This window comes from Molossus molossus, unplaced genomic scaffold (genome assembly GCF_014108415.1).
Source record: "Molossus molossus isolate mMolMol1 unplaced genomic scaffold, mMolMol1.p scaffold_m16_p_17, whole genome shotgun sequence".
In the NCBI taxonomy this organism is placed as follows: domain Eukaryota; kingdom Metazoa; phylum Chordata; class Mammalia; order Chiroptera; family Molossidae; genus Molossus; species Molossus molossus.
In genome coordinates, this window is record NW_023425352.1 from 60,616,312 (window position 1) to 60,760,490 (window position 144,179).

The 144,179-nt window shown below is 44.8% G+C and overlaps 1 protein-coding gene and 1 non-coding gene across 2 annotated transcripts; one reads left to right on the forward strand and one right to left on the reverse strand.

Annotated features, from left to right (window-relative positions):
* The first annotated feature begins 9,781 nt into the window (after window positions 1–9,781).
* Window positions 9,782–105,569, forward strand: SH2D4B (SH2 domain containing 4B). Its single transcript, XM_036265795.1, has 7 exons — window positions 9,782–9,965; window positions 37,225–37,387; window positions 38,087–38,234; window positions 50,158–50,305; window positions 63,440–63,656; window positions 68,933–69,057; window positions 105,481–105,569. Exons 1-7 carry the CDS (start codon window positions 9,782–9,784, stop codon window positions 105,567–105,569), a joined length of 1,074 nt encoding a protein of 357 aa, XP_036121688.1.
* A 27,343-nt stretch (window positions 105,570–132,912) lies between these two features.
* On the reverse strand, window positions 132,913–133,017 carry LOC118632832. Its single transcript, XR_004960090.1, has one exon. It is a non-coding gene; the product is annotated as a small nucleolar RNA U13 (small nucleolar RNA).
* Window positions 133,018–144,179: the final 11,162 nt, after the last annotated feature.

The window sequence follows — 144,179 nt, forward strand, 5'->3', positions numbered from 1 at the left end:
GGCGCCGCTTCCTCCGTGAGATGGAGTCACTCCGGCCCGGCCACGTAGGCGGGAGGTCCGCGGTTTCAAGTGCGGTCCCCAGACCAGCAGCCCTGGAATTTGTTAAACATGCAAATTCTGTGGTCCCACTCAGGTCCGTGGACTCAGAAACTCGGAAATGGAGCCCAGCACTCTGTGTAAAGCATGCTCAAGTGTGAGGACTGTTGTGTAAGGGTAGCGTCAGAATAGACTAACGACTATAGCAATACCCCTCAAACTTGGGTGGCTTTGAGAAATAAATGTTTGCTTCTTGCTCATGTCACAGTTGCTAGTGGGTTATGAGGGGACTGAGGAGGGTGATGCTCTACGCAGTCTTTCAGGGACCAGGCCTCTTCCAGCCCGTGGCTCTGCCTTCGACAGGGTTTGCGGTTGGCGGTGGTCGCTGGCGGCTGGGTGAGAGGGTGAGGCCCGAGTGGCCTGCACGCCACCTGTATTCACATCCCATTGGCCAGGAATCAAAGCCACGCTGACTACAAGGGGCTGGCAAGTTGTCTAGCTGTGTGCCCAGCAAAAAGAGGAGAGGCCAGATATAGGAGGACCCCAGGGTCTGTGCCCAAATCCCACAGCTTAAGGAAATGCGGACTGGAATTGGGTCTCCTGACTTCTAGACTCTTCCTCTGTGGCAAAACAGGGCCCAGTCTGCAGTGGGCTGGTGTGTGGGCTGGTCAGCCCCTGCTGACCCTTCTCGTGGCTCCAGAGAGGGGCCTGGAGGCGGTGGACACCTCATCGGCTGGGCGGAGGTACGGGCTCTCACCCGGTCAGAGCTCTGGCCTGGGAGCAGTGGGGCAGCTGGCACACTGTCCTGTCGCTGCCCTCTAGGTATGACGCTGGGGAAGTGTGGGCACAGCTGCGTGGCCCTGGAGGAACTGTCCAGCTCAGAGCAAGAGCCTGGGGATGGGGTGAGTGAAGGGCAGACACCTGTTCGGGCTCCACAAGACCTGGGTTTACATCCTAGATTCATTAGTGGCTGTGTCACCTTGACAATGAAATTGACCTTGGGATCAGACAATTGCCTGCCTTCTAATCTTGTTCTGAGAATTTAATGAGATACAAAAATAAAGCCCTTGGCACAGTGCCTGCTGCCACACAGTAGGTGTGTAAGAAATATTTGCAGTCCTTCCCTGGTTGCTCCCCTGAGGAGGGGAGGGGAGGCGCCCAGGGCTCCGCTGGGGGTGACACCTGCTCTGGGAGCTGGCTCACCAGGTTCTCAGCTGCGTGCAGGGCCTGCTTGTCCCCCCAGGCAGGCAGCCAGGGGGCCTGGTGGGGCTGGGCCTTGGATTAGCGGTGACTGCAGCCGAGAGGGACCCGTGGCAGAGCTGACACACTGCCTTCAGTAGGTGCCAGCGGAACGGGGAGGGCTTCGTGGGTGGCTGCCCTGACTGCCAGGGATGCTGCCCACAGTGTAAGCCTTTTGCCATCTGGGGCCCCAGAGCTGCCTCCTGCCCTTTGAGTTAATGAGAATCAGTCCTAGGCTGAGACAGTCAATCTGCTAGACTGTGCTGAGCGCCATGGAGTGGAGCTCTTTTTAATTAGCAGGACTGGGGCTCCAGGAGAGGTTTATGGGACAGAGGATGTGGGCAGTGGTAGGCCATCTGCCTGTGTCAGCTGGGGGAGAGGTGGCAGCCGGCTCAGTACTGCCTCTACCCCGAGGGCCCGGGGCTTCCTACGCTTTTAGCTGTGTGCAGGCTCAGAGGACTTGGTATCCTAGGAGCCGCGGATTCCCCTCTCTAGAAAATGCCTCTTTCTTTACTGTGTCCCTGGCATTCCAGAGTGAGGCTAAGGAACGGGGGCTGGGGCATGAGGAAGTGGATCGGCTGCATTCAGAGAGACCTGGGGCCTGGAGGACTTCCTGGAAGGGGCCTTAGAGATGGTCTGGCCCGGGTGCCTGACTTCTTAATGTCCCGTTCTGTCCATCTCTGCAGCATCCTTGGCAAGAGACGTAGAGATAGCCAAGCCACTGGGATAGTCAGGACATGCTGGTTGCAGTGACCTTAGCTCAAAGAAGGCTAAGCAAAAAGGGTTTACCTGTTCCTATGGCAGGGAGGGACAGTGGGATGTTCACAGAGAGGAGCCAGGCCTTGGGGGCTAGAACAGACTTGATACCAACAGAGTGTTTCTCTCCACTGGTGTCTTGGCTTCTCTGTGCTGCTGGCCCTGTTCTCTCCTACTGCACACAGACCCTCCTCTTTGCACGCAGCCGAGTGCTGGCAGCCACCAAGTTAGCAACCCAGGTAGAAAATCAGCCGATTTCTCCCAGTGTTTATCAATCCAGGCCCAAGTCACACGCCTGTCTGGACTCGGGACTTTCCCCTTTAAACCAGAAGCATCTAGGGAAGCTTGCTGGCAGTCACAATAGCTACCACCGCCCAGCACCCCCACCTAATATTTTGATTCACCAGCTTAGTGAGGAACCAGGTCCCAGACGAAGGAGCATGAAAACATGGTCGCCCATTGTGCTCCTGGCCAATTCCCGTATAAGTTGCCACACCCATTTTATGCTGACAGAAGCCCTGCGCGGCGCCCTGATGACTTACGCAGAATCACAGAGGTAACGGAGCTGTAGAAACTGCCCAGGTGGTCAGGCCTGGGTGGCCGTGACCCTGGGCTCAGAAGCTAGCGTCATGAACGCGTGTCTGTGCTGTTGTCTTATGTACAAATGTCAACGTGGGCGCCATTGCTCTTTCGAGGTGCTCTGATCCCACCACTTCCACCGGGGAGGGAGCCCTAAGCCCTCCCCACTGATTCTGCTAGTTCCAGGGACTCATGCTCCTCACAGCCCACGTGTCCCCACTCCTGTGGCCCTCAGTGGTCTGTCTTGTCCCTCCTCTGTTCTGACAGAACTGGGTCAAATTCGCCACCCCCTGCCCCCACCCAAATAAGAAATCTACTCACAGCAACTATTGTGTGTGTTATGTCATTTTGGTGAAGATTTGGTGGGAATGTGAACTAGTGTAGCCACTATGGAAAAAGTATGGAGGCTCCTCAAAAAATTAAGACTAGAACTACCTACCATATGACTCTGCAATTCCACTTCTGGTATTTATCCAAAAGGTATGAAAACACTAATTCTGAAATATATCTGCACCCCTATGTTCATTGCAGCATACTACAATAAGGCAAGATATGGAAGCAACGCAAGTGCCCCGATAGATGAATGGGTAAAGAAGAGGTGGCGCGTCTACACAACAAAATACTATGCAGTCATAAAGAAGGTGAAAGCCGGCCATTCGCAACCACGTGGATGGATCTTGAGGGAATTATGCTAAGTGAGATCAGTCAGACAGAAAAGACAAATACTGTATGATTTTACTTACATGTGGACGATGAAACAAACAACAGAAAACCAAACTCATAGAGACAGACAACAGGTTGGTGGTTACCAGAGGGGAGGAGGGTGAGGGAGGGTGGACAGGAGGTCAGTTGCTTGGTGGAGGATGAAAACTAGATTTTGGTGGTGAGCACATGATGTGGTATAAACAGATGTTGAATTATAATGTCACATACCTAAGACTTGGGGCAGAGTGGCCCACAGCGTCAGGTGGCAGCCCCCTCAGCGGGCCTCCCAGACGTGCATGGCAGAGCCTAGCATGGTGTCCGGATCCCGGGCCTTTCCTTCTGATAGTATTCTACTCTCCTTAGGGAGCAGGGTGCACACTTCTGTGTTCACAGCAGCACTACTTACAACAGCTAAGATCTGGACACAGCCAAGTGCCCATCAGTAGACGAATGGATAAAAACGCTGTGGTACATATACACAATGCAGTACTATGCAGCTGTAAGAAAGAAAGATCTCTCAGCCTTTGAGATGACTTGGAGGGACCTGGAGAGTATTATGCTCAGCAAAATAAGTCAGTCAGAGAAAGACAAGTACCGCATGCTCTCACTTATTTGTGGAACTTACTGAAGAAAATAAGCTGTGGACCAAAAGAGATCCAGAATCACAAAGTAGGAAACAGACTGACAAACCTCAGAGGGGTGGGGGAGGAAAGACATAAATCCAAGAACTTACATGCATGTATGCACAACCAATTGACATACTAGGCTGGGGAAGGCAGGAGGGGGATGGGAGCAGGAAGGCGGGGGTCAATGGGGTAAAAAGAGGGACATCTGTAATACTTTCAACAATAAAAAAATAAGTAAATAAAATATTCTTTTTAACTTCTAAAAAAAAGAAAATAGTAGTGGTTAAAATATTCTTTTTCTCGATGCATAAAACTGGGGCCATACTACACATTTTACAGCTTGCTTTCTCCGTTAGTAACACAGTGTGAGCACCCTTTCATGACAACAGATATTCTCAAATAGCAATTCTAATGGTTGTAGAGCATTTTATCCTATAGACATGCCATGATTTATTCATCTAAACCCAAATGTTCCCTATTAGGACTAATGTTGTAGTAATTAATCTTATATGTACCCCCAGGAACAGAACCACTGAGGGGTGCCCTGGTAGGATCACAGGTAAAAGGTGAGGATCTAGTTAATTATTCCTGTTCTGCTTATTGAATAATATCCATCTCTCCCCCACTATTATTAACTGCCATGCTGATCATATACTAAATTATTACATATGTATTTGGATCCGTGTCAGGGCTTTCTCACTTCAATTGGCCTGTTCTTGTGTCAGAACTGAACTGTTTGATTTTATACGTTTGAATACTGGCAGTAGAGTTCAACACTCCTCATTATTTTCCAGCCTGTTCTCATCTGTAATTCTTTTGGCTAACTTGGAAATCATTTTATCAAGCCTGTTCCCCACTTCCCATTTGATTTTCAGGTTTGGCTTGAAATTGTATTAAATGTATAAGTTAATTTGAAATTTTATTAGTAATGTATTACTGCTTAACGAATTACCTAGAAGTTTAGCAGTTTAAAACTATATATATATATATATATAAACACCGAAAGGGTCATGGGTTTGATTCCCAGTCAAGGGCATGTACCTGGGTTGCAGGTTCAATCCCCAGCTCCTGTCAGGGCTCATGCAGGAGGCAATCAATCAATGTGTCTTTCTCACGTCCATGTTTTTCTCTCTCCCCACTTCCTCCCTCCCTCCCTTCCACTCTCTCTAAAATCAATGGAAAAATATCCTTAGGTGAAGACTAACAAAAACAACAACAATGAAAGAACATAAACATATTCTGAGGGTTATGGGAACATATTTGCTGGGTGGTGCTGGCTCAGAGTCCCTTGTGGGTTTCAGGGAGACTGTTGGCCAGGGCTGCGGCCTTGCCTGGCCAAATCCTGTGCCATCCTCTCTCGTGACTGTTGGCAGGAGGCCTCATGACATGGTTTCCCCAGAGTGAGTGATGAGAGGAGAGAACCCAAAGGGGAAGCCCAAATGTCCTTTATCACTTGATCACAATGGTGACAGACAGATCCTCACTTCTGGCATGTTCTATGGATCACACAGACCAACCCTGACAGGTGAGGGGCCACACAGGCCACGGATACCAGGAGGCCTGGCTCCTGGAACTCTCTTGGAGGCTCACGGACTCAGATGAGTCGAGGACTTGAAAGCATTAGGCCTTTAGGTGTGTTCCCAGTGAAGATTTTTACTTTCCTTCACATGGTGCCCACATTGTTAAAGTCATTTCCAGTTTTTCATATCTGTCTGGCTGCTATTGTGAACGGGATCTTTCTCACCTCACATTTTCTAAGTCATTATTGCACTCGTACAGGGACACTAGCGATTTCCGTGGCCATAATTTTTCTGTAGTGCTTAACTGGTGACGAGGCAGAAACTACACTAGACTTTCACTGAGCCCTTGGATTGCAAAACTGAGACCAGGTGAGATCCCACATGTGCTCTGGAGAGCAGCTTCCCCAGTGACTGTGAGCAGGGGAGGTGGCACCGGGACGGAGAGGCTTCCTGCAGCGGGGCCTCACGTGGTGCTGTGCCCAGGCATTTCCAGGGCCCAGATGATGGGCTTCTCGGCCAGCATGTGACCCTGTCTTTGAGGGAGTCTGTGTTTAGGGTGTGAGAGTTCAGCCATGGCTGGCAGCCTAGGCCAGTCCACCTTGTGTCCCACAGATTCAGCCCATCTGCCTGACTCCCAGGTCCACATCTCCAGTGATCTCTCTTCAGAATCCTGTTCTGGATTTCCCCCCAGTGAACGCACCAGCTCTAATCAATTCCACTGTGGAAGTTCCCTCCCTCCTCCTCTTTTCCATTCGGTATTTATCTGGCACCTGCCACATCCAAGCAGCCTCTAGGCACTGAGGGAGTCAGTGGAGCATGTGCCCTGGGCTTGTTACCTTCTAACGGCAGTGTTAAGGGGGAAAATGAGCAGAAAAAGGAGGATCGGGAGTATAGAGGAACCTCAAGTTTGACTTGAAGGAGGTGATTGAGCCGCGTGGGTTCCAGGCCGAGGGAACAGCCAGTGTAAGGCCCTGGGGAGGGAGGGTGCCTGGTGTGTGGCAGAAAGCCAAGGAGCCAGTGGGATGGAGCCAGTGATGGAGGGAGAGTGGCGGGCGGGGCTATCTGAGGAGGTGGGGAGTGAGGCAGATCATGGGCCCTTGTGAGGACTTGGGCTTTGACTCAATAAAATGGGAGCCACTGCAAGGTTTTAACAGAGATCTGATCTAAGTTCTAAAAGGATTTTAGGTGGAAGCAGAGATAACTTGAAAGGAGGTGCTGGGATGAGGATTGTCTCCCATTTCTGCCCCCCTAGATCCCTGCCCCCCCACCCCCCCACCCCCGCACTGTGGGGGGCTTGGGCCAGAGCTTGCTGACAATTCTCCCTGCCTCCTGCTCTCCCAGCTCCTCTCCAAGCCAGCAGCAGAGCTTTCGAGACAGAACTGCCTCCCAGCCCTTCTCCAGCTCTGAAACCTCTGGTGACAAGAACAGTGTATATATCCTATCAGGCTGCCTCCCTGGCTCGGGGTCTGGCTGTGCCCGCAAGGTCCCTCTCTGGGCAGGGGCACTGGTGTGGACAAGGCTGCGCCTCCCCCCAGCACTAACTTCCAGAGGCCAATTTTTGGAGTCACATTTAAAAAGGACTTTTGAGATACATTTCATTTCAGTCATATGAATAGGTATCTTCTCCATGGCATTAAACAATATGGACTTGTCTAAAGTGGTCTTCCTCCCCTTCCCAGAAGAAAGCAAAAAACCGTGTGTTCTTCGATATTTTTTCTTCTGTGTACATAAACACAAAATTTTAAAAACTGCCTTACACTGTGTACAATATTGTGCATGTCACCTTTTCACTGTATCTGCCAAGCAGACTGCCTTTCTTTGGTTCCCAGCCGCTTGCACATTTCGTGTGCGGACCCCTGCCCCAGAAGAAATTTCGTTAGCACGCAAAATTAAACACCACATTGGCCAATGAAAAATAAAAACAAAATAAATCCAGTTGAAAGGCAGCAGAAATCAATCTGTATCTGAATACCCCAGGGTCCCTGGCCTCATTGTCAGTCACCAGGTACTGTCCCGACGGAACCGCTGCCGGCTCCTTTCCTGCGTGGCCCCTGCCACTGGGTACGGGCCATTAACCGCCACTGTGTCCCCCTCGCTCCGCTGGAAAGGGGTCCCCCTCCCCTCGGGTCCCCGCGCGTCCCAGCGCATGCGGGGGCACTTAGCCAAGGTCCCCCACGCACAGGCGTCCCTCTCTTCGAGGCCGCCAGGGGGCGCCCCAGGCCAGACAGCGGCTGCTGCTCCAGGGAGGGCGGGTTGGCAGGCGGTCCCCGGCGGGAGATGGCGCCACGCGGGCCGAGGGGCTCCGGGCCGCGCCCGCCCCCGCGGGTCTCTCCGGAACCGGGACCCGGCCGGCGCCCAGGCTGCGCTCCGCCGCTTGGCCTCCTGCCGCACTGACCTGTACAGCCAGAAAGCGCCCCGCCCCGGGCACAGTGCGGGTGCTCGCGGCGGTCGTTTCGGTCTGGCCACCGCCCCCGTCCAAACGGCGTCGCCCCCACAAGGATGACACCATCGCCCCTGCGCCGACGGGGCCTGGCGCCCCCGGCACCGCCCGCCCCCGCTCGCTTGCTGTGCCCTGTGCCCTCTGCCCTCTTCCTCGCGGAGGCGCCTGACGATGCAGGCCGAAGGGAGGACGCTGCCGCGGCCTTCTTCGCGTCCTCTCTCCCCTGCCTCCTCTCTGGACCCGGGCTCCCGGCCACAGCGAGGGCAGGGCGGAAAAGGGTTGCGTGGGAGGCGAGAGGAGGCTGGAGAAGGTTCTGGGTCTAAGAACCTGATGGGGCCAGGACGGGGCATAGATGCAGTGTGAGGTGGAGGTCAGGGGACAGGGCGGGTGGGACAGGGTCCGGGCCACAGGCCGCCTGGCAGGAGCCTGAGTGTGGAAGCGCCTAGCATGGGTCGCTCTGGGACAAGCCAGCCAGACCTCGGGGCGGGGCAGCCTCCACACTTCTTTTTGATGCTGTGGGCTTCAAGCTCATCTGAACCCCCATAATTTTTCTTCCTGTTACCTGCATTCCATCACTCTTGGGTGACTGATCCACCTTGGTGCTCATGGGGAAGAAGGGGACATGAAGATCACCAAAGCAACCAGGCCACAGTGCCAAGTCCTGTTTGTTTTCTCCTGGTTGGGTTACATTTTTAAACCATCAAAAGATTCTAGTTACCAGTGGGTGTCAAATTTGAAAATTGGGTAGAGTCCCAATGTGGCAACTTATTGATTGAATTGCTGTAGGCGAGTCCCGTCTCTGAACCCCAATTTCCTTATCGGAACATAAGGGCAGCTGTGCGGAGCTCTGAGCACCTGACTAGGCTGGGCTTTAGTCTCAGCAACAGCAGCTCCTACCCACCTGGAAGCTAGCAACATCCCGGTCTGTCCAGGGTGGGTCAGATTCCGGGCACCAAGAAGATGCGTTTCATTCTTTTAGGTCATCTCCAGACACCTGTAACAAACAACAAAAAGATCAATGACAATGACCAAAATTGAGGGTTAATCCATCAGCCCATGCATAGCTTCAGAACCTCATTCTAGGGAGAGGGGAGATATCTGCGCCTTCCTGTCCTTGAATTCCACAACAAAGCCCCTGCAGTTGGCCCTCCTGATTTCATTTCTGTTTTCCTTCTTGGCTATAGCACAGAAGGAAGCTCTTTCCCCGCCTCAGGCAGTTTTAAAAGCATTACCTCAGGATGCCAAATGTCCTGGAGAGGAAGGTTGGAAATGAGGAGCAGGTGGAGGGATTGGCTGAGGCTGGCTGGCTGCTCTGGCCTGTTTGAAACTGGCTCAAAAGACGTGGAATTAGTAGGCAAAGCTGCCTCCTCCTCCTCCTCTTACCTGTGGAGGAGAGATCGGTTCCTGGCTGGCCCGGGCAGTGTCATCGATACAGCTGGTGTCATCATTACCTTCCACTAACAGATCACTCAACACCTGTGGCCCAGGCAGGGCTGTGCTGGGGCATTGTCCTGAGGAGCTGGAGGCTTTGACCCTCCCCATTGTCCCTGAACCCCAGGGGAAACCAAGATATAGATGCTGCTGTGATGCGGTGCTTGTTGACCCGGCAGAAGGACTCGATTGCTCCTGGTGCCTGCTTCCCCTTGTACGGTCCCGGCTGCCTCTTGGCTTCCTGCTGCCTAGCCCCTGTTGCTGTCCTGGGCAGCGGAGATGAGTTTGTCGCTTGCTGGGAGCTGAGGCAAAGTGATGATGCTGCACAGAGAAGGGGCTCTTGGAGTGGCCCTGGAGTGAGAAGCCGGAGTGAGGAGTAGCCTGGGGTGTGCCACCTGTGTGGGCTCCCTGTCTGGCTGCCCTTCTGGAGTGGGCATCCAGGTGGCACCATGCTGCAGCAGATCCTGCACGACATGTACATCGACCCTGAGCTCCTCGCTGAGCTCAGTGATGTGCAGAAACACATCCTCTTCTACAAAATGCGCGAGGAGCAGCTGAGGCGCTGGCGGGAGCGCGAGGCTTGGGAGGCCCTGGCCCAGGCCGAGGGCCTCAGGCCCACGAAGGTCAAGCGAGGTATGTGCCAGGAAGTTGCCAAGGAGCTCATTATTGATGCCAGGCTAGGAACCCTTGTTCTGTGAGCATCTGGTCCCAGTAGCATGGGCCTTTAGTTTTTGACCAGGTCTGTAGGGCTCCAAGGCAGCAGAGGGGGCTCCCCGGGAACCATGATGGTGTTGGGGAAGGGGGACTTGCTTTTTCTTGTTGTGGGAAGCTCAAGTTCTGGAAGGACACCATTGGGATTTCAGATTGTCTTAGACATCGTTGGTGATTGCCTGGTGAAGAAGCAGCATAGTCTTGACACTCATCACTGGTTCTGGGACATTGGCTCCCCCATGTGGGAGGCACAATGGTTCTCAGCTAGGTCCAGCTCTGGGCACTGTTCCCCTCTGCCAATGGGCGTCTGAGAGGGGGTGTCAGGGAATGTCCTGTACCATGAGTAACCAACCAGCCCCCAGTGGCAGTAGCAAATGAAGACAAGAAGCAAGGACCCAACTTACATTTCAGGTGATTTACCTGTTGTCATGTGCCAGTCAAGCCCAAGGGCCGGTGCACCCTGAAGCAGGCAGGCTGCAGGGGTGTGGACGGGACTCGGGATCCTGGGGTGGCCCTCCCTGCGTGCTGCCTTCAGAGTGTGCAGAGCCCATTCCTCTTCTCTCTCCTTCACTCCCCACACGCTTCCTCTCGCCTCCATCTGCTCTCTAGAGTGAAGTGGGACTTGATCTGTTTAAAGTCTTCAGTCCGGGATGAAGTCCTGTTTCTGTTCTGGGCGTGCTAGCCCCTTGGGTATCTGGCTCCTGCTCTCCACTCCAGGCTCATTGGACAGTCCCTGCCGTGTACACAGGCCACACTCACCCACCCGAACATGCTCGCTCCAGCCTCTGTCTGCATGAGTGGCTCTTCCCATTGGAATGTCCCCTGCTTTCACCCTTCTGAGAAACTCCCTCCGGACTGGTCCCTTCCCCTGGAGTCTTTTGGGGATGCTCCTGGCACAGGGAAGCACTTACTTCTCTGCAGCTGCTTGGCACGCCAGACCCACCCCTGCCCTAGCACTTGCTACATTGTCGTTCTCATTTGTTATCTGCTTGCCTGGCTTCCCCAGGGGACTCACAGGCTTTACTCCATTCTGTCTTCCATCCCTGGGTCCAGCTCAGAGCTGGCACAGAGTGTTAAGCCCTCGTTTTGAACAAGATGCAGCAGGACCCAGGGGGCAGAGCTATGACTTGCCTGCACACGCCGGTGCTGAGGCTGGGCCTGTGGGCTGGCTGATCACTCACTATGACAGTGACAGGCTGCCTTTCCAGCCCTGTCCCACCGGGCCCTGGGGCCTCACCGGCTGCACAGTGGTTCTTCTGGGAGGAAGACAGATGCCTGAAAATTTAACTGCAAAAATATTTTTACGGTGATTTGTCACACATTGACATCTGCATTTTCATGTATAAATTATACATTGAACTCATTCGGGTTTCTGATGCAGATGACTCTTTTCTGGGTAATTAATTTTCTGATTTATAAAGAATGGAAAAATAGGAGGAAACACGCTGAGGAATGTGGTATTCCAGGTCAGGGTCCCTTTCAGATCTCAGCTCTTTGCTTCACTCCTGCCTGTGGAACTGTCTGGGCAGACAAGGGAGCTCGGGGGCTGGCTGTGCCCCGGAGGCTGAAGAGCCTGCAGGGACACTGATGCACAGTGCCTGCTTCCTGTCCTCCGGTCGTGGCGCAAGCTTTCAACAATCTCCCACCTTGGCAGTGAGCGTCATGTTTACCAGCTGCCTGCCCCCACCAAGTGTTCCCATAGCCCCGTGACCCCATTTCAGGAGAAGCCATGGCTCACAGAAGTGTCACAGTCCATCCAAAGTCATCTAGATACTAAGGCATGGAGTTGGGACACTCATCCTGTAACTTTGACCTTGGATCCAGTGACTGATGTTTTTCTATTTATTCACTTTTTCTTTTTTTATTAATGCTCACCTGAGGATATTTTTTCCATTGATTTTTAGAGATAGTGGAAGAAAGGGAGGGAAAGAGAGAGAGACATCTACACGAACGAGTCACATTGAATGGTTGTCTCCCACATGACCCCGACGGGGCTGGGGATTGAACTTGCAACCCAGGCATCTGCCCTTGACCAGAAATCGAACCTGTGACTCTTCGGTGCGTGGGCTGATGCTCCAACTACTGAGCCAAACCAGACAGGGTGTTTCATTCACTTTTGAATGAAGTTCAACAGATAATCTATGCACTCATTCACTCATTTCTTCATTCATTTCCTCCTTCATTCTCTTATCGAATGTTACTAAGTGCTGACTTTGGTAAACTGGACAGAGCTTCGCAGATCACAGGAAACACAGCCATTGGTGTGCCGGGAGCAAGGCTTGGTGCAAAGCAGCCTTTAGCAGGATATGTCCTCTTCCTTACCTTCATAGGCACCCCCTTCTCAGTTTTTGTCCCCTCCTCACCAAGTCTGTCCTGAAGGAAGCTGTGAGCCAGCATTCCTGAGCACAACATCCCTGAGCATAATTTAGTCCTGGTAAACCTGGAAGGATGTTTCGCCTCTTCCTGCCCATTGCCCCAGTGCTGCTGGTCCCCACGGCCTTTATCCCACCCTCTCTTTTCAGCGGATGTTTCCAGTTCCTACAAGGCCTTGCCTGGCGCTCTGTAGGGCTCAGGTGCAGGAGGGCAGGGCGGGGCAAGGTGTACCCCGTTGCTGTGACTCTGCATTTGTGCCTGGAGAGGGTGGGCACAAACATGAGTGACACGGGTCATTCCAGTTTACAGAAACTCGGGTTTTCTTGATCCTGGAACACGTATTTGGGGGCTGCACAGACAGAAGCTGGGGTGAGAGATGACAGTTATGATTGGACATGTCACTCCCCTGATGACACAGGCCTGTCTCTTTTGTCTTCACCTCATATTTGGGGAGAATCTTTTGATGTTCTACCCCATTGTCTTCTCATCTGCCATTGTGTTTGCTGTGTAGTCACATTTCCGACAGCATTTGGTGTTTGACAGGACTCGGTGTTGTTAGCGAGAGACTCTGGAGACAGGTAACATTCTGTCCTGCTGGATTTCAGCCACACCCCAGCGCTGCTGGGACCTTTGCGGTCTGGTTCCCTCCTGGGCTCCTTCACCAGCACAGGAACCCACGCCCATGGGGACCTGCAGCCTTCATGACCTCCGACCCCTCTGTGCTTGCTCAGTTATCCCAGTGTCTTGGAGCTGAGTGGGGTGTTGCCTGGGACACAGGACTCAGGGCACATGTGTTCAAACTGCTGTCCTGACCCAGAAAGCTTCCCCACCTGGGCCTGTCAGCTCCTCCATGATTGGCAGTTTCTGTCAGTGTTAAATCGGTTCCTCCGTGACCACCTTCTCATTCGTCTGGACATCTTTTGTCTGGGAACCAGACATCTTTCCCCACTCTCTTTCCCATTTTCTCCTTTAACGTGGCTGGCGCGGCCGCACTGTGAACCAGGCCTGCACCCGGGAGCTGCTGGCTTGCTGTCCTCTGTGTTTCCTGCTAGAATCCCGCGTGCCTCCTGTGCTGGCCCCCGGCCTGCCCTTTGCTCCAGCCTGCGGGATGCTCTAAGTGGAACTGGGGTCCAGCCCCACTGCCTCCATTCCCTACAGCTGGGTTCGGGGTGGCTCTCACCTCCTAAGCAATGCCCCCCTGCCGGCTTGGCCTGTGCAGCTCCGGAAGCAGCTGGGACCTGGGCCTGAGGGAGACACCCTCCTTAGCATCCTCGCTACTCCTGCCAGGCTTTGATGCCTCACATGGGTCTGGTCCACGCCCGAATGAAGCTATGGACACAGTCCTAGCTGTACACCTGCCTTATCTGTTTCCTGGGAACCCTTCAGTAACTATGGCAACCTTGCCTGGGGCCCTGATCCCTCCTAGCCTCAGTGTGTTCCCATTCCAAGCATGGAAGCCCTTGCCCGCAGACATTCCTAATGCAGCCATGCTCTTAATGGTTCCTGCCTCACACTTAGCCCTACAACCTTTCTTCACACAGCAGCCAAAGTGCCCTTTTAACACACTAATTAGCTCCTGCGTCTCCCTTCGTCAATGGCTTCTGCTGCACTCAGAGGAAATACAGATGCCTTTCGCTGGCCTCTGCCCACTCTCCAACCTGATTTCCACCCCTCTGCGTTCCTCAGCTCCCCCCAAACCCTCGAGGGGCTGGTTCCTCCAGCCTTCGTTTCCCAGTTCCATGCTGAGTTCTTCGCCGCCCGTCCCTGTGAGCTCCATCCCCCCTCCCGCAGCACCCTGCCCGCTCTTCTGCACAGCACTCGCCCCTTCTGTGCTACAATCCACACCAATTAAATTGACCATTTTAATCATTAAAAAGTGTGCAATCCAGTGATATTTAGTACATTCAAAATGTGCAGCTGCCACCTCCATCTTGCTCCAGAACATTTCGTCACCCCAAAAGGAAAGCCTGCATCCATTCAGCAGTCACGCCTCCCCTCAGACTGGCGCCCCCTGTCCCCCACCCCGCCTGAAAGTGCCATGAGACCCTGGCTGCTGCTTCCTTGTTCTGTCTCCCTGGGGAACAAAGCCCCATCCCCAGTGGGGGGCGCACAGGAGGCAGCCAATGGATGTTTCTTTCTCATGTTGATGTTTCTATCTGTCCCTTCCTCCCTCTAAAAAGCAATAAAAACATTTTTTAAAAATGTACTCAAATTTATTTTCTCTATCGTTATCAGGAATGAAACATTAGTTACTGAAGATGAGAAACATAAGGATATTTTTCTTTTTCTTTTTTTTTTTTATCCTCACCCAAGGACATTTTTCCATTTTTTCTTCAGACAGAGCTGGAGGGAGAGAGAGGAAGAGAGAGAGAGAGAAACAACAACGTGAAAGGGACACATTGAGTGGCTGCCACCCGGACGACCCAACCAGGGCCCGAGACAAACTGCAACCGAGGTACATGCCTTTAGCGGGAACCGAATCCCGGTCTCTCTGGACCGCAGGCCGACGCTCTAACCGATCAGCCAAATCGGCCAGGGCCATAAGGATATTTTTCAAGTCATGATTTTCTTGGTATAATCAAGGATTTTAGATTGATTTTGTTTACTTATTTTATCTTTCAAGATTTATTAACATCAGCAATTCCTTGGACATTGACTCTACTTTGTGTTGGTGTCATTGCTCCCTGCTCTTTGTCCCTCTGAGGGGAAAGCGATAAATATGTCCAGCAGCAAACCCCTCGCTGTTAGGATTTCCAGCAGGTCAAAGGGAAATCCTTAGACATCAAGAGAAATCTACACTTGAACCTGTCTTCTGCCCCGCCCTATTCTTGCTGCCATCACGTGACGGGCAACATTGATTTTGGCATGCTGATTTGCTTCAACCTCCTGCTTGAATTTTTCTGCTGGCTCCAAGAGTTTTCTAGTAAATACACTTGAATCATCTATCTAGTTGGCAATGACTGCCTGGGAACACTGGGGTGTCAGAGGTGAGGATGGCCCAGATTTCTAGAGCGGTTGCTCACGACCCCTTTCCTGGGCACTAGGGATAGTGCCTCCAGGACAGCACGTGGTGGGGAGGGCTTGAGGGGTTACTGACGGAATCTCCCCGCTGGCTCCTTTCGGTGCCTGGCAGGCATGGGGTCCCCTGGCAGTGTTTTGGCTGTGGTGTGAGATCAACCTTTCATGGAGCCCTTACTTGTCAGCTCTGAGCAGTCTGTATCTAGAAGGAGCACACTGAAGGTGTGGCCTCATCACCTGAAGGCTTTTGGTAGGGGGAGCCCAGAGGAGTTCCCAGAGAGGGGCCCAAATCCTGGAGGCTAAGAGGAAGGGTCGGCAGCAGTGCAGGGCCTAAGACTCACCCAGATGGAGCGCCTCTCTAGGTCTGGCCTTCCAGGGGCCTTTAAATGCCTTCTTTCATCTCTCCACCTTAGGGACCTGGGAGTTGGGCTCTTTATATTTCATAAAACCTAAGACACCATAGCTAGAAAGACACACTATTTTTAAACGCCACCAAAAAAGCTGTCACTTAGACATGATCCACTGTTATTTTGTCAAATGAACTAAAAAAAAGTCTGGAGGTGTTGGCTAGAAAGAAGTGACATTTACTCATGGTTCTTAGAGTTTGCAAACTGGAAACATCTAGGAATAAACCCAGGAATGTTCCAAGGAACAAAGGAAAATCATTCGTTTGAATAATGTGACTGAATCACATGAAATAAAAGAGCCCTGAACTCTCAGTCCGTTGCTATGAGTTAACTAGTGTTGATAATTGTGATGACGAATTTCAGGTGGTTGTCAAGTGTGGCCCTGCAGAGACTCCTCCCAGAGTTCTCACGCTTGACTGAGCCCCTCGCCTGGCGCATACTGTGCTGATGAGTAGCTGGGTCGTGTCTGATGCCAGACTGGGGAGTTACGGGAAAGTTTAAAAGTTTAAATGTCAAGATAAATTTTTTGTTTTTCCTCAAGCTTTAAGTTCTGTTAATAATGTAGAGTAAGGCTGGGAAGAGACCCCATTATTTCCCCTAGCTTCACTCTTCCTTGTTTGTAAGACATATCCTGATTTCAGAAGTGTTAAAATGTGTCTTCAAGTTAATGAAATGTTATTATTCCTGTTTGGGTTGAAAAATAACTATGACTAGATTTTAAAAAATCTTCTTGACAAAAGACACCAAACGGAGTTTAAAAGAAGAACAAAACAGCCCTGGCCGGTTTGGCTCAGCGGTTAGAGTGTCGGCCTGCGGTCCTGAGAGACCGGGGTTCGGTTCCCACTAAGGGCGGGTACCTCGGTTGCAGTTTGTCCCCGGCCCTGGTCAGTCGTGCGGGTGGCAGCCACTCGATGTGTTCCTTTCACGTCGATGTTTCTCTCTCTCTCGCTGTTCCTCTCTCTCCCTCCCACTCTACCTGAACAAAGGATGGAAAAATGTCCTCGGGTGAGGATAAAAAATAAAAAAAAATAAAATAAAAAAGAAGAACAAAACAGGATATAAAAGAGAGAAAAATATTTGTAACATATATCACAGACAGGACTAGTACCTGGAGAACTTGAAGACACTCTCCAAATCGGTTAGCAAAAGATAAACAATAGAAAAATGGGGCAAACAAATGAACAAGCAGTTTACAGGAGCAAACTTGCAAATCACAGTGACCACAAGGAAAGGTGTGCAACCTCATGAGTAAACCTCATCAATGCAAATTAAAACAGTAAGACTGGCAAAAGTTAGACAATTTGATAGTAGAAATGTGGATGAGGTTCCATGGAAACAGATACTCTCTCCTGCACTCAGGAGTTCAGGCACACGGGGATGGGTAGACACACGGCCAGTGCCTGGGGCCACACACCTGTTCAGTGGCCAGTGGCTCAGCAGAGACTTGTTTCAGTGCGTGTAGTCCCTGTCCCCCACCTTCTGGCCCTTGCCAAAAGCCCAGGGACTGAACGGACAGTTTTGCTCAGCTCTGGATGGAGGGAAGCAATGTTCCTGGACGGTGCAGGGCGCCAGCTGGGGGATGCTGGGTCCAGCAGTCCAGGGTTAATTTCTCTCCCCTTGCCTCAGGGGGATGATGCCACCTCACTGCTTCTCCCCCTCCCCCTTCCCCCTCTTCACGTCCCTGCTTCGTTCCCACTGGGAGTCAGCTGGGGCAGTTTCTGAGAAAGGCTGCCACCTGGTTATCTCCTGACTCCTGTAACCTGACCCCGGGCCCCAGCTCCAACTCCAGCTCCAGCTCGGAGCAACTGGGCTGAGAGGTAACAGGTTACAGACAGCTGCTTGTCCCCAGGCTGTCTGTCCCAGTGACTGGCATTACTGCTTTCCAGGTTTTTCTCATGTAAAAATTAGCAAAGCTTTCTGTGATTTTACCATTTGGAATCAGATTTTGCATTAGACTTGGGGGACTAAATTCTTTGGGTGCATTTTCACACTTATTTTCCCCCATCTTTTCAAAATTACATGGCTTTAGGTCTCAGGGATCATTTATTTTTATCCTATCATGTCACCGATGTGCTTACCTTCTGGCCACCGTGGTTGGGTTCTCACACTCAGATGCCATGATATGCTAAAGATGTAGGAAGTCTGGTCCCTGCCCCCAGTGCATGTCCAACCCTTGCCTTTTACGTTGTTCCAGATGAGGAACTTGAGCTAGGAAGGAGCAGGAGTACGCCTGGGGACCAGAGAGCCTCGCCGGCACACTGATTCTGCCGTGCCTCAGGGCTGAAGGGAGTTGGGGTTGGTGGTGGGGTACTGTGTATGTCCCAGTGATGATTACAGCAAGTGCCAGCATACATGGGGCATTATGGCCCTGGTGGAAGATCTTGGGTTTGTCCCTTGTTCTTCATGTAAAAGAGGCAAGGTTTCTGCAAGAGATATTGGGGAGCTATTTCAGGAGGGAGTAATGGGAGGATAGTTAATGTGACCGACTGGCCCCACGTCTGTGTTGCTGACTCTCAGTGGGTAGTTCTGAGCACAGCATGAAACCCTGGCATTATTGACAGTGAAGCTTATGCCCACACCGTGCTGGACTTCACATCCTTTGTATAAGAGCCAGTTTGTGCAATGGTCAGAGAGTCCGGGTTCAAAAGTTGGCTCTGCCCTTTCCCTAACTGTAGCTGTTTTCCACTCACTAATTTGACCATAGCAAGTTACTCAAGCCTCCTTGAACTTCAGTTTCCTCTTATGTAAATTGGGGATGATGATAATAGACCTTATCTCAGATTTGTGGGGAAGATGATATGACATGGTCTCAGTTAAACCTGGTATGTTTAAGGAACCTGATAGACATAAGCACATTTATCACGTGCCTAGTTAGTTTTCTTTCTTTCTTTTTCTTTTTCTTTTTCTTTTTTTTTACTTCCTCAGAAGATTAAGGTTCACTGCTAAAAACAAAAGGCACCTAGAGCACACCAGCTGTTGGCAGCCACCTCCCTGCAGGATTCGCTGGAAGGCACCATAACACTGGAAGTGGCGGGTCCGTTTGGAGATTATCTATCATCTGTCTGTCTATCTATCTATCTATCTATCTCTCTATCTATCTATCTCTCTATCTATCTATCTCTCTATCTCTCTCTCTCTCTCTCTCTCTATCTCTCTATCTCTCTCTCTCTCTCTCTCTCTATCTCTCTATCTCTCTCTCTCTCTATCTCTCTCTCTATCTCTCTCTCTCTCTCTCTATCTCTCTCTCTCTCTCTCTATCTCTCTCTCTATCTCTCTCTCTCTCTCTATCTCTCTCTCTCTCTCTCTCTCTCTCTCTCTCTCTCTCTCTCTCTCTCTATCATCTGTCATCTCTATCATCTGTCTATCATCTGTCAGGTACTGGAACTGGCTTACACGATTGTGGAGACTGGAAAACTCAACCACATCAATATGTCTTCAGTTTCTCTCAGCATTGTTTTTGAGACAAGAGAACACATTTTGTTAAATTGATCTCTATTTCATGTTTTTTTAAATGTTATTATAACTGGTATTTTAAATTAAAAATTTTACTTGTTTGTTAATAAAGTATAGAAATACAATTTATTTTTGTGTATTGATCACCTTATCTCCTGTGATCTTGCTAAAATCACTTATTAATTCAAACAGCCATTTTCTGATAGATTCTTTGAGATATATGTAGATGATCATATCATATGCAAAATGAGACAGTTTTATTTCTCCCCTTTCGATATGTATGAACCTCTTATTTCATTTTCTTGCCTTATTGCATTGATTTAGTACAATGTTAAATAAACATGGTGAGAGCAGACAACCTTTCCTTGTTCCCAACCTTAGGGGAAAGTATTCAATCTTTAATCATTAAGTGTAAAATAACTAAATTTTTTTCATAAATGCACTTTAACAGCACGAGAAACTTCCCCACTTTTTCTAGTTTGCATCTGTTGAAGTAATAATAATTGTTTCTGTTTTTAGTCTGCTGATATGATGAATTACCTTGATTGTTTTTGAATTTTAAATCAACCTTGAATTCCTGGGATATACCCTAAGTCATGATACATTAACCATTTTATATATTTATGAATTCATTTTTCTAATACTTTATTAAGAATTTTAAAAATCTGTGTTTGTGAGGGATGTTAATCTATAGGTTTCTTGAAATGTCTCTAGTTTAATATCAGAATAATACTGACCTTATAAAAGTAAGTTGGAAAAGATTCCCTCTCCTTTTCCATTTTGTGGAAGAGCTCATGTAGAATTAGTATTATTTTTTTCTTAAATATTTTGTAGAATTCATGAGTAATGTCTTCTGGGCCCAGGCTTTGGTTACAAGTAGTTTTTAAACTACAAATTTAAATTATTTAGTAGAAACAAAGCTATTCATGTTGTGTATTTCTTCTTGAGTAAGCTTTGATATTTTGTGTCTTCCAAGAATGTGTTTATTTAATCTAAGTTACCAAATTGTTGTCGTAAAATTATGCATAAATCTATTTTTTTGTTGGATCCGTAGTGATGATTGTTATACCATGCCTGATGTTGGTAAATTGTATCTTGTCTCTTGCTATTTTGATTAGCCTAGGTGAAAAATTTATCAGTTTTACTAATGGCTTTAAAGAATCAATTTTTATTTCATTGAATTCTTTTCTATTTTCTATATTATTGATTTCTTTAATTACCTTCATTATTTTTTTCTTTTATTTTTAGATTTAATTTGTTCTTATTTTCTTATTTCTTAATGTGGAAGCTTGGACCATTGATTTGAGATGTTTCTTCTTTCTTAATGGAAGCATTCAATGTTATAAATTTATCTCAATCCACTGCTTTAGTTATATTCTATGGATTTTTATATGTTGTATTTTTATTTTTCTTCAATTAAAATATTTTCTAGTCCATCTTGTGATTTCTTATTTAAGTCATGGGTTGTTTAGAGTTGTGTTTTATTTCTGAATATTTGAAGGGATTTCCCACCCCCCACTCCCCCAGATATCTTTCTTTTGTTGATTCCTAGATTAATTCCATTGTGGTTAGAGTACGTATTATAAATGATATCAAACATTTTAAATTTGTTGTTTTTTTAATGACTGAGAATATGATCTGTCTTGGTGAATGTTCTGTTTGCAATTGAAAAGCAAGTATTCTGCTGTTGTGTAGTCTGTATATGTTAGTTAAATTAAGTTGGTTGATAGTGTTGTTTAGGACTACTCCACACTAACTAATTCCCCACCCCTACTTATTCTATATATTACCAGGAGATAACTTTTTTAAAATAACACTATTTAGATATAATATAACTCATATACCATGCAAGTCACCCATTTAAAGTGTACAATTAAATGGTTTTTAGTATATTTACAGATATGTGCAACTACCACTATAGTCAATTTTAAAATATTTTCATCACCTCAAAAAAATCCCCATACACTACTCTAGAATCCCCTCTCCTTGCCCCAGCCCTTAGAAACCACTGATCTACTTTATGTCTTTATAGATTTCTCTATTCTGGAATTTCATATTTTTGCACTTAGCACATTGTTTTCAAGGTCCATTCATTTGGTTTCACGTATTAGTACATCATTCCTTTTTATGGCAGAATAATATTCCATTATATGGATGTACCACATTTTGTTTATCCATTCATCTCTTAATGAACATTTAGGTTGTTTTCACTTTTTGGCTATTATGAATAATGTTTCTATAAACTTTCATACACAAATTTTTGTGTGGATACATGTTTTCATTTCTCTTGGGTGTGCACCTAAGAGTATTTTGCTGGGTGACTTGGTAACTTTATGTTTAATCATTTGAAGACCTGCCAGACTGTTTTCCAAAAACAGCTTCACCATTTTTCATACCCCACCTCCAGCAATGTATGAGAGTTCCAGTTTCTCCACATCCTCTTCAACACTTGTTATTATCTATGTTTTTAATTAGAGCCATCCTTGTGGGTGCAGTGTTATATTATTGTGGTTTTGATTGGCATTTCCTTGGTATCTAGTGATGCTGAGCAACTTTTCTTGTGTTTAATGGCCATCTGAATATCTTCTTTGGAGAAATGTCTATTTAGATTTGCCAATTTTTTTTTTCCACTGGGTTATCTTTTGATTATTGATTTGTAGGAGTTCTTATGTACTCTAGACACAAGTCTCTTATCAGATATATAATTTGCAAATGCTTTCTCCCAGTCTTTGGGTTGCCTTTTTACTTTCTTGGTGGAGTCCTTTAACACACAAAAGTTTTAAATTTCAATGAAGTCCAAATTATAAATATTTTCTTTTACTTTTTTGTGTTTTTGGTGTTATATCTAAAAAACCCCAAACCATTGCATAATTTAAGGCCATGAACATTTGTGCCCATATCTATTTTTCCAAATTATTAACACACAGTATTCTTTGGTAATCACTTCTTGTTTTACATTTTTTTTCATTCATAATGCTTAATTTTTTTTTTTTTTTCATAATTAGCCATGCCAGGTGGCTTCTTATTTTATTACATTTTCAAAGAAAAAAATGTTTGGTTGTATTTATAATATGTATGCATTGCATTTCACTAATACTAGGGTTTTTTTTTTCATTAATTTTTTTTTCTCTATTTTCTTTTCTTTTTTTTTTATTGTTCTTTTTTGTTTTATTTTTTAAAAGTATGTTTTTATTGATTCTTTAGAGAGAGAGATAGAAACATCAATGTGAGAGAGACATTGATTGGCTGCCTCCTGCACACCCCCTACTGGGTATCGAATCCTCAACCTGGTCATGCCCTGACTGGGAATTGAACCAAGACCTCTCAGTTCATGCGAAGACGCTCAATCCACTGAGCCATACTGGCCAGGCTGATTGTCTTAGATTGAAAACATGGTTTATTCATGTTATAACTTTAAAAAATAAATCTCTTAAAAGTTCTCATTATAAATTATCTAAATATATAGGTAAAATAGAAAAGAATATAATAAATACTCATCAACTCATAATGTCTTTTTAAAATGTTAACATTAGTGTCTTTTATATTTTTATTTAAACACTTCATATATAGATAAGACTCTCTTTAATGCCTTTCTAAAATTTCACTCCTCATTTCTCTCTCCATATGCAACCCTTATTATAAAGTCAATGTGCATCATGCTTATATCTTTCTCATATAGAATATATATTTTGTAAGCAGTATATTGCTTAATCATTATGTGAATGCCATTATACTATATGCTATCTGAATTTCACTTTGAGGTCTTGCATTTTTAAAAGAGGTCTATCTGTGTTGTTCAAACTTATTATTTTTTTTGCTATAGAGCATTGCATTATAAAAACATACCATGATTTATTCATCTGTTTTCCTTTATTGGGTATTTATGTTGTTTCCAATATTTTATATTTGAACAATGTTTCCATGAACATTCTTGTTCAGGTTTCTCTGGGCATATGAGCAAGAGAATCTGTAAATTATGTACCTGGAAATGCTATTATTTAGTAATAATGCATTGCATTTTCAACTTTACTAAATAGCGCCAAATATTTTGAAAGTGGTTCGTATCAGTACCTTCTACCATCAGCAATTTCTAAGAAGTATTATTGCTTCATATTCTTTGTAACACTTGCTCCATGAGACTTTTTTATTCTTTCCAATCTTTTTTTTTTTTTTATCCTCACCCGAGGACATTTTTCCATTTTTTGCACAGATAGAGTGGGAGGGAGAGAGAGGAAGAGAGAGAGAGAGAAACATCGACGTGAAAGAGACACATCAAGTGGCCGCCACCCGCACCAGGGACAGGGACAAACTGCAACCGAGGTACATGCCCCTAGCGGGAACCGAACCCGGGTCTCTCCGGACCGCAGGCCGATACTCTAACCACTGAGCCAAACCGGCCAGGGCTATTCTTTCCAATCTTATAAGAATGTTTTCATATGTGTGTCTTTAATTAGTGAAGTATTGCTAATGTGTTAGTTTGGTATTTGTTTCCTTTCCTGTGACATGCCTGTTCATATCAACACTCTGACAGAACTGTGTTAAGCTGAAACAAAAAATTCAGTCACCAGGGACTTCCATAGTAGCTTTTTTTCCACCTACTAAAAAAATCTAGAACTAGTTAGTCCTGAGCTGGATTAGTGGCTCCATGATATCATTGATGTCTCTGGCTCTTCTATGAATCTTCAGGTGGTGGCTTAGTATTTTAGGTCCTCAGATGGTTATTGTGATACTTAGTATCACATCTGTGTTCCAATCATGAAGAATAGGGGAAAGAGCCCTGGCTGGTGTGGTTCAGTTGGTTGAACATTGTCCCATGCACCAAAAGGTTGCCAGTTTGATTCCCAGTCAGGGCATATGCTGGGGGTTACAGGCTCAATCCGGGAGTGTGCAGTAGGTAGCAGATTGATATTTTACTCCACGTCGATGATCGTCTCTCTTTCCCCCTCTCCTTTCCTCTCTCTGTAAAAATCAATAAAAATATTAAAAAATATTTTTTAAAAAAGAAAGAATAGGGGAAAGAAAGACGGGGTGGTGTCTATATCTTGACAGCTGAATTAACCTCTCAATTTATGGAATACAACTTATACTTGAAAGAAGACTGTCAGACAAACTACATCTTTTCTCCAGAGTTGGATATTTGAAAATGAATAAAGCAAATCTGTCATGACAAGGAAAATAACAGGTAGAATTTATGCCAATGATTATAGCTTTCATTGGCATATATGTAGTTGCCAATATTATAGCTTTCAAGCAAAACTTAGAGTTTTTGGAAAACTTATATCTGCTGCAATGAGCTTATTATATTCCCAATACACAAATGCTTTACTCATGAAATTCATAGTGATATTAACAAACATGATTTTATGATATTGCGAAATAAAATGGATTCACATTTAGAAGATCCGCCTGACTCAGTGAACCAATATTTCCCAAAAGACCAATGAACAATGCTTCTAAATCAAGCATGAGTAAAATATTGTTTCAAAGTGCAATTGATTTTTACTTTGCTTTTAAAAGTTTTAACCTTTTTATTTTGAAATAACTTTAGACTTATAGAAGAGTTGTAAAGTAGTTTAGAGAATTCCCATTTACCATTCATCCAGCTTCCCCTAATAGGTAACACTTTATCACCATGGTACATTGATCAAAACTAAGAAATCAGTGATTTTTAATAAAACAAGTACAATAAATTTATTGATATGGTTTTAGGCTCTACATTACAACTAGCATTTAAGAAACTACCACTTGTTTGAGTTTTGGTGTAGTATCAAAGAAGATTACCAGTAAATAGCTGAAAAACTATCAATTTTTCTCTTCTCTTCTCCAACTACATTTATGCCACATTTTATTTCTCTAATATAATATACTTTTTATTTTTATTATTTTATTTTATTTTTTTAAAGTAATTTATTTATTTTTGTTACAGATGTTTCTCCTTTTTCCCCAACTGATTTCCCCCTCCCCCTCCCTCCCTGTCCTGTACCCAGCTTTGTTGTCCATGTCCATTGTTCATGCATACATGCATATAAGTTTTGTTGGTATCTCTCCCCCACCACACCCTCTTCTGGGGATTGTCAGTCTGTACTCCACTTCTATGTCTCTGGGACTACCCCATTCCTCAGACTGTTATGTTCATTATATTCCACAAACAAGTGAGATCATATGATACTTGTCTTTCTCTGTTTGGCTTGTTTCACTTAGGATAATACTTTCCAGATCCCTCCATGTCATCTCAAAGGATAAGAGATCTTTCTTTCTTACAGCTGCATAGTACTCCATTGTGTATATGTACCACTGCTTTTTTATCCATTCGTCTACTGATGGACACTTGGGCTGTTTCCAGATAGTGCTGCTATGAACATGGGGGTACATGTATTCTTTCTGATTGGTGTTTCAGGCTTCTTGGGGTATATTCCTACAAGTGGGATCACTGGGTCAAATGGCAGTTCAATTTTTAATTTTTTGAGGTAACACCATATTGTTTTCCATAGCGGCTGCACCAGTCTGCATTCCCACCAGCAGTGTACCAGAGTCTCCTTTCCTCCACAACCTCGCCAACATTTGTTGTTTGATGATTTGTTGATGGCGGCCATTCTGACAGGTGTGAGGTGATACCTCATTGTTATTTTGATTTGCATCTCTCTGATGATTAGTGATGTTGAGCATTTCTTCATATGTCTCTTAGCCATTTGTATGTCTTGTTCAGAGAGATGTCTATTTAGTTCCTCTGCCCATTTTTTAATTGGGTTCTTTGTCTTCCTTTTGTTGAATTGTATGAGCAATCTATATATATTGGAAATTAACCCCTTATCTGATATATCATTGGCAATTATGCTTTCCCATACAGTGGGTTGCCTTTCCATTTTGATGACTGTATCTTTTGCTGTGCAGAAGCTTTTTAGTTTGATGTAATCCCATGGGTTCATTTTCTTCTTTGTTTCTGTTGTCTTAGGTGATGTATCAGTGAAAATTCTGCTGCGAATGATGTCTGAAATTTTGTTGCCTACATTTTCTTCTGGGATTTTTATGGATTCATGAGTCACATTTAAGTCTTTTATCCATTTTGAGTTTATTCTTGTGTATGGTGTAAGTTGATGGCCTAATTTCATTATTTTGCATGTAGCTGTCCAATTTTCCTAACACCATTTATTGAAGAGGCTGTCTTTACTCCACTGTATGCTCTTGCCCCTTTGTCAAATATTAATTGAGCATATTGTCTTGGGTCCATTTCTGGGTTCTCTATTCTGTTGCATTGATCTATCTGTCTGTTCTTGTGCCAGTACCAGGCTGTTTTGTTACAGTGGCTTTGTAGTATAACCTGATATCCGGTATTGTGATCCCTCCAACTTTGGTCTTCTTTTTCAAGATTGCTGTGGCTATTCGGTTCTTTTATGGTTCCATATGAACTTTTGAAGTATTTATTCTAGTTCTGTGAAGTATGCCGTTGGTATTCTGATGGGGATTGCATTGAATCTATAGATTGCTTTGGGTAGTATGGGTATTTTAATGACGTTAATTATTCCAATCCATGAACAAGGTATGTGCTTCCACTTTTTTTGTTTTTATCTTCCTCTATTTCTTTTTTCAATGACCTGTAGTTTTCTGCAAATAGGTCCTTTATTTCTTTGGTGAAGATTATTTCTAGGTATCTTAATTTTTTTTGCTGTAATGGTAAATGGGATTGTTTTCTTAGTTTCTCTTTCTGTGAGTTCATCATTGGTGTATAAGAATGCCATCAATTTCTTGACGTTAATTTTGTATCCTGCTACCTTGCCAAATTCATTTATTAAGTCTGGTAAAATTTTGATGGAGTCTTTGGGGTTTTCTACATATAGTATCATGTCATCTGCAAATAATGACAGTTTCACTTTCTCCTTTCCAATTTGGATCCCTTTTATTTTTTCTCCCTGTCTAATTGCTGTGGCTAAGACTTCCAGTACTATGTTAAACAAGAGTGGCGAAAGTGGGCATCCTTGTCTTCTTCCTGTTCTTAAGGGAAATGCTTTTAGTTTTTGCCCATTGAGTATGATTTTGGCTGTAGGTCTTTCATATATGGCCTTTATTATATTGAAATATGATCCCTCTATTCCCATATTGCTGAGGGTTTGTATTAGAAATGGGTGCTGGATTTTGTCGAATGCTTTTTCAGCGTCTATTGATATGATCATATAATTTTTACTTTTCATTTTGTTTATGTGGTGTATCACATTTATTGACTTGCGAATATTGTACCAGCCTTGCATCCCTGGGATGAATCCCACTTGGTCATAATGAATACTTTTTTTGATGTATTGCTGGATCTGATTTGCTAGTATTTTGTTCAGGATTTGGGCATCTGTGTTCATCAGGGATATTGGCCTGTAGTTTTCTTTCTTTGTAGTGTCTTTTCTGGTTTTGGAATTAGAGTTATGCTGGCCTCATAAAACGAGTTTGTAAGTCTTCCTTCTTAAATTTTTTGGAATACTTTGAGGAGAATGGGTATTAGTTCTTTGAATGTTTGGTAAAATTTCTCATGAAGCCGTCCGGGCCTGGGCTTTTGTTTGCTGGGAGAGTCTTGATTACATCTTCAATTTCTTTTGTTGTTATTGGTTTGTTCAATTTTCTATCTCTTCCCGGTCCAGTTTTGAGAGATTATGTGTTTCTAGAAATTTGTCTATTTTGCTTAGATTGTCAAATTTGTTGCTGTATAATTGTTAATATTTGTTAACAATCCATTGTATTTCTGTGGTGTCAGTTATTATTTCTCTTCTTTCATTTCTGATTTTGTGTGTTTGGGTTCTCTCTCTTTGTTTCTTGGTGAGTCTAGCTAAGGGTTCATCAATCTTGTTTATCTTTTCATAGAACCAGCTCTTTGTTTCATTGATCCTTTGAATGTTTTTTTTTTTTTTTTTTGTTCTCCATGTCATTTATTTCTGCTCTGATCTTTACGATTTCCTTCCTTCTACTTGCTCTGGGGTTTTCTTTTTGTTTGCTTTCTAGTTCTTTAAGTTGTGAGGTTAGATAGTCTATTAAAATTTTTTTTTGCTTCTTGAGGTAGACCTTTAGTGCTATGAACTTCCCTCTCAGAACTGCTTTCGCTGCATCCCATAGATTTTGTGTTGTTGTGTGTTCATTTTCATTGGTTTCCAGGAAGTTTTTAATTTCTTCCTTGATCTCCATGGTAACCCATTTATTGTTCTATAACATGCTATTTAGCTTTCATGTTTTCAAATGTCTTTGCATGTTCTTGTTGCAATTGATTTCTGGTTTCATGCTATTGTGATCTGAGAAGATGCTTGATATGATTTCAATCTCTTTGAACGTGTAGAGACTTACTTTGTGCCCTAACCCTAAAATGTGATCTGTCTTTGAGAATGTACCATGTGCACTTGAGAATAAAGTGAATTCTGCAGTTTTGGGGTGTAATTCTGTGTAGATATCTATGAAATCCATTTGATCTAGCACTGCATTTAGAGTCTGTGTTTCCTTGTTCATTTTTTTTATGTAGAGAATCTATCCAGTGATGTCAGCGGGGTGTTGAAGTCACCTGCTATGATTGTATTGTTGTCGATTTCTCCTTTGAAGTCCTCCAGAAGATTTTTAATATATGTTTGTGCTTCTATATTGGGTGTATATATGTTTACCAAGGTTATATCTTCTTGTTGGATAGATCCTTTCAATATTGTGTAGTGGCTTTCTTTGTCTCTAATTATGGCCTTCATTTTGAAATCTACTTTATCAGATATGAGTATTGCTACCCCAGCTTTTTTTTGCTTTCCATTTGCTTGATAGATTTTTCCCATCCCTTCACTTTCAACCTATGTGAGTCTTGTGAGGTGGGTCTCCTGTAAACTACATATATGTGAGTCATGCTTTCTTATCCAGTAAGCTACTGTGTGTCTTTTTATTGGAGCATTCAAACCATTCACATTTAAGGTGACAATTGATATGTACTTATTTATTGCCATTTTTGTTTAGTGTGGTTCTATATTTCTTCCTATTTCTCCTACTAATTACAGCAGTGCTTTTAGCATATCTTGCAGTGCTGGTTTGGTGTTAATATATTCCCTTAGGCTTTTTTTTTTCCTTGTCTCGAAAGCTCTTTATTTGACCTTCTATTTTGAATGATAGCCTTGCTAGATAGAGTATTCTTGGATTTAGATCCTTGTTTTTCATGACCTTGATTACTTCATGTTACTCCTTTCTGGCCTGTAGTGTTTCTGTTGAGAAATCAGCTGAGAGCCTTATGGGGTTTCCTTTGTAGGTAAACTGTTCTTTATTTCTTGCTGCCTTTAGCATTCTCTCTTTGTCTTTAATTTTGGGCATTTTAATTACTATGTGTCTTGTTGTGGGCCTGTTTGGGTTCTTCTTACTTGGGGCTCTCTGTGCTTCTTTTTTTTTAATCCTCACCCGAGGACATCCTTCCATTTTTTTTTTTTTTTTTGTACAGATAGAGTGGGAGGGAGAGAGAGGAAGGGAGAGAGAGAGAAACATCGACGTGAAGGGACACATCGAGTGGCTGCCACCCGCACGACCAACCAGGGCCAGGGACAAACTGCAACCGAAGTACGTGCCCTTAGCGGGAACCGAACCCGGGTCTCTCCGGACCGCAGGCCGACGCTTTAACCGCTGAGCCAAACTGGCCAGGGCTCTCTGTGTTTCTTGAACTTGAATGACTTCTTCCTTCACCAAGTTAGGAAAGTTTTCTGTCACCATTTATTCAAATATTATCTCTAACCTTTGCTCATTTTCTTCCTCTTCGGGGACTCCTATGATGCAAATGTTATTATGTTTCCAGTTGTCCCACAGTTCTCTTATGCTATCTTCCTGTTTTTAAATTGTTTTTTTTCCTTTTGGTTTTCTGATTGGTTGGTTTTTTTTCTACCCTGTCTTCTAATTCACTGATTCAGTCCTCAGCTTCCTCTACTCTGATGGTTAGTTCTTCCAATGTGTTCTTTTTTTTTTTTATCCTCATTCGAGGACATTTTTCCATTTTTTGTACAGACAGAGTGGGAGGGAGAGGGAGGAAGAGAGAGAGAGGGAAACATCGACGTGAAAGGGACACATCGAGTGGCTGCCACCCGCACGACCAACCAGGGTCGGGGACAAACTGCAACCGAGGTACATGCCCTTAGCGGGAACCAAACCCGGGTCTCTCCGGACTGCAGGCGGACGCTCTAACTGCTGAGCCAAACTGGCCAGGGCTTCCAATGTGTTCTTAATTTCTGTTATGTCATTCTTCATTTCCACTTGGTTGGTTTTCAATGTTCCTATATCTTTAGTCATGGTGCTGATGTTCTTACTCATGCTGTTGAGCTTCATCAAAATCATGGCTCTGAACTCTACCTCTGATAATTTGCTGAGCTGTATTTCATTGGTCTCATTTTTGATAGAGTTCTCTTGTTCTTTCATTTGGGATTTGTTTCTTTGTTTTACCATTTTGGCTATCTCAGTGGGTTTTGGAGCCTGCCAAATTTTCCCTGTGGGTGTTGGTGTTCTGCTGTTTGTGGCTCCCTCTACTGAGTTTTGATGTGCCTGGGTGGGCCCACATTAAACAGCACTGTCAAGTCTTACTTTCCTGGGTAGATTTGCAAGCCCAGGAAAGGTTCAGTTATCCTCTAGCTTTTTTCCTGGTGGCTAGTAGTCTCAGTTACTCAGTGCATTGGAATGTAGCCCTGGTGTTCTGCATAAGAGGATTTCCAGAGGGTGGGATAGATGCTGGTTATTAATGAGTCTTAATTTGCATTTCTTTGCCTTACCTGGGAAAGGCTGACTCTCCGAGGGGTGAGGGGCTGCTGCTTATCCCCTCAGCTCTGGGAAGTAGCACCGTGGCCACTGTTCTTTGTGGCTGCAGCTCAGCAAAAACTCTGAGTACCCTCCAAATCCCAGGTGTCCCCACAGAGTTCCAGCCCAGCCTGCCCCCAGATGAGTGGCTGTGGCTATTTCAGAGCTCTGTCCAGACACTCTGTGCTGTGGAGTGGGCTTGGTCTTTATTCACCAAGGGCACTGCTACAGCTAAGACTGCTGCTGTCCGTGGACTCCCAGCCCACCACCTTCTCATGCCTCCACATAACCTACCAGTGTCCCTGATTATATGGTCCTGTCCTGCTGCTTTTCTGTTGCTTTTTTCCCCGAGGATTTGTCTTTATTTTAGTTGTAATTCCCGTTTGGTCCTGGGAAATCGTCTGTGTAGCTTCTATTCACTCCACCTCCAACCTCCATTTTCACATCTTCTAAGCCTATCTCGTCAGCAGCTGGATGGCACAGGCCTTTCTGGTGCCCACGCACCCTGCAGGTCCCACGGGTAACTGGATTGCACAGTTCCTTTGGGGACCTGGCTCTATACCTATGTTATGGGCTGCTGTGTTGTACAGGTCGCTCTGGTGCTTCAGCACCCTGCAGGTCCCAGGGGTAAGTGGATGGCACAGTCCCTGCTGGGTCGCAAAGGCCTCTCTGGTGCCCCTGCACCTTGCAGGTCCCGTGGGCGGGCAGCTGGATGGCACCAGTCTTTCTGGAGCCCTGGTTTCCCACTGCACATGTGAGCTGCTGGGCCACACAGGCCTCTGTGGAGCCCCAGGTCCTGCTGCTGGAGGCTGGGGAGTGCTGCTGCCCCGTGGGGCTCAACTCCTGCTCAGCTTTTGCTATAGTTTTGGGGACGGATCTCAGCTGCTGGTCTGTACTTCTGTTTCCTGGGGATGGATGTCTACTCCCAGCCACTGTTGCTGGGGGTATATCTTGATTCTGTTCGGGCTGCTACTATGGGGAACGGTGCTGGGATCCTGGTTATCTGCAGCTTCCACGACCGGCACCTTGGGAGCTCCACCACTGTGCACTGGTCTGTGTTGACACAGAGTGTCCCCCTGGTCCGATGGTGCCAGGTACACTGGTGGACTCAGGTTGCTGGGCCCTAGCTGCTCCCACTGCCTCCTCCCAGGGAAGACCCAGGATCTTCCAAAATGGCGGGACCTCCCCACAGGCGCAGGGAGAAGCGCTGTGAAGGGCTGCTCACCGCGGTAGCCGGTTGCTCTGGTCCACAGCACAGGAACCTTCTGCTCCGCGGCTCTGCACTGCTGGGGTTTGGTTGTCCACCTTCACATCCACTCCCACCCTCTCACACACTCACTCACTCTCTCACACATGCACCCTCCCTCCCTCCAGTCCTGCCCGCAGCCATCTTCCCATTTATTCCACATTTTAAATATATACTTCAACTAAAATGCAGAAGCAGATATAAGAATCTGGCTATTTTCTATTAAGCTGGACATTAAATAGATTTTCAAAAATATAAAACAAGGCAACTCTTCCAATTAAATATTTTTTGTTTTAGAAAATATAGCTATTTTTAATAAAAATATTATATATGTTTTGTGTAATAATTTGCCATTATTTTAAATAAATGTTGAAAATTTTCTCAGTTTAAATTTTGAATATGTTAATATTGATAGACATAACCCATATAGACAAAAACCCTTTCAGATTCGTAATATTTTAAAAGACTGTAAAGGATCCTGAGAGTAAATTATTTTATAACTACTGTCCTAAAGAGTTAACTCTTTTACAATGCATCTAGACTAGTACTATCTGTATGTACCATCCTTGAGAGAACTAAGAAAAATCATCATTCAAATTGTTTTATAGGGCTTCTCTCATAGGACCCCGGGAGAGAAAGATTGTTCTAGACATTAGTAAGTTAATACATGTAAAATGTGTTGGACCATGATTAGCAGATAAGCCCTCTATAAATGTTAGCTGTTATTATTGCTTTTATTAATTGTTAGTCATTTGACAGTAATGTATATTCAAATATTTTCTCTCATTTGGTGGGTTTTAATTGTCTCTGTGGTATGTTTTCTTATGTAGAAATTTTAAACTTTAATCTGTATTGAAATTTATCAACACTGTCTCTTGTAGTTCATTCTTTCTGTCTTGTAGAAAATTTTTCCCTTCCACAAAGTTAAAATGAGATTCTTTTCTATTTTCTTTAAAAGTTTCCAAGTTTCCCTTTTCACAAGCTCACAAAACCACTCCTATCAAGATCACCGGTGACCCTCACGTTGCTGAATCCAGTGGTCAATTCTCAGTCTTCATCATCCACCTATCAGCAGCCTTTGACACATTTGATTCCTCCTTTAATTCCTGAGATTCTGCCTCCTTCTGGCTCCTGGGATAGCTCTCCCTTTGGTTGTTCTCCTGCTCATAGGCTCTTTGTCCTTGTCTCTTTGGGGGTCCTCTCCTAAGCGCTGGGAGTATTCTGGCCTCTGTTCTTCCACCTCTTCTCTTTTCTATCTATACTCACTCTCTCCCTGCTCTCATCCAGTTTAGTGGTTTTAAATGTCCACACACTGATGACTCCAAAATTTTATCTTACTTCCAGCCTCTCCTCTAAACTCTATTTTATCCAACTGCCTATCAGATGTCTAATAAGCATCTCAAACTTTATCTGGTCACAACGGAAACATTGATTTCTCCAAGCTGTTTCTTCCATGTTACCCATTTCAATGACATGATCATTCATTCTGTTGCTTAAATTGAAACATGGATTCTGTTGCTTAAGTTGAAACAGAATTTTCTTGTTTTATTTTTTCCTTTAATAATTCATATTCAAGATTTAAGCAAATATTTCTTTTTTCTTTAGAATATATCATAAATCTTAGCCACTTTACACCTACTCCACCAGAACCACCTTCGTGCAAGAAATGGTCGTTCTTCACCTGGACTATTACAAATGCTAGCTGGCCTAAAGGTTTCCTTGTTCTGATTTGTTTTCCACACAACTGGGAGAGTGAACATTTTGAAACAGATTTGAATGAGATTATGTCACTCTCCCCACTCTCTACTTCTAATGGCTTCCCATCTCACTCAGAAGAATATCCAAAGTCGTACCTGGGCCCGCAATGTCCAGCATGACTGGGCCTGCCACTGCCCCTCAACTTCATTCCTAGTTCTTCTTGCCCACCCTATGGCACCACAATGGCCTCCTTGCTGTTTCTTGAACTTTCCAGGCACATTACCAGCCCGTCTTCCATAATGATCCTGTCCAGGCTCCTGTTTATTCTGGAGGGGTCCCCTTTTCCCTGCAGGGGTCATAATCCTGGTGACCACTGTTTTCTTTGGGACCCACATAGAAGCCCCAGGCTTCCACCAGGCTCACTATTTCACACTTTTGTCTGGTATGGATTCCATGGAGGTATTTCTTATATTCTTATGCATTTTTCTTTTTCCTTTGTATCTACTATTGTTAAATGTTTGGAGAAGAGAGGTATATCTTCATGGGAACATGAAAAAGAAAAGTCCTTAAGCCTATAATTTGAGCTCACTGTTACTTGTGCCCATACTTTTTGCTACATTTTCCCTTCTAGATCATGTGTTATTCAATTTTGATTTCCTCTAAGATTCATGGGTTACCAATGAGATATTTTCTTGATTATAGAGCAGTTAAGATTTCTAATGGTTCTTCCCCACATTGATGTCTAATTTTTGTATTATTATTAGAGAATATGGCCTATGCAATTTGTAAGATCAAAATAAATAAAAACATTCTCAATATTTAAAGAGCAAAGTCCTTTTGTTGTTAATTAAAATTTGTTGACTACATTATTGATTTAAAAAATATTGGATCCAACAACAACTACTAAAATAAATATAGTAAAACTTCCCACCACAAGTATATATACACTTTCAAATTCTCTTGCATTGTTAGGGGTTTTATTTTATGCAGTTTTCTGCTATATTGTATGTTGTATAAAATGTTATGACTGTTATATCTTCTTTGTGGGTTACATCTTTTATTATCATATAATATTCTTCTTTGTCTTGTTTAACACATTTGTCCTTGAATTTGCTTTGTCTGACCTTGTCACTTCTATTTACTTTTTGCTTCGTTAGCACCGTCTATTGTTGCCTACCTCTTTATTTTTAACCTTTTAAAAAATGTGTGTTATATTCAAATAGTGCACAATTGAATTTTATTTATTTATTTTTAAAAAATATGTTTTTATTGATTTTTTAGTGACAGTGGAAAGGAGAGAGAGATAGAAACATCAGTGTGAAAGAGAAACATCAATCAGCTGCCTCCTGCACGCCCTCTACTGGAGATCCAGCCTGAAACCCGGGCATGTGCCCTGTTCAGGAATCGAACCCAGACCTCTCAGTCCATGGGACGACGCTCAATCCACAAAGCCACACAGGCTGGGCTTGGATTTTATTTTTTAATGACATCTGATAATCTCAGATTTTTAACTGGGGAATTAATTCTATTCATGTTTTCATTGAATAAGTATAGTCGGGGTTGAGGGCTTCTGTATTCCTCTGGGTTTGTTATCTGTATCTGTTAGGGATGTGCTTGACTGTAAAGAACAGAATACACGGTTAAGAGTTGTTTAATAAAATAAATCTTTCATATTTATGTTATTATATTTTATTTAATAATTACAAAACTTTATTCTTTGAAGTTCTGTGTTTTTCTCAAATGATGAAAAATGTGGAGATGAACTGCCTTAGGCTCTTTGTAAAAACAAGTGAGATGGCACTCTTAATGTGCTTGCGTTAGCCTGGTCCTCTGAGGAGCAGAGACAGGTGGGAATAACCACAGGAGGGTTCACAAGGCACTGCCTGTGACACTGGAAAGGGCAGGGAGCTGGAGGAGGTTGGGAGAGCCATCACACTGCCGTGCAAGTCTGACCTGAGTGACGGGGACGGGAAAGTCAGGCTGGGTGGAGGTGTTCTGGCAGACGTGCAGTCCAGGAAAGGTCTGTCAAGGCCCATCAGAGGAGTCTGGTGTCACCCAGGAATAAGCCTGCCGCGCTCAGTCACAGGCTGGGAGCTGCCTGTGAAGCACGGCCTCGGGCATGCACAAGAACACAGGAGCTGGAGAGCTAGGTCCACCATGGTCCCTGTGGCTGGATGTGGGGCACATTCTCAGGGCTGCCGCAATGCGCTGTACCCAGCTCGCTTAACTCACCTTACACGTCTTATGGGGCTTGTCATGCAAAACCTTTAAAAATCCCATCTCTTGCCATTTGGACCCCAGAAGAAGGTGGTTTTTCCAATCTTACAAAGTCCCAAATTTCTGTATTCCCTCTATTTCTTTTCATCTCTACTTGCAAAGCACTCAATTCTTGAACTAGTTTCTCTTAACACCTTGCCAAACCCAGCCACTAGCAACCAACACACACTCCGGACATTCTATTTTCCAGTCTCTTCCCTTAGAGTGACAGATTCAGAAGGCACGGGGGTCTGCCTTTTAAATTATAGTGTCTGACAATTTCACCAAATGTTCTGCTCCTGCAGAACATGGATCTCCAGCCAGTCAGCCTGATAAACCTCACTGACACCCAATGTCCGAGGCGATGACATGTTAGTTTCTGTTTCAGCAGTACCCCACTTTTGGGATGGATTTCCGTTTTAGTCATGGTAATCAATAGAATCTGTTGCAACAGGAAAACTGAAAAATCTCAGTGGCTTAATGCGACACAAGTTAAGTTCTTGCTCATGTCACAGGTGGATATGGGTCAGGGAGACTCAGGAGCCTAGCTGCTTCATCTTGTAATCTTAATATCTCCAATTCCTTATTTCCAGCCAGTGGGGCTGGGGGTGGGGGAGAAGGCTCCCTGGCTCCCAACTGCCTTGGTCCAGAAGTGACACAGTCACTTCCTTCAGAGGGTGCTGCACTGTCACTGATGTTCTCTCTGCTGAAGATGTCAGGGGTGCTCAGCCTCAGAGACTTGGACACCTGCTTCAGCAGCCTGACTTGGCTGCTGTGTTTCTCCCTAGGGGGAGTTGGGAAGAGGTGGCCATGGACCTGAGCTTAGGCCAGTATCTCTCTGGAATACTCTCTGTGATGACCACGTACTGCAGAGTGGTCGTGCACCATCGCCAACCTAGGGCATTTCTTACCGACGAGAACTCAGACCTGTTTCTCTTCCTTTCTTGTTCCTCCTTATGCTGTGAAGCAGCGAGTAACAAGCACATCCAGTGGCTCCTGGGCGAAGACGGCGAGGTCTGGGTCTGGATCATGGGAGAAGGTCCTGGCGACAAGCCCTATGAAGAGATCTCGGAGGAGCTGATTGCAGAGAAGGCCCGGCTGCAGGCCCAGAGGGAGGCCGAGGAGCTCTGGTGAGAGGTGCCAGTAGGTGTGGGGTGGGGCCTGATCTCAGAGCCTTGGAATGGGTCCCAGATAAGGACATACAGGTTGTGGGTAGGAAGGAGGAGGTGCCAGGCAGCTGGCTGGCTGTTCTGCTAAGGTTAGGTGACCAAACCATCAAAGCTTTGCATCAGATAGACCTTGTGGGTTCAGTTTCTGCTGAATGTGTATTGCTTTGGCACTGTTGTAAAGCCAAAAAACGTAAGTCAGACCACCATAAGTCGGTGTAAGCATGTAAACTGCTTTATTTACACTGAGATAAGTTGATTAATATAGACTCACGACATTATTTAAGATTACTATATAGCATTCTCATTACATGGGGAACCCAACCTACTGGTCCTGTTGATGGACACTGAGGTTGTTTGCTATCCTTTATGCTATTAAAATACTGTGATGAACACCTTCTACCTATGCCTTTGTAAACTTGAGTGAGAGATGGGATTTTGGAGTCTTATTTCATGGCTTCCAGAACAATTTTGCTGATTTACACCCTTATATATGAGAATTCCTATTTCTCCCCATCTTTGTCAACACTGAGTTTTGTTGAACTTAGACATGTCATTCTGATGGAGTAAGAAATACTGCCATAGTTTTTACTTGAACTTCCGATGTTATGTAGCCCTTTGGTTTCCCACTTGAGCTTATACCCATTGGTGTTCTCTTGGAAGGAGACAGAAAGAGGCAGAGATTACCAAGACGTTCCGGGATGCTCTGGCCAATGAGAAAGCCCGGATCCTGGCAGAGAAGTGGAAAGTGGAGATGGAGGACCGCAAAGCTGCCAAAGTCCTGGAGGAGCGCATTCACGAGGAATTCAAGGTGAGCCCAAGGGTGGGGCATCTGTGTGTGGCCACTTGCTCTAGCTCCGAGGCCACTGAGGCTGATCCCTGATTTGAACCAGTCCTTGGGCATTGGTTGCTACTGAGTACTTTATGAGAACAGAAATATGGCATGTCTGAGCAAGAAGGAACTTCACATCCCATTGGGTCCAATCCACTTCCTATTGTACAGTTGAGAAAACGGAGGGTCAGCCGGGGAAAAGACTCGCCAAGGCCATGTGTAGTTAGGGACGTAGCCAGGACCAAAACTCAGGACTTTTGCCTCCCGAACCAAGATCCCTGATATGAAGCCTGGAAAGAGCAAAGTTTGTGGTCGGGTCAACCTGGGATGCAGTTCTAACTCTACTGCTTACTGCTGTGTGAACTTGAGAAGCTTGCTGAACTTCTCTGAGCCTTTACTTTCTTGTTTGTAATATTAGGGTAATAACAACACCCAACTTGAGGTTTTTTGAAGATTCTTCTCCTGGATCTCTTCCTGGACTTTTCTTTGATTATTCCTGAGCCAGGTTTACTTACTTAATTACTATAGTTTAAAAATAAACCTTGACAGGTTTGTATGGCCCAGTGGATTGAGCACTGTCCCATGGACTGAGAGGTCCCGGTTGGTTCCTGGTCAGGGCACATGCTCAGGTTACAGGCTTGATCCCCAGTAGGGGGCGTGCAGGAGGCAGCCTATTGATGTTTCTCTCTCACATCGATGTTTCTATCTCTCTCCTTTCCTCTCTCTAAAAAATCAATAAAAACATTAAAAATAAAAAATAAAAATAAACCGTAACATCTGTTATGGTGAGAAACTATCATTTCCAAAATGAACTTGGCTAATCTTACTCATTTTTTTTTTTTCTATTAGAGATTCACAGTGAGCGTATGTGCTTCTACTTTTTGGACATTGGTAAAATTTATTGTATTATTTAAGTACCCCACAGTTTTGTTTGTTTGTTTTTAGTTAAGCCTTAGGTTTAATACTTGTTGCTATTGTGAATGAGATTGTTCTCATCCCCTTAAAGTCCATTACAATAGCTAGTTATATATTTATATTGTTATTGATTTCCTTATTTAATTTTCCTTTGAGTTATATTTTTTAGGAGATTCTCCTGAGTTTTTAAGTGAAGTAATATTTACTCTCAAAACATTTTATTAAAAACATTTTCAAACTTGCAGAAAAGTTGAAAGAAAAATAAAATGAATACTCATATATTATCCTCTAAAATTCACCAATTATTAATATTTTGCCACATTTGCCTTCTTTCCTTCTCTCTCTTCCCCTCTCTTTCCACGTACACGTGCGTACACATACACAGGTGGCCCTTGAGCAACGTAGGTTTGAACTGCGTGGGTCCACTTACGTGGGCATTTTTTCCAATCAATATTGTAAATGTATTTTCTCTTCCTTAGGATTTTCTTAATAACATTTGCTTTTCTGTGGCTTACTTTATTATAAGAATACAGTATATAATACATACAACGTAAAAATATGTGTTAATCGACTGTTTATGTTAAGGCTTCCTGTCAACAGTAGGCTATTAATAGCTAAGTTTTTGGGGAGTCAAAAGTTATACCAGGATTTCCAGCTGCTCAGGAATTGGCATGCCAACCCTCATGTTGTTCAAGAGTCAACTGTATAGTGTATACATATACATGTACACACACACATACACACATGCACATATACACTTTTTTGTTGCAGTTGTTTTGCTGAACAGTTAGAAAGAAAGTTGCAGGCATTACACACTCTTGCACAGAGGTTAGCAATCTATTGCCCATAAAGAGCCAGATGGTAAATATTTTAGGCTTTTTGAGCCAGACTGTCTCTGTCACAACTCCCAAACCAGGCCACTGAGGCACAGAAGCAGCCATAGACACCATATAAATGATCAGATGTGGCTATTCCAATAAAACTTTCTTTTAAAATAATAGCTTGAATTCAGATTTGGCCTGGGAGCCTTAGTTGCTTACGCCTGATCAAACCCCATGTCCTTCAGCGGGCATCGCCCATGTATAAGGATGTTTCCCTGCACAGCCACAGTAATCATTATCATTGCTGCGGAAATGAACAACTTCACGATAGTATCTAAAATCCAATCCACAGTGGAGAGGTGTTTAGTTTATATTGTTGGATTTTTTTATACGATTACTTAAGTCTGTTGGGTAAGAAAACCAATACTTTTTATATATCTCTAACAGTGAGTCACCTGTTCCAATCTCTGGCCTCCCTCTTCGCCAGAGGAGGGTGAGCCTCAGATGCTGGGGTAGCTCCGTGGTGCGGGGGCCAGTTCACAAGGAAATCATGGAGGGATTGAGTTCCCAGCAGAGATTTTTGTGGTCAGTGGTCTCCTTCAGAACCTCAGTGTTGAGGGATGGTAAACTGTGGGCGGTTCTGTGTTAGGGTTCATGGAGGATTTAGTAAAGTCAGGCCCTCAAATTCACTGAAGGAATCAAATGCAGGCCTTTGGTGTTATTTCCAAAGAAGTTTATGGTCATTCTGTGTTTGTTCTAAAAATTAATGTGCTAAGTGTGAATGCTCAAACTTGAACACATATAGTAATCCTGACTTGGTGCATCTGCGTTTTGAGGGGCCTCAGAATAGCAAGTGGCAGGTGCAGGCTCCAGAGAGACCGATGGGCAGTGTGTGCGCAGCCCAGGCTGGCAAGCTGGGACACTTTCTGTCGGGATGTCTTAAGTGAACTTCCCTTGTTGTGACGAGCTCTTCATCACAGGAAATGCTTAAGCATAGGCTCAGATAGTATCTAAAAAGGTTTCTGTGGCAGGTTAAACATGGCTGGCGGCAGACTGTCTGCACTGCTTTGGGAAGTGGGCCTCTCCCCCTGCCTCCACCTGTGGCTAGCTTTGATGGCAGAATTCACTCTGATCTGTAAGAGTGACTCTGTACCTTTTGAGGAAAGGCTATAAGAGATTTGCAGCTTCTACTTTTGTTCCTTTGTCAATGGCCACTTTGGAAGCTGCCTATAAGAAGCCCTCTACGTTAGATGACCACGATGTAAGGAAACCCAAGCTGGCCAGAGAGAAGAGGCGGTGGAGGAGGCATTCTTGGTTCTTCCAGTGAATGACCTAAACCAAGTGATTGACCTTAGTGGACACCACGTGGATCAGAAGGGCCACCCAGCCCAGCCCTGCTCAAATTATTAACCTATAGAATCACAAGCAAGTAAAACAGCTGTTGTTCTAAAGCACTAGATTTTCTAGTAGTTTGTTAATCAGCAATAGATACCTGAGACAGCTTTGAGAAAGGAATTTATGCATCAGCTTAGAGATGGTCTTAGATCATTTTTATTATCTTTCAACACAAGATTCTAACAGAATGTGTCTTGCATGCAGCAGAACACCAGCGACATTCATTTTGTTTACTTTTCTTCTTTTCTGAGGACCTAAGTGCAGGTTGTTTTGGGAGGTGGTGGTAGCAATTGACTCCCCACTCTCAAAAGGCTAACAGAGTGCCAGGGGAGACAGAGACAACTCTATGAGAAACCCTTGCCCCAACCACGCCCTGGGGACTACACTGGAGGGCAAAGGAGCCCCTCCGGGAGTCTGGGCCCAGCAAACACAGGAAATGGAAGGACGTACATGGAATGATGAACGTTTGGCTGGAGAGGGCGAGGACAGCACGCGATGGCTGGAGCCAGATGTAAACCTCAGAAGGTTGGCTGTGAACCTTTGGATGCTAATTAAGGAGTGGACTGTTCTCAGTGGACAGAGCAGAGCTGTGAGGATCTTGATACAATGAAGGGCATGGTCAGATCAAGTTTTATGAGGCCAACTGGTGGCGATAGTGTGATTCAAGTGATGAAAATTTACAGGGCATTAAGGAGATCTTTGCAATGGTCAAGGTGGGAAATGAGTGACTCTGGGGAGAGATAGAAGGGGATAGACATAGAGAAATGGTAGAGGTGAAATCATCAAGGCTTGGCATCAATTAGATGTTGGGTTGAGGGAAAGCAAAGAACAAAAGTGTCTGAGCCTCAGGCTGCGGGCAGGGTACATGGCACAACTCTGCCATGGGGCGCCGGGAAGGAGATGCAGACTTGGAGGAAACAGAATGTGCTTGACTGGACGTGCTGAGGGGTTGACTAGAAGAGGGAGACAGTGAGGGATGGAGAAAAGGAACCTGGATGAGAAGCTGGTGGTAGAGGGAGCTTGGCTGGGCAACCCATGCTGAGGATGTAGGTAGGTTCTTTGAATTCTTCTGGTCACAGGAAAGGTAACAGTGAAAATTCCTTTTAGAAAGTTGGGGAAAATCCCAGAATCTTGTATAAGGTTAAAGAAGGAGCTTTGAAATAGAAGATACAGACAGCTGGAAACCTGTTTTTAAAACCCATTCTGTTGTGGCTGGTTCTATTTGAATGCAATTTACATGCATATAAAAGTGTTCCTTTAGAATAAAGGGAATCACGCGGTCAGATAAAATTTGCATTTTATTTTCTGGCTTTCTTAACTCACAAGACTGCTTTTCAGATGCTTCTTTCTCTGCTTAAGACCACAGAACATGGACAGCAAGGATCCTGCTTTCTCCCTCTGTCTCGGGTCCTGTGACCTCCTTCCCCACCTCCCAGGCTCCCCCTCTTTCACCTCTCCCACTTCCCCTGATAAGCAGCCCACACAGGTGATACTGTTAAGCTGCCTTTAACTTTTCTCCATTTCCTACTCAAAGCCAGTCTCCCTCCCTCCTCCCTCCCTCCCTCCCTCCCTCCTCCCCCCTCCCTCCCTCCCTCCCTTTCTTCCTTCCTCTTCTTTCTTTCTTCCTTCCTCTTTTCTTTCTTTCTTTCTTTCTTTCTTTCTTTCTTTCTTTCTTTCTTTCTTTCTTTCTTTCTTTCTTTCTTTCTTTCTTTTCTCTCTCTCTCTCTCTCTTCCTCCTTCATGAAATCCTCTACAACTATAGAAACTAACCCTGCCTCATTCCCAATAACATCACAAGTGGTTGGAAAACTTTCCCCCCTTTCGATATCCTCTTGAAAATTGTAGACTTTATCTGAATTTCTCTTGGACAAGACTGGCATTAACAAGATAACATGATGTGGTTTACCCTTTCCTCATCACGGATCATCACAAACCCTATCTTATCTGCACCTGTTCATTAATTCATTCAGTCCTTGGTGAGTGTTTATGGAGCACCTACTATCTGCTAGGCCCATGCTGGGAACTGGCACTGGGAGAATAACGGACACACAGTCTGTGATGCCCTTTTGGAGGGCATCACGTCACAAAGCATGGTGGTATTACTGGGCCAGGCTGACAAGGAAAACCACTGTGCCTTCCAGAAAAAGCATCTGTCTCGGTTATATTTTCCACTGGGGTGAGCTGGCCGGGCCTCCGTGGGCTCCTGCGGTGTGCTGTTACTGATGGGTTATCAGGAGAAGGGGGATTGAATAAGCTGGACAGTTCGGAGGGCCTTTCTTTGCCAGAAAAAGGCAACCGACTCCTAAGGCGGGAGGGGGAGTGTTTGCACATCTGCCTTTGGCTGCATTGGCCTTTGGCTGCTGAACACAAGAAAGGTGGGCCGTTCTTTAGTGATCAAAGTGGGCCAAGGATTCCGATCAGAGCAACAAAAACAAGAGTTTTCAGCAATTCAACCTGTAAAGGTTGAGTACTTTAGCAAGACTGTGGAGAGTAAGAGGCAATGCTCTTTATTGGTGGTTGCACGATGTTCTCTTTTGTCGTCCTCGTCCCTGTGAAGAGCTTGCTTCTGTCACAGTGAGAGGCCGTCATTCTCCTCTGCGGTGGTGGCTGCCACGGCTCTGGCTCCAAGTGTTGTCCTGCTCTCGGTTTAAGGGGGTGAGTGTACAATACACTGCCAATTACTTACGTGCACGTATATTGATTTGGCGTGATTTCCCCCCAACTTTACTCATGTTTAATTGACAAATAAACATTGTATATGTTTAATGTGTACATTATGTTTTGTTATGCATATATGTTGTGAAATGATGACCACCATCAAGCTAATTAACATACTCACCACCTCACCTAGTTACCTTTTTCTGTGTGTAGTGAGAACACTTACAATTTACTCCCTTGGCAAACTTCAGGTATACAATACAGAATTAACTATAGTCACCATGCTGTACATTAGACCTCCAGAACTTATTCATCCGACATAATGGAATCCTTGTACCCTTTCACCAACACAATCTAAATACACACACACACACACACACACACACACACACACACACTGAAATATCAGTCTCTCTTAAAACAGAAAGAAATCCTGCAACAACACAGATGAACTTGGAGGACATAATGCTAAATGAAATAAGCTGGACCCAGAAAGACAAATATTACATGATCTCACTTATGTGTTGAATCGAAAAAAGTTGAATTTGTAAAGACCATGGATGGAACAGTGGAAACCAGGGGTTGGGGGGGGGGGCAGCTGTTCTTGAACTTGCTGCTTTACATTAGCCACTGCTAGTTGGAATAGGAACACTATACTGTCATTTGCAATGAGTGGTCAAATGCCACTTGCCCATTACCCCAGTCATGACCCTTCTCTGAGGTGTGGTCTCCTTGTTATGGGCTGACCTGTGTCTCCCTAAAATACATATGTTGAAGTCCTAACCCCCAGTATATCAGAATGTAAGCATATTTGAAGATAAGGTCTTTAAAGAGAGGTAATTTGTCCGGCTGGTGTGGCTCAGTGGTGGAGCATCAACCCATGCACCAAGAGGCTGCCGGTTGGATTCTTTGTCAGGACACGTGCCCAGGTTGTGGGCCCAATCCCGAGTGGAGGGCATAGAGGAGGCGGGCAATCGATGTTCCCTCTCATCCATGTTTCTATCTCTCTCTCCCTCTCACTTCCTCTGTCTCTAAAATCAATAAAGGAAAAAAATTAAAGAGAGGTAATTAAATGAAGTCTTTAGGGTGCGCCGTAACTCATTATCATTGGTGTTCTTCTAAGAAAAGGGAATTTTGATACAGACGTGTGAACACTGAGGAAAGACCATGTGAAGAAACAAGCCAAAGAGAGAAGCCTCAGAATGAAACTGACCCTGCTGACATGTTGACCTTGGACTTCTGTCTCCCAGAGCTAGGAGACAGTCAATGTCTGTTGTTTAAGCCCCTGGTCTATGGCACTTTGTTTTGGCAGCTTTATCTGTGAAGTCCTTCTGCATCCCAGGGTGTGGGACCAGGGCACAGGAGAAACTCTGGCTCCGAGGCCCAGACTGTCTGCATTTCCCTTGAACCTGTCCCGGCCATGATGGAGCTGAAGTCCCGGGTGGGGAGGCTGTCTTGGTTGGTGCTCTGTGTACTGGGTGAAGCAGTGACCACGGTCAGAGATTAGGGAGCCCTGGGGGAGAAATGGAAAACCCACTGTGGAAACTGTGAAGTTCTGTGCCAGAGTGAAGGGTGATTTTTATGCTATCGAGATGCTAGTGAGTGGTGAAGGTAAAGTACAGCTTTGGGGTGAAGCTCAGCTTATCCTGCTTTGGAGTCAGATGTACTCGGTTCCCACTCTGCATTAGTCATTCGTTCTCTGTTCTAGTGTTTCTCATCTTAGAACCAACCAACTCATCCCCTTTCTGTCCTAACCCCATCTCCTCCCTGGCCGCTGCTTCCTGTTTCTGCTCTTTGACAGGGAATGTCAAAGGGTTGTCTGCAGTCCCCTCCACCCCCCGGTCCCTTGCCGCCTGGATGTGCCCCCACTGCGCTGGGGCTGCTCACCTCAAGCTCTGCCATCAGGCCCTGTGGCCTCCTCCCTAGGTCCCTCGTGGCCTCTTTGTCCTTATCTTTTATGATGTCTCAGCAGCCCGCAGCTCAGTTTACTCCCTTTTACTCAAAACGCTTTCTTCTCTTGGCTTCCCCTGCAGACATCGTCCCTTCTGGATTTTATCTTACCCCTTGGCCTCCTTCTCAAGCTCCTTCTCTGACCCCAACTGTCTCTCAACTTTTAAATGGAGGAGTGTCCCAAGACAATCGGGCCTTCTTTTTTTTTTAGTGGCCACATTAAGTCTGGGGCTGAGAAGAGTCACCCCCTGTAGACCGTCCCCAGTAAGTGTCTCTGCTCGAACTGGCCCACGAGTGCTGGGCTCACGCCTCCCACTGCGGACTGCAGGTCTCGTGGGTGTCCTGTGGCATCTCAAATGCATCAAACACAGGATTTTTTTTTATCCTCACCCAAGGATATTTTTCCATTTATCTTCAGATAGAGTGTGAGGGAGGGAGGGAGAGAGAGAGAGAGAAACATCGATCTGAGAGAGACACATTGACTGGTTGCCTCCTGCATGACCCTGACCAGGGCTGGGGACTAACCGCAAGTGAGGGACGTGCCCTTGACTGGAATCGAACCCACGAGTCATTGGTCTGTGGGCTGACGCTCTAACCACTGTGCCAAACTGGACAGGGCCAAACACAGAATTTTAACTTTCTCCTCCAGCCACAGAGGGTAATTAAACACTCAAACACGCCCAGCCCATGTGCAGTCCTGGGGCCATTGCTTTCGTGGTTGCCTGCCTGCAAATGTCTCCAGAATCTTCACCGCCAGCCTCCTTACTGTTCAGGTCTCAGACCACGTCACTGGCTCTGAGAGGACACCTGGTCATGTGGCCCGAAGCCGCTGCCCGATCCTCTCTGTCACTCACCCTGTCTTAATTCTCTGTCTTAATTCCCTTCAAGGTGACCACATCCCCCCTGACCAGAAGGAGATGGGAGTTGAAAGGGAAGGGCTTGGGGCTCAGTGTCAGGCTGAGCAGAGCGAGCCGGGAGGGCAGCTTGGAAGCAGGAGGATCGAGTAAAGGCCTGAACGGTGGAAACTGCAAAAAGGGTTGCCCTCAGGTACACAGGCTCAGTGAATATTTGTTGTGGTGTCTTTTTCTATAACAAATCAACAATTTGAGCCATGTGAAAGCAGCCTGTTAGCTCCATTTTGATGACTCAGTCCTATAAGATCCTGAAATAAAAATGCTACACTGGCCAGTAGGATTCTTTTGCTTGCTAGGCTACCCTTCTGGAACCATGGCCTGGCCACTGGGCCCCAGATGACTGCACAAGTATAAGTCCCAGCTCTTTGGGCTATTTGGTTAACCCTTTGCATGGAGGAGAGGGTCAGAGAGCACCCTGAGGGGAGAAACAGGGAGTAGGGCTCATGTGAGACATGGTTGGGCTTGGGACACCTCACCTGTATAGAACTGCTGCCCCTGCCAATCCTGGGAGGACTCTTGCTGGTCATTCCTGGTGGGACTTGGGGGGAAATTTGCAAAGAAGGCACTTAAAGCATGGTGTTTGTTGTCATGAAGGGGTCCTGCTGGCTTGGGTCTGAGGACTGTCCTGCCTGTACCTCTGTCCAGCCTCCACCACGGACTCCTGGAATGCTGGTGGTCAGACACAGACAGAATAACCTCAGAGAGGGGACCCATCAATTCTTACACTTGAGGGTTCCTCAGTGAAACGGCTGGATCTTTATCCAGGCACCCCAGAGTGAAGCTCGCCTCTCAAGGAAGCCTTGTCTGTGCACTCCGCGTCTCCATTCAGACACTTCCTTCCTCTCTTGAACAGGAAGAGTCAGGGAGCATCTGAGGAGAGTCTCCACCATGAATGACAGGCAGCAAATAGAACAACACCAAAACCCAAAAAATAAAAAAAAGAGTAAACAAGAGGAAATAAACCTAAATCAGAGAATGGAGATGAAAAAGCTCTAAAACAGTTAGAGATGGGCTATTGCATTCATGAAACAAGTAGAGGGTGCAGTGAAGCAAAAAGGAACAACCAAGGAAAAAGAAAGAGGCCTTGGAAATTACAAAGGCAACAGCTGAAATAAAAAATTCAGTAGAAGGCTTGGAAGATAAAGTCAGTGAAATCAACCAGGGAATAGAACAAAAAAGACAAGAGATGGAAAATAAGAGAGAAGGGATAAGGCACTTAGAGGATCACCTTGAGAAGTCCAGTTTTGGACAAACAGAAGTTCTAGAAAGCAAAGAGAGGAATGAGAAGAGAAGAACTTGTCCAAGAAATCCTAAGCCAAGATGTGTTAGACTGGAAGGACCCAAGACTCCAGGAGAAAGCACCTTAAGTGCCCAACAGACTTGACAAAAGAAAATCCAAACCAAGGCACATAATTTTTAAAAAGTTCAGAACATCAGTGACAAAAAGAAAAATCACGTCTTAAGCAGAAGAATAATACTAGTGCAATATTGGATGCTAGAAGACAAGAAGGTACCGTCTTCTAAATTCTGCAGGAAATGATTACTAATCAAATTCTATGAGTTCAGCTAAATTAGCAGTTATAGGTGAGGGCAGCATATAGACATTTTCAGACAAGACTCAGAAAGTGTCTCTCTGTGCATCCTTACCTGAGAAATACTGTACGCTATGTTGCTGCAAAATGAAGAAGTGGCCAAAAAAAGAGACCATAGAAAAAAGAAATAAGGGCTTCAACTCAGGGAGGGCTGAGAAGGGAGTCCTGGTGGGTGGATGGACAGAAGACCTAGACAGCAGCCAGTTGAGATGAGAGAAGAAGGTAAGGTGGTAGCTGGGGGAGGGGGGTGTCCCTTGAAAAAAGATATCTGCTGTATTACTTTTATAATAAAAAGCACTTGGTTAAACACAGAAAGATTTTCTACAGATATTAGAGAAGTTTGGGAAAAAGTTAACATCCAACTTCAAGATAAAACAATTATTAACTCAGGAAAAAGCAAAAAAGTATTTGAAAGAAAAACCCATCATATTACCACATGAATTTAAGGTGCCATTAATTATAAAATGTATCATTATTTTAAGAAAAAAACAACAACAACTGATGGCAAGTTGTTAACCACTACCTTCCCACCAAAAAGGCAAGTTTTAATTTGCGAAATATAATGATTTCAGAGACCCTTAGAAAGTTAATAAAAGGTACTTAGAGTGGTGGAAATATCACCCTATTTGGCTTTTCAGTGCACCATATTTGCACTGATTTAACCACAAATTGTGATGTGAATTTATTGTGGGGATGAAGAGAGGAAGAGTATGGGTGTGGACCTGTTTGGTAAAGATAAGTGCTATATCCTCATGTGCCAGAAAGAAAGGTAGTGGTTAACGTGTAGTTGATAAACATAGAATCAGCAGAATTATTCTACATAGACGTAACCACAGGAAGGAACAGCTAAAATAACAGAAAATGGTGGAAGGTTGGGCATGGACTAGCGTGGGGTCATCAGTTGGAGAATTGCTGTTTTGTTTTTGTTTTTTTAGTCCTCACCGAGGACATTTTTACATTTATCTTCAGATAGAGCAGGAGGGAGAGAGGGAGAAAGAGAGAAACATCGATGTGAGAGAGACACATCGATTGGCTGCCACCCACACAACCCCAACCGGATCCAGGACAAACTGCAACCGAGGTAGTGCCCTTAGCGGGAACCGAACCTGGGACTCTCTGGTCTGTGCAGACGCTCTAACCACTAAGCCAAACCGGCCAGGGCGAATTGCTGTTTTTTTTTTATAACAAGTCTCGGGCTGATAATGCATGTTAACATATGTATGTTACTTTGATGTAAACAAAGGTGGAGGAACATATACACACACATTACCTTTTTGGAGCTTAAAAATAGGACAAAAATTGGAGATCTGGGGCCCCCAAATTGCTCTCTTTAAAATTTCTTACCTGGACATAGGTTAAGACATGATCATACCCTGCTTAAGTGGCCTCTAGGAAGATCAGGGCCCCCCTCAACCCTCCCCCCAGAATGGACGTGTGGCCCAGGCTGGCCCAGCGCCCTATCTCTGCAGAAAGCTGGCGTTTACGGATTGTTCTCGCCTTTCCCCCATCCGCCCCTCACCACAGCTACTGGGTGCAGCCAGCTCACACGTGTAGACTGCATGCCCACCCCACCCCCCACCAGCGCAGAATCCCGGGCACTTCTCCTCCCTGGGAAACGTCCCTGTCACGTAACTTATTCTGCCCCATGACCTTCTAGAGGAAAGAGGAAGAGGAGAGGAAGCGAGGGGAAGAGCAGATCCGCCTGCAGGAGGAGCGGAGAGCCAGGGAACTCTACTGGACCCTGAAGCAGGCGCAGCTGCAGGGCCAGGCCAGCGAGGACGAGGAGCGCGCGTGGGAGGAGCAGCGTGAGTAGAGCTGGGGCCTCAGGGCCCGGAGACCAGCCTCCCCACCCCGGCTCCCTTGTTTCCGTGACCGGCCATCATCCAGTCCACCCAGCCCAGAGGCCTGCCTCGGGCCACCCTGTGCCCCGTCCGGCTGAGGAGCGTGCTTGCCGGGCAGATCCTACACTAGAACAGAAAGCCCCCCGTTTTCTGGTGACCGATGACTGTGCTGCTCCCCGGATTCAGAGGAGCCCCCAGCCAGTCTGCGGGTGGTGAAGGGAAGCGGGCGGTGGCGGGCTCGCAGAGGCCAGGACACGTGTAAGCGCGGCAGGCAGTGCGCAGTGCCCAGGCGCCCGAGAGGCGAGGCGGCGCGGGTGGTGACAAAGCTGCGGAGTGCCCAGTGCGTGGGCAGGCGGGTGGGAGAGGGAAGGTGGAGCCAAGGGGGAAGGCGTCTGCAGGCTTGCTGTAATCAGGTCTGGAAAGACAGGCAGATGTGGAAATGACTGTCTTGCAGGAAGAAGTTTTTACTCCCGGTTCCAAGAAAGAGAGTGCAGGCCACTCAAGGCCGCGAAGGGAAGCACCAGGGTCAGTGAGGAGGCGCAGGGAGTGAGGGCATCGTGTGGGCAAGAGCCTTTGTCGTGGTTTCTGTGCCAAGGCAAGGCAAGGGAGGCCCAGGCTGGGCTGGTTTGAATGATTTCAGCCGGCTTTGGGATACTGGGGCTGTCTCCAGTGACCTGACACCCGGCCCTGGGGCCATTAGGGCAGATGGATCGTGACCCAGAGTGTAAGAACTAGATAAAGGAAGTGGCTGGGAAAAGGATTCTGGATTGGCCGGTTGGCATGTGAACAAGCCAGTCCTTTACAATCTTTAGGAACTAGCCAGCTCTGGGAGGGGCAGTCTGTAGGATCAGCAAGGTCCTAGAAACATAAAAAAATACAAACAATAAAAAATGCGTGTAATGCAGGCGGACAGTGGAAACTTCTCAAGGCGAGTGATGTGACTGAGGCTGGGTTTGGGAATGAGAGGAGGAGGCTGCTGGTGTGGTGCGCTCCAGAGGCCACCGGACGCTCGGCCACAGCAGGCGGAGCAGAGATGTGCCATGACCTCCACTTCCCAGACCTCTTGTCCCCAGCCTTTCTTAACCATACTTCAAAGTCATGAAACAGACTTTTAAAAAAATTGAAATATAATCCCCTCAATATAAAATTCATGCCTTTAAAGTGTGCGAGTCAGTGGTTCTTAGTCTACTTACAAAGTTGTGCAAACATAACCACTATCTAATTCAGAACATTTTCATAACCACAAAAGAAAACTCTGTACCCACTGGTTACTTCTCCTGCCATGCCCTGGGAAACCACGACTCTAACTTCTGTCCCTATGGATTTGCCTATTTTGGATGTTCCATATAAATAGAACCATATATTACGTGGCCTTTTGTATCTGACTTCTTTAATTTAGCACTTACTTCCTTTTTATGGCTGAATAAAATTCTAATGTATGCATATACCACATTTTTGTTTATCCATTCACAAGTTGATAGACCTTTGGGTTGTTTCCACTTTTTGGCTATTTTGAATACTAGTGCTATGAACATTTGTGTTTTTGTGTGAACATATATTTTCAATTCTCTTGGGTATATACCTAGGAGTGGAATCTCTGGGTCCTATGGTGACTCTGTTTAACATTTTGAGGAACTGCCAGACTGTTTTCCAAAGGGAATGCACCACTTTACATTTCCACAAGCAGTATATGAGGGTTCCAGTTTCTGTACATTCTTGCTAACACTTGTCATCTTTTTTTTTTTATGATACGCATCCCAATAAATAGCAAGATGCTATCTCATTGTGATTTTGATTTGCATTTCCCTGGTGATTAAAGATGTTGAGCACCTTTTCATGTATCTATTGACCAACTATATGTGTTTTTTTGAGAAAATATCTATTCAGGTTCTTTGCCCATTTTTAAACCAAGGTATTTGTTCTTTTTTTCTTTATGTAGGAATTATCACTATAACCTTTCTTCTTAGAATGGCTTTGCCTCATTCCATGTTCTGCTATATTATGTTTCCATTTTCATTTATCTCAAGATATTTTTTTATTTCTTCTTTGACCCATTTGTTGTTCAGGAGTGTGTTGTTTAATTTCAACATAGTTTTGAATTATTCAGTATTCTTTCTTTTGTTGATTTCTAGTTTCACATCGTTGTGGTTGGAAAAAAATTTTAATGCAATATCAATCTTCTTAAAATTTTTTAAGACTTATTTTGTGACCCAGCCTATACTGTACTCTGGAGAATGTCCCATGTGGGTTTGAGAAGAATGTATATTCTGCTGCTGCTGAATGAAGTGTTTTGTGCAAGTCTGCTGGTCCATTTGGTTTTAAGTGAAGTCATAGCCAATGTTTCCTTGTTGATTTTTCTGATTGAATGATCTGTTCATTATTAAAAGTGGGGCCTTGACATCTTCTATTAGTATTGTATTGCTGGTTTAGTTCTCTCTTCAGATAATATTTACCTTATATATTTAGTTGCTCCAATGTTGGGGGCATATATACTTATGATTGCTATAACTTTTTATTTTAATTTTTTTCTATATTGATTTTAGAGAGAGAGGAAGGAAGAGGGAGAGAGAGATAGAAACATTGATGAGAGAACATCGATTGACGGCCTCCTGAGGATCTGGCCCACAACCTGGGCATGCGCCCTGACTGGGAATCGAACCGGCGACCTCTTAGTGCATGGGTTGAGCACAACCACTGAGCCACACTGGCCGGGCATTGTAATATCTTCTTAATCAATTGATTCCCTTATCATTATATAATGATCTCCTTTTCTCTTGTTACCATTTTGGGCTTCATGTTTTTTTTGTCTGATGTAAGTTTAGCTATCCGTGCTCTTGTTTTGTTTCCACTTGCATGGAATATCTTTTTCTATCCAAGAAGGGTGAGCATTTGGAAAGGCCCTGTGGAAGAAACGACATTTGGTTTGGGAAAAGTGGGAAGGTAAAGAAGGGAAGGGAAGGGCATTGTAGCAGAGGGAACAGCATAAGCAAAAGCAAGGCCATTGTGTGCATAGGGCATGGCACATGTTTTAATGTGGCTGCAGCCTGAAATTCAGTGATGAAATGAAGGTAGAAAGATAAGATGGTCAAGAGCTAAGAAGGATTCAGTCATTTAAATTCAGAATGAAAAGCAAAGTAGGGCAAAGGTTTATACTGAAAAGGTGATGAACAATGACAAAGTGAAGTCACATGAGGCTACTATGGTGTGGGGGAAGGAGCACTGGACTGGCAGGCCTGCCCTAGCTCTGCCACTTACCAGTGTGCCCGTGAGCAAGTTCTCGCTCAGGTGCTTAGTCTCTTCATTTGTAGAATGGGGGTAGTCATTTTGAGTTGAGGCTTGTTGGGAGGGTGAAGCGAGAGGGAAAAATCCAAGATGCTTTCTCAGTTGTAAAGGGCTGGCTCCCCTGAAGTGTTTCTCTTTTTGTAGCTACACAATGAGATGGAAAGTTATGGGCTGGGCTGGTGTTTCGTTAGGGATGGAAAATGGAAGTCATCTGGCCCAAGTGCTGCCTGATTGCTAATTAATGTACCGCGTGGCAAGAGTAAATGGGAAAACCTCCAAAAAGCTGAGAAAAGATATGATAATATAGGTCCCCTGATTTTGAGCCCTCATTTTATGCTTTTCTTAAAGAATGGTGAGCTAAAGTCTGGGGCCTGTCATTCAATCCAGCAGAGCCATTCTGCACTCAATTAATTTAATATGAATGATATAGTGGACCATTAATCTACTGGGAACAGCAGTTTTTGATAAAATACCTAAATTAAATTCTCCAAGTTAGAGAAAAAGGGGAATTGTTCCCTTTAGTATCACTTGAATACAGACTTAGTTATTCAGTTCAAACAGCAGAACTGGCTCTGGCTTCTGTAGAAGCTCTGAATATATCAGGCAGAAATTCATTTAATTATTTCTCAACTGTGAACTTTGGAGTGTGGAGTTCAGTAACATCTAGTTGCCCAGAGATTTAGAGATGAGCCAGAATGACTTTGTCAAGGATATTATTTACAAAAATCGGAACTGTATTATTGTTAACCCCTTCCCTCCCTCCTTGAACTGTGTGGTTCTGGGTGAGCCCCTCACCCACAGCTGCACTCCACTTATCTGCCGGTGTTGTCAGAGCTGAGTGAGAAAACTGGAGTCTAGTGATACGGGTTCAGTTCTCTTCCCTCCTAGAAAGGAGTGTGCTGTGAAGTCTAAAATGCCATTTGCTGGGATAGGTGGAACCCAAAGGGGCTTGTGGAGATGCTGTGTGGTCTGGACATGGGGTGGGGCAGAGCAGAGTTCAGGGCTGGAGGGAGAGCTGAAGGGCCTTTTCCATCCGCTGATGGGAATGGAAATCGTGCATTTGACACAATGCATTCAAACTCTCCTCAAACTTCGGCACCACATATATTTGGTTTAACAGCTGAGAGTAATGCCAGTGTGAGTCGCCACATGCCTGATTTGTGTCCTGCTTAAGGTTCTCTCTTCTCTTGAGTTACTCAAGATTCCCTAGGCGCTTAATGTCTCAAACGGGAGTCATTCTGAGAATTCTGGTCTTAAGGGACCCCTGGAGTTGCTCCTGGTGGCCACAGGGGGTCACTGTTGGAAGCCATCAGGAATTTCGAGCAGGGTGGTTGGCAGCCGACCTCAGTCCCAGTGGAGAGAGCCCTTCCCTTGGCCTGCATTTCACTGTGGGTGCACCTCGCTTGCTTCCCCCGAGGTTCACCTCTCGGTGCCAAGCCCACCTCCCCCCAGGCGAAGGCTGCTGCAGCAGGTGGAGCCACCAGAGGCCTGTGTGCACACCCCTCAACGTCTGCACTGCCTGTTTCCCTTTCCCAGGGTCAGGAAATCTCTCATTTTTTACAAAGACTGTGTTTTTCCCATTTTCTTGATGAGGTTCTTGACTCTACTCAGCCCCCATCCCACCCCACATCATCCTTGCCTCCACCCATTTGTGCCTTGACCAGAACGGGCCCTTTCTAAAGATAGCGTTCTCGTCCCCATATCTCACAGTGAACACAGTAACAACAGCAGGTCATATTTAAAGAACCTCTACTATGCTTCAGGAACTGTCCCAGCCAATTCTGTGTACTCTCAAGGCAACCCTAGGAGGCCCCCATTTTACAGATGAGGAAATAGAGATGGTAATTCAAGTTGTCCAAGGTTACATGGAATAGGAAATGGAGCCGAATTTAAACACACCTTCACCCACACACAATTGTAATCTTTATTGGTGCCTTTTCCTATGTAGAGGATTACTCACTAATTTTCAGGAACACTATTCCATTCACTCAAGGGGCTACTACAAACTGACATTGCTTTGAAGTATTCAGTTTCTCTGTAGGATATAACTGGATTGTTTGGGTTCTGTAAAGCATGGAGTCTTTTTCTGTCTGGGCAGAGGTTGAGAGAGGGCTCAGGGAACATGGGTAAGTTCTCATGAAGAACAGCAATGGCTGATCTTCCAGGACTTTGGGGCCATGGGGCCTTTTCTCCTGGGATTTCACAGGCACCTCTTCCTCAACAGGTCCAAACTCAATCCTCTTCTTCCTTGTACTTCCAACCTGCCTCGTCAACTGACAGTCAAAGGCAGAGTCTTAGCTGCCATTATGGTCTCTCCTCTTTGAACACAACCAACCCCCAAACTTACCAAGTTGTAAGAATTTACCTTCTTAATATTTTTTGAATTCTCACCCTTCTTCTCCATTGACCTAATTGTCTTACCTTTGACCCCTGTTATTCTTTGCCTATATTTTTGTTTTCCAAGCCTTCATCTTTGTCCCTGTCAGATTCACTCCCAACAATGGAGCCAAATCAATCTTTGAAAAGTGTAAACAGCATCCTGCTCTCCCACTTAAAACTTTTCAGTGGCTTCCATCACCCTCTGGTGAAGCATTCAGATTCGTTAGCCAGTATTTGTTGGTCTCCTAAATGACCTTTTCTTTTCCTGCTTCCTCACCTCTTGTCCCTTCCTGGGAGAGCTTCCCTCTGGCCATGCTGACCCATCCCAGGAGAGATGCTCGAACTCCCTCTTGCTCTGGGCCTCATTCCCTGAACTTCCTCTGCCCAGAATACCCTCTGCGTGGCCGCTCTTGATTGAATCCTGTGTGTCCACCAGGTATCAGCTTAGAGGTCCTTCTCTGGAGGATTTCTCTGCCAGGAGCCCCACAGCATCCTGTGAACACCCCACCACAGCTCACCATTTGCTAGTGTGTTTCCCTACTAGACAGTAAGGTCTCTGAGGGTAGAGACTGCTGTATCCACATCCCCTAGCACCAGCCTGGCAGCCAGCTGATATGGTACCCTTGTGAAAATTAGAAAAAGGTGCCCATTCCTCAAGACTCTGAATTGCCATCTGACAGAAAATTGTTACATCTGCACAAATCTATGATAATCAGGTGGCGACTGCAACCCCTGCCATTGTGCGGTGCACAGCTTGGTCCTACATGGCACAGAGCTGGCACAAAGTGGGCACTAAATCACCTGTGCTGAATGAATGTGCACACCCTGCCCCAATGTGCTATATAAAATATTTAAAACCCCAATTCTCGCCCGGCTGGTGTGGCTTAGTGGTTGAGTGTTGACCCATGCACCAAGAGGTCACTGGTTCAATTCCCAGTCAGGGCACATGCCCAGGTTGTGGGCCTGATCTCCAGTGGGGGGCATGCAGGAGGAAGCCAGTTGATGTTCTCTCTCATCAGTGTTTCTCTCTCTCTCTCCTTCTCTCTCTAAAATCAATAAAACAAACAAAGAAACAAAAACCCTCGGCTCTCTCAATGATGAGCCTGGTTGTATTTCTGGAGCTATGTAGTTGCTCACAGAGATTCTGCCAAGAGGAAAACCAACTCCTGTTGTCTCTTTAGCATTAGAGAACTGAGCAGGAGCCTTGAGCACAGATAAGGACCTGGTTCCAGAACAGCCTGGCGGTTTGGCAGCCCTTGGATCAAGTATGGTGAGACCCAGAGAGGTGAAAACTTGTCCTAGGCTAGACAGAGAGTTAGGAGCCACCCAAACAGAAGGCTCCCCTCCCCTCCACTGGCCCTCCTCCCCAACCAGGGGCAGCTGAAATTCCCAAGTCTGATGTGGGTGAGGTTGGACTCCCAAAACTGTGAGATTATGGGTTTCTTATTGAGCAGGAGGGTTCCAGCCGGGCAATACTCAGTTCTGAGGAGGTGACCTCAGGCCAGACAGGTGTGGGTGCATCCCTGTGTTAGGAGGGCAGAGCTGAAAGGGACCTTTCCTTCTGATCTGCAGAAGAGAGACGGAGGGTCGAGGTGAGCCCACAGCGAATGGTGACACGCAGCTAGCTATGCTCCAGCTCTTGATTCTCAGCCTTGTGCTCGCCAAACTGGAATGTAATGGGATGTCTATTTTCTTTTTAATTTTTTTTCTTTATTGATTTTAGAGCAAGGGGAAGGGAGAGGGAGAGAGAGATAGAAATGTGATAAGAGCGAACATCGATTGGCCTCCTCCTGCATGCCCCCACCAGGGATTGGGCACAACTTGGGCATGTGCCCTGACCGGGAATCGAACCCCTTGGTGCACTCAACCAGTGAGCCACACTGGCCAGACTCCATTTTATTTTATTGCAGTAAAAATATGTAACCTAAAATTTATCATTTTAACCATTTTAAGTGCATAACAGTCAGTGGCATTGGGTACATTCACACTGTGCTGTCGTCACCACCATCTCCAGAACTTTTTCATTTTCCCAAACTAAAACTCTGTCCCCATTAAATATTAACTCCCCATTCCTCCCTTCCCACAGCCACCATCCTACTTTCTGCTGCATGACTTTACTCCAAGTACAATAAGCAGAATATAAACAGAATCGTACAATGTTTGTCCTTTGTGTCTGGCAATTTACTTACCAGTGTCCTCGAGGTCCATCCATGTTGCAGTACCGGCCAGAATTCCCTTCCTTTTGATTCCACTGGATGCGTAGCCCACACTTTATGTGTTCATCCGCCCATGGGCCTTGTTTCCACCTTTTGGGTATTGTGAAGAATGCTGCTGTGAACAGGGGTGTACACACGTTTGTTCAGTTGCCTGCTTTCAGTTCTTTTGTGTACGTGTCCAGAGTGGAATTGCTGGAACGCGTGGTAATTGTGTGTTCAATTTTTTATGGAACTGCTGTATGGTTTCCACGGCAGCTGCACCCTTTACATCCCTACCAACAATCCACAAGGTTCCAATTCCTCCATATCCTTGACAACACTTGTTACTTTCTGATTTTTGTTTTTGTTTTTTCCTAAAATTATTTATTTACAATAGCTATTCTAATAGATGTGAAGTGGTATCTTATTGTGGTTGGTCCATTTTTTGATATCTAAATTCAGCCTTCCTTCTGAAGTCTTCAGTACCTTCATGCTATCTCGGTTATCTTTATGGTATTTCTGTGAGATGAGGCTTCCTCCCCCTTTAAAAGATGGAGAAAGGGAGGCCCTGGAACTACCTGAGAAGGGAATGGCCACAGACCCTCTGTTCTGCGTGCAAAGCGGGCCCTGGCTGTGCCTGCCAGGTAGGCCTGTGGGCGCCCCCTTGGGCCAGAGGGTGGGCTATGGGAGGAAGCAGAGAGGACTTGGTCTGAGCCCTAGCCTCCCGGCAGGTCCTCCGGGGCAGGAGGACAGTCCCATACTCACAAAAGCTCCTAGGTGACTCCTAGTGCTAGTTTTGGCTATTTTGCTGGGTTAGGTGAAAAGACATTCCATGAATCCTGGTTTCTCATGGCAGAGTCAGGGGTACAGTCCTAGTCCTTTCCTGATTCTGAGAAGGAACTAAAGCAACCTTTAAAAATTTTGAGTGTAATTTAAGGGAAGCTATTTATAAATTGCTGCAGGGTCAGGTCTCTGATGACCAACAAGGGTGCCCCCTCCTGGACTGGCCAAGAACTGTTCATGGCTCTGGTTTGGATGCAGCAATGCTAGGGCTAATGAAAATAAAAATTTTAGTTAACTTACCATGGTGCTTACTGATTCTAAGTGGTTCATGTTATTAGCTTTTCTAATTCTCATAACAACTTTATGAAGTAGTGACTCTTATTATCTCCATTTTACCTATGAGGAAATGGAAACCCAGAGTGACTGAGTAACTTGTTCAATATCACACAGCTGGTAAACGGTGTTGGGATCTGGACCTAGGCAGCCTGGCTCCACACATGGGGAGATTTGAAGAATCCAAATCATTTCATAGTTTATAGTGTTTCTATCTGTTTCATTTAATCCTTGCAATGACACAGTGAGGCAGCCATTCTTGTCGTTCTCACTCTAGCAGAGGTGGAAACCGAGGCCCGGAGACATCCCGAGGTCCCTAGGGACGCTGCTGTGGCGTGCCGGGGGAGGAGTCCGGGAACCTGTGCACTGCTGGGGGTGCACATGCTCAACCTCTGAAGAACACAGTATGGAGGTTCCTCAAAAACTTCAAATTAAAACTACCACATGGCTCTGGCTGGTTCGGCTCAGTGGTAGAGCGTCGGTCTGCAGACCAAAGAGTCACGGGTTTGATTCTGGTCAAGGGCATGTACCTCAGTTGCAGTTCATCCCCGGCCCTGGTCAGGTTCGTGTGGGGAGGCAACCAGTCGATGTGTCCCTCTCATGTCGATGTTTCTTTCTCTCTCCTTTCTCTCCCTCTCTCTCTGAAGATAAATAGAAAAATATCTTCAGGTGAGGATTAAAAAACAAACAAACAAACAAACAAAAAACATACCATATGGTCTAGCAATTTTCTGGGTGTACAACCAAAGAAAATGAAACAGGATATTGAAAAGATATCTGCACTCCCATGTTTGTTGAAGCATTGTTTAATAGCTAAAATGTGAAAGTAACCTAATATCCAACAGTGGATAAATGATGTGTCACACACACACACACACACACACACACACACACACACAGCAACATTATTCAGCCATGAGCCATGAGAAACAAGGGAATCTTGCCATTTGCAACAATGTTGTTGGACCTTGAGACCCTTATGCTAAGTGAGATAATCAGACAGAGAAAGACAAATGCTGCATGTTCGTATGTATATGTGGAATCTAAAGAAGCCAAACTCATAGAAACCGAGTAGAATAGTGGTTCTGAGAGGATGGAGGTGGGTAGAGGAACTGGGGAGATGCTGGTCAGAAGGTGCAAGCTTGCAGTTAAATGATGCATAGAGGTTCAATGCCCAGTATAGGATTATAGTCAACTGTACTGTATTTCATATTTGAAATTGTTAAGAGACTGGATCTTAAATGTTCTTTTCACAAAAATGAAATGATAATTATGTGATATGATGGAGGTGTTAGCTAATGCTATGCTGGCAATCATTAAAATGTATAAATGCATCAAACCAACACACATACGCCTTAAATGTACACAGTGTTATATGTCAATCATATCTCCAAAAAAGTGTGTGTGTGTGGGGTGTATGGAGAGAGAGAGAGAGAAAAAAGAAAGCAGTCTGACTACATCGATTCCTTTCCTGTACTCTAGGCTGGGTGGCAGGGTTGGTTTGCCAAGGCCAAGGTAGAGATCCCACTTCCTGCTTGTGGCATCTCAGCGCCCTCGGTGCTGCTGCCCGGCATTTCTGAGCTGCCCCAGCTGCCCATACATGGCAGCTAGTCTTGGTCGGTGAACACAGATGCACAGAGGAAAGTCTGCGGAAGTGGGGATCAGGGATCTTGGTGGGGCCAGAGTGTGGGGAGGGGCTCAAAGCCCTATTGGGCAGGGGAAGAAAGTGGGGTGGAGGGGACACTCCTTAAGGGCCAAGAGCCTGTCCCTTCTCCTGTGTGCAGTGGGAGCCACTGAAGTCTTTTGAAGAAGAAAGAAGACAATGGTGGGATTAGAGCTGGGCTTTGGAAGGTTGGGCTAATCTCTGTATGAGCAAGACTCAGGGCCTCTCCGAGCTGAGTTCCAAACACTTGTCTTCTTAGTCTGCACATGAGTTCCTTCGGCAACCTGTCTGTCTGTCTGTCACTGAATGCTGCAACCTCTTAGGGGCTGTGAACTCTCAAAGTGCACTGGCCCTTGTAGGGCACATGTTTCTGTGTTTAGTTTGCAGCCTGGTGACTGTGTGAGCCTCTCACCACATGCACAGCAGATGTTATGATGTCTCAGGCTCTGGAACTCACAGACACGCTGCCCGGGCACAGAAACCTCAGTGTTCTCTCAGGGATGGCTTCTGCCCTCTTCCGTCTCTGCACAACTCTTGTTGGCCTTTCCAGACCCGGCAGGCTCTCCCTCACGGCACACGAGCACTGTGGCTCCTGAGCTCTGACAGCACTGACCGGCCCTGTTTCACTGTGTTGGAGACATTTACTTGTCCTCTGTTCCCAGCTGGGCTCGAGCACCTAGAGGAAAGGGTCCCTGTTCTCTGTGTCCAGCACAGGCCTGGCACTGGTTCAGTACTTAATTGGGCACAGTCACCTAAGGACGTGTATCTCCCACTGAGGGATACATATGTGTTCTAGGCACTGGAAGCAGCAATGAATAGACCAAAGAAAATCCCCACAGGCCCTTGTTGAGTCCATGGACCATTGGAGCCTCTGCATGTGACCCCACTTGCATAATTACCAGCCGAAGGACAGACTTCATGCTGCCTTCCTCAGGGCTGGGGATGCTATTATGTTTCAAGAAGGGGTTTTTGGCAACACAAGATTGGAAGTGCTTTGTTTCAGGGCCAGGGCTATCAACCTTGTTTCCTCCAAATACTAACAGAACCCAGCTCTCTGACATTGGTACGTTGCGGGCGCTGCATGTGTACTGATTGGAGCTGGAGTGGAAATATACAGGTAAGGTGCTACTCCAGCAGGGGCAGCTGACCGGCTTGGGCCGGCGCTCACTGGCGTGAACAGTGAGAGGATCCCAGCCAGCTCCAGTTTTCTGAAAGGACTGGGTTTTAGAGTCAGACAGGGCCCTGACAACATGCAGTCAGACCACAAAATAGTTGGTTTTAATTGTAGACCTTGCCTCCAACAGGCTCTGCTGTCTCTCAGGGCATTTTCCCAGTTCCAGGTCACCTTTTTGAGTTTCAAAGGCAGTAACACGCACATGGCTTTTCCAGGCCACTTGGCTGAGACAGGGCCTTGCCCAGAGGAACAGGAAAAGCGGGAAAGCTGGGCAGAGGGGCACCTGGGAGCTCTTTAATCTGTGGAGTGACAGAACTATCAGCGATACTTCTCCCTCTTCTCCCCAACACACCCACCAGCTGTCAAGCCCACAGGAAACCAACGAGAAAGAGCCCAGAACTGGGCACCAGTGCTTCTTTCCAACAACTCATCCTGGTAGCAGGAAGGATGGTTCTTGGCCTGGCCTGGCCACTGACCCAGCTGGGCAAGTCACTGTCCTTCCTTAGGCCTCAGTTTCCACATGACTGACATTGGGAGGTTGGACTGGATGGTCTTAAAGCTCTTTGGCTTTCTGTAGGAAAGAGCAGAGGCTCTGGTGTCAGATACCCCTGGTTTTAAAATGAAGGCAACCCGAGAGGGGTCCATGTGGTAGAAAGAGCTGCATGGGCTTCAGAGCCAGACACACATGGGTTCCAGTCCTGGCTCTGCCCCTTACCAGCTGTCTAACTTCGGGGCAGGTTACTCGCCCTCCCAGAGGCTGGGTTTTCGATGCAGAAATAGTGCTGTGCCCTCATCCCTGGGTGGCCGGGGAAGTATCTACCACGAGCCAGGGCAGAGGAAGCATGCAGCCCGAGCTGGGCACAGAGACAGTCTGCAGTCAGTGTGGGTGGTCATGGAGGTGTGAAAGGTGCCTTGACGCGGGTGGGTGGGCACAGGGCTGGAGAAGCTGCCCTGAGCAGGGCACTCCCAGAAGAAATACATACGGAGATGTAAATTTCCATCCAGAGGTTTCTTGCTCATTCTGGAAGAGGGCCACAGGAACAGCCTGATGGCCCCGAACTGTCACGAATGTCTGTAGCCCACAAGGACAGGCTAGTGCAGGGTTGCTGGGTAGGGCTGGGCTTACCTCCCATTCCCGGCTCCGGCTCTGAGCTTTCAAGCAGCCCACGCTGGGGAATCCGGCGAATCCTGGGCCTCTGGGGAGACGGGGCTTCTGGCCCAGTGCTGGTTTGGCCAGCGTATGGCCCGGGCCGTGGCGCTAGGAGAACATGCTGTCTGTGCCTTTCCAGTGCGTCGGTCTAAGGCAGCTGACGAGGAGAGAAGCCGCCGGGCCCAGCATGCCCGGGACGAGTACCGGCGCCTTTCGCTCCGTGCCATCCAGAAGGGCACCGTCGCTGGCCTCAGCTTCATGTTCCAAGAGCTTGGCCAGAACCATGAGCAGGAGGCCAGACTCTACCACCACTTTCCGGGCTTGGGTCCGCCACTACCCCTCGCAGTGCCTGTCAGGTGGGTCTGGTGGGGTGGGGAGCTCTGCTTGGGGAGGCCTGGCTGGGGACAGGGCCTTGGATGGGCGCAAGGGGTACTGGGGATCCAGTCCTGGTTCTGCCTCCAACTTGCTGTGAAATTTGGGGCTAGTCATTTTCCCTCATGGGCCTCAGTGTCCTAGTCTGTGGAATGGGGTAGGAGGGGGAAAGGGGTGGGGATTGGAGATTTCTAATAACTCTGGAGTTTTGAGAGTCTTTAACTTTTTTTGGGTGTCATATTCCTTCAAGAATCTAAAGCAAGCTGTCTACCCTCTTCCCTCTAAAATGTGCAACTATAAATAGTACCCAAAAATGTTTGCATAAAATTTCAAGCTCTTACAGGTCCCACATCCCAGGTTAAGAACTTGTAATATAAGACCTCAAATGGATTAAATACGGCTTAGTGGTACCCAGCTGGTGTGGCTCAGTGGTTGAGTGTTGACCTGTGGACCAAGAGGTCACTGGTTTGATTCCTGGTGAGGCCACATGCCTGGGTTTCTGGCTTAATCCCTAGTAGGGGGTGTGCAGAAGGCAACCAATCGATATTTCTCTCTCATCGATGTTTCTATCTCTCTCTCCCTCTCCCTTCCTCTCCCTCTCTAAAAAAAAAAAAAAAATCAATAAAAACATATTTAAAAAAACATACAGCCCGGTGGCCTGGAAACCAGGCTGGCTGCCTTCTGTAGCCACAGGCAGTGAGGGTACATCCTGGGCTCTGAGAGCAGGTTTGCAGATGAGTGTGGGGGTGCAGGGGACTCACACACAGGCCTCACTGGAGGGGTTGGCAAGGGCACTAAGGTGCCTGCCCTTGATCGCCAGGACTGCGGGTGAAGTGGTTGCCTCTCCACCTTCTGCCTGTGTCCACCGAGGCCAGCCCCAAGATGTGTGCCCCACCACTGCTGAGCAGCTGCTCCCCCAGTGAGGGCTCTGAGGCTGGGTGGTGAATGCCTGCTGCTCCCTGAGCCACAGTTAATCTGCAGAAGAGTCCTTTCACCTGTCTGAGTTTTGCTTTAATTGGGATTTGGGGTTATTCATACCCCCTTCTCCTTCTCCTCGCAGTCTAGAGAGAGCTGACCATGTCTGAATTCCTCCCCTTCTTTCTTTCCCCCCTTTCTTGTCTTTTATGTGATTCACAAACCAGAAAGTTTAAAATGCCATAAGGAGAAAAGACCAACTCTCATCCTTGCCCTCCAGCTGCTTAGGTCCCTCTTTCCCCAAGGGAATCATTATTCTTAGCTCATGTGTCTGCCTAGTTCCTTTTTGTAACTGCCAACACAAAGTCATATCCCCTCTGTGGATTTTTTTTTTTTTTTTGCATAAAAGTTTGCCTATTCTACACAGGGTTCTGCATTGTAATTTTTTCCTTTTATATATTGGAGATATTTTCATATCAATTCTTAACTATTTATTTATTTTTATTTAGTTTTCTTTTTACAGCTGATAGTATTCCACTGCAAGGATGTGCTATAATTTACTTATCAAAAAATCTATTAATGAAATTGATGTTGTTTGAAATCTTTGCTTATTACCAACAATGCCCTTAATGAATAATCTTGTAGACATTAATTTTATACACGTACAGCTTTGATCTACAAGAGAGACCCCTAGATGGGTTAAGGGCTGTGTGCATTCACAGCATTGATCATCACTTCGGCTTGCTCCTCACTGGGTGGTGCCAACAAACACGGTCAATAGATGTTGTCAAACTCTTGTTTTGTGTGAGAGATAATGTCTCAGTGAAAGTTTAAATTGCATTCTATTTAAGAGTGAGAGTAAGTATTTTGTGTATGTTTAAGGAACATGGGTATTTCCATGCCTGTCTGTTCTTTTCTGTCTTTTTCATTGTTACTGTTCTTTTCCTCATCCCCCATTTCTTTTTTTAAAATTTTTTTTAAAGCTTATCTTTATTGTTGAATGCATTACAGATGTTTCTCATTTTTCCCCCATTGACCCCCTCCTCCCCACTCCTGCCCCCCACCTGCTTTTCTCCACACTGTTGTCTGTGTCCATTGGTTATGCATATAAGTTCTTTGGTTTATCCCCCCCCCCCCCAAGCCCCTTTCCCTTTGAGGTTTGTCAGTCTAGCAACCAATTTGTAATCCCTTCACCTTTTTCACCCATTCCCCCAGCCTCCTTTCCATCTGGCAACCAACAAAATGTTCTCTGTATCTTTAAGAATGTTTCTGTTCTGCTTGTTCATTTTGTTTGTAGATTCAATTGTCAATAGATATGTATTCATTGCCATTTTGTTTGTTCATATTTTTTATCTTTTTCTTCAAGAAGACCCTTCAACAGTTTGTATAATAACGGTTTGGTGGTGATGAACTCCTTTAGCTTTTCCTTGTCTGGGAAACTCTTTATATGGCCATTGATTCTAAATGACAGCTTTGCAGGACAGAGTAATCTTGGTTGTAGGTTCTTGCTTTTCACCACTCTAAATATTTCTTGCCACTCCCTTCTGGCCTGCAAAGTTTCTTTTGAGAAATCAGCTGACAGCCTAATGGGAACTCCCTTGTAGGTAACTGCTTTTCTCTTGCTGCTTTTAAGATTCTCTCTTTGTCTTGAACCTTTTGCATTTTGATGATGATGTGTCTTGGTGTGGGCCTCTTGGGGTTCATCTTGTTTGGGACACTCTGTGCTTCCTGGACTTGTATGTCTGTTTCCTTCACCAAGTTAGGGAAGTTTTCTGCCATTATTGTTTCAAATAGGTTTTCGATTTTTTGTTCTCTCTCTTCTCCTTCTGGCACCCCCAAGATGCAAATGTTGGCACGCCTGAAGTTGTCCCAGAGGCTCCTTACGCTAGTCTCATTTTTTTGGATTCCTTTTTCTTTTTGCTGTTCTGATTGGGGATTTTTTGCTTCCTTATATTCCAAATTGATGGTTTGCTTCTTGGCTTTACCTTCTCTACTTCTGACTGTACATCCTTCAATTCTGAGTGTTCCTTTTTTATGCTCTTGAGGCCCTCACTAAGTTTGCTGAGGTTCTCACTAAGTTCATTGAGCATCCTTAGAAGCAGTGTTTTGAACTTAGCATCTGTTAGGTTGCTCATCTCCATTTCGCTTAGTTCTTTTCCTGGAGTTTTGTTCTGTTCTTTTATTTAGGACCTGTTTCTTTGTCTCCTCATTTTGGCTGCCTCCCTGTGTTTGTTTCTGTGTATTACTTAACGAGAGGTATGGGGCTCGCTGAGACCAAAAGCTGCTTGTTTGAAAGAATTCAGGAAAACCCGAAGCAGGATCCAAGACAGGCCAATCCTATGGTTAAGCAAGTGGCAACAGCTTGGGTGGACCTGAAAGTTGGGTGGGGTGGGGCGGGGCCTCAGGAGTCACCAGGGCGGGGCTCCCAGTGTGAGCCAGGTTGCTGGAGTCCCAGATATGGCAGCTGTCTGCCGCCCCAGGGAAGGGCTCACCAAAGGAACAAAGGCCCCTGACAGCACATTTGTCCCGGAGAAAGCCCCCTCTCCAGCCCTCGCTCCAGTGCCAAACAACTCAGTTCTTCCTGTATGTCTCTGGTGCCCCTCAAGCTGCTTCCCCTCTGAGCTTAGATGGAGCAAGTCCGTGCGTGGGCCCTTTAAGAGGAGCTGCCTGGGGCTCCAGCCACCTCAGCCTCCCTGAGCCTCAGTTCCTGCTGCTTTTTCCAGCCAGAAGTTATGGGGATTCTCTTCCTGGCACTGGAGCCCTGAGTGGGGCGCCTGGTGTGAGATGGGGACCCCTCAGTCCTGAGGGAGGACCTTTCCGGTCGGGGTATCCTCCTATTTTTTTTTTTTAATCCTCACCCGAGGACATTTTTCCATTTTTTGTTCAGACAGAGTGGGAGGGAGAGTGAGGAAGAGAGAGAGAGAGAAACAACAACGTGAAAGGGACACATCGAGTGGTTGCCACCCACATGACCCAACCAGGGCTGGGGACAAACTGCAACCAAGGTACACGCCCTTAGCGGGAACCACACCCGGGTCTCTCTGGACCACAGGCCGATGCTCTAACCACTGAGAAAACCGGCCAGGGCTCTTGTGACAACTTTTCTATGCTCACACTGCTTGCTATTGTGTGTGTGTGTGAATGGATTCATTTTAGGGCAAATAAACATATGAGCACCTTCTGGGGTTTGCAAAGAAGTGCTTCACATCAAAGAGTTGGTGCAGGGCAAATACAGGATTCGTGAGGGGACAGTTCACTTTATGAAAGACAATGACAGCAGCGGTGAATTCTAAATGCCATTACTATGAAGTGGACAGCAATGACAGTAAGAATTTTCCAGGTTCTTCAAGCGGGGCCTGAGGCCTGCCCTCCAGATGCTGTGTTTTCACATGGACTAACACAATGTGATCTTGTATGTTACATATGTGATCTTGAATTAACATATGTTAATTCTGCAGATAGCTGGTGTGTGCCTGCTATGTGTCATGTGTTGTCCAGCTCCAACTGTTTCTTGCCCGTGTAGCTCCGATAGCAGGGTCTTGTGCAGCCCAGTCGCTACATGCACTCAAGAACCACGGTTTAGACACAGACACAATGACAATCTTGGCTTACTTGTGAGAAAATGCAAAAACATATGTAACTCACTACTCATAAATTCAAGTGCCTCTCTTCATCTCACTCTCAGTATCTTCAACTCCTTTCAAATCGATCCAAAGTCACCGATGCAGTGTTCTGCCCCTGCCCCCCATTTCCTCTGTCCTTACCCTTTTTATTTCTTGGTGGTGAATCTCAGCCACAGCGAATCGGGGTTCTCCGGTTTCCCTCTGCTTGCCGTGCTGATTCTACTTCACGAAAGCACGGAGGGAGCTAGCTGGCAAAGGCAGGTGTCCCTGGGGAGGACCAGGGAAAGGGCCAGACGGAGGACAGAACCGAATTCTCTTCAGTGGGGTGTGGGGCGGAGGCCAGAGGACACCACGTGCGGATAATGTTTCTCTCGCTGCATCAGGAGCCTTCTTCGCAGGTGCTCCTGCTCACAGCCTGCCGTCTTTTCTCTCCCTCAGACGTCCTCTCCTGTCCTCGTTTCCACTCCCACCTGTGTCGTTTTTTCAAAGCAAGTGATAACAGTTTTCTTTGGAAAAATAGTAACAGCTGGTCCATTATAATCTGCAAAGTGCCTTTAAGTACCTGGACTCACTTAATCCTCTCCACATGAGGTGTGAGTGTGGGCACTGTGCTTATTCATCCTTACAGTGGCCTCCCTTTCCCCCCACTCCCTCTCCCTCCTTCTCCCCTTCCCTCTCCCCCTCCTTCCTGACTCTCCACCCTCCCTCTCTCTTCTCAGCAGGACTTGGGAGCGCCCACTGCGTCCTGTCTCCAGAGAAGTCATAGTCCGCTGGTTTAAGGAGGAGCAGCTGCCCCGCCGAGCTGGCTTTGAGAGGAACACCAAGTCCATCGCCCCCTGGTTTCATGGTAGGACAGCGGTCTGGGTCTCCAGGCAGATACTTCCCACATCTCCACTTCTTCCTGAGACTGGGGAGGAGGTCCTGAAGGACTTTTGTAAGCAGGGGAGGAGTAAAGGACTTTTAGCTGCTAATTTCACTTTCCCCACAATCTCCCAGGGTTAAGGACCAGCTCTCCTGGCTCACCTGGGTGAGACTGGAGTGGTGGACAGAGCTCCCATGTCTGTCATTTTCTTGCACGTCGAGTGTGCTGAGTTCAAGGCACACGTTCTGATTTCCCCCGGGCATGTGCTGAAATAGAGAGTGACCCTTCTCGAGGCCTAGGAGAGCATGGCATGACGTCTCTGAGCAGGAGCCCAGGAGCCGGGAGGCACCGGGACACTGGATGTGCCCTCTTCCTGCTGGGAAGGGGCGAGCACGGCCCCTGCCCACGGCTCTCACCTCACAGCCCCCTTGGCCAGCCAGGGCTCCTCAGAGGGGTCCTCTCTGTCCTCACAAGACATGAGCTCTCAGTGGACCAGGAGCTCCTGGTGGGCCGTCCCCGTCTCGTCTGAGCCTGAGTCCCCAGATCCTTGTGGTGGCCCAGCACATGGCAGGCTTTCTGCACATGCTTGTTGACTAAATGGCAGAGTGGCTGCACGAAGAGGTGGGAGATATCCGAACATAGAACCTTAGAGCTGGGCGGCTCCTGAAAGTATTTTGTTGCTTCATTTTTACAGATCAGAAAACAGACCTGGAGAGGGGAAGATGTTTTTATAAGGTCACAAAGAAGCTTGTAAAGTCAGGTTCAAGAATATATCGCATGGCTCATGAGCCAGTCCAGTGATCTGAACGTGTAGGGGACTCAAACAGGGAAGCGGATTGTGATTCCAGCAGAGACTTGCTACAGGGAAATAAAAGGGGCCACTGGCCATCACACCCTCTGTTTTAGCTAGTGATTGCTGTGTAACAAATTATTCCCAAACACAGTAGCTTACAACAAGGATGCATTTATTATTTATGAGTTTCTGAATCAACCAGGCAGCTCTTCTTGATGGACCAGCCTCAGATGATCTGTGCCACCAGATAGCTGGCAAGTCAGCTGGGCTGGCTTACCCAGGGCAGGCTCCTTGACAGCTCTCTTGGCTCTGTGGGGTCTCTTATCGCCCAGAAGCCAAGCTAGACTGTCAGGTTCTCTGAATAAGTTGCATCTTGGCCTTACTCCCTGAGTCTCCCTCCCTCATCAGTGTTGAGCCCAGGTTTGCCTGAGGACTCCCCTGGTCAGAATTGATCTCTCTTGCCACAGTGAGCACCCATCTGACCTTTATCGGCCTCTATTTCCATTCTGTCAGCCTCCTGGAAGCTTGACTGGCCCCCACATTACCCTTCATTTCCCCTGTGTTTGTTTTGCTTCCTTGCCAGCTTCTAGGTGTTCTCAATTCCATCAGATGGAGAGATGAACCTGGTGTCGTGGTAGGCACTGAGACGTGGGATCTGGAGGGCTGTTAGGGAGGCAAGCTCTGTCAAGGCTGCAGCTCCAGGAAAGGCAGCTGGAATGATTAGAAGAATCATGCAGGGGCAAGCAGGCCATATGCACCTCGTTCCCACCTCCAGGAACACAAAGAGTTTGTGAACTATGATGAGCAGACAATAGCCACACTCTACAGATGGCATGCCTGAGACATAGCATCGTGAAGGGATTGCCCAAGGACACAAAGGTCACAGAGGCACCACCCAGTCCAGGCTGCAAGAGTGTCCTCATTGGTCTGTCTCTTTCACTCTGGCCCCTGTATAAATCATCCTCCATACAGCATCTTAAGAATCTTTTAAATATAAATCAGATCCTGTCACTTCCTGCTCAGTACCCACCCCCTGCTTCCCTTTATACTTGCAGTGAGCTTCAAACTCCATGCTGGGGCCCACCAGGCCCCAGATGATGGGCCTGGCTTCCAGCCTCATGCCTCATTGTTTCTTTGCTTCCTCCTGTTCCTCAAACAAGCCATTTTATTCTCCACCTCAAGCCCTCTGTACTTGCTATTGCTGTTTCCCTAGCTTTTTGCATGCCTAACATTCCCATTTTTCATCTGAAATATCCCCTCCTCAGAGAGGCCTTTTCTGAACCCCTTACCAAAGCAGTCTTTACCAATTTCTCTCAATTTGCTGTGCTTATTCTTTAATATTACTCATCCAATTGGTATTTATCTCATTATTTGCTTAATGTCTGTTCTCCTATCTAATTGTAAGCCTGTGAAACTAAGGCCCTTGTCCATTCTTCCTAATGCCTACCATAGTAAGTATCCATGGAAGAGTGGATGGAGGCAGAAATGAAGCCTCAGAGTTGAGATTAGACTCCAGTCTTTCTAATTCCAAAGAACAGCCCTTACTTTTCCACAATGGGCCCTGGAGGGTACGTGAATCCCCTCAGGGCCTGATGAGCGAAGTTGAGCTGACGGCAATCAAAACCCAGAGTCGCATGGAAGAGTTTAGCTAGTCTTCCCAGTTGCCCTGTGCTCACAGGGCAGGGCCCTATGTATGCCTTAGGCATCTCTGTATTCAACCCTCACCTCTTTTTTTCTTTTTATTACATTAATTGGGGTCTAATATATGGTAATGGAAGATTTCACCTCTGCTTTTCATCTACCCAGAAACAAGGGCAAGACAAACGCACCATCTTTCTCTTGCCACTGTGGTTGAGTTCTCCAGCTCAATTCATGGCATCCCGTGGTGTCAGTCAGATTATGCTCGGTTATGCCACAGTGACAAATGATCCCAAAGTCTCAGCGACTTTCAAACACCAAGACATTTCTTACCCGTGTCACATGCCCATTGGGTTATGGATTTGACATGGGCCTCAGACTGAAGGAACTGCCTCCGCTGGAAACTCTACTGGTCTCGTGGCCGAGGGAGAAGAGAGGCAGACCATGTGCTGGCCCCCAAAGCTTCTGCCTGGAACCGACACGTATCATTGCTGCCACGTCTCTTTGGCCAGAGCCAGTTTGGCATCTGTGGTGTGGGTGGACAGTTTGAGTGACAGGAGAGTCTATGATAACCACCATCCACTTTGAGACCCTTTCTTACTCCCTGGCCTCCACACATCCAACAGAAGATGGAGTGGCTTTTAATGGCTCAGAAAGAAGACAATCAACTTTCCTGGGTGACTTAGCCACGTGTCCCTGGAGCTGGCCCCAGTGATTCACTACCTCTCACCTCTCTCTCATTGATGTTTCCCTGTATCCTTGAGAGAGCTTCTGTTTGAACCACCACTTCCTTTTTTATCCATACATTATTATAATCATGGAAGCATCACACTAACATCTCTAAAGTTCAGGGTGGGGGTTGCAGTTAGACAGGATAGAGATGCTCTAATTTATCTTCAGCTTTATTTTCTATCCTGATATAAAAAACAATAACACATAAGTTTTTATTTTTTTAAACTTTTTTCCCTTCTTTATTGATTTTTAGAGAGAGAAGAAGGGAGAGGGAGAAGGAGATACAAATATTGATGAGAGAGAACATCAAATGGCCGCCTCCTGCATGCCCCCCACTGGTGATTGGGCCCACATCCTGGGCATGTGCCCTGACCGGGAATCGAACCAGCAACCCCTTGGTGCATGGGTCGACGCTCAACTACTGAGCCACACTGGCCGGACAACACATACATTTTATATTGTCCCAGAACAAACAGACCACGATTTCAGTCTTGCAATTTACATAACTGATTTCATGTTCTTTTGACAGGTCTACCATAAAGCATGCAGGAAAGTTGCTAATATGTGGACTGGAGCTATTTAGTGACAAAAGTTTTCATTGCTCTATGACAGGATGAAAGAAATAGACTCACATGTGGAGGTGGCCAACTCTCTCTGCTGGGGAAGGACTGTGTTGTATTCTAAGATGATATTCTTTTCTCAGTTTTAGTGTCAAATGTCCTATCTTTTATGACTTGATGGTGATGGTAAGCAGTAGCTCTTTTTATATGTTGCCTTTGTTCAAAAGCAAAAAGGTAACAGCTCCATGTTGGTTTCCCAACTCTTTAGAGTAACGTTACTCATATCTAATATCCCAACATCTGAAACTACTGGAATAGGCCGACTTCTTTCCCAATGTGGGAATTCCCTGATAGCATTCCTGGTAGGACTTCTGCACTAATCCAGATGGAGCTGAAGCCTACTGCCCCACCGGCAGCCTGCGCCAGTCTGATTGTTGGGGAGTCTTTGCTGTAGGTTGGCTGAAGGTTCTGCTCTCAACTGGTGTTAGCTGGGCATCTTGGCTGTGGTGCTCTGCTCCACGGTCTCACAGGTCCTCCTGGGACCAGCAGCCTAGCTCAGGCATGCTCTTCTCGGGGACCAGAGAGGAAGAGGCTGCCTGCTAGACTCCTACAGTCTAGTCTTCAAACCAGCACCCCATCACTTTCACCTCATGCTACTGGACGCAGGATGTCACAGAGTTGAGGGGTGGGAAAATATATTCTGCTCTTATGTGTGAGGAACTGCCAAACCCTATGTCAAAGGGTGTGAAGACAGAGAGGGGAGGAGAATTTGAACCGATAATGCAATCAATCACAGTCATAGTATAGTCTTTTTTCCCTCTGGGTAAAACATTTCTAGTTAACTCAGCTGGATTTTAGTCACAGGTTCAAAGCGACTGCGGTGACCTCTATTTCCTTCCCTTCCCTCCAACCCATTTGGATGTGTTGTGGTGTAATGCAAAGAGCAATGTGGACGACACAGGCCCACTCGAGAACTGAGCAGCTCTGTGACCTTTAGTGTGTCTTTTAAATTCCCCATCTGTGAGACTGGGATTATAACATCGACTTCATAAGGATCCTTATGAAAATGAAGCCCAACAAACGTGCTTTGCCCCCTGTAACGAGCTGTGCCAGTGTGAGTGCTGATGTCTCCTGCAGTCTGAGGTCAAGCACAGAGATCCCACCCCCTCTGGGGAACAGAGCTTGGGGAAATGGGCTCAGAGCACAGAGGGGGAGGCAGGGCACGGGGCGGGACTGGCTTCCCGCAGCTCCCACAGGGTTCTTGATAAAGTCTCCTCTGTTAAAAGAGAGATAAAGTGGTAAGGTCATTCCTCTTTTCTCCTTTATTCATTGTTATGTTCAGGGGGTTAAAAGAGAGACTTCTAGTTATCTAAAAATACTCCTGAGAAAAGTGAGTGCATATAAGCTTGGTTTTGGGGAAAAAAAAAATCTATTTTTGGACTTCAACATGTATCTAAAATTAAGAATATCCTCTATTTGCACATTGGCTCAGTTGGAACCTTTCTCTTCCTGAGCTTAATTTCTAGAAAACAGTCATGGTGCGGTCCATGGTTTATTGTCTCGGCAACACCCCCTGGCGGTCTTGGGCTTGCCCTTAGGGCTTGGTGAGGAATGGAGCTATGCTGTGGATGGTGTGGTTGGCCTTGGAAAACGATTCCCACAGGACCTTGCTCAGCAGCTGGGCCTCACCTGCACTCGGGTGGGGTGTTATTGTCAAGATTTTTCTGATGACACAAGGTGGGGGCTTCACTAGGGAGGAGGCATTCCCCACCCACGCAGCTGGTCTGCAGGGAGCCCAGCAGCTGCGGGAGGCTTCCCACACTCCCCGGCGGCAGGGCGCGGCTTCCTACCTTCCCACACTGCGACTTGGGAGCACCTTCAGAGGAGAGCAGAGACGAAGGTCACAGGCCGAGAAGTTCTAGAATGGTCCACACCTCCAGACTCCTTGTCCACCTTGCCCTTGACCACAATACTTCCCAGTGTTTGAAGGAAGGAAAGGAAACGCGTCAGAGTAGTCATTTTCGATGGTTACTTGGGGAATGTTTGTCTTGGGAGAGAGGAGCCTCGCGGTGGGGTGTTGGGGGAGCAGAGCCGCCAGGTCTGTCGCGGGAGTCCTGTCTTGAGAAGGGAGATTGTTGAGGACAGACCAGGGCGTGGGGCTGGGAGCTCTGAAGAGACACATTTCAGTAGAAGAAAGCTTTCTGATGCTGGCAGCTTACTGCTGGGCAGTCTGGACGGCGGGTGGACTGCCCAGGTGGGGCAGTGGGGCCTTGAAGCTCTCTGCCGGCATCTGCAAGGCAGTGTGGCTCCGAGACCACGTTCCGCGGTCGTCGTTCCAGGGCACGGGCCCTGCCCCTGCCAGGCCTTCAAAGTTTGCTCAGGGGTCAGGAGTACTGGAAAGGTTGGCCAGGGTGTGGGTCTGCGGGCTGAGGATTGAGGGTGTTCTCCCCACAACTGTCGGGTGTCTTCGCCTTGCTCGTTCCTCTCTTGCTGGTAGCATTCTGGTCCAGGAGCTGAGGCACAGGCAGTGGTGGCCCCTCTGATGGCCCTTCCAGGAGTCCTGCAGGTAAGGGGCAGACACCCCAGGCTGTCCTGCAGGGAGGCAGCCCCCAGAGAGGTGGGGAGGGTTTTGCCCTGGGAGGCAGTGACTAAGTGGGAATGGAGTCTAGGCTCAGTCTTGCTAACCACATGCACTGGGAAGTCACTTCTCTGAGCTGCACAGAACAGTAAGGGGCTGGACTGCTGACCTGTGCTGACCATTGGCGATCATCCCCACCGTGCTCGTGCAGTCTTGCATGTTTTCCTGGGCTGTGTAGAAGGACAGGGGTTTGATGTGCACCTTCTCATGGGCTCTCTCAACTGCTTCTTGAGCTGGTCCTGGTTAACCCTTTACAGGTGGCCACACTGAGGTCCAGGGAGCTTGAGAAACCAACCCCCACTTACCCAGCAGTGAGCATGGGCGCTGGGTCAGATACAGGCTTCTGGTTCCTTGAATACAGCTGTCTAGGGAGAGAAATTGGGGCAAAAAAGTGTCCCCTTTGGATTTATAATCCCTTTCTGTATATTCATTTGAACTTTCATGCGCAGCCTGAGTTCTTCATTTTAAACCTCGCCCCTCCTCATTCTATGACCTTGCGGAGCAGACCTGCCACTGGGCTCCTGGCCCCACAAGAGGTAAAATCTGGAAATGCCCTGTTTGGTCTTGTGGTTTCTCTCAGGAGCGGCCTGGGGTCGAGGTGCGGAGAGGGAGCCAGCTCTGGCCCTGTCCTTGGCTTCCCAGGTGAGTGGGCGAGCAGGAAACTGGCGAGGCTCCAGAACCGGTGCAGAGGTGGCAGCTAGAATGGGGGACCTGCAGTGTGGACCAGGCACTAAACCCATGTTGAGCAACAAATAGCTGAAGAAACCAGAAGCAGAGACAGTAATAATATCAACTTTGTTGTTTAATTGGGGTTTAAATGCATTAATAGTTATAAAGTGTTTAGAACATGCCTGACAGGCAAGAAATGTCCCCGTTTGTTACATGGAATAAAGAAATATGGCAGCCTTTGGGGAGAATGTCAGGGGTTGAAGCATGTAAATTGTGGCTTCAAACACTGTTATCACTTGGAAGGAAAGAAAAAGTCAGCATCAATGACTCTACACAAGAGGAGGAGGATCCTTATTTACTCTAAAAAAAGTGCAAGTCTGAATTTGCTTTCATTATGAATGTGATACTCATTTTGAGATGTTTCTTCACAGCTGTGAGGGGTCACACAGGTCTTTGGAAGGATGGTTAGCATGTCACAATCCATCATGTCAGGGCAGATCGATACTTCTCTCTCATGCAGAATTTGGAATAGAACTTACCCACCAGCTCTGATCCCAAATGCAAAATTTTCTAAAGAAGAAAAAAGTAGGTCAGTTGACCTACTTTCCCCTTAAGTTCTTGCTTAAGCTGTTCCAACTAAGAAATAAAAGAATCATTTTTCTTTTTTTAAAAAAAATCATGCACTGGCTATAAAGTCTCAGAAAAGGATTACAAAGAAGAGTGAAATTATTTCTTGCTTTAAGAGAACTTCAGTCATAATGGTGTTTACAAGAGTTTTTAACTCTTTCCTTTCATCTTGCATTCTGCATTCTTGATTTTAGACCCTCTGTCTCCTATCTACTTAACACTTTTAGTTTGGATATTCTATGAGATCTCTTGGGTGTCTGACCCACAGGTGTGGGTAACTAAAGTGTGGGGAAAAAACAGGGGTTGGGGGACCTAGATGACTTGATATGATAGAACTGACTTTTTATCTTCTGAGTTTTTTTTTTTTAAATTGATTTTAGAGAGAGAGGAAGGGATAGAAAGAGAGATAGAAGCATCGATGAGAGAGAACATCAATTGGCCGCCTCCTGCAAGCCCCCCACTGGGGATTGGGCCCACAACCTGGCGACCCCTTGGTGCATGGGTTGATGCTCAACCACTGGGCCACACTGGCCAGGCGAGATCTGGGATTTTAAAGCACAGGGTCACAATAAACGAAGGTGAGATTTCTGTTGATGGAATTGCTTTAATCATCTTCTGATTGTCTCATCATATTTCTGGTGATTACAAAAGTCTCCTCCTACCCCCCCAACTCCAGGACGTTCCTATCACAGGTGGGACCCTTCTTCCACTCCAGGAAGCTGCCTCTGAGTTTTCTGTGTTCCAGTCCCTGGAGTTGTGTACATTTAAACTGGTTTTTCATTGAACATTATTTGGCGCTGACCTTGTGTCAAGTGAACGTCAAACTTCCAGTATTTTATTTCTTCCTCACACTACTCTCTTGATGAGGTACTGGTACTAGCAGTTAGGCACACATTGCTTACAGTGTACGGGCACTCTGCTGTGTGCCTCATACATTCACTTATTGACTCCTCATCATATCTCCGTGTGCTTGCCACCAGCATTAGCCCCATTTCACAGACGAGGAACTGAGGCATGGAGAAGTGAGGCCACTGGCCTGCAGTTCACTGTGTAGGTGGGGGTGGTGGGATTCAAACCCTGGCGGTCTGGCTCCAGAGTCCATGATCTCATCTGCGATGCAACGCAGCTTTGTGGCCATCCCACAGGGGAGGATTAGAGGCCCTAAAGGTTGTGTAACTGCTCGGGGGCACGCAGTGCTGGGGGCGGGAGTCAGTTTCTTTCCAGTCCAGGATGACTGCTAGGGGTTGAAGAGATGGCTGTTCCTTTGGGAGACATCAGCCATCTCTAGATCATGGGGCCAACTGTTTCAGCTGCCATGCCTTATTCCTGGCTGGGGCAAGGGTCTGCTCCTCCAGTGGCCGGCACCACCCCTCCCATAGAATTCCTGAAGGATGCCATCCAAGTCTCCATACACTGCAAAGTCCTCATGCAATACATGGAGTAAAACAAGAAATTATCAGTGTGTGGGATTTTTGAGTTACCTGGGCAGGGGCACTAGGAGGCAGGCTCCTTGGGTAAGGCATTGAAATAATTAATTTGCTGATTATTAATATTAAGGTTCTCTTATATGCTCGACACTGGGCTAAGAACAGGGCATGGGATGGAGAACAAAACGGATAACTTCTCTGCCTGCATATAACTTACATTCACTTGCAATTAACAGAAAGATCAAGCCAATATAATAATAACAAAAAAGAATTTATTGGCTCATAGAACTGAAAAATCCAAAGGCAGGTCCAGCTTCAGGCTTTGTTTGATCCAGGCAAAGGACCTGGCCCCTCTTCCTCTCTTAGCTCTGTGGCTCCCCACGTTGTTTTCCTTCTCAAGCAACACATTAGCTGTGGCTCTATACCTGCATTCTCCTCGTTTAAATCCAGCAGAAGAGAGAGGACACTTTTCTGTCAATATTCCCAGTATTAGTCCCGATATTCTGACTTGTTGGGTCTGGTTTGGACACATGCCCACTCCTGAACCGATCACTGTGGTCAGAGGGATGCGCTCTCTGCTGGGCTAGGCTTGAGTCATATGACCATCCCCGGAGTGGGGCAGAGTGTATCCCATTGCTACTGCATAGACTGAGTGCGAAGGTGTGGCTTCCCAAAGAAGGTCACCATTCCCTATCCAGAAGGACAAATGATCCTGAATGGGCAAGACCAATTGATGTCCACCATAGAGAGGAAAATAACCTATCCTGTCTCCTAGTGAAACTGTCAGCAAGACTTGCATGGATCAAATAATAAATTCATACTTCCAGCTGAGGTTAGTGTTCCACAGGATCCCAGTTTCAGAAGTCATTTTGCCAGGTAGTTGCAACCATCTGTCACACACGGTGGCATTAGAGAGTTGAGCCTGGTACGGCAGTTTGGAGCAGTCATGGGCATGGGATATTGCCTCTTGTGCGTATATAGATCTGGAACCAGAAGCTTGTCCAGTGAAACCCTTGTCTCAGCAGTTAGCTGTGGTTGCATTTAATTTGGAGTTATAAAAAATGAAGGTGTTTGAACTCATTCATCACAATCTCTGTGGCTTTAGGATGCTTTGAGAAACTCTTGAAAATGAACAGCTTAATAATTCCAGCCTCCTTAATGATATCGTGTGGAAAGCATGGCCATAAGAATGGAAAGTCACAGAAATGAATGAGAAATAGCTCAGCAGCAACGGAGGAGTTGTCAGCCAGTGAGGCATAGCTGCAGCGAAAGCTTTAAGAAATATGCACATCAGATAAATTGAGGCCCATAAAAGTAAAGGTCATGTCTGGGCTGCCTGTGTTTCTTTCTTTTCAGGGCGAAGCCCTAACAGAAATAAAGGAGCTTGCTTGGTTACTGAGGTTCATTTCTGAGCTAATGATTTCAGGGACTGGTATGAAGGTAGGGGAGTGGCTGGAAACCAAATCCCAGGTCTGCTTTAGGATTTGCTAACACATGGATTTATGGGTCCATTATGGCACAGCGTCTTTTAAAAGTATGCTTCAAGTGCCTCTCCTTCCCGAGACCACTGCCGGTTAGCACCGACAAAGTAAATATTTGATAGCGTGCGCGAAGCTGCTGGCAGTGTTTGCAAGCGTCTGCGTGGGATGCAGGGTGATGAACAGGCGAGGTGTCAGGCAGAACACGCGTGGATGCGCTCGCAGCGCAGCACAGAGGAGTCCGAGCTGCTGGCTGCACACAGCCTGCCTGTGAGTTTAATGTGTGATACTGGGGGAATGAAAGCCAACCTGGACTTCTCTGCTCTTCTGGGTACATGTCCTTCTGTGTTCTCTGCCTTCTCATCCTCGCCACGTACAACCCTGGGGAAGGGGGCTGCTGTCCTGAAGGGCCTCTGTCCCCTGACCTTGGCCTTGTCTTTTTCTGCAGAGGCCCAGTAGGGAGCACCACAGTTAGTCAGGTTGCCTCTGATGCCCAGTGCCCAGAGGAGCCCGGGGCACCTGTGGGCCGTCTCAGGTGCATCCTCCCCTCTGCCCCCTTTAGACCATATCAAGAGTCCTGATCTGTATGCTGGCTTTCTGCCTCAGTTTCCAGACTATAGCTCTGTTTGCTTCTGCCTCAGCTCCTCGATCTGTGTGGCTTAGGCCAAGGCGGGTTGGTTTGTGTCTAGCCTGGCAGCAGCAGCCACCACGGTCAAAGCTGCTGTGGCTTTCTTGGCATTATTTCATTGATATGGCCAACTTGGGGCAATGCTAATGTGAATCTATTTTATTGTCCATGGAAGAAATCCCAAACCTAAAGAAAGGTTTAAAGAGCTTATTTGAGCCAAGGGCTGAGGACCTGGCCCAGAAGCAAAATCTCCAAGGACTGAGAAAATGCTTCAGGAATAGCTGGGTTGCAGTTCTTTTTATACACTTTGAATCAAAGGAGAAAATAAGGAAATGTAAAATCCACTGGTGGTGGATTAAGGAGGCCGGAGAAAGCAAAGTGGGAAGTCTTGAGGATTGGATAAAAAGGAAAAAAGGAGAGAAACATATTTATTTTACATTGGCGGGTACAGGATAGTTAATATTGAACAGTTACAAGATGACAACAAGTTTCCCTGTGGTTGTGCTGTGTTGCCAGTGGGTGTTTCTGAGTTTGGCAAAGAAAGTTACTGATGTTTGACATGATCTTAACCCAAAGGCTGGGAAGTGACCGGTACCATTTCATAGGTGTGTTATCCCAGATGCGCAGGAACTATGAGCAGGGCTTCTTAGGGTAGAGATGCACTTTTTACTAAGGAAGCTGTGGGCCCGGGATGTGACTTCCTGCCGTGACCTACCAGTTTGGGATTCATGATTTGCGTGGTTACTTCCAGTCACTGAGCTGGTCAGGTCAGCCATGTAGCCCCTCTTTGTTCACATTCCACTGAAGAGAGATTTCCTTGCTCAAGGTCAGGCCATCAGTAGCTGAGACCTGACTGGAAACTCGTATTTGTCGGGTTTGGTGGTGCTTTCACAGAATAGTTTACCGGCTCTTGTGGGCCCTGGGTCAGGCTTATCAACGCTGCACAATTTCTGTTTGCAGAGGTTTTCGGCTACTCCCCACCCTCAGGCCACTCTGAGTACAGTGCCTGACAAAACCGTTGCTTCTTGAACCATGGTCAGCCTTACAGCTGGTCACTGCCCAACAACCTGACCGTGGCTCCTCGGAACAGCAGTCCCCAGGGAGGCCTCCAGCGTCGGGAGCTGGTTGTGCGAATCCACGCCTTGTGCACACTTTCTTCCAGACCCCTGCGCGCAGCTCTGTAAGTGGGACATGGATGTGGGCCGGCGCTGGGAGTGCGATCTACCGGGAGAAGAGCTGCGCACAGTGTGACAAGAATACGCTCACGTTGGAAAGAAGGCTGTACCTCCTCCTGCTCTGCCACTCACTGGTGTGAGACCTTGGGCAGACAACGCAGTCTGTCAGCCGAATTTTCCACTCTGTAAAATGGGCAGGATAAAAGTGCCCATGTGAAAGGATTATTATGAAGATTGAATGAACCAGTGTGCACAAAACTCTTAGCACAATGGCTGGCATACTGTTGGTATTCTGTAAATGCCAGATATGGATGGGATTATAATCTTTTTTATTTATGGTATGTGCCCCTAGCAGGAACTGAACCTGGGACTCTCTAGTCCACAGGCCGATGCTACAACCGCTGAGCCAAACCGGCCAGGGTGATGGGATTATAATCTTAATGAATGATTTATTCAACGATATTGAGAGACTAGTAAGTTCCAGACATAAGGCTATAGTGGGGGCAAAGACAAAATCCTTGCACTCATAGATCTTATGTTTACAAAATCATGATAATTTTTATGTAAACGGTTGTGAAATTCACTTTCTTGTGTAAATTATATCACACACTACTATTTTTCTTTATAACTTCTGTTTTCCAGTTATCAGTTAGAGATCTTTTAGGTCTATCTCCATGTCAGTGGTTCTTAGTGGGGGTGGGGGTGACTGTGCCCAGAGGACAGTTGACAGTGTCTGGAGGCAATGGGGTTGTGAGGCACTATTGGCCTCTGGTGGGTGGAGGTCAGAGGTAATGCTAAACACCCTGCTGTGTATAGGACCGACCCATGACAGATACTTATCTGGCTCAAAATGTCAGTAGTGCCCATGAGAAACACTGGTATATGTCTAGACTTGGATCTGTATCTTCTTTAAACATTTAAATTTGCTAGAATGATATGCAACAGGAATAACTTATTTACTTGTTTTAAAGTGATTTCCTCTTAGTCTGGACCTGTTTCCTGTTAATGCCTGGAAAATCAAAAACAAAAACAAAATCACCACACACACACCAAAAACCCTTAAAATTTCCAATGAAAGATAATCCTGTCTTCTGTAATTTAAAAGTCTCTTTCAGCCCTGGCAGGTTTGGCTCAGCGGTTAGAGCGTCGGCCTGCGGACCAGAGAGTCCAGGGTTTGGTTCCCACTAAGGGCATGTTCCTCGGTTGCAGTTTGTCCCCAGCCCTGGTTGGGGTCATGTGGGTGGCAGCCACTCAATGTGTCTCTCTCACTTCGATGTTTCTCTCTCTCTCTCTTCCTCCCTCTCTCCCTCCTGCTCTTTGTTAAGATAAATGCAAAAATGTCCTTGGGTGAGGATAAAAAAATAAGTAAATAAAATCTCTTTCAGTTTAACTTGGTTATTTTCTAGCAAATATTTAATCATTTTAAGCTCAGAGCTCTGCCTCTCTCTTCCAAGTGTTCTCTCCTCTTCCCTAAATGGTATCTGAATGCAGGGGAAGCTCATGGTCTGGGAAGGAGCCAAACGGCCTAGTCAGTGGCTCATCTCTGGACCTTGTCCTCTGTTTTTACTGATCTTCTAACGATCCAGGGCTGTTGGAACCACCTGTGACTGTCAGCTATGGAGCACAGCTGGGGCTTGGGGGGTGCCTGTTTTCCACATACTTGACTTGACTGTGCTTTGACTCCTGCTGGGACTTTTGAGTTTCAACAACTCCCATCAACTACTGTTGGCTGAGGCTGTCCACCCCAAAGCCTGGGTTCTGGGGTCACCTTGCCTCTTTCCTTGGTGGACCCTTAGGAAGCTGGACCATGCTCTTAACGATCCCTACCTTAAAAAATCCCTAAATCCCGAGGGTCAAGTTCAGGGGTCACCTCTTCTACCCCTACCCCTATAGTTTATTACTATTATTGGAAGAAAAAAGGCTATTTCTTGTTTCTTTCGTTGCTCTACTTTATCCGCACCCTCCAGCCACCTTCCTTTTCCTCCTCAATAAGCAGCCTTTCTGATAAGTTTGACCTATATCTGTGGAAAGGGTTCTTGTGTGTTTATTTACAGGAGATAAATATGTTCTTTATTTTCTTTTTTTCTCTTGAAAATGTTGTATGTGATTTGACCTTGATGTATTTCTGTGGCTAATTTTTATGTGAAATTACTCTTCCTGAACTGTTCAAAGAAGCAAGGGCCAGGAGAGTATTCTGCTCTCCACGGAGCCTCCTCCTCGGCTGTTGTGCATCTTCCTGGCACCGCAGAGTCCCCCCACATGCGTCTGGACCTTCTCCTTTATTTTCTTTGCTCCTATCTTGCTCAATTTGGATTCCATTCCCAGTGGTGGAAGGTGGCCCTGGAGCATCTCACCATGGGCTTATTGTACTTACCCCAGGGTGGGAGGCACATCCCTCCCTCGTTTCAGCTGCTGTTTTCTCAAGTTGGTCCCCTGCTCTCCAGTGAATTCCTGTTTATGGCTCGCGGGTCCATTGGTCACCCTTGTCTCTTCTTCTCCCTCCGTCTAAGCACTTGATATCCTGTAGATCTAGTGTTGACTGTTTGTTCCTACCACCATTTTTATTTGGGGCTGTTGGGGATCCCTTGGCACCTCGTTTTGTTGTAAACGTAGTCTGTGGACTTCTGGTTTTGCTCTTTAGTTGCTCTCCCTGTTTTTATTTGGGGATTTGAAGAGATTAAAAATGCTGCTGCCACCACCAATTCTCAGAATATACCCCTCACACTGATACTCACATCCATGTGCAAAAAATGTGAGGTGCTTTAAGTATCACTTGTGTTTCTTACTTTATCTCACTGAACACTCTGCTATAAGATCCATGCTCTGGGTACCTCTGGTCTTCTATTTTCAATTGTTTTACAGTATTCCATAGGGTGCTGCCACCCAATTTTGCCTATCCACCCCCCAAAGTCATGGATGTCCAGATTGCCTCCAACTCATCACCACTACAAATTAATCTAAGTATTAGTTAAGTTCCTTGCACTGACTATTATGGACCTGCATAAGGATTTCTTCATAAAGTATTTCAGTACTGGAATTGTTGGGCCAGATGCTATACATGCCCATACTTTGACTGGGCATGTCAGTCGCTCTCCAGAAGGCGGAGTTGGTCTCTACCTCCATGTTTCACATTCCTCACTAGAACATGGTGGGAAGTCCTGAATCCCCTCTGTGCTCACAGGAACTCGAAGGCTGGTACTCACCATCTTCAGACTGTTCTCTCTCCAAACACACCATTTCTGCTGGCACACAGCACCTGCTAGTTCTCCACAAAAATTGCATCATAGGGCTCCTCTACTTTACGGCACATTCTCAGTCTCTGGGCTGTGGGTGCAGACGAGTAAGTGAGGGTGTCCTCTCCAGTCCTTGCCCCTCTACCCCAGCCCCAGCCAGGAAAAGCTCTCTCATCTGGCAGGGACTTCGCATAGGGTCTATCCTACCCCTCTGAGTAGGTCTACAAAATCCCGTATTACTCTGAAAATGCAGGGAGTTTCTAGAATGTAAAAATCACTTTTTACTTCTTTGCCTATCCTAGCTTGCAAGACGATTTGCTGTCTAGCTCAGTGAGCCTCAAATCTGGCTACATATTAGAATTACATGAGAATATTTTAAACATATACCCCGTTTAATTCATTTGGGGTATACTGATTCTTGGTATACCCCAAATGAATTAAACCATACTGTCTCAGAATGGGCCAGTGCTGAGAACCATGCTCTAGAGACTCAAGGCAGCCAACTTTCACAGTTAAATCTCATTAGTGATCATTTATATCTAGGTGATAACCTCCCCATCCTTCAAAAGGACACTGACTGATTTTGAATGAATGCTATAGAGTGAAATGAGGGGAGCTGCAGAGCAACAATATTAAAATATTTTTAATGTTGAACATTAAATGTATATACAGTGTATGTACCTACACATGTGAAGGGAATAAAGAAAGCTTAAGAAGTGCAAAATCACCTACCCTTGGAAACCCTTGTGTACTTCTAACATTGTAGGACTCTTCCTTCCACCAGATATAATCCTTTTCCAGAATATTTTAAACTATATATTTAATTAATTTTTTAGACAGAGAGGGAGAGATAGAAACATCAATCAGTTGCCTCCTGCACGCCCCCTACTGGGGATTGAGCCTGCAACTAGAGCATGTGCCCTGACTGGGAATCAAACCAGGACCTCTCAGTCCATGGGAGGATGCTCAGTCCACTGAGCCACACTGGCGGGGCCTTTTCCTGAATAGTTTGCTCATAATTTCTTTGCTTTATTTACTGTTTATATATTAATCTCTAAAAACTATGGTGTTGACTTTGTGGGCTTTTCAATTTAATATATGGAACCATAGTGTATTTATTTTTTAGTTATCTATTTTTAGTTATTAGCTTGTTTCAGGCTTCATTGAAAAATGTTCTCATTGCTTTTTTTTTTTTTTTTTTCATCTCTTTTGTTTGGAGGGCAGACGACCCCAAAAGCCTATCTTTGAGTGGTTTACTTAGATAATTTAACATGTGTAATTAACATAGTCTTAAGTTAATATATATCTTTACCCTTTCCTAAATGAACTGAATTTTTTTAAAAAATTTTTAATTTATTTTTTGTTACAGATATTTTACCTTTTTCTACCCCATTGGCACCCCCCTCCCCACCTCACCCCCGCCCCATCCCTGGCTTAGTTGTCCATGACCATCGGTCATGCATACATGCATGTAAGTTTTGTGGTTTATCTCTTCCCACCCCTCTACCCCCTCTTCTGAGGGATGTCAGTCTGTGCCCTACTTCCATGTTTCTGGGTCTACCGTATTCCTCAGACTGCTATGTTCATTATATTCCATATATAAGTGAGATCATGTGGTATTTGTCTTTTTCTGCTTGGCTTCTTTCACTTAGGATAATACTTTCCAGGTCCCTCCATGTCGTGTCAAAGGATAAGAGATCTTTCTTTCATACTGCTGCATAGCACTCCATTGTGTATATGTACCACAGCTTTTTGATCCATTCGTCTACTTGGGCTGTTTCCAGATCTTAGCTATTGTAAATAGTGCTGCTATGAACATGTAGGTACATATATTCTTCCTGATTGGTGTCTCAGGCTTCTTAGGGTATATTCCCAGAAGTGGGATCACTGGGTGAAATGGAAGTTCAATTTTTAATTTTTTGAGGTAACACCATATTGTTTTTCATAGTGGCTGCACCAGTCTGCATTCCCACCAGCAGTGTATTAGAGTCCCCTTTTCTCCACAACCTCGCCAACACTTGTTGTTTGATGATTTGTTGATGGCGGCCATTCTGACAGGTGTGAGGTGATACCTCATTGTTGTTTTAATTTGCATCTCTCTGATGATTAGTAATGTTGAGCATTTCTTCATATGTCTCTTGGCCATTTGTATGTCCTATTTGGAGAGGTGTCTATTCAGCTCCTCTGCCCATTTTTTAATTGGGTTCTTTTTTTTTTTTTTTTTTTTTTATCCTCACCCGAGGACATTCTTTTCCGTTTTTTGCACAGATAGAGTGGGAGGGAGAGACAGAGAGAGAGAAACATCGACATGAAAGGGACACATCGAGTGGCTGCCACCCGCACGACCAACCAGGGCCGGGGACAAACTGCAACCGAGGTACATGCCCTTAGCGGGAACCGAACCCGGGTCTCTCCGGACCGCAGGCTGATGCTCTAACCGCTGAGCCAAACCGGCCAGGGCTAATTGGGTTCTTTGTCTTCCTTTTGTTGAGTTGTATGAGCACTCTATATATATTGGAAATAAACCCCTTATCTGATACATCATTGGCAATGATGTTCTCCCATACAGTGGGTTGCCCTTCCATTTTGATGATTGTTTCTTTTGCTGTGCAGAAGCTTTTGAGTTTGATGTAGTCCCATGTGTTCATTTTTTCCTTTGTTTCTGTTGCCTTAGGTGATGTATCAGTAAAAATTCTGCTCCGTATGATGTCCGAAATTTTGTTGCCTACATTTTCTTCTAGAATTTTTATGGATTCACAGGTCACATTTAAGTCTTTTATCCATTTTGAGTTTATTTTTGTGTATGGTGTAAGTTGATGGTCTAGTTTCATTTTTTTGCATGTAGCTGTCCAATTTTCCCATCACCATTTATTAAAGAGGCTGTCTTTACTCCACTGTATACTCTTGCCACCTTTGTCAAATATTAATTGAGCGTATTGCCTTGGGTCCATTTCTGGGTTTTCAGTTCTGTTCCACTGGTCTATATGCCTGTTCTTGTGCCAGTACCAGGCTGTTTTGGTTACCCTCGCTTTGTAGTATAACCTGATATCTGGTATTGTGATCCCACCTACTTTGTCCTTCTTTTTCAAGATTGCTGTGGCTATTCGGGGTCTTTTTTGGTTCCATATGAACTTTTGAAGTATTTGTTCTAGTTCTATGAAATATGTCGTTGGTATTTTGATGGGGATTGCATTGAATCTATAGATTGCTTTGGGTAGTATGGACATTTTAATGATGTTAATTCTTCCAATCCATGAACAGGGTATGTGCTTCCACTTTTTTATATCTTCCTCTATTTCTTTTTTCAATTACCTGTAGTTTTCTGCAAATAGGTCCTTTACTTCTTTGGTTAAGTTTATTCCTAGGTATCGTAATTTTTTTGGCTCGATGGTAAATGGGATTGTTTTTTCAGTTTCTCTTTCTGTCAGTTCATCATTGGTGTACAAGAATGCCGTCGATTTCTTGACGTTAATTTTGTATCCTGCTACTTAGCCAAATTCATTTATTAAGTCTATTATATTTTTAATGGAGTCTTTAGGGTTTTCTATGTATAATATCATGTCATCTGCAAATAATGACAGTTACACTTCCTCCTTTCCAATTTGGATCCCTTTTATTTTTTCTTCATGTCTGATTGCTGTGTTTAAGACTTCCAGTACAATGTTAAATAAGAGTGGCGAAAGTGGACATCCATCCTGTCTTGTTCCTGTTCTTAATGGGAATGTTTTAGTTTCAATCCATTGAGTATGATGTTGGCTGTAGGTCTTTCATATATGGCCTTTATTATGTCAAGATATCATCCCTCTATTCCCACATTGCTGAGTGTTTTTATCAGAAATGGATGCTGGATTTTGTCAAATGCTTTTTCAGCATCTATGGATATCATGTGGTTTTTATTCTTCATCTTATTTATGTGGTGTATCACATTTATTGATTTGTGAATATTGTACCAGCCTTGCATCCCTGGAATGAATCCCACTTGGTCATGGTGAATAATTTTTTTGATGTATTTCTGGATTCGATTTGCTAATATTTTGTTCAGGATTTTGGCTTCTATTTTCATCAGGGATATTGGCCTGTGGTTTTCTTTCTTCGTAGTGTCTTTTTCTGGTTTTGGAATTAGAATTATGCTGGCCTCATCGAATGTGTTTGGAAGTCTTCTTTCTTCTTGAATTTTTTGAAATAGTTTCAGGAGAATGGGTGTTAGTTCTTTTTTGAACGTTCGGTAAAACTCCCCCGTGAAGCCATCTGGGCCTGGGCTTTTGTTTGCTGGGAGAGTCTTGATTACCTCTTCAATTTCCTTAGTTGTTATTGGTCTGTTCAAGTTTTCTATCTCTTCCCTGTACAGTTTTGGGAGACTGTGTGTTTCTAGAAATTTGTCCATTTCACTTAGATTGTTGAATTTGTTGCCATATAGTTGTTCATAGTAGTTGTTAACAATCTTTTGTATTTCCGTGGTGTTGGTTGTTACTTCTCCTTTTTCATTTCTGATTTTGTGTATTTGGGTTCTCTCTCTTTGTTTTTTGGTGAGTCTAGCTAAGGGTCCATCAATCTTGTTTATCTTTTCGAAAAACCAGCTCTTTGTTTCATTGATCCTTTGAATTGATTTTTGGTCTCTATGTCATTTATTTCTGCTCTGATCTTTACTATTTCCTTCCTTCTACTTGCTCTAAGGTTTTCTTTTTGTTTGCTTTCTAATTCTTTAAGTTGTGAGGTTGGACAGTCAATTAGAAATTTTTCTTGTTTCTTGAGGTAGGCCTGTAGTGCTATGAACTTCCTTCTCAGAACTGCTTTCGCTGCATCCCATAGATTTTGTGGTGTTGTGTGTTCATTTTCATTGGTTTCCAGGAAGTTTTTGATTTCTTCCTTGATCTCTTCGGTGACCCATTCATTGCTTAATAACATGGTATTTAGCCTCCATGTGTTGAAATGGTTTTGCATGTTCTTGTTGCAACTGATTTTTAGTTTCATGCCATTGTGATCTGAGAAGATACTTGATATGATTTCAATCTTCTTGAACTTGTAGAGATTTAGTTTGTGTCCTATCATGTGGTCTATCTTTGAGAATGTCCCATGTGCACTTGAGAAGAATGTGTATTCTGTAGTTTTGGGGTGTAATTCTCTGTAGATATCTATTAAATCCATATGGTCTAGTGCTTCATTTAGAGTCTCTGTTTCCTTGCTAATTTTTTGCATAGAGGATCTATCCAGTGCTGTCAACGGGGTATTGAAGTCCCCTGCTATGATTGTATTGTTGTCGATTTCTCCTATCAATTTCTTCTTTGAAGTCCTCCAGAAGATTTTTAATATATTTTGGTGCTCCTGTATTGGGTGCATATATGTTTATCAAGGTTATATCTTCCTGTTGGATAGATCCTTTCAATATTATGTAGTGGCCGTCTTTGTCTCTAGTTATGGTCTTCATTTTGAAATCTATTTTATCAGATATGAGAATTGCTACCCCAGCTTTTTTTTTGCTTGGAAAATTTTTTTCCATCCCTTCACTTTCAACCTGTGTGAGTCTTTTGTTGTGAGGTGGGTCTCTTGTAAACAACATATAGATGAGTCATGCTTTCTTATCCAATTAGCTACTCTGTGTCTTTTTATGGATGCATTCATTCCATTTACATTTAAGGTGATTATTAATATGTACTTATTTATTGCCATTTCTGTTTAGTGTGGTTCTATTTTTCTTCCCATTTCTACTGCTAATTACAGCAGTCCTTTTAACATTTCTTGCAGTGCTGATTTGGTGCTAATGTATTCCCGTAGCCTTTTTTTGTCTGGGAAGCTCTTTATTTGACCTTCTATTTTGAATGATAGCCTTGCTGGGTAGAGTAGTCTTGGATTCAGATTCTTGTTTCTCATGACTTTGATTACTTCATGCCATTCCCTTCTGGCCTGTAGTGTTTCTTGTGAGAAGTCAGCTGAGAGCCTTATGGGGTTTCCTTTGTAGGTAACCTGTTGCTTATCTCTTGCTTCTTTTATGATTCTCTCTTTGTCTTAATTTGTGGCATTTTAATTACTATGTGTCTTGGTGTGGGTCTATTTGGGTTCTTCTTATTTGGGACTCTCTGTGCTTCTTGAACTTGAATGCCTTCTTCCTTCACCAAATTAGGAAAGTTTTCTGTCACTATTTCTTTGAATATATTCTCTATCCCTTGCTCATTTTCTTCTTCTTCGGATACTCCTATGATGCGAATATTATTACGTTTCCAGTTGTCCCACAGTTCTCTTAAGCTGTCTTCCTGTTTTTTAATCTTTTTTTCCTTTTGTTTTTCTGATTGGTTGATTTTTTCTACCCTGTCTTCTAATTCACTGATCCGGTCCTCAGCTTCCTCTACTCTGCTTTTTAAACCTTCCAATGTGTTTTTCTTTCTGATATGTCATTTTTTTACCTCTTCTTGATGGTTTTTAATTTCCAATTGGCTTATTTTCAGTGTCTCTATGTCCTTACTCACGCTGTTCAGCTTCCTCAAGATCCTGGCTCTGAATTCTAGCTCTGCTAACATGCCTAAGTGCTCCACATTGATTTCATCTTTGGTGGAGGTCTCTTGTTCTTTCATTTGGCTTCTGTTTCTGTGTTTCACCATTTTGGCTATCACTGTGGGCTTTGGAACCTGTCACGTTTTCCCTTGGGTGTTGGTGTTCTGCTGTTTGTGGCTCCCTCTCCTGTGTTTAGATGAGCGAGGGAGGACCCACGTTAAACACCACTATCAAGTCCTATTTTCCTAGTTAAAGTTGCTAGCCCAGGAAAGGTACTGTTATCCTCTAGCTTTTTGCCTGGAGGCTAGCAGTTGAGGTTACTTGATGAGTTTTGGGTTGTCAGTTGATTGAAAAACTCCCTCAGGTGCTCAGAACACAGGGGATTTCAGGAGGGTGGGGCAGATGGTGGTTGTTAATGAGCCTCAATTAGCACTTCAATGGCCCACAGGGTGGGGTTGGATCCCCGAGGGAGGGGCTGCTGCCTCTCCTCAGAGCCCTGCGAAGGAGCAATATGCCCACCGTCCTGCGTGGCAGCAAGTCAGCAAAAGCTCTGAGCGCCCTACAAATCCCGAGTGTCCCGACACAGTTCCAGTCCAGTCTGCCCTCCCTCTGCCGGAGCCCAAGGTGAGTGGCTGTGGCTGTTTTAGCCTCTGTCCCAGCTCTGCGCTGTGGGGCGGCCTGGAAGTGGAACCCAAGGGCGCCGCTCCCAGCTGAGGCCGCTACCGACCTGCCGACCGACAGTGGGCTCCCAGCCCCCGTCTTGTGCCTTCGCAAGCCTACCAGGGTCGAGTCATTGTCCCTCGTTATATGTTCCTTGCAACCTGCTTTTTTGTTGCTTTTCCCCGTCAATTTGTCTGTGTTATAGTTGTAATTCCAGTTTGGTTCTGGGAGTCGGTCTATGTAGCTTCCGTTCATTCTGCCGCCATTTTTCTTCTGAACAGAATTTTTTAATTCCTATCATCTTTCTCCTGATAAGATGGTTCTATTTGTAAGCCCTCAAATAACCCATTATTACCATTTTGTAAGTCAATATACATGTATTTTGAGTTGACATACAGTATCCATGCTTATCATTCCTTGTAGCTTCTCAGTCTCTCTATCCAGGATCACATTTCTTCTACCTGAAGAACATCCTTTAGAATTTCCTTAGTCATGAACTCTCAGATTTTTTTTAAGATGTCTTTATTTTGCCCTTCTCCTTGAAAGATAGTTTTGCCCTGGCCGGTTTGGCTCAGCGGTTAGAGCGTCGGCTTGCGGTCCTGAGAGACCTGGGTTCGGTTCCCGCTAAGGGCACGTACTTCGGTTGCAGTTTGTCCCCAGCCCTGGTCGGTTGTGCGGGTGGCAGCCACTCGATGTGTTCCTTTCACATCGATGTTTCTCTCTCTCTCTCTCTGTTCCTCTCTCTCCCTCCCACTCTACCTGAACAAAAAATGGAAAAATGTCCTCGGGTGAGGATAAAAAAAATAAATAAATAAATAAAAAAAAAAAAAAAAAAGAAAGATAGTTTCATTAAGCACAGTTATTTTTTTCTTGGCACACTGAAAATACAGTTGTCCCTCATTTATCGCGGTTGATCTGGTCCAGACTCTAGTGGGTGCACCTGGCATTGAAGGATTCCTGGGGTGCTCGAATACATAGGCCTACAGTCCATACGTACAGTAATTTTAATTTTAATTGTAATACAGGGGTGTATAATTGACTCAGACAACCGAGTGCGTGCTGTATCATTTTCACTGTCTCGATCAACTTTTTAATGAATATATTTGAAAAAACTGCAATAGAGTGAAGCCGTGAAAGTCGAAGCTGGAAGTGCCAAGGGACGACTGTGTCATCCTATTGTCCTTTGGCTTCAATTGTTGCAACTGAGAAGTCAACCATTAGTCTAGTTGTTTCTTCTTTGTAGGTAATCTGCTTTTTCTCTCTGGTTGACAAAATGAGATACTGAATAGCTTTGTGCAATTTCACTGTTATGAGTCCTTGATTATTTCTCCACTATTCACTTTTTAAATATTGCCTCCTCTCCATTTTCCTTTCCTCTTTGTGATTCAATTATACATGTATTAGACCTTTCATTCCATTCGCCATGTATCTTAACCTCCTGAGACTTAGATTAAACTTCTCTTATGTTACATTTATATAAATGTCCCATGGATGTGTCATTTGTAGTCTTCACTGTGACTCCTCATTCATCTTTTTCTTCTTCTCACCTTCACCTCATCACCAGTCCCTACTGCTCACAGAGCCTACCCAGCCTTCCAGGCCCACTTCACATCCCCCTTTGTTGCCTCTACAAAGCCTGTCCTGACTTCTGTAGGCTTCATTAATCTCCTCCTCCTCATGCTTTTCACAGCACTTACTGTCCTCTTCATGAGATAACATGGTATAGAGCAAAGAGCACTGGACTTGGAGTCCGAGGACCTGAGTTCAAATTCTGGCTCCACCATTTAATAACTCTGTAACCTTGGCTAAGTCATGTCTATTGTTGACCCTCAGTGTCCTCAGCTATGAACTGAAGATGGTAGGGTCATTAGGAAGACTAATGAGATGAGGGCCAGAGAGTGCCCAGATGGTGCCTGGTGCTGGCTCTGGTATAAAGCTTCTCCTGTGACTCTCACTGTGCCCTTTTCCTCTCTGCCCCCAAATGGAAGCCATTTCTGGTAGCACAGGGGCCTGGGAGCTGGATTCAGTGCCATGAGAGTGGAAATGTAGCTGTGAAGTACTCCTCAGATGAGAGAGCCCTCACTGGGTTGAAATCCTGGCTTATATGCCTCCAATTTATACCCATTAAATCCATTTTCTATCCTAGAACATTCTCTGTTCTTCTGTTTAGGAAACCTCAGTATCTCCTCATTACCCTTAGAAGAAGTCTGTGATTCTTCTAACCATATGGAGAGTGCTTTGGGGCCTGACTCCTGCCTATCTCCACACATCTTGCCGCTGCCAGCTGCTTCTTTAGCCTTCCTCCAGCCACAAGGAACCCTGTGCTAATTCCTTTGGCAAACCGCCCTCCTTATCTTGCCCCTTGGTTTTAACCTGTCTGTTTGCAGTCTGTCACTTCCATCCTGGGCTCCAGAGCTGGGTGGGGCACCTGCCCTTATCACCACTGGTTATAGCGAGCCTTTTAACAAAATTTATGCCAATCTTCATTTCTGTCCAGAGTCAGGTTTTGGAAGGCCGGGATCATTTCTCGTTCAGTGCTGACTTCCAGGTACCCAGCATGGGGCCTGGCTTTGAGATAGTGCCTAGTAAATATTTATTAAAGGGAGGAAAGAAAAAAGGAAAAATAAAGGAAGGAGAAAAGCTGCAGGGAAAAACAACATTTTCCATTGTCGGGGGTGAGATTGGCTCAGAAAGGATCTGTGGGTGCATCCCGAGTAATCATTCTAGAATGATGACCATGGACCACTGTCTGGTAAGGCCACATGCCTCAGCCAGCCCCAGTCATTAGCTGAGGTAGAACATTTCCATGGTCCCAGTGGTGTGCTCTGTCCCCAGCCAGAGGGGTGGGTGAGGCCCTCTCTTTCCTTAGCCAGGAGATTGTAGAGTGTTTAGAAGGGACAGAGGTGGGGTGGGGTGGGATATAATTAATGCTTTGTTCCCAGAATACTTGGCTTAGAGGCAATGGGGGGTAGGCTGGGGAGGGCAGAGTAATGAGGCAGGAAAACATAACAGGTTCTCCTTGCAAGCATTTTGCATGACCCCAGCCCCTAACCATTTCTCTTGGGGGATGGTTTTCTGTGAAATGGTCTTTGCCATCCTGAACTGTGAGACTGCATCACCTTTGGTCTTGGGCCAGTAACAATTTTGATTTCTAGGTAAGTATCAAGGAGGGGGCAGAACACACAGATGCTTACTGTTGAGACACCTGGAGTCTCCTAAGAATGGCCCAGGCTGGAGCCCAGGGACAGTCCCCTTTAGAGGAGGTCACCCTCAGCAGCCTGTTTGAAAGGATTGGGTGTGTGAGGTGTGGGCAGCACAGCCTGGCAGCATTATGAGCATTACCAGCACAAGGTTGAACCCGACACTGGCAAGTGTAGTATGCTTAGTACCCAATGCAAATGAGTTTCATCGACTTACATAGGTATTCTGCTCTCAGGCACTGTGATAAGCACATTAAAGGATTAATATAATAAATTCTCAAACCACCTTATGATGTAGGTAGTATTATCAGTACCGCTTAATAGATGAGGACATTGAACTGGGTTTTAGAGGTGTTAAGTAACCTGCCCAAGGCCGTCTACTGATCAAGTCTCTGTGCTGTGATTTTAGTCCATACACTGATCCCTACTCCGAATCAGCCCCTGTTCATCCCAGGCGCATGGGATGCAAGGAGAGGTTTCGGTGTTCATTTGGGTCTTCCTGGAAGCAGAAGTGCGAACTTTATTGGAGGAAATGCTTATGAAGGGTCAAGAGGACACAGAGCAGGAGAAGGTGGGAGAGCCTGCAGATGGGGCGCAGGGCTGACACCTGAGAAAGGAGAGAGGGAAGGAAGGGGAACTGGGTGGGAGAGCCCAGTACCAGAGGGAGTCTGGTCAGACTGGTGGGAAGCCCAGAGCAGAGACTGCTCACTAGGGGAGATCCACATTGGGCAGGAATGACAGCTCTGACCCCTGTCTCAGTCATAGAACCCCTGTGCTCTGCATTAGGGGGTAGTCAGTCTTGTATCTCTGCGCTGGAAGCAGCCTGATGGGAGCATGCCTTCATGGCAGATCCTGGAGACGCAGCAGCTTGAGGCTGCCAGCTCCCCATGTGCTCTTGGCAGCAGGGTCCCTCTTGAAGGGAGGCCCCGGCAGCATGCTTCCACTGTGGCCACAGGCTCTGTCCTTGAGCTATGCACAGCTCGTTTGCTAATATACTACAGAATTTGGGCAGGAGGTGAGATATCCCCTGCAGCCTCCTGGGATAGAAACCATTTCCCAGTAGGGTTGAACAGGTTGTGCACCGAATAAAGGAACCCTGTCAAGGGGGGCTATTTGGAAGGAGGAGGGGCTAAAATACAGAGAGGCATCCCTTCCTCTTTCAACCACTCACAGGGCTGTCTTTTCCTAGCTCGCTGTTATAGACCAGGTAAAACCACATAGTGTAGGACTGCAGGCCCTGAGAAAAGTTTGTTCTTTGAGCTGAAATGAAGCTTAATGATGTGCTTCTGTTAAGAAACTGTTTGCCTACTGTCCACAGGTAGACAGAGGAAGTCTTTCTACTTCTTAAAAGGAAATACTGTTTTCTAGTACTCATTTATGGGTGCCAGAGAAATAATGGGGAAGGAATCATGAGTTATCCTGGTCTCATCATTAAAGCAGGACTCTTCAGGCTCTCCACAGGGCAATGCTTGTTGACTTGTATTTGTAATCGATAGATGCTATAATTATGGGTCATTACTAGTTCTTTGTAATGAGTCCCAATTAGTGTGGCTTAATTTAGAGGAAAGTGTGCTAAACTCAGGTCCTGTAGAAACTCTGCCCCTAGGCTGGCAGCTGGTTGCTTTGAACCCAGATGGCCCCTCAGTGGCCTTTGGCAAGTGCTGGATAGCCCTTGAGGCCCCTCCCTTCTTCTTTTTTTTTTTTTTATCCTCACCCGAGGATATTTTTCCATCTTTTTGTACAGATAGAGTGGGAGGGAGAGAGAGGAAGGGAGAGAGAGAGAGAAACATCGATGTGGAGGGACACATCGAGTGGCTGCCACCCGCACGACCAACCAGGGCCGGGGACAAACTGCAACCGAAGTACGTGCCCTTAGCGGGAACCGAACCCAGGTTCTCTCCGGACTGCAGGCCGACGTTCTAACCGCTGAGCCAAACCGGCCAGGGCGAGGCCCCTCCCTTCTTTTGACCAAGGCTGAGGGGCAGGGTGAACCTGCTAACTTTTCTTTTTTTTTTCTCTTTTTTTAACCAGGGATTATTAGCCGAGAAGATGCAGAAGATCTTCTTGAGAACATGACTGAGGGAGCATTTCTGGTCCGGGTCAGTGAGAAAATCTGGGGCTACACGCTCTCCTATCGCCTGCAGAAAGGCTTCAAACACTTCCTCGTGGATGCCTCTGGGGATTTTTACAGCTTCCTGGGAGTGGACCCCAATCGCCATGCAACGCTCACCGATCTCATTGATTTTCACAAGGTAGTGCTCTCAGAGGTGCTGGTCGTGGGATGAAGCCAGTAGAAACTTGAGCTGAAGGGAGAATCAGCCTGCAGTCCTTCTAGGAGATGGGAATGGAGAGTGAGCAGGTAGGACCAGGGGGATATGGAACATCAGGGTGGAAGAGACCAGAGGTTATCTAGACCGGGCAATGTAGGTCTTCTCTCTGACTTACCTTCTGACCCATGTAGGCTCCTCAGCAGGGTCCCTAGCCCTCCTCTCACCTTGAGTACTTGAGTGCTCCCAACTGGCAAAACTTTGGGGCCTTCTGTCCAAGTCCAGATTTCATCCCCAATTCATTCCCAGGATATCCCACTTGGGGACATTCTGGAAAGGCATCTTACAGCTTTGTAGAGTTAGCTGAAGCGTAGCAGTGACCCCATGGTTAGAGAAGCTTTCCTCATAGAGTTACCTACCTCTTGTCCCAACTACAGCTTCACCATTTAGTATGTGTGTGACCTTGGGCAGGTTCCTTCGCCTTACTGAGCTTTAGTTTCCTGCCCAGGCAAATGGATGTAAATAATATGTAGCCCAGAAGAGGGAGATGATGGCAGGCAGGACCCAAGCAAGGGTGAGTGTGTGACAGTGTGAGCAAGTGTGAGAGAGAGTGTGAGTGAACCTGAGTGTGGATGACCAACCTTGCGCCGTGCAGAGACACGGGGCAGAGGGCCCTGTGCTGTGGATGAAAAGCAGCTGGATACCACTATAAGCAGCTCATCAGTGAGCTTCTCCCCGCCTGGGCGGGAGGCCCCTTCATTTTGGAAGATCCCTGCTCTTCCCTGGGAGGAGAAAGTGGGGAGTGGCTAGGGCCAAGCAACCTGAGTCCACCAGAGTGCCTTGCACCATCGGACCAGAGGACTCCACTGTGTCAATGTGGACCAGTGCACAATAGCAGCGCTATTGAGGTGCCTGCTCCCAAAACGGCTGGGAGCTGAGCACCATCCACCATAGCAGAAGCCTGATCAGAGCCCAGCACCTCCCCTGCCCAGCGGTGGTGACTGCATGGGAGTGGAGCCCTACCCCCAACAGCAACTGAGGTTCGGGAGCCAAGACACACCCCCAGCAGCAGAGTCTTGGGAACGAATATCCATCCCAGGCAGCAGCAGCACAGATCAGCAGCTGAGACCCATCACCAGTGACATCAGCAGAGACTGATCAGGAGCAGTGCCCCAGCCCAAGCAGCAGCAAGACTTGGGCAGCTGAGACCTTCCCCTGACAACTGCAGCAGTGGATTTGGAGTGGAGCCCCTCCCTTAGGCAGCAGCAAAGTCCCAGGAGCGGAGCATCCTCAGCCCCCAACAGCAGTAGAAGATTGGGAGCTAAGAGTACCCTCTGGCAACAGCAGGAGCAGTGACAGTGCAAACCGGGGGCTGACACTCACTCCCAGCAGCAACTGATCAGGAGCTGGGCCCCACAAGGCAGCAGGGTGCCCCAGCAGCACACCAGCAGGACCCATGCACCCCAGGAGAACACCAGCTGGACCTATGCACACCAGAATACCAGTGGGACCCAAGAACCCCCGAAGCATACCAGTGGGACCCATGTGCCCCACAGTGTACTAGCTGGACCCACACACCCCAGAAGTGCCCCAGCTGGACCCATGCACCTCAGGCAGCAGCAGTACCACTGATCACCAGCTGAGACCCATCCCAGCAGCATCAGCAGAGGCTAATCAGGAGTGGTGCCCCAGCCCAGGCAGCAGCAAGACTTGGGGAGCTGAGACCTGCATGACAAACCAATACCATCTGCCAGATGTCAATCCTTCAGGACCCACAGCGGGCAAGAGACGCCATACACCAAAACAGTCTGGGAGACACAACAGCCTTATTTGATACACACCAACCTGCCTACACATTCCAACATCCCTCACTGGGCCCAGAACTACCTGATTGCTAAAATGGTGAGACAAAGAAACAACACCCAAATGAAAGAAAAGGAGGAATCACCAGAAAAGGAACTACAGGAAATGGAAGAAAGCAATTTGTCAGATAAAGAATTAAAAGCAATGATTTTAAGGGTGCTCAAACAATTTAGTGACTTAATAAGAATTATGAAGAGCTCAGTGGGAACTACATCAGCTTAAAAAAAGAGGTAGAAACTATGCATAAAAATCAAAAGGAAATAAAGAATGACATAGCTGTTATGAAAAATACCTTAGAAGGATTCAATAGTAAATTAGAAGAGGTTGAAGATTGAATCAGCAAGTTAGAAGATGAGGTAGAAAAAACAAACAAACAAACACTGAAATAGAGCAGCAAATGGGAAAAAAAGTTTAAAAAGCAGGAGGAATAAAAAAGTGGAAGCACATACCTTGTTCATGGATTAGAAGAATTAACACCATTAAAATGTTCATATTACCCAAAGCAATCTATAGATTCAATGCAATCCCCATTAAAATACCAACGACATATTTTACAGAACTAGAACAAATATTTCAAAAGTTCATATAGAACTAAAAAAGACCCCGAATAGCCACAGCGATCTTGAAAAAGAAGGACAAAGTAGGTGGGATCACAATACCAGATTTCAGGTTATACTACAAAGCTACTGTAATCAAAACAGCCTGGTACTGGCACAAGAACAGGTATATAGACCAGTGGAACAGAACAGAGAACCCAGAAATGGACTCAAGACATTATGCTCAATTAATATTTGAAAAAAGAGTCAAGAGCATACAATGGAGTAAAGACAGCCTCTTTAATAAATGGTGTTGGGAAAATTGGATAGCTACATGCAAAAAAATGAAACTAGACCATCAACTTACACCATACACACAAAAAAACCTCAAAATGGATACAAAACTTAAATGTGATCCATGAATCCATAAAAATTCTAGAAGAAATGTAGGCAGCACAATTTCGGACATCATACATAGCAGAATTTTCACTGATACATCACCTAAGGCAACAGAAACGAAGGAAAAAATGAACACATGGGACTACATCAAACTAAAAAGCTTTTCCACAGCAAAAGAAACAACCATCAAAATGGAAAGGCAACCTACTGTATGGGAGAGCATCATTGCCAATGATATATCAGATAAGGGGTTAATTTCCAAAATATATAAAGTGCTCATACAACTCAACAAAAGGAAGACAAAGAACCCAATTAAAAAATGGGCAGAGGACATACAAATGGCCAAGAGACATATGAAGAAATGTTCAACATTACTAATCATTAGAGAGATGCAAATTAAAACAACAATGAGGTATCACCTCACACCTGTCAGAATGGCTGCCATCAAAAAATAATCAAACAACAAGTATTGGTAAGGGTGTGGAGAAAAGGGGACTCCAGTACACTGCTGGTGGGAATGCAGACTGGTGCAGCCACTATGGAAAACACTATGGTGTTACCTCAAAAAATTAAAAATTGAACTGCCATTTGACCCAGTGATCCCACTTCTAGGATTATACCCTAAGAAGCCTGAAACAGCAATCAGAAAGAATATATGTACCCCCATGTTCATAGCAGCACTATTTACAATTGCTAAGATCTGGAAACAGCCCAAGTGTCCATCAGTAGACGAATGGATAAAAATGCAGTGGTACATGTACACAATGGAGTACTATGCGGTTATAAGAAAGAAAGATCTCTTATCCTTTGAGATGATGTGGAGGGACCTGGAAAGTATTATCCTAAGCGAAACAAGCCAAGCAGAAAAAGACAAATACCACATGATTTCACTTATTTGTGGAATATAATTATCATAACAGTCTGAGGAATAGGGTAGACCCAGAGACGTGGAAGTAGACTGACAACCCTCAGAAGAGGGTGTGGTGAGGGGAGGGAAGAGATAAACCACTGAACTTATATGCATGTACGCATAACCAATGGACATGGACAACAAAGCTGGGGACAGGGTGGGGGGGATGGGGAGGAGGGTGTCAATGGGGTAAAAGAGGAGAAACATCTGTAACAAAAAATAAATAAATAAAAAGCAGGAGAAGAGTTTAAGGGAGTTGTGGGACAATACAAAACGTAATAACATTCACATTATAGGGGTACCAAAAGGAGAAGAATCAGAGAAAGGAATAGAGAACCTGTTTGAAGAAATAATGACAGAAAACATCCCTAAACTGGTGAAGAAAAAAGTCATACAAGTCCAGGAAACACAGAGAGTTCTAAGCAAGATGAACCCCAGAAGACCCACAGCTAGACACATTATAATAAAAATGGCAAACATTAAAGACAAAGAATCTTAAAGGAAGCAAGAGAGAAACAGAAAGTTACCTACAAGGAGCTCCCATTAGATTGGCAGCTGATTCCTCAACAGAAACACTACAGGCCAGAAGGGAGTGGCATGAAGGGTACAAAATAATGCAAGGCAAGGGTCTGAATCCAAGACTACTCTATCCAGCGAGGCTATTATTCAAAATTTAAGGAGAAATAAAGAGCTTCACAGACAAAAAAAGCTAAAGAAATTTACCATCACCTAACCAGCACTGCAAGAAATGCTGAAGGGACTGTTATAAGAAGAAGAAACAGAGAGAGAGAGAAAGAGAGAGGGAGAGAAAGGGAGGAATACAGGCATAAAATAAAAATGACAACTAATAAGTATCTATCAATAATAAACTTAAATGTAAATGGCTTAAATGTTCCAATCAAAAGACACAGAGTAGCAGATTGGATAAGAAAACATGACCCATATATATGCTGCTGACAAACAACCTACCTCACAACAAAAGACTTACATAGGATGAAAGCAAAGGGATGGAAAAAATTTTTCTAAGCAAATGGAAATAAAAAAAACAAAACTGGTGTAGCAATATTCATATCTGATGAGATAGACTTCAAAACAAGGGTCATAATAAGAGAGAAAGAAGGTCACTACATAATATTAAAAGGATCAGTCCAACAAGAAGATAGAACCATGGTAAACATATACACACCAAATATAGGAGCACCAAAATATATTTAAAAACTTCTGGAGGGCTTCAAGGGAGAGATCAATAGCAATACAATCATAGTGGGTGACTTTAACACCGCACTGACACCACTGAACAGATCTTCTAGACAAAAAATTAACAAGGAAACAGAGTCCTTAAATGACAAACTAGATAGCTGGACTTAACTGATATTTACAGAACATTTCACCCCACGCAGGGAGAAGCTCACCGATGAGCTGCTTACCGCGGTAGCCAGCTGCTTTCCATCCACAGCACAGGGACCTTCTGCTCTGTGTCTCTGCACAAGAACAGGCATATAGATCAATGGAACAGAACAGAGAATCTGGAAATAGACCCAAGACATTGTGTTTAATTAATATTTGACAAAGGTGGCAAGAGCATACAATGGAGTAAAGACAGCCTCTTTAATAAATGGTACTGGGAAAATTGGACAGCTACATGCAAAAAATGAAACCCTACCACCAACTTACACCATGCACAAGAATAAACTCAAAATGGATAAAATACTTAAATGTGACTTGTGAGTCCATAAAAATCCTAAAAGAAAATATAGGCAATAAAATATCAGACCTCACACACAGCAGAATTTTCACTGATACAACACCTAAGGCAAGAAAAACACAGGCAAAAATACATGGGACTACATCAAACCAAAAAGCTTCTGCACAGCAAAAGAAACAACCATCAAAATGGAAAGGTAGTCTACTACATGGGAGAGCATAATTGCCAATGATTCATTGGATAAGGAATTAATTTCCAAAATATGTAGAGTAGTCATACAACTGAAAAAAGGAAGACAAAAAAACAAACAAAACAAAAACCAATTAAAAAATGGACAGAGGACCTAAATAGACACCTCTCCAAAAAGGGCATACAAATGGCCAAGAGACATATGAAAAAATGCTCAACATCACTAATCATCAGAGAGATGCAAATTAAAACAATAATGAGGTATCATTTCACACCTGCCAGAATGGCCTCCATAACAAATTATCAAACAAAAGTGCTGGCGAGGATGTGGAGAAAAGGGGACTCTAGTACACTGCTGGTGGGAATGCAGACTGGTGCAGCCACTATGGAAAACAGTATGGTGTTTCCTCAAAAAATTAAAAATTGAACTGCCATTTGACCCAGTGATTCCACTTCTAGGAATATATCCTAAGAAGCCTGAAACACCCATCAGAAAGAATATATGTACCCCTATGTTCATAGCAGCACTATTTACAATTGCTAAGATCTGGAAACAGTCCAAGTGTCCATCAGTAGATGAGTGAATAAAAAAGCTGTGGTACAGCCCTGGCCGGTTTTGCTCAGTGGTTAGAGCATCGGCCTGTGGACTGGAGAGTCCTGGGTTCGGTTCCCACTAAGGGCATGTACCTTGGCCCCTGTTGGGGTTGTGTGGGTGGCAACCACTCATTGTGTCTCTCTCACATTGATGTTTCTCTCTCTTTCTCAATCTCTCCTTCTCGCTCTGTCTGAAGATAAATGCAAATATGTCCTTGGGTGAGGATTAAAAAAAAAGCCGTGGTACATATACACGATGGAACATTATGCAGCTGTAAGAAAGAAAGATCTTGTATTTTTTGAGATGACATGGAGGGACCGGAGAGCATTACGCTAAGTGAAACAAGCCAATCAGAGAAAGACAAATACCACATGATCTCACTTATTTGTGGTATATAATGAACAAAAAAAGCTGATGAACAAAACAGATCCAGAGACATAGAAAGGAGTATGGTTCAGATTGACAAACCTCAGGGGATAGGGGTGAGGGAGGGGGATGAATGAGAGAAACGAAAGAACTTATAGGCATGTATGCGTAACCAATGGACATAGACAACAATTCTTGGCAGGGGATGGGATAGGGAAGAGGGTGTCTGTGGTGGGGGATTGGGGGAAAAGGAGAAACATCTGTAACAAAAGTAAATTAATAATAATAAAAAATATCCATGTGTTCTATGGTAGGGATGTATATTATAATTTAGTTTTCCTGCTCCTTTTGATGAGCACTTATGTATCTTCCAGGTTTTCATGAGCACTAACAACACTGCAGAGACTTGCTTGTATATATTAGTTTGGGCACACGTGTGAGTATTTCTCTAGGATGGATCCCTTGAATTGGAATTGCTGGGAAGAAGACTGCACATTTGAATTTGAAAATGTCTGCCAGATTGCCCTCCAAAAATGTAGTGTCAAGTCATGCTCCTGCAACACTCTATGAGGCTGTTTCCTCAGCTGCTGCAACACTGGGCATTGTCAGTCCTTCGTTCACACTTTCTCCCGTCGGAAGGGCAGACACTGAGTCTCACTGTTGTTGAACTTGCATTTCTCTGATCACCATGGATGCTGAGGCTGCTCTTTTTATATGTTTAATGGCTACTTGGATTTCTTCTGTGAATTGTCTGTTCATATCCTTTGTCCATTTTTCTTCTATTTTTCCAATGACTAGATTGTTCTGTAGTGATGTCCGTTCTGCTCTTCAGTTCTACTGAAATGTTCCTTATAATTTAAATGTGCGTCCTTTTCATTTCCAGATATTCTTTAACTGGTTCTTTTTTAAGAATAGCCCATTCTTGTTTCACATATGATTTATTTTTGTAGTCCACTGAGGAGATTAATACACATATCTTAAAGGTTCTTTCTATTTGTTTTACAAACTTGATCTTTTCTTGTGAGTCAAGTCTGCTGTTGAGGTTAGCATCTTTCTTCCATAGTTATGATTTTCCTTAAATATTTATAAATTTTGAGTTAGAAGGTGATCTTTTGACTTTGAATTTATTGTTTATCCATCAGTGGACACAGTTCCTGTTTCCCAAGTCCAGTCTCTTTATGCTATTAAGGTTGGAGTGGATAGTTCCTCTTTTGGGGATGGGAGTATCTGATCTCTGTGGGTCTCTTTGGCCCCCCCAAGGAACTGTGTGCCTCTCCTTACTTTCTGCCCTGCCTGAGACAAAGACCTCTGATGTCTGGGGGTCCTCAACCTGTCCACTGATACTTGCGGGGCTCCTTCCCCACATTAACTTCTCTGAAAATCTCATCCTGTATATCTTTTGGTTTTCAAGTCTTCCTCAACATTTTTGCTTTGCTGATGGCCTTTCTTACTTTCACATACTTTTATAAATTTATTTATTTTTAAAGCAGATTTTTCATTCTGTGATTTCTAGAAATTTGAGTGAGGAGGAGACAGAAACATAGTCTTAGTTTTTCTATCTTGAACAGGTTTCTTTCTAGTGGATGCTTATTTCCATTTCTTGATTATAAGTGAATCTTTCTATTTCTTTTTAGGAGGAAATTATCACTGTTTCAGGGGGAGAGTTGCTGCAGGAACCCTGTGGACAGAGGGACAGCCCACCAGACTACCATCTGTTATTTGAATGACTTTTTCCCCCCTTGTCAATTGGACTTCTTTGGGCACCTTTATTTTGAACTCAAGAACTTCTCAGCTCAAATCCTTATGGCCTTCTGGAAGATTCACCACCATCCAGAGGATTACTTAGATTAGAATGTCTCAAGAGATATGAAATACATGACATATATACTGCTGGTCCCTCTACCAGTGGCCAGGACAGAAACTGCTAATAGTTGATGCAAATCTTTCATGAAGAGTTTAGATACAACCTCAGAAGATGAAGCCTATTTGTCTTGGCTGCTCTAAACTCAGCTCCTAGAGCCCGTGGATCATGCTTTTATAATCTAAAATAATTCCAGTGCCGAACTCTGAATTTAACATGTGGTGTCCATTCAATAAATGTTTGTTGAATGAATGTGCTTTTTCTGAAAGTTTTCAGCACAAACCAATGATTTCTAGTAAGTTATAGTTGTCACTGTTTATAAAGTCATGAAGATTATAGAAGAAATATTGTAAAGGATTTATGTGGAAAACGTAGATGCTGCATCTTTAATAATGTTCATCATCACCTCATTGGTATTATCATTGGAATTATGAAGGCTTCTGAGCCCCAGCCTCTGGAGCAGATGACTGATTATGCCCTGTCTTCCTCATCTGCCTCTTCTGCCACCCCTCCTCCATCTGAAATCATGTCTTGGTCCACGTTTTGCAATATTGAGGCAATGGCTTTATGTATTCTTATTGATGTGCCCCAAACCTATGGTGAAGTATAATTTAAGAATGGTTTGCAGACATCTGATACATCCTTTGCTCTCTAGGATTTGGCCCAACCCTGCAGGTTATTCAGCTGATTACCTCTGCCTTCATAGTCTTTTGATTTTTGATTTTACTGTCCACTTCATTTGAGTGTGTTCTTCCTATTAAGAAGATTCTCCCAATAACTTCTCAACAACTCCCAGGGATGGTATCTATTTGTGCACACTCATGTTTCACACTTACAGACATATACATAGAGACAGCATTGTATTTGGCGAGAGTAAAAAAATGGACTCTGTGCATGTCAATGACCTGGTTTACCTTACTTGATAGAGGTCAAGCATGTCTTGTCCTCTACTTCTCCTCTTCTGTTCCTCACATCCTCGACCACTTGTCTCACCCCAGTCACCACCACGGCAACCAGTTCTGCATGGGCGCTGCCCTTGCCCGCGGTGTCTGTCAGCTCCATGCGAGCATAAGCCAACGGTACCACGCCTCAGGCCGCGCTCTGGCTTCTCTTCTGCTGCTGCTGTGGAGGCAGCAGCGCGCAGCCAGGAAGAGCTGGGAAGTGAACTCCCCAGGCGGTAAACTTTGTCAGAGGGAGTCAGTGGCTGATAAACCAATTCTTCTCCCTTCTCTTCCTGGAGGGACTTTTCTGAAAGGCAGTCGTTAACATGGCCTCTTGCAAGACAGTCCTGCAAGATGAAGCAACTAGTCATAAAGAAACCAGGTGGTGATCAGATCAGTGTCATACTCTCCTGTTTGTTCTTCCTCCTTCTCTGCCTCACGCCCCCTTTCTCTTCCCCCTGCTCCCTGGGGATTGTACTTACCATAGGCTCTGCCTTTTGGGGAAGGCAGGGTAAGGACCCATCATAATATCAATTTTGCAATCTGCATCCATGGCTTCCCTTCTATCTGCCTGTCTCAGGCCCCTGAATGGATAAAATGCAGAGATGGATGGAATCTGTTTTCTGAACCCTAAAGTGCTTGAAAACCATAACTGATATTATTAAAATTACCTTCTTTCTATGGGACTCAGAGAAACTGAATTTTAGCTTTGGCTGTGCTCCTTACCCACTATCTGACTTTGTTCAAGTCATTTAACCACACTAAAGCCCAGTAGAACTGAGAAGAGAATGATCTGTGTGGCCATCACTAAGTTTTTTGGCAGATCAGTTCAATGGTAAGTATGAAATCTGTCCAAGTGAAAGGTGTTGCTAATAGCAACCACAATAACAGCAACCATTATTTCATGCTTAACAGTGATGTGTCAAGGGGATAGGATATGATGATTTCCAGGTGTTAGAAGAAAGTTTTAATTTCAAGAAATAGCAGCAGCTTTGAAAGGGGACCAAGCTGGGTTGGGAACCTGAATCCTAATTGCTGTCACCCTAATCAACTTGAGAGACAACAACTGAGGTGTCCATGACTGACATCTGTTTCATTTTATTTGGGGTCTACACTTTCTGTATTCTCATATATTTTAGGTTGTACCTGTCCTTAAAATAAATTCCTTGTAAGTTGCCCTGCAAATGAAATTACTGTCTGGAAAACTGCAATTTCATCTTGAAAATTTTAGTATGATAATAAATGTCAGGATTCTCAAATAAAGAAATTGCCTTTTTTTCCCTGAGCCCTGCAAACATAATAAAAAACAGCCAGCTACAAGACTCAGCAGAGGGAACATTTACAATCTATAACTAGAAAGAGAAGTTGTAAAGAACACTACACAAGTTAATGGAAGATAAATTTCAAGGGATGAAAGTGGAACTTGGGTATAGTTCAGGGAGATCCCTGTGTGGCGGAGATGGGGAGCGGTGCTGTTGGGAGTGGGGGGATATCTCAGGAGCATGGGATAAAAGAGGCCCCTGAGAGTGAACCATTAGAAAAGAGACCTGGATAGCCCTGGCCAGTTTTCTCAGTGGTTAGAGCATTGGCCTGCGGTCCAGAGAGACCTGGGTTTGGTTTCCGCTAAGGGCACGTACCTCGGTTGCAGTTTGTCCCTGGCCCTGGTTGGGTCCTGCAGGTGGCAGCCACTCGATGTGTCCCTTTCACGTTGATGTTTCTCTCTCTCTCTCTTCTTGTCCCTCCCCCCCACTCTATCTGAACAAAAAAATGGAAAAATGTCCTTGGATGAGGATTAAAAAAAAAAGAAAAGAGACCTGGATATGAAACCTGGGTGCCTGGGGACTGTGTCCCCTTTTGTACCCTTGAACACTTCATTATCCTCAGTATTAAATCTGAAGACAGAAAGACCTTTGTTCTGTGACCCCAATTTTCTGGGCCAGTTTATTCTGTGAAATGGGGTAAGCAGTGTCCGTCTCAGAGGGCGCTATGAAAATAACAATGTGAGATTTTTGTAATAGTGATAACAAAGGTTACTTTAGCTCTGTGTGTGTGTGTGTGTGTGTGTAAGTCTCACAACTATGCTGAAGGAGACAATGCTGTTATGTCCAGCTTGCACATGGGGAAACTGAGGCATGGGGAAGTTCAGAACTTTCCCGGGGCCGCTTCTCTGGGAAGTTGTATGATATCACTGGAACTCCTCCATCTTAAGCCAGTGTTTCTCAAAATGGGATGTGCAGATCAAACATGAGGCGATGTTCTTAAAACACAGATCTCCTTCGGGGGATCCAGGGTGGGGGTGAAGTTCTGTATTTCCAGCAAGCCCCTGGGCACTGCCGAGGCTGCTGGACTGTCGGCCAGCCTGGGAGGAGCCAGCCTGGAGGGCAGGGCTTGGCAAATGGTAGCGGTGGGCTGCCTGTGTTTCCGAGACAAGAATGACTTTTACGTTTTCAAATGATTAGAGAGACTAAAAAGAAGAAGAATATTTTATGACCTGTGAAAATAACATTATTTTCAAATTTCAGTGTTCACAGATAAAGTTTTATTGGAATATACCCATGCTCATCTGTTTATGTAGTATCTTTGTCTACAAACTGTAAAGTCTGAAATATTTATTATCTGTCCTTTTACAGAAAAGATTTGCTGACTCCAGCTTTAAATTATGGTGAATAAATTAGAAATTATTTTGCTTTCTTTCTCTGCTTTTAAAACAAAATGGAGTCTTAGGAAAGATCCTAGCACCACCATTTCCACTTTAGAGACACCTAAGTAAATGTGTTCCATTTCCTAGAAGAGCTTACATTTTAAATTTGCGTTCATCTCATCTCTAGTAACCAAAAAGGAGGCTTGTTTCTTTGTCAAAGGGTTTTAACCAAATGTAAGCGAGTACTATCACAGATGTGGGCATGTGGGCATAGAATCTTTTGCTATCTGGAATCTGTCATACTTTTTTATACTTAACTGTTATATATCTGTTGCCCTTCAGCCTGTGAGGTCCTGGAGGTCAGACGATGCCATGTTCACCTCTGTGTTTTATGGGCCTGGAACAGACAATGTTGTTGAATTGCATTTGCTACAGATGCAGGACAAATGGACTGTGCAGATTTTGAAGATCCACTTTAACCTTCGGTACACTTTAACCTTTTGCTGCGAAAAACTAAGGCTGACTTCACTACTTTCCATTGTTATGGGGAATAAACAAATGAATAAATACATGAATGAGACTGAACAAATCAGACAACTGTACTAACAGTGAGTCTGAGCTGGGGGATCTGAGACTTGAAACAGCAGACACATTTTGGCAAAACCGTCGATGACTAGTGAAACAGAGACAGAGGTCCCCCTTATCCGCAGTTTTGCTTTCTGCAGTTTCAGTGACTCGTGGCCAACTATAGTAAAACTGCAAAGAGTAAGTAAACATTTCAGAAGAAAACAACTCATGCGTTTTAAATGGCGAGCCGGTTGGAGCTGTATGATAAAATCCCTCCTGCCCAGGACGAGACCCGCCCGCTGCACACACTCCCTGCCCGGCAGCCGCACGGCAGCCACTGGCTGTCATTTCCACGCTGTGTGGGATGCAGTGCTGTGTCCAGGTAACCCTTGTTTTACTTAATAATGCCACATTCACATAACTTTCATTACAGTGTATGGTTATAATTGTTCTCTTTTATTATTAGGTATTGTTGTTAATCTCTTACTCTGCCTAATTTACAAATTAAGCATTATCATGCGTATGTACATATAGGAAAAACATTGTGTATATAAGGTTCGATACTATTTGTGGTTTCTGGCATCCCTGGGGGGTCTTGGAACGTGTCCATTGAGAATAACAGGAACTACTGTAAACTGAACTAAGCCACAGCCTGCAAGAGATTTTTGTCCAAGCAAAAATCCTTTAATCAGCAATGCAGATCCATATATTTTAATAGGACATCAGATGAACTGATCCAACAGTAACTCTGCATGACAGTTTTTTATTGTGGAAGAATATACATAAAATCTACCATTTTAATGTTTTTTAAGTGTATAGTTCAGTGGCATTAAGTACATCCACTAAGTACATCCACATTGTTGTGCAACCGTCACCACCATCCTCCCACACAACCTCCTCTTGCTAAACTGAATCCCTGGAACTAAGCAATCAGCCCCCATTCTTTCCTCCCCCAGCTCCTGGAAACCAGTATTCTACTTCCTGTTCATATTAATGGGATGATTTTAGATACCGCATATAAGTGGAATCATACAGCTTTTTTTTTTTTTTTTTTTTTTTTTTTGTCACTAGCTTATTTCACAGTAATTTTTTCAAGGTTCATCCATGTTGTAGCATGTGTCAGAATTTTTTTCATTTCTTAGGCTGAATAATATTTCACTGTATGTGTTACCATGGTAACTAGCCAGCTAAAGTTAAGAAAAGAAAGAGGAGCAAAGGGGAGGCCAGACATAAGCATGGCCATCTGGACAGCTTCCCCAGGAAGCTGTGACCTCAGTCCATTCCCTGCAGATCGCTCGGGGGAGGGGAAGATGGGCGCATTCACAGTCAAGGCAGGGTGACTGGGGAAGGTGCTTGCCTGTCAGTCCAACCTGGAAACAAAGATAATTGGCTAAGGGGCAGAGCCACTGCAACTGTGTGAAACCCCGAAGGCTTCATTGGTTACGCTCCTAGTTAAAATCCCCCAGACAAGAGAATCCCCTCTCTCGTTCCTCTTGCTTTGCTCCAGCTTCCTTGCACTTGCCCGAGCTCCCTCCACAGCCATGTGGCCCTGGGAGCCGAATGCCCACGGCCATGTGGACCCCACGCAGTGGGCTGCCACTGGGAACACCAGCAAGCTAGCTGGACTGTCTGTGCTTCGGTACAGACGGTGATCCCAGCTCTGCTGGACACGAAATTGGACTTTCCCTTGTCGGGACCAAGGGAGATAGAACCTTGGAAACTCAGGGGTTTAATTCCACAGAAATAGAACTTTCCACAATATCTCATCGTCTTGTGGGGGCCTCCAGAAATTCTTATTCCAACAGCACCCTAAGAAGCCCACTTCCACTGGCAACCGGTGGGACACAGAGGACACCTCCACCAATAGCAGATGTATATAACACATGTTGTTTATCCATTCCTCTGTCCATGGGCACTTGGGTTGTGACTGATGCTGCTGTGCATGTGTGTCTATCTGTATGACTTGTGTGTATTTATGTTTGACTCCTGTGTGTCTTTATGACTCATGTTGTTGTAGCTCACTGTCCTTAGAATCCAACTTGTCTTTAAGCTGCCCTAATTAACAACCTCAGAGACAGCAAGATGAACAATGGGGAATATTATAGAGGGCTTTAGCCCCATAAAAATTAACTAGAGTTTGACCTTCACTGGGAATTTGAAACATCCTTCAAGAAAAAGGAGGACAGAAACGGCCCCAAGGCCAGAGTGTCCTGCATGCTCTATAAAGAAACTGATAGGGAGAAACTGAAGCTCCCTTTACCCCATAAAACTGTAACTGTTCAACATGTGTGTATTGCACCTGACTGACCGCTGATATCTGTCTCGAATTTGTTAGTTTTTAAAACTTGGATAATGGAATGAATAGCAGGACAGATGTATGCTGACCCAGTTCACCCAGTTCCCTTTTGCCTCAGCTCCCTCCCACCTCCGTTCCCTCCTGCTTATCGCTAACTGCCTCCGCTTCTGTACAAGCAGCTTGCTTGCTCTGCTAAACTCTTGAATGACCCCTGCCCTATATAAGCAACCCTCCCCCTGAGCTCGGGGCTGCAGTTCTCCTCTGTGTAGGTTGGCTGCAGTCCCTGCGCAGGTAATAAAACATCCCCAAAAACTGAAAACTGGAGTCTGAGTGTGGTCGATCTCCTGGGTTACAACAATGTGTGTCTATCTGTATGACTCGTGTGTGTCTGTATGACTCGTGTGTGTCTATCTGTATGACTCGTGTGTGTCTGTATGACTCGTGTGTATCTATCTGTATGACTCGTGCGTGTCTGTATGACTTGTGTGTATCTATCTGTATGACTCGTGCATGTCTGTATGACTCGTGTGTATCTATCTGTATGAACCGTGTGTGTCTGTATGACTCGTGTGTGTCTGTATGACTTGTGTGTATCTATCTGTATGACTCGTGCGTGTCTGTATGACTCGTGTGTGTCTATCTGTATGACTCGTGCGTGTCTGTATGACTTGTGTGTGTCTATCTGTATGACTCGTGTGTATCTATCTGTATGAACCGTGTGTGTCTGTATGACTCGTGTGTGTCTATCTGTATGACTCATGTGTATCTATCTGTATAACTCGTGTGTGTCTGTATGACTCATGTGTATCTATCTGTATGACTCGTGTGTGTCTGTATGACTCGTGTGTGTCTATCTGTATGACTTGTGTGTGTCTGTATGACTTGTGTGTGTCTGTATGACTCGTGTGTATCTATCTGTATGACTCGTGTGTGTCTGTATGACTCGTGTGTGTTTATCTGTATGACTCGTGTGTATCTATCTGTATAACTCGTGTGTGTCTGTATGACTCGTGTGTGTCTATATGTATGATTCGTGTGTGTCTGTATGACTCATGTATATCTATTTGTATGACTCTCATATGTCTATGATTCGTGTGTATGTGTGAGGCCTCCTGGGTGCTCCAGGAACTCCCCCCTTTTATTATCCTCACCCGAGGACTAGTTTCCATATTTTGTTCAGATAGAGTGGGAGAGAGAGAGAGAGAGAGAGAGAGAGAGAGAAAGAGAAAGAGAAACATCGACGTGAAAGGGACACATCAAGTGATTGCTACCCACACAACCCAACCTGGGCCGGGGACAAACTGCAACCTAGGTATATGCCCTCAGTGGGAACTGAACCCGGGTCTCTCTGGACTGCAGGCGGATGCTCTAACTGCTGAGCCAAACCGGCCAGGGCCAGGAACTCCCTTTTTGACAGATTCTGACCAGGCCCTGCCAAGGCCATTCTGTGATCAACTCTGGCTCCCCAGTCTCAGTAAGAACCTCTCCTAGCTCCCACCCTCTGAGCTCTTCCACCATTCCTCTGGTATGTGCTGTCCCTTGCTGCAACAAGCTAATAAACCTAACTTTGGTTACACGTGGATTGCAGGTGGGCTTTAGCTGCTGGGCTTCTAAAAGATGACATATGTAAAGCGTCGGGTCCATGATGACTGCTTACTATGAACTGAATGTCTTCTCTCCATGCCCAGAGCAGCTATGTAAGCCCCTGTAGTAAGTCGTATTCTGTGCCCATTTGCATCCTTATCTCAGAGGCTGAGTTTGCGGGGTTGCTGGGCTGTGCGCTCATTCCCCAGGGGACTGTAAAGTGGGGGATGGTGAGGTTACAGAGCCAGGGCACACTCCGGAAGGATTTTGCTCAGTGTTCTTTTGAAGAGAATTTTTTTTTTACCTTGGAGACACCTAGTGTCAGAGGCCCAGCAATCAGAGAGACCCCCTCGAGGGCAGCTGCAGGAGAGGAGGTCTCAAGAGTGCCCGGGCTCTGTAGAATGAGGTGGCCAGCAGGGCTTGTGCAAGGGGGACCCTAAACTATTCCATGGGGCTTCTGCCCTCCTGTTCTTCCCTCACCCCTGGGCAGGAGGAGGCAGCAGAATATAGTGGGAAGAGTAATTCTTTGGAGCTCATCAATGTAAATCTGAATTTAATTGGCAGAAGAATAGAAGAGGTTTCTAGGAAGGGGAAACAACTTGCAGGAGCCAAGGTGTGGAAGCATGAAGGTCCTTAGCGTCTGTATGAGTACATTCACACAGAGCCTAACTATGATCCACAGGGGTCATTCAGACCCAAACCAGGGCCGTGTGTGTGTGTGTGTGTGTGTGTGTGTGTGTGTGCGTGCATGTGTGTGAAGGCCTGATAGGCGCTTGTTAGCATAATATAGTCCTTCTTTATCATACAAACTAAACATGTGCACAAATTCATCACAAGAGACATGCTCTGCCCAGGTTCTCAGCCCTCGGCCAGCTTCTCGGACACTTCTGTCAGCAATTTGTGTTAATAACTTGGGTGTTGAACTAAACTTCAGCCGAGAGCTTCCCTGACTTCATTTGTTTTCCATATATCTTTTCCTGACTACATCTTCTGCTGGCCTGTCTCTGGTTATTTTCCCTTTTATTCTCATATCTTCATGGGTTTTTGGTGAATTTTCCATTTGGCTTGTTCTGATTGTTGTGGCACGAGAGACCTGAGAGACCACCAGAGCCAAGTTAAAGCCAAATAGACAGCAAAGCCGGCCGGTGACTGATCCCAAGTTCTCAGAGATCTGCCCCAACTTTCAGCTACATTTTTAGTTTATAGGGGGTTTGTTACAAATTTCTGCAACTGGCATTTCTTGATGGCCTTGGGGGAGAGCAAGCAAGTACAGAAGCAGAGGCAGTGGGCAATAAGCGGGAGGGAACGGAGGTGGGAGGGAGCTGCGTCTGCACACATCTATGGTCAGGGCTCTCCTGCTATTCACTCTATTTTCTAAGTTCTAAAAGATAACAAATTTGCTTAGAGGACACAATCGCTTAGAGGAGTACAGGCCAGCTGGTACTTGCTCAGTTTGCCTCTGAAAACTCCAGTCAGCCTTTTGTATTATTTAATCAGGACGAGGTGATATGAGTAGGCCAGTACATTCCCCCTGGTTTTCAGGGGAATCAAATCATTGTTTCCTCTCTTGAATTTTGAATTCTTTGGTAATGGGTGTTTAGGACCATAAGTTTAACTGTTTGGATTCTTTCTCTGGTATATTTAGTTAAACAGTTAATAATTATGGGGTCAAAAAGTAGCCCTAAGAGCAATAATAGAAGTCCTCTTATTGGTGATAAGAGGGTTGTTAACCATGGAGACCAATTATATAGACCCTCAAACCAGTTGCTTCCTGGTTTTCTTAATTCTTCTTTATCTTTAATTCTCTAACTAGAGTCAAATTGTCTCTTATTATTCCAGAGTGGTTAGCATAGAAACAGCAGGTCTCACTCAGAGCCATACATAGTTCTCCTTGTTTAAGAGGAGGAGATCAAGTCCCTGTCTATTCTGAAATACTATTTCAGTTAGGGAATTTAGGGACTTTTCTAAATGGGTGATAGAGTTTTCCAGGTCTGAGAGGTCTTGTTCTATCTGTTTATTAAGTGCCTTAAAATTCTGGTCTCCCAATTTACTAGACTTAATAAATGAATTTGGCAAAGTAGCAGGATACAAAATTAACGTCAAGAAATCAATGGCATTCTTATACACCAATGATGAACTCACAGAAAGAGAAACTAAAAAAACATTTACCATCACAGAAAAAAAAATTAAGATACCTAGGAATAAACTTAACCAAAGAATTAAAGGACCTATTTGCAGAAAACTACAAGACATTGAAAAAAAGAAATAGAGGAAGATATAAAAAAGTGGAAGCACATAGCTTGTTCATGGATTGTAAGAATTAACATCATTAAAATGTCCATACTACCCAAAGCAACCTATAGATTCAATGCAATCCCCATCAAAATACCAATGACATATTTCACAGAACTAGAACAAATACTTCAAAAGTTCATATGGAACCAAAAGGAACCCTGAATAGCCACAGTAATCTTAAAAAAGACGAACAAAGTTGGAGGGATCACAGTACCAGATTTCAGGTTATACTACAAAGCCACTGTAATCAAAACTGCCTGGTATTCGCACAAGAACAGGCAGATAGATCAATGGAACAAAACAGAGAACCCAGAACTGGACCCAAGACAATATGCTCAATTAATATTTGACAAAGGTGGCAAGAGCATAGAGTGGAGTAAAGACAGGCACTTTAATAAATGGTGTTTAAAAAATTGGACAGCTACATGCAAAAAATTAAAACTAGACCATCAACTTACACCATACACAAGAATAAACTCAAAATGGATAAAAGACTTAAATGTGACTCTTGAATCCATAGAGGTCCTAGAAGAAAATGTAGGCAACAAAATTTCAGACATCATATGCAGCAGAATTTTCACTGATACATCACCTAAGGCAACAGAAACAAAGGAGAAAATGAACACATGGGACTACATCAAACTAAAAAGCTTCTGCACAGAAAAAAATACAATAATCAAAATGGAGGCAACCCACTGTATGGGAGAGCATAATTGCCAATGATATATCATATAAGGGGTTAGTTTCCAAAATATATAGAGTATTCATACAACTCAACAAAAGGAAGTCAAAGAACCCAATTAAAAAATGGGCAGAGGAACTAAATGGACACCTCTCCAAACAGGACATACAAATGACCAAGAGACATATGAAGAAGTACTCAACATCACTAATTATCAGAGAGATGCAAATTAAAACAACAATGAGGTATCACCTCACACCTGTCAGAATGGCTGCCATCAAAAAATCATCAAACAACAGGTATTGGCAAGGGTGTGGAGAAAAGGGGACTCTAGTACACTGCTGGTGGGAATGCAGACTGGTGCAGCCACTATGGAAAACAATATGGTGTTACCTCAGAAAATTAAAAATTGAACTGCCATTTGACCCAGTGATACCACTTCTAGGGATATACCCTAAGAAGCCTGAAACAGCAATCAGAAAGAATATATGTTCCCCCATGTTTGTAGCAGCACTATTTACAATAGCTGAGATCTGGAAACAGCCCAAATGTCTATCAGTAGACTAATGGCTAAAAAAGCCATATACACAATGGAGTACTATGCAGCTGTAAGAAAGAAAGATCTCTTATCCTTTGAGACAACATGGAGGGACCTAGAGAGTATTATCCTAAGCAAAACAAGCTGAACAGAGAAAGACAAGTATCATATGATCTCACTTATTTGTGGAATATAATGAACATAACAGTCTGAGGAATGAGGTAGTCCCAGAGATATGGAAGTGGGGTACAGACTTACAATCCCCAGAAGAAGGGGTGTGGGGGAGATAAACCACAGAACTTATATGCATGTATGCATGAACAATGGACATGGACAACAAAGCTGGGGACCGGGTGGGGAGGGAGAGGGACGGAGGTATTAGTAGGGGAAAAGGGAGAAACATCTGTAACAAAAATAAATAAATTAATTAATTAAAATAAATTCTGGTCACCTGTGATTAGTGCAGTCGTACCAATGGCTGCAGAGCCTGCTATTTCTATGCCTACTAAAGTGGAATTAGTATGGCATTGCCCTTTTTTCCCTTTCAGCTGAAATTCCAAAATGTTCATGCTCACCTTCACCGAAGTAAAAGTAGACCTGTGGGATTACATAAATTAGAATACATAGTCCAAAATCTTCATTATGTGAGTTAATATAGGGAGTTAGTCTGGTGGTACAGCCGAACCAAGTCCCTTCTGGGGCTACAAGTAATCTGGGGCCTTAGTCTTCTTGGAGGTTCTCTGGCATAGGAATCAAAATATAAGTTCAGAGTTCCACAGGATATGTTAGTGGCAATAACGTGTCTATCATGGGTTCGATTAAGGCTTCATAGATATTGAGTCGGCTGATGGGGATTTTTCCGAATTAGAGAAGCAGAGGTCCCAAGTAGCAGGATCAGGATCAGAGTAATTTTATCTTCAAAGGGTCGTCTGTTCATTGAAGGGTCCATTTTTCTGGTATCTGGTCGGGGTGTGCCTTCTTTACTTGAGAGTGATGATTCCAGAAACGGTGACCTGTCACCTTAAGGGCCGTCAGAGTGGTGAGGATTACAGGCAGGGGACCAGTCCATCTAGGTTTCAGCAAAGCAGGCTGAATTTTCTTGATTTAGATTCAATCTTTGGGCTGAATATTGTGGAGAGCTGAGTCACCTGGAAGAGAAGGCGTAGGGAGAGAGAGTCTTTTATCATCTGATGGTTTTTCTGCTAGACAAATTGCAGAACCTGTAAGGACTTAAGAAGATAATGGTTATTTAGTTTAGCGAGGGCTTCTTCTCCCAATTTGGGGAGAAGCAGTGGTGGTCTCCTGTACATTATTTCATAGGAAGAGAGACCCTTAATATAGGGAGTACATCAGACCCACAATAGGGCAAAAGGAAGGAGGCTGACCCAATTTTCACCTTTTCTAATTTTAATTTAGTAATAATCTCCTTTAATGTTCAATTCATCCTTTCTACCTGTCTTGAACTCTGAGGCCTGTATGCACAGTGTAATTTCCAAGTAATTTTTAAAATTATAGCTAAGGCTTGTGTGATCTGGGCAATGAACGCCGGGCCATTGTTGAACCCCATGGCTAAAGGGAGGCCAAATTGAGGGACTATTTTTGATATTAGTTTATTAGCTACTGTCTGAGCTCAGATTTAGTCAGGAAGGCTTCTGTCTAACCTCAAAAAGTGTCAATAAAAATGAGAAGTTATTTGTAATCAAACTTTCCTGGAATTATTTCAGTAAAGTCTATTTCCCAATATTCCCCTGGGTTCTGTCTGTGTAGTTGAATCCCTGATTGAGCATTTCCTTATTCTTTTGTATTCATTTGAGCACAAGTAGGACAGTGGGCCACAGTTTGCTTGGCATAATAGTGAAGTCTTGGAATGTAATAATCTTGATGAAGAAGTTCAATCAGTTTAGTTCCCCCTAGGTGGGAACTCTGGTGAGTCTTAAAAATAAGACCTCGTCCTAGTGCCTCAGGTAACAGAATGATCTGATCAGGGAGTATGTACCAACTGGAAGAGTTTATGTTTCCTCTTAGCTTAATTCTGAGTTCTTTTTCTCCTTCTTTATAAGAGGGAACTTTAGGGAGATTTTGTGGAGGTAGCACAAGTAAAATCTGGAAAGGCCCCACTGGTTTTTGGTTAGTCTCTCTTGCAGTCCAATCTGCCAAAGCATTTTCCTGGGCCACCGGGTCTTCGGTTGTTTGATGTCCTTCACAGTGAACAATGGCAACTTTTTGAGGCAGCCAGATGGCCTCTACTAGTGCTAGGATTTCAGCTTTGTTTTTAATTTTCTTTCCCTCTGAGGTGAGGAGTCCCTGTTTCTGATAGAGGGCCCCATGTACATGAGCAGTAGTGAATGCATATCTACCTTCAGTACAACTATTTATAGTCTTTATTTTCCCCAACGTAGGGCTTGTATTAAGGCTATGAGTTCAGCCCTCTGTGCAGAAGTCCCATGTCCCAGTGCCTGTGCCCAGAGTACCTTATCTTGTGTTACCACAGCAGCTCCTGCATATCTGGTGCCGTTTGACATGAAGCTGTCCCCGTCTGTGTAGAGATCAGTATCTGGGTCCGGCCCGGGTGTGTCTCTGAGGTCCGTCTGAAGATTAGTCAAGGAGTCCAGGACCTCAAGGCAGTCATACACAGGTTCTGCTGGGTCATCATCAGGCAGCAAGGTGGCATGATTTAGGGGAGTAGTCTTTAGGAATTTACTCTTTGGGGGGTCCAATAAGAGCACTTGATATTGGACAATTCTGGCATGGGACATCCATTGTTCAAGGGGATTCCTGAGCAGGGCTTCAAGAGCAAGGGGTGCTATAATTTGTAAATCTTGTCCCAGGGTCAGCTTAGAGGCTTCCTTAGTGAGCAGGGCTGTAGTTGCTATGGCCCTTAAACAGTGTGACTACCCAGAGGCTACTGGGTCTAGTCTCTTAGATAGGTAGGCCACTGGACGTTTCCAGGGACCGAGGGCCTGTGTGAGTACTCCTTTAATAATCCCCTGATTCTCAGAGACAAATAATTGGAAAGGCTTATTGAAGTCAGGTAGGGTCAGATCTGGGGCACTGATGAGAGTCTCTTTTAGTTCTTCGAAAGCCTTTTTCTCAGTTTCAGTCCAAGTTAAATTGTCTGTCTTTCCCCCTGAAAGGGGCTTTGTGATTTCCGCAAATTGGGGTATCCAGAGGCAGCAGTACCCAATTGCTCCTAAAAATTCCAGGACCTATTTCTTTGCTTGTGGTCGGGGTATTTTCAGAATGGTCTCAATGTAGCTTGTGGAGAGAGACCATTTTCCTCCTCTCAGTTCATAGGTGGCATTCTCAGTACATAACTGAGCTTTCCCTCAAAACCCTCTAATTTCTGTAATCTCCTTCTAATGTCTGGGGCCGACTGGGTAACAAAAGTAATATTAATAGCTCTCCTAATATCAGGGGCTTCAATGTCTATGGGTGTAAGCTTCCATCAAACATTAAGAAAGTGGCTGGTGACTCTCCTGGCTTTTGAATAGTCTTGCTTACCTTAGACAAGTTAGTCGGTTTTTTAGTCATTCCCCTGATGCCCCGTAATAGTCAGACAATATTGCTGGAGAGCCTCCTTACCTTGAGGATGTGAGTAGCCAGTGACAGAGACGGTCGGGATCAGAGGTGGGTTCTCCATCTGGCCTGAGAACAGCCTTAGCTGCTTCTCAATAGATTCTATCCCTTTCTTCAGAGGTGAAAAAGACCCGTAAGAGCTGCTGACAATCATCCCAAGTGGGCTGGTGGGTGTGAAACACAGTTTCTAACAGAGATTAATCCTTGGGGTTTGTCAAAGAAGGAGGGGTTTTGTTGTTTTCAATTATATAGGTCTCAGTGGAGAAGGGGACATCTACCATAAAAGGCCGGCAGACGACAGAGTAATAAGTGATTCAGGGGCTGGCACATCAATAGTCAAACAGCTTGCCTGTGAAAATGTTAATAAGCCTTGCAGAGAGGCGTTGAGCCCTCATCACAAAGAAGCCAATACATCTGAATAAATCCACATTCGTTCAGATATTAGGTCCTCCCATACACAGGGGGCCCCAACAGTTGAGGCTTTGAGAGAAGCCTTTTCTGCTGGCAAGGCAGGAGGAAGTGGCAAAGAATCATCATCTTTTTTATTCATTTAAGTCAATTTTCCATTTTCTATCATTCATAAATCTTAAATCCTTATTATCTTTATAATTTGCTTTCAAAAAGCCCTTCTCAGGTAGAGACCCAAAGTACATCAGAGGTATCATTTTATCTATGCTACAGTAACCATAGCTTAGATCCATTTTTCCCTTTTTACATGTGAGTAAATTGTAGCACCATGAAAGAAAAAACTTTCTCAGTTAAACCAAAAAGAGCTTGATCCTCAGGCCTCTGGGGCTTAATCATGTTCTTTCTTTAGGTAACCCAAGCATGACTTTACCAACTATCTTATATTATAAGCCCCTTGAGAGTGAGGACAGTGTTTGTATAGCCCACAGCATTAGCAGAGACCCACATATAAGAGGCATTCTATGCATCTGCTAAGGGAACAAATAATCACTCAGTAGTGTGTAGGTTCTTGCATTTGGAATTTGTGTGTGTTTGTTGTCCCCTTATCCATACTCCAGTGGGGAAACAGACTTGTGTTAAGCCATCTGCACTGATTTGGTTTCTTTTCATAAGTAGAGAAAACAAATCCTTGAGGAATTCCAGGTTCTATTGGAATGACCCAAAGCTAATTCTAAGTCAAGAAAAAGTTTCTTAAAATTCAAATCCTGGGAAGATTGTCAAGCATATTTGACCAAAAGATTATATAGTATTAGTATTAAACAGTATTCAATTATTTATTCATTTAAAGTGACAACAACAGACGTTAAACATAAACATAGGTCAGTGAAACTTCAGTTCTTATGATTAAGAAAATGATCTTTAAGAAATCAAGTATCTGATTAACACAACATAGAACCATTTCAATAATATATATAACTTTTGCTTCCCAGACAAATATAGAGGGAAAAAAACTTTTTCCCTTTTAACAGCTAAAAAAGAACCAAATAAATTCTATATTAATTTATTTTAGATTCATGTATCTTATTAAATTTATTATTTATCTTATTTATGATTTCCTTCTAAGATTTCTCTTAAAAAATCCTTTAACTTTCATAAACCTTTTTATCCATCCAGATATAACCAATTTTAGAACAACTTTCTTTCAAAAAATATATATTTCATACCTTATACCTTCTTTCATTAAAATCATAAAATTTCTTTCTAATTTAATCTGAACTTTTAACTCTTAGAAATGTTGATTTTTTTCTTTTTTCTTTTGTGACAAGTAATTAACATTCCTCAGATTGGCAAATATATTCATATTCTCAAAAGACATTTTCAAATCAATAGATCATTAACAGATCCAAATCTATTCTCTAGCTTTTCTGTAATAAGAACTCAAAGTAGGCAAACTCAGGTTAATTAACATTTTAGTATATCCTGGGGGGGGGGTCCTGAAGGACGGGGGCTGGGAGGAGTTACCGTCCTTCAGGGCAGACTGAGGCATTGTTAACAAAACTGGTTTTCCTTTCTTTTGAACCTCTGGACACTGACATTTTTTAATATAATTGGGTTTGTCTGTAGTTATATCAATCCAAATATCAATATATGGCATTTGATCCAGGTGTCCAGGGCTCCTGTATATTTTCTGAAGGACCATAAAAGCCAATTGCAAATTGAAACTACCTACAGGTGGCCAATTAACCCTGAAGGTAGGCCATTCAAGTTCACATAGGGTCTGTAAGGTCTCAGAGCTTACCAGGACATTATAGTTTTTTGTTTTTTTTGTTTTTTGCCAGAGCTTTGAAATCTTTAAAATTATCCAATAGGCATTGCAATGGAGTTTTGGCCCATGACAACAAAGGGAAGTGCAATCAAACAACAACAGGCAATCAGGAGGGCCAATAATAAACAAACAGAAAAAAACATAGACAAGGCTGAAACCAAAGTTACCGAAACCAAAAAAAACCCACAGAACTGACAATTGACTGAAACTGAAGTTCAACCAAACAGAACTGACTGAAACCAAAGTTCAACCAAAAAACACAGACAGAACTGACTGAAACCGAAGTTCCCTGCGACATTTTGCTAGGGACCTGACTGAAGTTCCCTGCGAGGTCTCGCTAGGAACCTGGCTGGGGAAGTAATGCTTGTCCAGCCTTCCCCCTTGCCACTGAAAGGCGCCTATCAGACTAAACAGAAAACAGTACTCACTGGTGAGATTCCAGATGATTCAAGATGAGTCCAGACACTCTCTCAGAATTTAGAGCAGTATTTGAGACCGGGCTAGGGAAACTGAGAGGGCAGGCTTAGTCCCGAAGCAGAGGAAACGTCCCTCTGAGGCCTTCCCCTAGACCAGCCCCCCCCACCCCCAGCTTTGATAGCTGGTCTGGGGCTTCCCCATAGGAAAAGAATCTTGCTGGGGCCTCTAAATGTTGTGGTGCGAGAGAACTGTGAGACCACCAGAGCCAAATTAAAGCCAAATAGAGAGCAAAGCCAGCCAGCGACTGATCCCGAGTTCTCAGAGATCTGCCCCAACTTTCAGCTACATTTTTATTTTACAGGGGGCTTGCTACAAATTTCTGCAACTGGCATTTCTTGTTGGCCTTGGGGGAGAGCAAGCAAGTACAGAAGCAGAGGCAGTTGGAGATAAGCGGGAGGGAATGGAAGTGGGAGGGAGCTGCGTCTGCACACATCTGTGGTCAGGGTTGTCCTGCTATTCACTCTATTTTCTAAGTCCTAAAAAATAACAAATTCGCTTAGAGGACACAATCGCTTAGAGGAGTACAGGCCAGCTGGTACTTCCTCAATTTGCCTCTGAAATCTCCACAGTCAGCCTTTTGTTTATTTAATCAGGGCGAGGTGATGTGAGCAGGCCAGCACATGATTGCCTGTAATTTATTAGCTTTTATTTTGCCATTCTTGAACAATTCTTTTTCCCTTCGCTGGGCAATTCCATAAGGGGGAACCCACCCCCTTGGATGTGGCATGTGTATTTTCAGCCTCCGATTTCTCTCTTCTGGTTGTTGGTTGTTGAACAAAACTCCAGAAAGTTCTTTGGGATAATTAAACCTGTCCTCTCATTTCCAGTTTCTAAGGATTTATGAAAAGTAAGAAGCACTTGTGGCTTATGAGCAAACAAACAAACAGAAAAACCAAAATATTATACTGAAATACAAAAATTAGTATTCTAATAAATAACTAAATCCATAAGAACATCCATGAACTAGTAGCCAGAGTCTGACGCTAGCACACTGTTTTGGGAACAAATCAGACACCGCTTCAAGTCTACCTAACAAAATATCATTTTCCATTAACAGCTTAGCAATTTGTTCAAGAGGCATGGCATCCCTGAACAAATGGGCCACCAGGAAACTAATTAATGACACTTTGCATTAGAAGCATTCTTAACCTTAAAAAGCATCTGGCAACTCATAGCTGAAACAGAAACACTAAGTCATTTTAGAAATGACTTAACTTTTATTACTTAGTACATACCAAGGGAGGAATACTTTGTGTTATAAGCACTTACCTGCCACATCTATAAAGCAACTGGTGTAGCTCAGAGTGGTTACAGAGAAAATGTCAGTATTCACAATAGTGATTTATGTTCTCAATTAAGCAATTCCATTATTGGTTTAAAGGAGGTACCATTTTCCCCAGCAATTTAAAAAACCCCTGGACACTAATTTTTAAGCAATTGTACTCAAAAGTACAAAGGTGGCTCAAACAGGAGAACAAGTTAGAGACACATTTCAAAGGCTCTTATGAGCTTTTCCTCTCGTCTCTGTTCCTTACTTTGAGTGGGATACTTTTCTGTCTCATTGAGTATGTATGTAATCTATCTTTTCCCACAGACACCTGAGAATGGCCAGGAAAAAAGTGCAAGGGTTGTTGGTGTCTTTATGAGCTGGGGACCTAATAGAAAGGGCCATTTGATGAGGTTTCATTTACAAAGGTGGGGTATAGGAGCCACAATGGAAAGTGCAGTGACCTGTGGCTTAGTAGCATTTCAGCTGTGGCCCCTGAAGCCCTAATGTTAGCCTGGAGGGGTTACAGTGTGCAAAAGGAGACACAAAGACAGCTGGCCATTTTGAGAGGGCCAGGGCTGTGTCCAGGGACAGAGACAGCCTGAGGTGACCTTTTAGGGGTGCAGCCAGGGCAATAAATAAATCAATAAATACCCCGAGTTCCCCCACCTCTCTCCTTCTGATCTCTGCTGGGCAGCTCAGTGGCTCAACCAGCCTCAAGCCAGAGGGTCTGCAACTCTCATGTAATCTACACAGGTCAGTTTGACAGTGTACCGGCTTTTCCCGGCGGAGCAGAGGGCTTGTGCCTGAATTGCTCCGCGCTGAGTCCTGGCTGCATTCTCTGTGCTTGCCTTCATTCCCATTTCCCTGCCCGCCGCTCTCTCCAGCTTTCCTGGTGATTCTGTGCTCTCCCTGGTATCCTCTGACATGTCATTTAACTACTTAAGTCACCTGGATACAGATTCTGCTGCATCCAAGAGCCCCGACAGGCCCTTGACTGGAAGTTTGGGAAAGGGTGAGGGGAAGGGCATGTGAAAAGGCACGAGGCGGTTTGGGGGCATCTGGGGAGCTCAAGGACTTGGGTGTTATTGGAAATAGAGTCAGGGATGAGCTGGAGAGAACTGTGCAGAAGGATCTTCTGGGTTCTGCTATGGAGATGGGACTTACATTGTTTCAGTCTCTCTTTGCTTCAAAATGTAACCCAGGTGGCTAGATGGGTTCTTTAACAATAGTAACCTACACTCTTTGACCGTAAAATAAATTGCAGTTTATTTTATTTGCAAGCAAACATTTCTGCTGCCTCTAACTTCCTGGAGCCTTGGGTCCTGAACTACCAGTGAGGAAAGAGTCCCAATTTATCTGAAATTCCAACCCGTCTCACACAAGAGGAGCCCAGGCAAGGAGGAAGATCATTTTCAAAGCACTTTACATTCTATGCCTAATTTGGATGCATTATTTTCATCATCTCATTTTACAGATGGGGAACTGAGGCTCAGAACACAGGGTTGTGAAGGTGCTCAGTGACAGAGCAGGGGCGCTGGTGTGCTCACGTGGAGCTTCTGGCTCTGCAGCAGCGACTCACCCTGCGCACTCTCTGAAGATTTTATTTACGAGTCACGTTCCAGTGTCTGCCTGGAGCACATGTGAAATATGGCTCGTTACCAGTGTGGCGATGAGGCATCAACCTTTTTTCTTCTGTGTCTTTCCAGTGTGGGTGTAAGAGAAGATGTACGTTCATCAGGGACGCCTGGGACCACGAGCTCTAACTGACCCAAAGCCTCAGGGTTCACAGTTACAAGGATCTAACCTTGGCAGCAAGAGGCTCATAAGTGAGACTATGATGTCCAAACACTTGAGATGCTATGATTTACATGTTTGTGTAGATCGAAGCTTTTTACTAGTATTCATGAGCAGTGAGCTGCTGAGGACATAATCCTACTGGGAAAAAATTCCCATGATGGTAATACTGACCATTTATTAAATGTCTATTACATGCCTGACAGATACCATCCTAGGTATTTATAGATGGTATCTACACAATCCACTCAAAATGCAGTGAGGTAGGCGTGGACATACCCATTGTACAGACTTGGAATTCAAAGTTCAAGATGGTTAAGTCCTTCTGAGATCACACAGCTGGTAAGTGGGAAAGTTGGGATTCAGACAATTCTGTCTGACTCCAAAGTCCATCCTCTTTCATCTAGAATGTGATCCTTGGACCAGCAGCATCACCTCACCTGAGACCTTGTTAGTGTTGCAGGATCCCAAGGTCCACCTTAAACCCAAGTAATCAAAGTTTGCATTTGAACAAGATCCCCAGGTGATGTCTAGTTACATTACATTTCAAGGCCCTTGCTCTGGGCTACACTACCCAGGCCGCATCCTTTCTGGATCTCGTGGATAAAATTCCGATTGCGATAGTCAACTCAACATGAGCAGGCAAGTCTCATGGAACATTTCCTTTTCTCTCTATGTGGAGAATTGTTTCACTTTAGCCTCATATCTTATGTATAGGGTTTAAACCTCGAGGGACCAGGCCAGAATCTGTAAGAGGGAGGGTGGCCAGGCCGGTGATATCCAGTTTGGCCAGCAGGGGGCACCTGCAACACCTGCCACAGCAGCTTCTCTAGTGGTGGGAAAGATAGGTAGGAAGTTGAGACCCTGGCGACATGAAGGGTGCAATGTAGGGAGTAAATCATGCCATGGAGAAACAGCTTTGCTCTCTGCTTGCTTGGCCTGGGGACCTGGCTTTGTAGCACTATGGATCAGAAGTGGAAGGGGATTTTGTCACTGTGTGTGTGTGTGTGTGTGTGTGTGTGTGTGTGTGTGTTTCCTCCTGGAAAAGCAAATGCACCTCTCCAGTGCATGGAGGCAGGAGCTGTGGACTGGGGGCAAGGGGCCTGGATTCTAATTCTGCCTTTGGCACAAATTCACAGTGTGCTTTTGGGACTTGATTCCTTTTCTTGGCCTTAGTTTCCTCAGTTTTCTGAGGAATAAGGTGCGTGTGATCACCTTGCAGTTCTTTGCAAGCTGTAACATTCTATGAAGTCATAATTAAAATGCCTCTGGAGAATTCTCTCTAAAATATTTGTTTTTGTTAAATCAAACTGAGCAAAGCTAATTATCACTTCTTAACTCATCTATTTTTTAACTTCCATTGTTTTCTGCCCAAGTTGTTTTAGGTACAAACGTGAATTTAAATATGAAAGGAAATCACAACAAAACACAAATATGAATAAGTTGCCAAGTAGAACAAACCCTCCAGTCCAGAAAGGTGGATTAATACGTTTACCGGATACCTGCCTGGCGCAGCTCTGCTTTCTTCTCCTCACCGTTTGGGCTTCATACTCTTTGATCAGCTTTCCTTACAACTGCCGTTTTACAATGATTTTCATACAAAGAATTTAAGAGTAAGTCATTGTTTGCTCTAACAGAGTTGGTAATAAAAATTTGTTTGATTTTATTTTTTTAATCTTTACCTGAGGATATATTGTTATTGATTTTAGAGAGAGAGGAAGGGATAGAGAGAGAGAGAGAAGAAGAGAGAGAGAGAGAGAGAGAGAGAGAGAAACATTGTTGTCAGATAGAAACATTGATCAGATGCCTCCCGTACATGCCTGGACTGGGGATCAAACCCAAAACCTGGGTATGTACCCTGACTGAGAATTGAACCCTCAATGCCTTGGTGCATGGGCTGACACTCCAACCAACTGAATCACACCAGCCAGGGCTATGTTTTATTCTTGATATTTGGAGTGAACAAACCATATGATTTCAGAAACAGACATAGTCATTATTTATACTATAGCTACAGGATTGTGCTTTTCAAACAGGAAATCTGAAAAAAAATTGTATTTCATTCAATTCTTATCAATACAGAGAAAATTTATGGTGCATTTATAACTTTAGCATATTCTTGAGGGAATTTTCATTTTGACTAAATGTCTGGCTTCCACCATCCATTGTATATACCTGATGACTTGAAGACTTTTCATAGATTGGCTTCCGGCTCAGTACATTTTACACCTTGCTCCTCCTCCATTGTCAATTCACCTCATGATGCAGTAGGGCATGTTCCTAGGAAGATAGAACTGGTGGCCCTATCCCTTCATGAGAAGTAGTCAAATGAGTCAGCATATATTGTAGAGTATTCCTGGAAGCCACCTCGACACTCTCTCTCTTTTTTTTTTTTTTTGTAATATATTTTTATTAATTTTTAGAGAGAGGGGAAGGGAGAAAGAGGAAGAGAAACATTGATGAAAGAGAACCATCCAGTGCCCACCCCCTACTGGGGATCAAGCCTGAAACCTGGGCCTGTGCCCTGACTGGGAATTGAACTAGTGACCTCCTGGTGCATAGGTTGATGCTCAACCACTCAACTCCCACGCTCTGGAGAAATCCCAGCTCTATTGTTGCTGCTGAAGGATTCTCTCCTCAGGGGGCTGTGGCTGAGGAAGGCTTTCATCTTCCCCAGGAAGATGGGACAACTGGGGAAACTTTCACTGTTTTAATTTTTCTTCACCTCTTCTGAGCTGGTTCAAACCTCATTGTCATTTCCCTCCTATCTGATGTGTCCCTTCTTCTCATTAACTATTTTTCCCACCACATTCACAAAGTCTAGAACAATCGGTAGGCTTGGGATGGAAACAGTTGCATCCTACTTTTCCCTGCCTCTTCACACCACAAACTGAAGGATTAGTATAAAAAGACGCCAGTGTTCTGGTTCTATTCATACAGAGAAGATCTCGCAGGCAGGTCTCTTTGCCTCTCCCCTGCGCTGGCGATTCTCTGCCCAATTAAAAAAAATGAAACCTCATATGAGGATGTAGTGAGCCAAATTAACAATGAGAGAAAGTCTATGGGACAAATGAGGTCATTGTTTAGATTTACATTTGAATAAATCACCTATAAATAGGATATCTGTGAAACATATAGGGACATTTGACCATGGTCTGAACATTTGTTAATACTAAGGAGTTTTTGTTAATTTGGCTCAGTGTGATATGATGAAAGTTTGGATTATGGTTCAGCAAATGGTCAACCCCCTACTCCCTACTACTCAGGTTCCCCAACTACAGGGGCGTACAGGGGAGCAGATGACAATGAGGCACGATAGTAAGAAGTTAGGAAAATTCCTTGGCAAGTGGAAGGGGTAACTGAGGCAGCTGAACAAGGCTGAGAAGTTTACAGCCAGATAGTCAATTGCCAGGTCTTATCTTCCCTATAACCAAGGACACTCAGGAGCAAATGGTTTACACAGTCCAGACTGTGCCAGGGCAGCTCTGCCTCAGTCCTGGTCCCTCTTTGGTGACATTCTTTGAAGGTAAAACTGACAGAGAATGACCCTGACTCCTGTTTATGCTCATTTTGATGAATCAGTATATTAAAGGACACACCTAGAAAGCTGATGAATATTCTGTTGAGTTCCTTCCCTAAGAGTTCCTCTAAAATTGCCACCTTTAGAAAGTAGATAAAAACCCTTAAGACAAAGGACAGTCTGTGCTTTCCTTGAAGCACTCCCACCTCCTCTCCCACCTCCTTCTTTTCTCAGGAGTATATTTTTTGCTTTTTTTCTCCTAAGCTCTAAAGGTTCCCAGGAGAATTTCAACCAGGGGAGTAGTGGGTGAAGGCCGCTCACCCTGGCTAACCCCCAAACCTGACTCCAAAGGCCCTCCTTTTGCCTCTGTAACTTGTTTCCTGAGTCCACACAGCCCAAGTGGTTCCTTCTTCTGCTTCTGTGATCTTCTCAGAAAGGGTCAAAGCAGCCTTGCTTAGGTCTCCACCCTTCCTCGCGTTTCCAAAGGGCCAAGGCAGCTGCGCCTAGGCTCGCTCCTGTTGCTGTGATCTTGACTTTTCTATCTTAAGCCCTGCCTTTGTTTCACCATCTCTAGCTTTAATAAACATATTCTCAAAATTATCTGGACTCCTGCCATAAAATCTTTCCTGCATGAAGTCAAGAACCCATTCTAGACCATGCTGGGGTAGGCCTGCCTTGGTCTTGGTCCCTTTTTGGTCACATACTTTTTTTGGTGACTTTGGTGGCATCTGGACTTATTTTTTTCTTCTTTACTATATCTCTAATCTATCTGCCCTCAGAATACGGGGTAAACATGTCCAACGAACCATCCCTGAGTGGCTCCCAGTGTGACAGGGTACCGCCAAGAGCTAAGAACTGATCACACCCAGCAACCAAATAGACTCGTCCTGGTTTGCTTCTGCTTTTCTGCAAGCACACATTCTTTTCCCATCTCTCTCTCTTTGGGAAGACCAGATATTCTCAACTTTGTTCAGTGCTTAGCCTCCCATTTAGAAAACTCTTTGGGATGTTACATACGTGATTGCTTGAATTGGAGATGAGACCCTGTCATTTTCACCACTGATTCACTGAGAGTCTCAACGGGTCTTCCTGCTGGGTAATTAGGAATGTCAATGAGGCTGAGATAATGGAAGGACCTCCCATTCCGCTTCTCCAGCCTCCTTAAAAGTTATCAAGGGCAAATGAGAAATCTTGTGTCTTCTTTACAAAATTAGTGATCCGGCTATGTGTATGTCTTTTTTGTAATATGTGTTCATCTGTGTATAATATGTGGTGCATTTTCTGCCTCCCAATGGCATTACTATAGTGTTACAAATGTAATTAGTGTCAGAGTCTAAAAAAAAATTGTACCCAGATGGAAAGAAGCATTCCAAAAATGGGTGGATGCATTTGTCAATCCATTGCCAACATGTAGGTGGCAACCTAATTCTTGAGATATTAAAACAACGGTCCTTGTTTCACAAGTAAAATCTTTACAGGGCCAGAGATGTGGCTCCAGAAACAATCAAAACCCATCAATTTCTTTTACCTTCCCCAAACCTCCACTGTTCATCTCAAGAGGCTTATAAATAATCGACTTTATGAACCCTAACTCCTTCTAGAAGGAGCATTTCTTTCCCTGTACCTTTGAGATGTAAATACCTGCTCTTCTTTAAGAACTCTTATTTGGGCCATCTTTTAAAATGCAAGTTTCTGGGAGGTAATTCTTATTAAAAGGAAAAAAAACACAGAACTTTAGCCATCTGAGGAGATCAATTTAATTTTTCAGTTGTTCCTTTCTAAATTAGTGAGTTTTGCTTTATGCTACCTATCTCAAAATTTGTCAAGAAGAGGTAAACTTAAAGGGACCAGGAAAGCTGTAGAAGGTTTGTGAAGAGAGATCTTAAGAGGAAATTATATGATTAATTAAGCTAAAACAGAACAGGAGATTTTTTGTTTTGTTTTGTTATGTTTTTCTGTTAAAAAGGCAAGGCTTGCCCTGGCCAGGTTGGCTTGGTGGTTAGAGTGTCAGCCTGCAGATCAAAGGGTGTCAGGTTCAATTTTTGGTCCAGGGCATGTACCTGGGTTACAGGTTTAATCTCCAGCCCCGATTGGGGTCGTGTTGGAGGCAACCAATCAATGTGTCTCTCTGACACTGATGTTTCTCTCTCTCTCTCTCTCTCTCTCTCCCCCTCCTTCCCTTCCACTCTATCTAAAAAAAAAAAAAAAAAAAAAAAAAAAAAAAAAAAATCGATGGAAAAATATCCTTAGGTGAGGATTAACAAACAAACAAACAAAAGGACAATGATTTTATGTATTGTTCTGCTCCAGATATTATAAAAATTTACTACCTAGAAAGCAAAGATTACATTAAAAAAAAGTTATGTGTCCTGTTGTGTTAATCAGGTACTTGATTAGTTAAGGAAACCATCTTCTCAATCCTAAGTACTAAAGTTTTGCCAGCCACTATTTATGTTCAATACCTTCTATTGTCACTTTGAGCAAATAAATAATTTAATATTTTTTATAATGATACATGATCTTTGGTCAAGTATATTTGAAAACCTTCTCAATGTTTAAATTTTAAAAGACTTCTTCTTAACCTAGAGATGGTTTTGAGTTATCTGAATGGGACCCTGGAATACCTTAAAGATTTGTTCTCTCTCCTTACCAAAAGAGAAATGTAAAACTAGTCAGACCTATTTGATATACTTAAAGTACATGGGAAACTCTGTTAAATAAAAAATAATATCTATATTCTATTTGTATAAGTGTGTGTATATATATATATATATTTTTTTTTTTTTTTTTTTGTCAGACGGGTAATGTGCCACAGTTGTAACAAGGTTTAGTGGGAGGCACATCTCATACAAAAGTATGAAGACCCAATCATCACACTTATGAACTACAAAAGGATCTGTATAAATATATTTTTATTAAAGTGGATGTTCTAGAGATTATATAAAAATCTCCAAAAGTCTAAAAAGTTTTGATATACTTTCACTTGTAATTCTAATTTTTATCTTAAAATGCTGTTACAGAAAAGCAAAGTTATTTATCAATTGCATTATAATCAGATCTATAACCATGTAATTTTAAGTTTCTGTCATTTAGAGACAGTCACTGTTTTACTCTGATGCATTTGTAATTATGTTACGTCTTTAGAAAGATCCATGGAAAGGACTCTGACTTATTTTAAAATAGAATTTTCTGAGATTAAAATTTTAGATTACACCTTGGAATTGTATGACGATTTATAGAACTCTAAGAAATAACTAAATTTATGAAATACTGGTGAATAATCAGGATAAACAAAAATTGATTATGAGACGGAATGAACTGAGGATAATTATTATTTTTATGAATTTGTTTAAAATATTGCTGATTTTTGCCCTGGCCAGTTTGGCTCAGCGGTTAGAGCGTCGGCCTGCGGTCCGGAGAGGTCCGGGTTCGGTTCCCGCTAGGGGCGCGTGCCTCGGTTGCGGTTTGTCCCTGGCCCTGGTTGGTCGTGCGGGTGGCAGCCACTCGATGTGTCCCTTCACGTCGATGTTTCTCTCTCTCTCTCCCTTCCTCTCTCTCCCTCCCACTCTATCTGTACAAAAAATGGAAAAATATCCTCTGGTGAGGATAAAAAAAAAAATATTGCTGATTTTTAAATCTCTCTCTCTTTCTTTTTTGCTTTCCAGATATAAGAAAACCTTTTTTTTTCTTAAAGCAGTTTGGTAAATTATGCCTTTATAAGCAATATTAAGACATTTACATTTCTCTCCCTACCTGACCCTCCAAAATTTTGAAACTTTAAAAAAAAAATCCTTACCCGAGGACATTTTCATTGATTTTTAGCAAAAGGAGAAGGAGAATGGGGAGGGAGAGAGAGAGAAAAAGACATCAATGTGAGAGAGCAACATCAGTCAGTTGCCTCATGCACATGCCCCAACTAGATTAAACCCACAACCTAGGTGCATGCCTTGACCGGGAAGCAAACTCACAACCTTTTGGTGTATGGGATGCCGCTCCTACCAACCGAGCCACACCGGCCAGGGCTGGAAGTTCTTAATAAGTGAGTATTATTATTTTAATAGCAATATATTTGTTTGTATGAATCCAATAAGGATCTTTTCTCTTTATTACAGAACACAATTAGATACTGGTTTTATTAACTAAGACTTTGACTAGAATGTCATGTTTGAGAGCAACATGCCTAGACTCTGGATGTCATCAGAAAGCTTTAAGGAATTAAGATTGACTTTGGAAGTTGATAAAAGCCCTGTGGGAAAAGGTCTGGCAGCTTGATTATTCACATGGTTCATCGCAGTCTTTCCAGGGAAGGAATGAAAGTTGTTTTCTGGAGAGATGGCAATAAAAGAAGCTCACACCATTTCTGGAGACCTCAAGAACTTGAGGAATTTATCCAAATCTATGGATATTACAGGCAAAGTCTGATGGCAAATACAGTGGAACCTCGTTTTTTAAATTTAATTTATTCCAGAAATCTGTTAGAAAAAATCTGAAGCATTTTTTCTCATTAGAAATAATGTAAATTAAATTAATCCATTCCAGACCCCCAAATATTTCCCTGTTCTAACCTTTCTTTTATACAATACATGTCTGATGTACTGTTTAATTTATAAATATATGCTTTAAAGACAAAAAGGACATAAAATGTAAATGAAAATTTAACAAAAAAGATAAAATATACACTAATAAATGAAAATTTAATAATAATTAATAAAAAGCAGCAACAAAAGCAAAAAAACAAAAACAAAAAAAAAACCAACATGAAAATATTCACAGCACTATTTCCTGAGTTGTTAACAGTGGTAAACTCATACTCACAAAATCTCTCCTTTTTGTCGCCTTCGTCCTATGACTGATCATACACAGGTATCAGCAAGAAAGGGTTGTTGTGTTGAGAAGCAAGTTGTTCCAGATGGGAGACATTCAAAAGCTGAGGTTTGACTATATGTGGCTTTGCTTCTTCCTGAGAGGCTAAAGTTTATTTTGGAGATTCTTTTCTTTTAAATCCTCACCCGACGATATTTTTCCATTTATTTTCAGATAGAGTGGGAGGGAGGTGGAGAGAGAGAGAAACACCAATGTGAGAGAGACACATTGATTGGTTGCTTCCCTCATGACCTGACCAGCGCTGGGGATGAACTGTAACCGAGTTATGTGCCCTTGACCAGAATCGAACCCATAATTCTTTGATCTGTGGCTAATGTTCTAACCACTGAGCAAAACTGGCCAGGGCTATTCTGGAGTTTCTTTATGAGATTCCAGCAAAGCAGATTTAAGAGAGCCTATATAATCCATTGCTATTCTTGTTGTGTTTATGCAAATAAGCAAAATTGATACTGGATTTAATGTAGTAAATAATCTTAATTTATCTGTCTTTGTTAAAAATGAGAGTGATTTTAGGAGGGGAAATTATGTTTCAATGGAATTTATAATACACAGTTGTGGATATTAGAGTCTAGTTTAGTTGATAGTTTTCCAAGTTTTAAGTTCATCTATAAACTGAACTGGATCCTGAATTTTTCCAGTTTTCTTAAATATTTGGCTAAAATCCTCCAGACTAATGTTTCATTTTTCTCCCATCCTTGACTTGAAATTATTGAAAAGTAAAACCTTTTTTCCCTGAGCTTGCAATGAAATACAACTTGGGAAATTGCCACAACAATCCTAGTGACTAATGCTGTGTAAACCACGCAGAACTTACCCGAGCACATGATGACATTATCAGAGACATTCAAACTACAGATAAGGTGAATCTCTCAGACTGTCCCTGTCTGCTTTCATTCCAGCAAAAGCAACGTTGAGACCTACATCTAGACATCTTCCTGAATAGCAGTCTTACAGACTCAGAAACTGGTTTAGAATTTGCTCTGACTACAAGCCTTTGTTTTTTCCTTCTGTTTTCGTAGGTGTACCTTTATTAAAAGCCTGATCGCTTGTTTACACAGTACAGGCCTTACTTTGGGAGCCTGTCTGCATCATCCCCTCCTGAAATGAAACTGAATAATTAACCTAACTGACTTATTTTCAGGACTAAGTAATTAAGTCAATAAAATGTGGAGCAATCTACCAACTTTGCTTCTGGAATGTGAAATTTTATTATTTAAAAGGTGGGACAGCAGGGACAAAAATTCTGCCACCTTGAAACTGCTTTTTTGAGATACTGATTTTAAGCTATTTATTAGGAAACTAAAGACTCAAAAGGAACCTTTGACCACCCCCGCTTTCCCCACCCAAGAAATTTAGATAGAAAAACAAAACAAAACAAAAACCTGCTTCCAGAAGGAGATGTTGGAGTCCGGTCCTTTTCCCGTGACCATGACCTTGGTGTAGGCCTTAGACTCTCGGGGTGGTGATAGGGTTAGTGGGAAGGGATGAGCCTCAGAACCATTTTTATCTTCCCTTGTTCCCATCACTGCCTCTCCATACAGTCATACTTTTCTTGCCCTCTTATACCTTATAGCCACATAGGGTGTAAGAGTTGTACCTACTCTGTTGCTTCTTCCTGGAAAGCCCTCCCTTTGGCCTTACCCCCTCTACTCTCCATGCCCGCCTCCTCCAGGAAGCACACACTGTCAGCCCTTCTCTGAAAGCCCACTGTACACGCTGAGTTTACAGGCGTTAGTGTATGGGTCAGCCCTTAATCACCTGCTCATCTCTCCCCTGTGGACAAGGGGCTCTGTGAGGAAGGGTCAGGGCTGAGTCTCTATGTGCTGCACCCCACTTGTCCTATGTGATCAGAAAAGATTTGCTGATTGAAAAGAACACCAGGTAGAGATGATTAGAGATGGGGTGGCCCCAGCAGTGCCTGTGCCAACTGGAGGTGAGTTTGGAGGCAGTGAGGGTACCAGGTAGGAACCTGCAGAACTCCTGGAGAGTGATGTGGCTTTGTTTCATCGTGTCCCATCCCTGATCATGGTACTTCAGAGATGCTCTCCTGAATGACGAGGCAGGAGCCCGGGCAGAGAAGGCATTGATCTGCTCCGTTGCAGGGCTTCTCAAACCTGGCCACACACAGAGTCACCTGGGGATGGGTGGGGACGGGCTTGAAAGTCACTCCTCATGCATGGCCCACCCTACTCCTTGCAGATTAATTAAAACAAAATCTCTGGGGGGGGGGGGGGGGAGACCCAGGCATCTTATTTTAAAAGTCCATTCAGATGATTCCAACTGCAGCTGAGGTTGGGGAGCAGGCTGTGGAAATCTTTGTCCCATACAGAGCCGGCTTTAATGGAGTCATTTACAAAGCTGCCAGCTGTTCCTCTTCTGCCTGTGCAACAAAGAGAACGAGCTCATGGATTTTTATTTCTGTAAAATACAGTCAACAGTCCCAACAGTAAACAAGGGAAGGTTCTTAAAGCCATATGCTGCCGGAGAAAATTGGGGTCTGGGTTTAGCTGCCAAGAGGAGGAGTTCAGAGGGATGAGATGGAGGCCTCCTTGCAGAAGATAAAGGGCTGGGCAATCATTTCAGATGCTTTAAAATTCCTTGTTTGGGGAAGGAGGCCGGAACATGGGATGGGAAGGGCAGGGGCAGGAGGGCAGGAGGAAGGGGAGCCTGAGGATGTGTATCTACCCTTGAGGAGCAGAGTCAAAGGAAGAACTCTGACAGTCTGAGGAGACTTGACTGCCTGGAGCCCAACACCCCACCTACTACTTCTCTCCACCTTGAAGTGAGCGTCTCTCTTCCTGGGGGCCTGAGCAGACCTCTGTACCAGGCCAGCCCGGGCGGCTGAGCGGAGCTGGGGGAGAAGGGGAGTGCTAGTCAGCGCCTCCTCTGTCCTGCTGTCCGGGAGCCTCTTTCCCTCTTAGCACTCGGTGTGGCCACCGAGTAGGTAAAAGTTACAAATTACTTACGTGATATTTGCACAAACTAGTGATACATTATCTAATTTTTAAAAATAATGCAAAATCTGGCTCTGAGATTCAGCTAATGAAGAAGCCAGGTCCAGTCATTTCTGGGCTCTGCTCCAGGGGTCAGGAACCTTTTTTCTGCCAAGGGCCATTTGGATTGTTATAATGTCATTCGGGCCATACAAAATGATCAACTTAAAAATTAGCCTGCTGTGTTAGGTCAGGCTAATTTGGTGAGGCTGTGATGTTAGCTGGTATTGATTTTGTAGGCCTTATAGGGCCTGCGGGCTGGATGTCCCCCACCCCTGGTAGACAGACGCCACAAGGCCGACATGACCCATGGTGGCTGCCTGTTTCCTTTTCTTTGCTTCATCTGCTAACGTCACTGCTTCCCTGGGAAGGCTCCTGTGATCACGTTCTGATTCCCAGTAAGGGCTGCAACCCAGACCCTTCCCTGCTGCACACCGGAGGGGCTGGAGCAACACTCCTTTTAGGCCCCGATGCTCCAAGTTGCAAAGTCCTCACCTCAGACCAGCCATTCTCACTGGGCTCACCTGGGGAACTTGAAAAGGTACTGATGACTGACTCTCACCCCAAGATTTTCTGATTTAATTGGCCTGAATGTAGTCTGAGCATAGTGACTTTTAAAAGTTCCAGGTGATTCTAACCCTCAGCCAAGCTTTCGAGCTACTACCAGCCCCACCCCTCATCTCTGGGCATAGAGAAGCTTCACGAGCCCGGCTGCCTGCAGAGGGTGAGTGGCCACATCAACACAGGGCGCCAAGTCTCCCAGCTGCCCAGGCCCAGGGTCTTTAAAAGCATTTTGCAGGCCGAAGACTGTGGCTACAAGGTGGTCCTCAGTGGCCAGTGTGGGACCACTTGCTCAGATTTTTGAAAACAAAAGCTAATTCATGTACTCACCCATCGGGTGGAGGAAGCCCAAGCCTTCAGTATTGAAAGCCCTGGGGTTTCTCTGAGAAAAAAGACAGTTATTTCTACACCAGGTTATAGAATATCCTGCTACACTGCTTTACTTGTCTGTATCCACCTGGAATCAGCTCCACGGGACCAGAGAACACATCTGTGAGTTTACTGCTGTCTCTCTGCTTTACAGGACAGAACCTGGCACAGAACCTGGCACTCAGCCAATCATCACGGCCAGAACAGATGAGTGCCTGCAGGATGGACAGGTGGGTGGGCCCATGATGAGTGTATGGATGGATGAGCCAGAATCACTGCCTCCTGAGAGGCTCTGGACCACCAGCTTCTCACTTGGAGTTCATGGTTCATTTCAAAACCCAGAATCAGCAAGGGATATCTGAAAACAGAGAAACCTATAAATTTAATTTTTTAAAAGGCCAGCACCTCAGAGCCCTATGAAGTTTTATTTTAACTGTTCACGTGGTTGCAGTTTAAGATTTTATAAGAGTAACAGCCGTTAGCCTCTCTGTCTTGTGACATGCAGACCCCACGACTGAGAAGCAGAAAGAAAGGGCATTCCTAAGAAAGCCATCAGCCTCGAAGAGTGACCTTTCAGATACAATGGTTTGTAAGAGAAGAAAATAAATGCTGCAGAGAAAAGATTTCTTTCTTTCATTCTTTTCCAGCTACCTTTATTCCTGGAGGTAGTATCTCCGAGCTGCCTTTCATCTCATCGTTGTGTAGGCCTTCCTTCTACAACCTGGGCCCAGGCAGAGATGCCTAGGTACTGGTGGGGGGCGGGAAGATGTGAGGTGGCTGTTGTCAACTCCTGTCCTGGCCTGGTTTCATTCCGGCTATGCCCAATCAGCATGCAGACTTGTAGGCCTTGGCCTCTCTGCCTAGTGAGTGAGTAGGAAGCAGTTCCTGACCCCCCAGCACAGCCCACCTTCGGCTGGACCCAGAGCCTGAGGCACTGTCTGAAAAGTCTCTGTGCTCAAGAGAGTATGGGCTCTATTAGGTGAGAGGAGGAACAGGAGGAAAGATGGGTGTTTGGGCTCCATGGAGATCTCATTGGAGGGCTGGGTTTCACCATTCAGTTGATGTTTGGCCAATTAGAGCAAGTATAGAAATGCATTAATTTATTAATTCATTCATTTATTCAAAGTTATTAGTTAGCCTTCGCCGGTGTCAGGTGCTCATGGATTTCCTACTCGAATATAGAGACTGAAAATAAGAGCAGATAGAACAAGACTGATTAAGATGGTGATGTAAGTGGGTAATGAAATTGGAATGGGGGTATGTCTGAAAGTAACTGGAAGTAGAGACAAGTTTAGATTGGGTGGACAGGAAAGCCCTCTTCGAGGAGGTGGCATGTGAGCCCAGGTCTATGACAAGAAGGAGCCAGACCGCAGAGATCCAGGGGCAGCAGTGTATGGAACGCAGCAGGAATAAACTTCGTGTGTTTGAAGAACAGAAACAAGGAATTGAGCTTTAGTCCTAGACTGATAGGAAGTATGGCAGGGATGCTAACTAGTCACCAAGCTTTCTCCTTCTGGGTGCCCAAGTCTTGTGTATTTTCCAGCCCCCTTGACATCTGCTGTGATGATCTGATCAAATTTCAGCCAATAGAATGTGAGTTCAAGTCAGACACCACTCTAGTCCTGGCCGGTAGACATCCCCCGTGCTTATTTTCCATGTCCCTTTTCCTCCCTTTTCCTTGATGAAAATGAGCAAGGTGATATTAGGAGCTATGTTGTGAAGATTTAAAAAAGATCATCTATTTACTTTTTGGAAGTGCAGATGGATACATTAGGTTTGTGATGCTAGGTAGACACCCACAGTTTGCCCAAGGTAGAAGGCATACAGACCACCCTCACTTCTGACACCAACAGCAAGTTCCGGGACTTTTATTATTTTTATTTTTTTTATCCTCACCTGAGGACATTTTTTCATTTTTTGTTCAGATAGAGTGGGAGGGAGAGAGAGGAAGAGAGAAAGAGAGAAACATCGACGTGAAAGGGACACATCCAGTGGTTGCCACCCGCACGACCCAACCAGAGCCGGGGACAAACTGCAACCGAGATACGTGCCCTCAGCGGGAACTGAACCCGGGTCTCTCTGGACCTCAGGCCGACACTCTAACCGCTGAGCCAAACTGGCCAGGGCAGTTCTTGGACTTTTAAAACCCCCTTCATGTTTGCTAATTCACTAGAAAGACTGACAGAATGCACTGAGAGCTGTTACTCATGTTTATGGTTTATTATAAGGAAAGGACACAGATTAAAATCAGCCAACCAAAGAAGTTTATAGTAGAATCCAGAATGCCACACATGGAGCTTCCATTGTGCTCTCCCTGCGGACATCCCTCTCCCAGTGTCACTGTGTGACTGTGCCTGGAGCGCTGTCAACCAGGGAAGCTCATCCAGCCTCAGCATTTGGAGGTTTCATTGGGGCTCCATCACGTAGGCATGATTGATCGCTTGTGTGGATGATCTTAATTTCCAGTCTCCCTGGTTGCACTGATACCACGTTACTTAAATCTTCCACCATAAATCACATTGCTAAGGCTGTTTGGTGTGATCCAAGCCTCTCAGACAAATAAAGACACTTCTATCAGGCATGACATTTTAAGGGCTTAGAGATAAACTCCCAGAAGCCAAGTGCAAAGAATAGACCTGTTTATGGGCAAGGTAAAGTTTTTTACTGCGCAGCATCTCATGCAAATGTGAAGTAAACAGTTGGATTGAGTTTGGAGCTCAATGGAAATAGTGCTGGAGCTAAAATGGTTGGAGGGTATCAGACATAGAAATGTTACTAAAAGCCAGTGGTAGACAGAGGAGGTGTGAGAGCCAGGATACAGCCTGGGCACCCCACCATTTGGAAGAGTCCCTCAAGCCTGAATTAACAAAGGACACAGTGGATCAGCCTGTGGGGTAACTAGATACTTTGAGAGAGCTTCTGAGATATACAGTTAAAGGTATCAGAGTTTTAAATATAAGAGCATTTGAAGGAAGAATAATTACTATTATTCAATGGAATTCTTAATATGCATTAAGACATGCTATCATTGTACATAACACTCTCTGAGCTATCTTCTATAAATTCTCCATTTTATAAAAATTACTACCGTTTAGTAAGTGCTTAATATGAGTTAAGACTGGTGTTTCCATTATGCACAAGATTCTATGAGCTATCTTCTCTGTTATATTCTCCACATTGTAGAAGAGGCTTTAAGTCTTAAGAGGGTAAAATAACTGAACAAACAGGATTTACTCCATGTCCATCTGACTTCAGGGCCCTTGGGGTTAAGAACTAGCAGCAGAGTTTCAGTCTGGGCAGGAGGGACTGTGGAAGAAATAGGGGTCCTTGAGTAGATTTAAGAGGTGCTTTCTGCAGGCCCCACTTGCAAGCAGAGGCAGAACCGCTCTATGTAGCAGCAGAGGGCAGGTGGAGAGCCCAGGCTGGGGTACTGAGAAGGCTTCGTCAGACACAGGGAAGGCTTCCCAGTAGCTTGGGCTTTGAGTCAAGCACAGCTGTTGGGCAAGGTGTTCAGGCTGGTGAGCCACGGTCAGGGAGGGTGGGCCTATGTCCTCCTTCTAGGTCACCCTGTCAGTCCTCACATGTGAGAGACTACTACTGGGTCCAAGCTGTTTCCCTCTATGTCTTCTGGGCCATGAAGTGTAATCCCAATATCATAATCCCCACTCTGCTCAACTTTTTCTTCCTGTGTCTCAGTTTTCTTAAATGGAAACCAGTTAATCAATAAACTGCAATTGGGAACCCTGGCCGGTTTTCTCAGTGGTTAGAGCGTCAGCCTGTGGACCAAAGGGTCTCAGGTTCTAGTCAAGGACATGTGCCTGGGCTGCAGGTTCAATCCCCAGCCCTGGTTGGGATCGTGTGGGGGGCAGCCAATTGATATGTCTCTCTCACATTGATATTTCTGTCTTTCTCTCCCCTTCCCTCCCTTCCACTCTATCTACGAATTGATGAAAAAATCCCTGGTTGAGGAGTAACAACAACAAAAACAAAACAACTGCAGTTGGGTGTGTGCCTTGTGGTCATTGCCACCCAGAGCTACAATGAACACTAATTCTGTGCCATGTGCTGTGTTAGGTGCAACTCAAAAACCTAGCAAGGTAGGTACTAGGATTCCCATTTGAAGGTGGGGAATCTTCGGAAAGGTGGCAGAGTCAGGATTCAAACTCCAGCTGACCTGGCCCCAAAGCTTGTCCACTTCACCCCTGTGTATAGCTCTGACCAGGCTCTGGGTGACAGCCCCCGAGGTGGTGCAGGCTAATGTGCGAGCTTGTCCTGTCAGCCCCATTGGTTAGACAGGGACTTGCTGCATTTCCTCTGGGAGCCATTGGAGACGGACTGCCAGGCTTTCACGTCTGGTGAAGGACCAACAGCAGAAACATGAGCTGTTTCTGAGAAATAACAGCTGAGGAATAATGTGGGCCTTCCTGGGACGTCTGGCGTGGGCAGTGGAGGGCAGACACCCAGCCACATCCGGGAGGTGGGTGCTGGTGCGTGCGCACAAGTGCCCCTTCCAGATGACGCGGTGTGCAGCTTGTCTGTGTCCTGGCGAGTTGATCCTTCGTGACTGAAGCACTGTTCAGTCAGAAAAGTGGAGCTAATCAATAATCCCCTTTGATCCTCATGGCAGGCCTGGAGACCCGGGGAGGCTGAGGCAAATGCCCAAAGTCCTCTAGTCAGCTAATGGCAGAACAGGGACTCCCATGTGTTTTCTGCTCTATGTTGCTGTCACAAGGGACTAAATCTACCAAACGTTCATGCCCAGGTCCCAGCCAGAGGAGTCCAACCTCTTCCAGAGTTGGGGAGGTGAGTGTGAGAAGAGAAAAAGTAGAGACTGTAGTTATTGTGTTTCTCCATGAGAAACATTCTACAAAACTTGACTGTCCCCATATCCAAACCAAGCATGGCAGCTGGGCTAGTATCTAATTCTTATTCTTGCCCATGCATGGGGGCAAATGGGAAATTGAATGCTTATATGGCAGTATTGTCACATTAATGCAGGTGTTGGGAGTGATTATGCTGTGAAATTTACCTGGCAGCTCAGCAGTGAAATTGCAGCTAATTAATTTTGCCAGACTTGATGGGATTCTCTTTATTCTTAATTCTCCCTCTGCTCTTTGAAGATGAAGGAGGGGGATGAAAATGGAAATATAAACTCTGACTTGCAAAGTCACTTCTACGTGTGGCTACCTGACATTTCTCCTGTAGGCCACACTGAGTTTCCAAGCACAGACATTCTCTTCTCACAAGGTCT

Excerpts from the sequence above, each read along its gene's own strand:
- SH2D4B (XM_036265795.1), top strand. The coding sequence starts at position 9,782 with ATGCTGCAGCAGATCCTGCACGACATGTACATCGACCCTGAGCTCCTC. Across the intron at positions 50,306-63,439 it reads GCGCGCGTGGGAGGAGCAGC|TGCGTCGGTCTAAGGCAGCT; the intron begins GTGAGTAGAGCT and ends GTGCCTTTCCAG. Across the intron at positions 69,058-105,480 it reads CATCGCCCCCTGGTTTCATG|GAGGAAATTATCACTGTTTC; the intron begins GTAGGACAGCGG and ends ATTTCTTTTTAG.